Source organism: Vigna unguiculata, chromosome 3, assembly GCF_037176805.1.
Source record: "Vigna unguiculata cultivar grain cowpea cultivar isolate G323 ecotype 2 chromosome 3, ASM3717680v1, whole genome shotgun sequence".
Taxonomy (NCBI): Eukaryota; Viridiplantae; Streptophyta; class Magnoliopsida; order Fabales; family Fabaceae; genus Vigna; species Vigna unguiculata.
In genome coordinates this window covers 56,290,295-56,434,473 of record NC_140794.1, presented here as the reverse complement: position 1 = coordinate 56,434,473, position 144,179 = coordinate 56,290,295, and the positions used below count along the sequence as shown (strand labels likewise).

Sequence of the window (144,179 nt, the reverse complement as noted above, 5' to 3'; positions counted from 1 at the left end):
CGGAACATCAAATTTGAAAAGTGCTTAAGGATCCGGAATTGTCTTTCTGATAATCCAATATGGGAAGTATAAAAATTATGTTTAATTATATTTTAAAGTCGTGATAAATTTGAAAATTTTAATTAAGTTTCTAATAAATCGATAGATTATCGTAGTTTACTCAATCAATTCAATTTTTTTAATTAAGTCTGCTACTAAATTTTTTGTTGAGTTAACGGTTTGATGTGGTTATTGAGTGATTGAGATAATTATTATCTTGTCATCTCATTTTATTCAGTTTTCGTCAAGTATCATTTAATTAATTGATTATTTTAAAATGTTATTATTTATAATTTTATAATTTTATAGATTTATAATTTTTTAAATTTTTAAATTTTAATTCATAAATGTATAATTATAAAATTATAAATTTATAATTTTAATTCAAAATTTAAAATATATCATAATCTTATATTTCATCTTAAAAGACATAACATCATAACTCTAAACCATCTACAAAGTACTCAAATCCAATAATTATTATGATAATATTTTTGTAATTCCAAGTCCACGAGACTTGTTACAAAATTATAATATATTTTTATTTTTTAATTCAAATTATTACTTTATAATTATACAATTTTGAATTAAAATAATAAAATTTTAATAATATAAAAAATTATACAATTATGAATTTATAAAATTTATAAATTTTAAATTACAAAATCATAAATTATAAAATTTTAAAGTAATAAATTGCAATGTGGTAATAGCTTAACAAGTTAACATGACAAGATAACAAATAGGGATGACAATGGGGCGATGACAGGTATCGTCATTCCATACTCATTTTCATAGACAAAATTCATCCTCATGTTCATATCTAAACCAAACGAGTATTAAGTTTTTGTCTTATCCTCACCAGGTAACGGGTATACACTTGACTCGTACCCATACTCATTTTTGTACGCTTTTAATATCAATTAATTAATTTTTATAAAATAAAAAATCTTACGATAAAGGAAACATAATATTATTAAATATTTATTATTAAAAGAAATGATGTTTATTCAATATCAAATATTTAGAAATAAATTATATTATAATTATAAACATTTCAAATTAGAATACTAGATAAGATTTCATCAAAACCAAAACATTATTAAATTTGCAAAAATTCATGAAACATAATTGATAAAATTTAAAAATACTAAAAAATATATATAAAAGGAAAATAAATATTCAAATTAAAAAATTATTTTAAATATTTATTTACTTCAATTTTTTAAATTCTAACAAAATCTTTTTTTTATATGCTAATAAAAGAGATAGATCTTTTACCTTTTGAACTTCAATATGTTGGATGGTGATGAAAAATACTAATGACGATTATATTAAATTATTATATTATAGTAAATAAAATTTATTTATAAAGTTATAGTGATAAAATTACACATATGATAATGAACTATGAAGTAAAAATAATTATATGAAAAATATCAAAATAATATTCTATGTTATAAAAACAAACAAATATTAAAAAAATTATCAATGTGTCTTAGAAACAATTTAGAGAGACCATTGAATAAAATTACACAAAGGAAAATAAATGTACAATTAAGGGTATGATAAGATGAAAAATACCTTAGAGATCTAAGAAAAATTTTTAAATATCAACTTAGTCGATGATTGATATATAAAGAAAATAGTTTTAGCGACATAAAAATGTTCTTCAAATGAAACTAAAATTATTAATAATATAATAAAGAAGATAGATTTTTTTATATTACCTAATAAAAGAAAGTTTTATACTATGGAATACTTAAATTGATAGGATTAAACATTCTCGTGTGAAAATAAAACATACAATAAATAAAAATATTAAAAAAATGTAAAAATATTCATATATGAGACATAACAAATATTTAATTGAGATACATCATTTGAACATATATGCATAAAAGTTGAAATAAGACGAGAAATATATTGGAGATAAAAATGAATTTCATAACAAATCAAATTATAAGAAAAAGTAAAAAAAATGAGGGTGTGTGTGTGTGTGTATATATATAAATGGGCATAAGGTTACTCAATAAACGAGGGATATTTTAATAATTTGACAATGATATGGCGGGATGGGTATTATGCCAGGTATGGAGACAAGGACAGAATAGATATGTACGTTCTCATCTCCATTATGGTGGATATAGAAACAAGGATGAGACAAATATGAACATCCTCGTACCAAGTTGAAAAATTTTCAAATATTAACTTAGTCGATAATTGATATATAAAGAAAATAGTTTTAGCGACGTAAAAACGTTTTTCAAATGAAACAAAAATTATTAATAATATAATAAAGAAGATAATTTTTTTTATATTACCTATAAAAGAAAGTTTTATACTATGGAACACTTAAATTGATAGGATTAAACATTCTCATGTGAAAATAAAATATTCAATAAATAAAAATATTTAAAAAGTGTAAAAATATTGAGACGTGAGACATAAAAAATATTTAATTGACATACATCATTTGAATATATATGCATAAAAGTTGAAATAAGACGAAAAATATATCGGAGATAAAAATAAATTTTATGACAAATCAAATTATAAAAAAAAGTAAAAAAAACAAAGTATATATATATATATCCTCGTACTAAGTTGAAAAAGTCGGATATTTCCATACTCATTAAACATTATTAAAATAGGATAAGTTCGAACAATATCCAAAAAAGTAAGTTCATTTATCATCTCTGATAATAAATAAACATTTGTCTACTAGTGTATATTTTAGTTGAAAAATGAAATTAAAGATGATCCAGTAGTTAAAAATATATTGATTAATTTAACATTTTTATTGTCAGGTGATTTTTATTAAAATATTCAAACTAATGTTTTGTCTTACAAAAGAAAAAAAAAAACTTTAAATTAAAGGGTGAATTTAAATCTCCCTCAATCACATGCATTAAATACGTCCATGAAAAGAAGTTCCACTGAAGAGGTAACTCCATCTCCATGTGCATCTCTATCTTTTTCTTCCACGCCTATCTTCAGTCCACAATAGCTGCTTCACCTTACATACCTTCGCTATTTCCCCCAAACTCATGGAACACTATTGTAACTCCCGAGGATTCTGTCCGACCCTTTTCTTCATAAAAAAAAAATATTAATTATCAAGCTTCACCCACTTCTTCGTTCAGACACACATTTATCTTAGTCAATAAATTACTAAAACTATTTTATATGTTTTCAACTACCTTTTGGGTTCAGAAATGGCCGTTGAAGCATTCACATTTGTGTTACGTGTTTTTTAACATTTGAATTCTTTCTCCACACTAAAAAAAACAAAAAAGAACTGTAGGAAGTGATGGTAAGAAAAAGAAAGCTATTTGCTTATTCCGGAGAAACGATACTGAAATGAAAAAAAAAAAAAAAAACGTTTTTTAAATGACTTCAAAAGGATATATAAACAACACATTTTTTTTATTTTCAAGCTAGAATAGATATTTAATTCCACGTCTATACCCAGAACGTGCCTAAGAAGGCCACAAGCAAAACATATAAACTTCTGGATGGAAAGTGTTACCAATACACGCATTATATTTTTAATAGAAATTTATTAAAATGAACAAAATGGGGAAAATAGTGGCATCAGTAGTTTAAAAGTGTGTTGTTGTTGATTTTCATTTCTAAATAAATGGCTATAATGATGCGAATTGGAAGTGAATTAAGAAAATTCAAAGACGTGATTTTGCCATATTTTATTTTAGAATCTTTCCATTTCCTAATAACTCCCAGTTATTGAAAATTGTATTCACAATCTGTCATTTTTTTTATAAATCAAGACTCCCGCTAACCAGTTTTTTAGAATGTTCATTAGAAAATTAAAATTAAAAAGTATATAAAAACACGTTAAAAAAAGTTCCCTTTAAAATATTTGAAAAAGAAAAATCCTTGACCGAGTTAACATTTGTCATAAAATTATCATTGTCTTCAAAATGAGTAGGTCTGAAATAGAAGCTTACAATTATTAAGGTATGCTTGTAATTAAGATTAAATTGGAGCTCGAATTTTAATTTAATTGATTTACATCTATAATACGTTAATTTGTTTTAATTATAAATTGAACTGAAGTTAATAATTCAAAAGGCTATTAAATATGATTATTGAAGCTAACCAATAGCTACACAGTTTGTAGTTGCACCTTCTTTTTTGGTGGATTAGTTAACAGTTATTTGGGTCGTTGAACTTGTTGGATTGCTCTGCTCTGCTTTGCGCTCTGTGCTCTGATACACCAACCATTTTACCTTGATTGGTGGGATTAGAATATTTTATCTTAAATGCACTTTCTTTTTCCGTGGTCTTAGTCAACACTGTGCACTTGTGTGTCTGCGCGTGTGTCGGTTATTATACAGAGAGAGAAGAGGGAATTAAAACTTCAACATAATCACATTATATATATTTTATAACAATATCAACTCTTCTGCACTTGCTTTCTCACATACCAGATTCAGCAATTTGGTTCTGTGAAGTTTACAGGCGGAGGTTGTAATGATAGGAGAGTAGAGCATATCAGAAACCCCAAAAGACAAATGGTGAAAAACAATGTAAGAAAAACTAAAGAAGGAAACGAAAGAATAGAATGGAAGAAGCAAAGCATAGGAAAATATACAACCTAGCTAAAGAAATGACCGTAGGTAATTAATAGGGTCATTCTCTTCATTTTTTTAATAACTTTTGTCTGCTCATAATAATCAGCAGCGGGAACCCTTCCTGCAGTTGAGTGCACCCGCAGTGGTCGTAATGGACCCCACCAGTGAAGATGGCCTCGCGCTCAGGCTAGAGGCTCTTGCATAGCTAGACGACGCTCCTGCTCCCGATGCTGTGAAAAACGCACCGTTTACTAATAGGTCTCCTTCAGACCTCCAATTCCACCCTTTCCATTCGCTCTCTGGTGCATCCTCGTGCTTTGTCACCTACACAATTTCACCACATCATATCAATATTTACTCTTTAAAAACACTTTCCTATTATATCAGGGATAATATAATACAATACCTCTTTGCTGAATCTGTCATCGGGTGCAACAAACCTATTGCCTTGACTATTGATGGTTGGGTTTGCACTTCCTCCAATGGCGTACATTTCCCAGTGGGTGTAGTCATTGTTCACCACATGAAAATATCCATGCCTACACCTGCAACAAATCACCAACATTTTTTTTTCTCTTTCAAATTTCGCCACCAGGACCCACATAATTGCAAAAGTAATTACTTTCACTCTTTTCCCTCCCACTTTTCTCAAATTTCACCGGCAAAGCAATTTTGGAAAATGGAAACAACATTTTACTTTACTTTACTACTTTACCACTTTACCTTGGCATCCTCTGAACCAGACCTTCCCCAAAGTGGTTGAAAGCAATTGTGACCTGCATGTTCTTGTCCTGAGTGTAGGCGTCGCTGTGGCCCAAAAGCATCACTTTATCGTGGTGAGTCATGTAATTGTTGGAGATGGTAATGGCGGTAGACCCGTGAATGGCGTCGATCAACCCATCATTGCAGTTAGACAAGGAGCAGTGGTCAACCCATACGTGGCTTCCGCCGAAGATGGAGACGCCATCACCGTCGGATACGGTCCTCCACCCGTAGTGGCGTGGGGAGTCCCGCACCATAGCATTCCCCCCCTGCTTACAGTCATGGATATTTATCCCGTGGATTATAACATTGGTCACATACTGTATCGTAATGCATGGCCCACCCGCAATGTGCACGCTAGCGCCTCTTCCGTCGATGGTCTTGAAGGAGTTCATGATAAGCTCCTCCTTCAGCTTAATCACCATGTCCCTGGCGAATATGATCCAGAGAGGCTCCTCCTGAATCACCGCGTAACGGAGCGTCCCCGGCTTAGGCGTCACCGCGTCATCGTCGCTGGAATCCGTCACCACGTAGATTTTCCCGTTCTTTCCTCCAATCGCGTTTTTCCCAAACCCAATTGCACAATCCGCCAGCCTCTGCCTGTTCTTCTCCCAGTTGGGGTCACACCTCCAACAGTCGTCTATTGGGTTACCTGTCCCACATGACAGGTAACCCAAATTCCTCCTGGCTACAGAGGCATTGATTTTCCTGCATCAAACAAACAAAGAAATAAAATATATATAAAATTGACGACCACACTAGTGTTACGTTGTCTAACAAATTTATGTGACATTTAATAACAAGTGTGTGTTTGTGTGAATGTGGGTTTACCTGTTAACTTCTTGGGCGACCAATTCAGGGTTCTGAACGGGGGAAGAAGAAATGAGAGAGGGGGTGAGGAGAGAGAAGAGGAGGAAGAGGAGAGAGGTGGAGGTGGTGGTGGCCATGTGTTGATTTGGTGAAGTGTGAGGAGAAAGTACGTAGTTGGAGGGTGTATATAAAGGAATGGAAGACGGGCTGAATGGCGTGATTAAACTGAACATGTAGGACCCAGGTGCTTCGTGATTTCTGGTTTTACAGGATACCAGTTGGGCAGTTTTGTCCGTTAAGCAAGCCCCAAATGATGGGGGAACCTCCCAAGTAACATTACCTATTACCCCCATCCTACGAGTAAAACAAAAAATATGAGGAATGTGCCATCAAATGATGTTTTCTTTTACCACTTTCTCCTCTATTTATTAAATACTGTAACTCTCGCATCCCCTGTTCTTGCTTTTTTACACTCGTAATAATTAATATTACTGCATTACAATTTACCATTATGGTCCCAAATAGATGTTTTTTTGAAAAAGTTCCCGGCTCCATGTTCACACATTAACTTGCATAAGCTCTGAGGATAATCAAATTAATTAGGCATGGGTACTTCGATTAAATTGAGTTATTCAAGGCGTGGTGAAAGTAAAAGCCTCCTCAAAAGGAGGGATCATGTGATGCAATGAGGTGTTGGCAACTTTGAGTTAACTGTGTTCATATTGGGTGTGAAAATAAACTCTTCACCCCGTTTTTGGCACCAAATTCTCTATATTTTGACTTTGTTTCGCATAAGCGAGTGAGATAGTGAAAAATTGAAACGTTACTGGGTGGAAGAGATTGACTTAGTTGCTCCTATGGGTCCATCTGTTACTTTAGCTACAGAGGCATCTTGGAAAATCTTGAGCATATGCATTCTTAATTGTTTTAATCTGAAATTAATATGATTAGCTGTCTATTTTTATTCTAAAAAGATTGTTGTGATTTATTTTTCTCTGCTTTGTTTTTTTGTACGGTAATACTAATGCATAACATAAGTGGTTGGTTATGAAAGAATACCGTATGCAAGAAATTATTGAATTAATACACAGTTGAAGAGGAAATGTAAGCAGAATGATGAAAACATACACCGACAGTGAGAGAGGTTTGATGAAGGCGTGGATAAGAACCACAGGTTTTTTGTTTGGTATTCAACTTTTGGTCTAATCATATTGCCCATAGATGCTTGGTGTTAAGCATATAGGTATATAGATTAGTTAGCATAGAAAGAAAAAGAATACCATTTAAGGTGGTTTGAGTTGTGAAATTGTAAGAACCCATATTCATAATAAGACAGAGACTCCTGAAACGACATCAATTTTTTTATTTATTTATTTTTTACTCGAGCTACCATATAATTGCTTTCTCAATCATATCCTTGGATTATATGGGGTCCCCAACTCTCTCTTTGCTTGCGTGACAAGGGAAAACATTTGCGTTTAATTGTGTTAGTAAAATCCAAAAGTAAAACTTAAACTAACTTTTATTTCGATATTATATATTTTTCTTTGTTCATTACATATACACAATTGTCTGTGATGAGAAATAAGTTTAACATGTTTGAATATGTGAAAAGTGATTTTAATATAAATGTTGAATATGTGTCTTACCAATGAATAAGATGAGATCGTAAAGTACTCAAAAATAAGAGAATTTGAGATTACTTGTAAGCATTTCTTTGTTTGAAAATGGATTAAAATTAATCTAAAAATATATTCCAATCCAAACACAGTATTTGGTTTGTTTGAACGAAAATAAATATTATTAATTAATAGAACCTTTCTATTTGAAAAAAGAAAAATGAATGTATACACATTGGGTTAATTTATCTTCTTAGCTAAACTACAAGTTTGTATTTTTATCATCATTGCAACAAGATATGATAAGTGTTACCTTTTTAATAAGTTAAGATTACATACGTTTGTTATTAATGATTTCATAAAGCGTGCTAGAAAAAAAAAATGATATTAAAGCTTAAATTTGTTAGGTTTATCGTTAGAAATAACTTGGTTAACTATCTTCTTACATTATTGTTTTTGTAAAAATGTTCATTAAAATAACTGATAAATATAAATGAACTAAAATAAACATATTTATCGACAACTTTATAGTAGCTTTTCCTCAACTTTAATTTGATAATAATACTTTCATATAATCACGATTTTTAATTTTTAAAATATTGTATGTATCTATACTTATATAAGAGAAATTTTCATTTTTGTGTCCACATCTTTATTTTCAATTTTATCTCGTAATAAATAATCGTTTTTTTTTAATTAAAATGATTATCTTGCTATTTTTACCTTTTAAATAATAATTTTATTAAATTTAATTGATTTATTCATTTAATTTTTATTTTAAATTAATTATTTTTGAAATAAAATAAGTACTTTCAATAAAAAATTGTCTACAAAATAAATAAATAAATCATGTGACCACTTTTGATGTTTTAAATTCCACATATAGACCATGTGAAAGTTAGATCAGTGATAATTTAGCTTATTTATGAAAGAGATTGATGAATTTCTTCAAAAGCTACATGTTTAAGCTCAAATTATAGTTTTTTTTTTTGTGTGTGTGAAATTGTTTGATAGACTACATTTTGATTTCATGACTTAACGTTATTTTTAATTTCAATTGTAGATTCAAATGAGGTTATGAAACATATTAGGACCTACGGGTAAAATTAATTTATTGAATGAATAATTAAATGTCTTAGATTCTACAAAGCGTAGGATTTTTTCTGAATAATTTGTCCCGCCACAATTAACAAATCTCATTTGAAAAGCAAATTCACAGTTTAGATATTTAAATTCGCCCATCATGCTTAAAAATCATTCAGAAAATTTATCATGATCCAATTATAAGATAAACGATACGAAACATAATTTCTTTACAAATTTTTTCATGTCTTTCTCAACGGTTTTTCTTGAATATTAGTAAATTAAGAATTCATAGTATATTATTATGTATCGAAATACCTAGTATGGTATTGCGTAATAATAATAAAATAAAATACTCATTAAGGAGAAGAAATATCCTAATTTTACTAGTGATTTATTACATAGAGTAAGACAATAAGTAGTGAAAAACTGAAGAGGTTATTATATCGAGACTTTTAATAGCAAATACAAAGTATTATTTTGATACAAGAAATTGAGGTAGTTTTTTAATTAATGATGTCAAAACAGTATTTTTTTAATGTCAATATTGGTGCAACAATCTGTTAGTGCAACCATAAAACTTTTGTAAAAAGATCCAAAGAAAATGTTTTAAAGTAACAAAATTCTTTTACGAATTAAAACATACACATAATTAGTGGTACTACAAATTTCATGAAGCAATTCTCTCGTTTAATTTTGGAATGAATTTTGATGACGATTATGCATATTATTGTTGTCAATGATAAACTTTATGTTTTATATATATATATATATATATATATATATATATATATATATATATATATATATATATATATATATATATATATATATATTATCATATTTGTTTGAATTTTACTATAATATATAATTCTTTTAAATAGAGTAAATTATGAAAATAAATAATTTTTTTAATTAAAAAAATTATAAATAAAAAATATAATTTGTCTCCTAATTTTTTTTTCAAATTATATGCATCATGCTAGTTTACTTTTAAAAGAAAACTTCTGTTGGTATATCTAATAATCACCTAACAAGATTCTATATTGGGCTACATTTTTCGAGTTTGTTTGCATTATTTAATGAATTGTGTGTAATTGCATTTCAGATAAGCATGATAAATAAATTTATAATTAATTAATTATTGAAAGTTGAAAGTTAATTTTTATTCCAAAAGTTCTCACTAATTAACTTCAAACTACTTTATTGTTTTGATTATCCGCAAACACAGAACAGGTTTGTGGTAAAGAGGTGAAGTGCCTCTATAATAACATTTTAGCATCGATAAATATTTTTAAAATATTGACAAAAATGGCAATGATGCATGTAGGTGCTCTAGATGTGGTTTGATTTGATTTTTAATTTAAAATTTATGTAGTTGGGTTTGATAGGGATACCAATGCGGGTCGGCCCGACCCATTTAAGTCCACATAAGGTCCACATATCGCAGGTTGGTCCGTCTCGTCCTGCACAATTTATGCGGACTGCAATCACTAACCCGTCCCGCATATTACTTGGCCCGTGAGCTGGCCTGTTTTTTTTTTTTTTAATTTTTATGTTAAAACTTTTAATGTTGAAAGGAAAACTTTAAGAAGTTCACAAAATTAAGTAAAGACTTTGGGGAGTTGAATGATAAATTGATAATTCAACATTTTCATCATATTCATACTATGACATATACAATATATTCTTTAAATTTTAGCACATTAAAAAATACATAATACTGTCTTCTCCAGTTATACAAGAATTTGTAATATTAATGCAAGATTCTATAAAAAAGTAATTAATATACACAAGTACAAATTTTTATTTTATGCGGACAATGGGCCAGTCCGCACGGACCGGGCTATGACGGGCTTGTGGGTTCAACTTCTAGACCTGCCCGTATATTTTGTGGGGGCCTGCAAACCGGCTCGCCGGGTCAAGCCTAATTGCCACCCCTAGATTTGAATATAATATTTATACTATATTACATTATATTATAATTATTATTTTATTATATATAATGGGAATTGTTTGTAGTGTTCACATCTACTTTTCAATTTTCCTTTTAAATAAAAGTTTTTATGTAAAGGGAGTATTTTTTGTTCACATTAATTTTTTTAATTTTACTTTTGAATAATTTTTTTAAATTACAATAATTATTTTATCAATTTTATTTTTAAGTATCTTTTTCTTTTTCTTTTTTATTTTTAATTTTACCATTATTTTATGAATTTTTATTATTTTAAGAAAAATTAACACAAATTTGCCATCTGTTTAAATTTAAAATAAATCTTGTTTTATTTACTTTGAGTGATTTGTTTTTTTTATTATCGAAACGTCCTTGTCATTATTTATTTTTGAAATTTCAAAAGGAAATATTATAATTTCTTTTCTTCTTTTTGATCATATCATATTGACATATCAATATATGATAAACTGGTTAAGGAACATTTTATAACTTCCTGTCATTTACGGAACCCTATTATTTAGTTATAATCTGTTACCTTTCAACTTCAAATGCAAATTTCATCGCCAAAAGTGTAAAGATCTTAAAACCTTAGAAACATTAAAGGAAAAAAAATTATTAGCTAATAAATCATAAAAGTACATGTTTTAAACCATAAAAAAAAAGAGTCATATGCCACATAACGTGTTGCGTCCACTTTGCAAATGGGTCACCGGAGAACCTCCCCCAATTGCTCACTAGCTCATGTGTATTCTGAATGAGTTCCTCATAATTTAGATCAACATTCGTTCAACTTAAAACACATGCTATTAATTCAAGTAATTATTTCTTACTAAACCTCCGCAAACTATTATTACTATATTAAAAAAAAATTTACATGTATTGCCTATTTAATTACCTTAATTTATATAATTAAATTTCATAATTATATCAAGTTTTTTTACGATAAAGTACTCAATTTGTTAATTTAAGCTAGATATATCCACAACACCTTGCGTTTTATTTATTTTATTGTAAAATTTATATCAATTTATATCGAGCTATTTCAGCAACTATCAAACGTTGTCATCATCTACAAATATTACATTTGATTGAATACAACATTCTTCGAATTGCGGGAAGAAAAAGCCGCATATATGTCCCTAATATGTGGTTACTTTGGAAACGAGTATTAAGTGTTTATATTTTTAATATATTAAGTAGTAAGTCTTTTATCTGTCATTATTTTATATTTTTTAGTTCCTTGTCATCTCAAAGTGTTATACAGTGCAATAATTACTACTTTCTCAATTATAAAAATTGTGCTATATATTATAAAACGTAAAATAGATAAATGATACATTAGAAAATTAAAAAAAGATTTAATATAAAGAAAACTATTTAATTTCTTAATATTCTATATATAATATTAAATGAAATGTAGGAAGTATTGAAATTGTGTTATTTTAAGATTGTTTCTAAGAATCGATAAAATTTTACAGAGAAAGACAGCACGGAATACATGTTAAACATTTTTCTATAATTTTTTTTTAATCACTGCTTAAGCTCATTCGTTACTAAATGTATCATAAACCGTGTGAGGAATTTATTTTAAAATAAGAAATGGCCATTTAAGAACAAGAATGTGGGGTGGTTGCTTGTGAAACAAATAGTTAGGTATTATAAATACTTGTATATTAACATAATTGGCTGGATTACGACTACAAAAGAGAAATGTAGCTGCAAAAAAGGTTTGTTATTGCGTCTATTCAACATTGAATTGTTTATAAATTTTGCATTAAAAAAGAATCTGCAACATTATCTATATAATGATAAAAATAATGATAGTGATAAAAGAATGTTTGCAGACGTGTTTTTTTTAAAACATCGTCCGCAGAGATTTAATTTCTTTTCATCTGTAACGGTAAATATAAATATATTAAAGGAATCATGTTGAATCATACGTGATTCGTTAATGATAATCTTTTTTATTATAACTGTTCATTAAAGTTGCAAACAGAGGGGGAATATATGGTAATCTGGTAAACCTTGTTGTTTGTTGCGTATGAGGGTTGGAATAAAAAAGTTGTAATAATTGAAAGTGTGGAGGTTGAAATGAAAATGGGAGAAGTGAAGACAAAAAAGAAGGGTACGTGTCTACCCACTAAAAAAAGGAAAAGATTGCATGTAAATTATGGAGGATTTTTTACTTCTATACCACAAGTCATGCCAGCACATGATTGATGAAGCAGAAACACCTTCGTAACGGGATATAATTAATTAGGGTTATATTTATTTAAATAAGCCCAATGGAATTAAACGTGTTTCATGTAATTAATAACCGTAGCACATGATTTGGAATGATTGTGTAAGAATGTGATCTCTTTGTCAATAATCTCTTGAAGATGTATACATTTTTGTTAAGAAGGAATTAAGACCTTAATTTTCATTTGTTGAGATGAAGGAACAGTGAGCCATATCCGCACACGGCTAACCAATAATGACACAGAACATGTACCGAAAATAACAAGGTCTAAGAATGGTGAAACATGACACGAGAGATTGAGTGGGATTGATGATACGATTACAAGTTGCATTGTGTGACAAACTTAGATGTTTCACTGCGCTTGTTTAATAACCTTAGTGTAATGCATCGGAAACACACACAAACGGCCTTATCTTTGACTTATCTGGAAATAAATAATTGTGATAATACTGAGCAGATAACCGCAACATTTCAACAGAAAAATAATTGAAAGTTGCTCTGATGGGGATGGATTTGAATAAGGAAGACAAGAAACATGAAATGAAAGGAAAGGAAAGGTATCTGAACATAAAGATGAACAGGGAACTCAATCAATATGGGAAAAGAATTTAGTCTTATCTTTAATTTCATTCACATCAGTGATAAAGCAATAGTGTTTTGGCGTTGTAGAAAAGAGTTTGTGAAGCAAATTCTGTTGAAGTTACCTTGAAAACGATTTATGCAGCTGGAACCGTGTAGTAGCAGTGGTGGATTGAAGGACCATTACATTACATGACGTAGTATCTTATATTATATTATATTATATATGAACATGGTTGATGCGAGGGAGTTGTGTTGTGTTGTGATGTGAGTCACTAAATACTAATACTATGCATGCATGTGATGATACTAGGTAGAAAGTACAGTGTGGAATAATAAAGGTGTGAAAATTGGAAGGTACGAGTGATGAGTGTTTTGACAAGTTTGGTTGGTGTATATCTCCCTTATCCAATTTGGTGCAGGACAGAATGGTGCCCATACGATGCACAATAAGGTTATTTGGAAGCTAATTGATAATTGTCACCGAAGCAGTTAACACGAGGGACTCATTTGGTCCCTCACCTTGCACAGATATGGCTGAGAATCGTCGTTCGTGCCACTTTTTGTTCACCATTACCTCACTCAAATAAAACACCTTTCCATTCTAATTATATATTCACACAATAAATGCTGTTTGTTAAACCTAATCCCAGTTGCTATATATGTTCCACCTTTAATCCTTATCCTAACCCGGTGAAGTACGTAATTCCTGTGAAATAAAATCGTCGGTAGATGATGTATTTATACGCAATATTTGACCAAATTTATGGGGCGTCGAAATAAATTATTGAGTACTGTAGAAGTGGTGAGTGAGTCGTAGTCCATTAATCAAGGAATAATTTGATGAAATTGCGACTGAAAAAATTGGAAAGGGAAAAAAGGAAGGGGTGTGATGTGAAAGTGCATGTGGCGTTGCATGTGCAGAGGGGAGAAATAATTGTTGTTGTGAGAGAGACTGCCACATGGCATGGAGAAATAAACAGAGGTTGGTGTGTAATTGTCAGAAGTAGCCTCTTGGAACCACCACTTCTTCGTTCTTGAACTTTGACTCTTCACCCCAACTAACATGGGTGTGCTTTTAATCAAAAACCCTACCTTAACTGCTTTACAAAGACCCCCTCCCATTCAATAAACTTTGATTGGAATGAACCATTTACCCTTTTTCTACAAATCCAATCTACACTCAAAACGACAACCGTATCACCCGTGAAGAACAAAATCCACAAACGTCACTTTTCATCTTTCAAAACGACAACCAAATGTCCCGTGTGTCGTCGTAGGAGCTTCCCCTCGCGCCATGTCAGCATCGCATACAACGTCAAATTTCGGCGAAGTTTGCGGTCGGGAAAATTTAATATAATATAACGGCAAGAGAATCAAAGCAAGAAGAAAAGAGGGAAATGGGATACCTCTGGACCTACAAACACTTTGATTTTTTAGTGCAAACCATGTGCTTCTGTCATTTTAATCCTCTTTATTTAATGCATTTTTTTTTCTCATTTTTTAAGTATTGTCTTCTCTGTTACGGAAAAGTAAAGGGTTAGAGTAATTAGTACGCCATAATTTACGATTAAGAAACTTTCGCAGATTTTCCGTTCCATTCCTCTTAAAATAAATACGCGCGCGCATTCGTTTTCGCTTCGCGGTTTTCTCAAGGAATCGATCTTCGTGTGTTGATCTGCTGAGAAGGACGTGTTGTACTTTGTTGGATAAATTTCACATAAAAAAATATTGAATCACACTGATGCAACTCTTTGTAAATTATTATATTCTTCATCATTTTAAATGATTTAAGGTTAATACAATTAGTTTTATATTATAAATAGTTTATAAAAAAACTATTAATTTAGAGGTGGAATTAGATTACCTGTAGAAGCAGATATTTATAATTATATTTTTTCAATTCCAATTTTAATGTGTGAATGGTTTATTTTTTTATCGTGGAATGATACAAAAATTAAATATGGAAATAAACTCATTTGAGATTCACTATATCTAGATGGTGAGATGAGTTTATTCTATTTGACTTATTTAATTGTTAAATGGGATGGGTTGAACATTTTAAACTCGTTTCAAATCGGATTCAAAAACTTGAATGAAATAAATAAATAATATTAATATTCCGATATTTATTATTATTATATGAATGTTTTGATGGGCCTTTTAATTGATTAGTGACATTCAAATATTCTTTTATTTGTTTATTTATTCTATAGGTTAATTAGTGGGGTCGATCAAAATTTTTAGTCAATTTTAAAGAGTTTCAGTCTAATTTGTTATGTTTTCTCTCATTTATTTCACATGGAATTTTATAGTGTACCATGAACGAAGGAATTTACTTGCAAAACGTAATTCATTTATGGCAAACGAGTTAATACCTACAATGGCGATATTACATATTTCTTCACTAATTAATTTCGACTGTTTGTTGATAACAATCCTCACATATAATAATAATAGTATAATAATTAAAAATATGAGTGAAACACAGTAAATGATGACTTAACTGAAAAATTCCTCAGCAACAAATTCCAATAATATATAAATTGAAATAATATTTTTTTAATCATTATTCTTTTGACAAAAAGTGTTTTTAAGAATATTTCATTTTTATTTAATAATCTCTTATCTGTTTAAATATACCCATTGCATTTTGTTCCTAAATTAAATTTCAATTTTAAAAATAAATTATCAATAGTTAAAGTTGATTTATAATAAAACTTATCATTAATCTAAAATGCCAAGCAGAAAAGACTTTTCCAATGGAAGACCTCGCCATCATCTTGATTAGCACGTGGGAGAGAACCGGGACTTTCTTTGTAGATAATACACTTAGCCAGCATGAACCCAATCACCGCATTTTTTTTTCTTTCTGCACCCCCTAAACTTTAGAATTCTCCCCTTATTCCTAAAGTCAAAATAAAAACCCTAACTTAGTTTTCCATTCCCATTCTCCCCCTTCCCCTTCTCAGCATTGTTCCATTCGAAAAACACGAAATAAAATAATAATAATTAAAAATAAGTGTTTCGAAAAATATTTTTGGATCTATAAAATTCTTTGTGGAACACCCCTCCATATATATATATATATATATATATATATATATATATATATATATATATATATATATATATATATATATATATATATATATATATATATATATATATATATATATATATATATATATATATATATATATATATATATATATATATATATATATATATATATATATATATATATATTATATTTTAGAATTGTTGATCCAAAAGGCATATTTGCATTTGGATGCACTTCCCAAAACAGCCATTTCAGAATATTAAAAAAATATCGGAAGGAGTGCTCCAAAAGGTATTTTCCGTATTTTAAAATATCTTCCGGAACAATCATTTCTAATATAAAAGAAAATTTATAACCGATATTTCGAAAGTATACTCATATCCATAAATACTTTTCAAAATACTTACTTTATATCTTCCAAATTGAGTGTTTTAGAACGTATTTTTCAGTCCATAATTTTTTTCCGGAATACTCAATCCAGAGAATATTAAAAAAGATGAGGGGTAGGGATTTTTACTATATTTTGAACGAGGAGTAATTTGAGAATTCCATATTGTTTGGGGTGCAGGAAGAAACACCCTGAACCCACAAACTAACTCCTTTATTGGGTCCAAAACCAATCGGGCCATTAAAAGTTCATATTGTAACATTTTTTTTCTTGGGTCTGCTGCGGGTTGTCCTTTGGGTTTTTCTGTCCTTGAAAATTTCATCCGTTTAAAGAAAAATAATTTACTGGCAAAATGTTCAACATAAATGGACAAACTGGGGTGTTCTCTCACCAAATCAGAATAGTTTGTAAGAATGAAAATTTATTTAGATGTTCCAAAATGAGTCCACCGTCTTCTTATTTTTTTAAGATTCTGTTTCAAGTGAACTTTTTTTGTTACCAAAATATAAATAAAATTCCACTAATGATTATTTTTATAAAAATATGAGTAAAATTTAATTAGTTATTTTCATCAAATATCGAATTAAGATAGTGTCCAGATAAGAATGTTATCTTATTTGTTCCACCTTTGCCGAGGTACTTCAAAACGTGCGTGTGGAAAAGAGTTGTCCAGATAAATTTTTTTTTTTTTAACTGAAATGATAATAAAAGTGTTCGAGTATTTATCAATTATTGGCTCCATAAAAAAGTATTAATGTACAGATTTTTTTTTTTGATATTTCAATAATAAGAAAAATGTAGCCTGACATTCATCTTCTCTACTTTGATGAAGAGATAGAAAGTAAGAGAGAGAGAGGAAACAAATGAAGATAAATGTAAGGAAAATAGAAAGTTGTTTTAATATGAAAAAGAAGTAAAAATGAAAGAGAAAGAAGTGAAAATTTTGTAAGTATATATAATTAATTTAGAAAAGTAAAAATGTAACTTTCTTTTACAATAACGTCTCTGTATTATGTGTTCCTATGCAAATTTATAAATACCCATGTTTCTCCTATATTTTTGATGCATAATTGATCTTACCCAACATGTAACGATTATGTTGCATCGTATAAGATTAGAATACCATGAAAACTATCCATGTAATTGATTATGGGAGCGGCAATGTTGGTTTGGCCTGATGGGTCGGTCTGTAGACTCGATGGACCGGTTTGTAGATCCATCAAAATAATATAGGGCGAATCGAAATACTGAGTCCGTTGGTCTTTAAAAGTTCAGTCTACATAACACGCAGTCTATGCAGGCTAGTCCACGATTAGCATAAAAAAAAATCTTGAATTTGTATATATTGATTATTTTCTTTCTGGATTTTTGTATGAACATTCCAAATTTTTGTATGAATGAAAAAAACAAGTATTATGTATTTTTGAATGTGCTAAAATTTAAAATTTGAAAAATACCGTGTGTATCAAAGTACGCATATTTTCTAGTCCACATTTTTAACACGAAATGATTGAAGTGCAGAGTAGGTATAAATGGACTAGGGTGGCCCGCATTGTCACTCATAGGAAATATAATTAATTATGTGAAGAAAGTTTATGTAAATATATGTGTTATGTGTTTATTTATGGGAAAGAGAAAATAAAGAAACAAAAAATACTTTTCGTTGTCTTTGTTTATGGGAGTGGATCCACGATAACATTTACACACTTCTCTTGAATTGAATGTATCAAATGAGAAAATCGTCATACAACATGTCCGTTCTCCTTCTTCCTCATCAATAGTGCAACACTGTGAACGGATGAAATTGAGATCCTAGTCTAAATTTTTTGCTTTCTATTATGTTTTCTCCTTCATAAGAGTGATATATTGTAGAATTTTTTTTAGAAGCCTTATATTGATTAAAAATATTATTAAAATGTAGTATATAAGCGTAGGTGATCTTTCTTTTATAAATTAGTTTTGTAATAACAAAATATACCTAAATAACTTGAGAAAAAACTCACCATTTTAAATGACTATAAAGATTATCCATTGTACAAGATTGAATTTAGACAAATAACCTCGTGAGAATATGTTTAGACCAAAATATATAATATTATTATATTATTTTCATTTATTTTTTAGTTTAGCTAGATCTTAACTCAAATTCCAACATATGGAGAAAAATAAATAAAACACCTGTATTATGACATTTTAATCAAATTTATTTAAACCATTGTTGTTTCATATATGAACTACTAACAATGTAGAGGTCAAAATAATTATATATTCAAAATTTATAAACTTAATCATGGTCACTAATACAACATAAGTGCGTAATTTAGTATTAAAATTTTCATTGAAATTATATTTGATATGGACTTCATTTTAAATAAGATATTATAATTTTTTTGACTTACTGAATATTCTCATATTTGATCATGTTTTAATATATTATGGTTCAAAAAATAAATATGAAACTCCTCCTAAGTTATTTTTTTGAATCATATTTATTTTTTTAATCATAAAAAGAGTTCTTCACTAATTAAAGAATTAAATTATGAGTATCATATTTCAAAATAGATGAAAAAGTTGAATTTTGTGTTGTTTTTATCTTTACATGTAACTTCCATTTAATGACTCTAAAAAAATATTCTTCATTTATATATCTATTTAAAATCAAGCTCAAGATTTAAAAAACAAACTATTAGAATTAAAAAAAAATATTAAAAAACACATAATAGTTAACTTTTTTTTTCTTATGTTTATAAGAAAATTATTACACAAAAGTTTCATAGATAACAAAAATACAATATTATGAAAATAAAATTTCCTTGGATCGAATCGGACTAAATCGGGTTGATTGTCAAGACAGACCGATCTAGCGAAGGTCAAGACAGTCGAGCCGAGCCAAAAGTTGAGACCGATGCGAGCTAAGTCAAAAGTCGGGACTGGTCGATCCGACTCATATCGAAAGCCAACTTGGGTCGAACCAAGCTATAGGTCAACCCTAGCTGATTTGGTTAGAGGTTTAAATATGCGCACAAAAACCGAAGGTTTTGTTAGAATATGTCAATCAACTCCTAATACTACATGTTACTTAAAAACTAATTATTAATGATTACTCTGTTTAAATCTTGAAGACTCTTCATATGGCCTATTTACTAGTTAAGTTTTGAAGACTTTTCGTATGGACTATTTACGAATTCAGTTTTTGAAGACTTTCATATGGCCTATTTACTGATTCAGTTTTGAAGCCTTAAATAACACCTCCATGACTTCAAAAAGAACATAAAAAAATAGAAAAACATTCAGAGAGACACACTTTGTAATATACACTTGAATGCATTTTGGTGAGGATTCTTGTTCCCATTCAAGAGCTTTGTACTCTTCCTTTTATAGTGGAACTTTGTTCATTATCATCCCGTTATTTTTTCTCTTATATTCAAAAGAGGTTTTTCAGGTAAATCCTTATGTGCTCTTTTACTTACTACTCTTTAATTGCAATTGTCACGATCCTCTTGTGCTTCTGCATTGTTCAATACCATAAAAGTTTTATACTAATTTAATTACATAAAAATAAAGTTATTAAAATTCTTATGCAAATCGTGAGTCAAACGTTATGTGGGATAGACCAAAGAAATTAGCCTCCATTTCTTATGTGGGACAATCCGACTCACTTTTTGTGGACCAAATGTAAGATGAGTCGGTCCGCATTATCATTCTATTTCTTTATATATGATTTCAATAATATAAAATTTAATTTCAGATTTATTTAATAATTTGATTAATAGTTTTATATATTATTAATATTATATCATGATAATTTTTAATAAAATAAAATTAAAAATATACATATTTATTTATTTAAATAAATAAATTTTAATAACAAACTTATCTAAAAATTTCAAAATGAAAATTATTTTCGTAAAAGAAATTAGAAACATTATTTTTCGTTTATTAATGAAATTATTAACAAATATCTCAAAATAAAGAATATATAAATAATATATGATTGTGTTAAAATTTAAGAAAAGATTAAAAATTTCAAAAACCATTAGCTATATTATTATGAAACAGTTTAAAATTAAAAAAAAAATATGTTTATATAATAATTGAAAAAATTATCAAAACTATAAACTTTAAAACATATAATTATAAAACATAAAATAAATAAACCGTTTAACACTTTTTAAGAGCAATTTCAAGGGTGTCCATATCAAAAAATGGCCCCCAATTTTTTGATTTATTTTGAGATTGAAGACTTTTCATACAGCTTATCTACTCATTCAATTTTAAAATCTAGGTTAAAATTTTCTTTTGGTCCCTTTATTTTTCATAAAATTTCAGTTTGATCCTCAAATTTTTCGTTGTCTTAATTTGGTCCTCATTTTTTTGAAAATGACTCAATTTGGTCCTTACCGTTAACTTTGACTATGGTGTTAAAGTCAATGTCACGTGTCAATTTCTGATTTTTTTGAAAGTTTTTTAATTTTTTAATTTTCTTTTTATTTTTGACACGTATCACTTCACTGTTGTGTCACGTGTCAAAGTGACTCAAATTGGTCCCTATATTTATTTTTAGTTTTAATTTAGTCCCAATTTTTGTAAAAAAAATGAAGCAATATTGTCCCTCATTAGATTCAGACTTAATTTAATCTTTGTATACAACTTATGATGATATTCTTAATAAAATTGACATTTTTATTAAATATTTGTAGAAATATTTTTAAATAACTTTTTTTTTGTAGTTTTATTATTAAACAAAGTTAAACCCCAAACTTAATTTCAAAAATTAACAATTTTGTCATCATATCTAAAGTCATTAAGTGTATCATATTATACAAACTTAATAAAAAATTAAAAATCAAATAACTTGTCGCACATAAGTTTAGGAACTAAATTTTAAGTTCAAAACAAAATCAAAGTCTAATGTTTTGTGTAGAATTTAAAGTTAATTTAAAATATTTATAGAAATATTTAATAAAAACGTTAATTTTAGTAAAAATATCACCATAAAATTTATAAAAAAGTAAATTTAGTGTCAATTTGAAGAAGGACAATATTGCTTCATTTTTACAAAAATTGGGACTAAATTGAAACTAAAAACAAATATAGGGACCAAATTGAGTCACTTTGACACGTGGCACAATTGTGAAGTGACACGTGCCAAAAAGAAAAAAAAAACTGAAAATTAAAAAAAAATTAAAAAAAAATTAAAAATTAAAAATAAAAAAATAGAAATTGACACGTGGCGTTGACTTTAATATCATCTGGTCAAAGTTAACGACAAGGACCAAATTGAGTCATTTTTGAGAAAATGAGGACCAAATTGAGACAACGAACAAACTTGAAGACCAAAAATTGACAAATAGAGCGACCAAAAATGTAATTTAACCTAAAATAAATAACATCTTTATAACTTAAAAAAATAGACAGAAAAATATTTAGAAAGACACATTTTGTAATATACATCTGAGTGTATTTTGGTGAGGATTCTTATTGAAGAGTTTTATACTCTTCTTTTCATAATAGAACTTTGTTAATTATCGTCCCGTGATTTTTTCTCTTATATTCAAATAAGGTTTTTTACGTAAATTTTTGTGTGTTATTTTTCTTGCTCTTTTACTTCTCTTTAATTTTAATTATCACGATTATGTGCCTCCACATTATTTGATACATAGCAGGTTTAATAATAAAAAAAAATGTTTAAAAAGACGGTCTATGGTCTCATACTCATCCACAAAATTTTTGTAGACTTTTTAATTTTATGAACTTCTTATAAACTTTTATGACTCCAATCCACGTAAATCAAAGTATTATCTGTTAGGCCACATTAACAATTCTAATTCTGCAATCATGCTCTTAATGGAAGTATCATGCATATAAAATTTCTCTGTTATAGCAAACATGATTTTCCAAATAGTTAAAAAAAAAAACAAAAAATCACAAATAAAAACAATGTAAAGATTTGCTGTAAATAATGATTTAGCATAACTAATTTTTACAAATAAGATATCATGATGCAAAATTTATAACAAGAACAGTTTTGTCAATAATCTTATCAAGAAGGTAAATGAGAATCTTCGTAGTTATGAAGATAAAAACTTCTGCAACAACAATACCAATAATTAATGACTTTTCAAAAAGAGTTTTTCCTTTCTTGCCTTATGCTTCTGCTGTTCACATATTTTCTCTTCTACACATTTTCACAAGTTGTCTCAATTATTAAGTGAATCACTGACAAATATTGTTCATAAGGAATTGCAAATACAGTAGCAGATACAAATATTGTTCATAAGGAATTGCAAATACAATAGCAAATTTCTCAACAGTATGTTTTCACTATTAAATTAAAGTTACACTCATAACCTTCAAAATTGTATATAAAAACGTGTAAAATATCACATTTTACTTTCAAAAGTACCGTAAACATACTATAAGTTTTGTCTATAAATATATGTTTTCAATTTAATTATTTATTTTCAATTTAATGTATAAGTTTCTTTAAAGAATTATACTTATGCTGAAATGGAACAAAACCCAGTGACATCTACACAAAGAAAATTGTTGACTACAATAATTGATGAAGGATTTTAAATTAAAAAAAATGAACATAAAATGAAAGAATGTGGAAGTTAATTGATGTATCCGTTATTCCATAAAATAGTAAACTAAAGACTAACAATTATTTTTATATAATGATTTATGTTTTTTTTTCCCCAAGGAGATCAAAGAGAATGACTAAAGTTAATATACATAAAAGTCTTTTTAAATACACTAGCAGTACCAACTGTGTATATGTATTGATAATGCTTCAGAAAGTTTTTTTTTTTTTTTTTTTTTTTCTATAATGGTTCTGATTGATGTTTTTAGATGCTTTGCATTATGTAAAGAATTATTATGTACTTTTTAGAACACCCTATAAATATTGTAGTATAATTATTTATTAATTAGTTGCAAATGAAAAAAAATAATAAGAATAAAGTCTTTTATTTATTTTAATGATATAATTGTTTTATTATAATTAATTATTAATTCGCTGCGTATAAAAAATTAACAAGAATAAACTTTTTTATTTATTTTAATGAGTTTTCATCATATATTTAAGAATATAATTAATACTGTCTATACATCGAATCTTATTATATTATCTATAATGAAGATTTTTTTTTCATATATTATTTTTTGATTTTATCTTTTAAATAATGTTTTTAATTAAAATAATTACTTTATTAATTTTAATTTTAGAGTAATTTTTTAATTTAATTATATTTTTCATTTTAATTTTTTAAATTCAAATATTTTCTTAATTATAAAATTGCATTTATATTACTAACTATTTTATAATAAAAAATGGGAAATGACAGTTATATATGTTGATTAGAGTTTATGGTGACAAATAATAAAAACAAAAAAACAAAAAACTGTTAAATGTAACAACATTTCCTAATTTAGTTGTTTTCAACAAAACAACTAAATTAATCTAAATTTTGAAAAACAATCAAAATCTTAACATATAAGTAAGGTACTTTTGGGTAACATCTCCAAAATACAAATTAATTCTGTAAATATTTAATAAATAAATAATAGTAAACACAAAAAATGAAACAATAATAATATATTGAGTAATTAAATCTTTTTTAAATGTCATAAAAACTTAACAATTAAAATTTATCAGAAAATAAAGATGAAAATTGGATTGAAATCGTTTCAATTTTAAAAATTTCAATCATAATTTTAATTGTGAAGTATAAATTTATAATAGTTCTAAAATTTACTAATAAAATAAAATTATTTATTTAAATCACACTTTTCCTTTTTAAGAAAATATATTTAATTTATGATATTGTCATTATTTTTTGTAATTTTCAATTTTACATTTATCTTTTCATTTTAATATTATAATAAATATCATACGAGTCTATTGTCTATTTCTTTATAAGGGGAAACATAATAAAAATGAAAGAGATGCATCTGACCTCTGGAAAAAATTAATATATTTGATTAAGAAAAAAATGAAAGATTAGAGAAGTTAATGTTATGGGATTTACTAGTTATTTATTGTCTAATTTAATTCTATTCATCATAAACTTTTTTTTCTCTATTTCTTGAAATTTAAACATATTTTTATCTTATTTATTTATTTTTTATTCAAAATAAAAATTATTTTATCATATTAATTGAAATATCAATATTTTAATCTTAAATTTATGTATTCTTAAAATCAATCAACGTTTTAAAGCATAGTTTAAAAATAATTGAAGGTTAATTTTTGAAAAATGTTTCAAAAAAATTAAAAAGAAAAAATATATTTAAATCTCCATTCATTCATCATAGAATTGGTTTCATGGATATGGCTCATGGCATTCTATTCCTCTCTTGGTCGTGTGTCCGAATATTTTTGTCGTTAACCTAAGAGCTCCATTGTTTTCGGTGAATTCTTTTGTATGGCAACCTTTTTTGTACAAACAATAATAAGATTCCTCTTCAAAGTAAAATGGAAAAAAACACACATGCTTTTTCCCTCCAACTAAATTAACCGAACTCTCTCCTCTGTTCCAACTCAAATTACAATTCACCCCATAACTATGCAATGCCATCCCCACTTCCTGTGAACACTGATTCATCATCACATTGCTCTGTCACACCACCTGCTTCTGCCATAAAGGGAACAAAACAACCTTCCCAAACCCAAAAGTTCTCTCTTTGATCCCCTTCTCTCTCTTCTGTTCTTTTCTGTTCACTCGTCAGAGCAAACACTTGACACTTGTTCACCCTGCACCATGTCCTGTCTAACACACCCTCTCATTTACTGCTTTTTACTACTTTGCCATTTTCCTCTCTTTTTCTTCTTCTGTTGTACTCGTCTCCCCCCATCAGCACCATTATTACTTTTATTATTGTTTCAACAACCCCTTTTCTGCGCTACATTCAAGGGATTTTTCTTTGTCACTTTCCAAGATTTTTCTTGTTTTTCATTTGCTCAGGTTCTTTTCCTTTTCTCTTTTCTTGTACCCGCATTGTCGTTTCGCACGCATTGTTCGTGTCCATTGCCAATATTTATCTTTACATGTGTTGGAATACTGTAATCTGAACTGGAGATTCCCTTCTTCTTTCCCTGTCCTATTTTCTTTCTAATGCTGACTGAATGGAAACAGTACATTTTTGCTGTTGAAATAAGAACTAACCATAATGCCGTAATGAGATTGCTTTAGGTTATAGTCTGATGAAAGGTACTTCCTTTTTTTCTCTGTTTAATTTATGATGATGTTCATTTCCCGCTGTTAATGAGGAACGAGTTAGCTTTTGTCGACATTTAAATCACTATTGAAGTTATTTATTTCATTGAACTTTGCTTGTAGTTTTTACCCTATGATTTTTGTGCTTATTTAGTTCATTTCATCATTGTTTCTTCTTTTTCTGTGCCAACTGCGTTCTTAGATGGCTATTCTTAGTTTTTTTTTTTTTTCTCTAGGTTGGTTAGCACTGTTTCATGCGGGTTCTGCTTATGCAAGAGTTAGACAGTGATGGATGGTAGGAGACATTCTGTTGATATTCCTATTTCCAAAACTCTTGTGGCACTGAGGAGAGTAAGGTCATTGAGGGATCCATCAACTAATGGTGTCAGCAAACTCTCTCCTTTGATTCATGATGGAGATTGGGACAATGGTTATAGTGATGGGGTTTCTCTGAGTTGGAGATTTCTGAATGGTTCTCATCCCTGTGATTGCGAGGGTGATGGTTTTTCAAGATCAAACAGTTTAGACTTCAAGGATCAGAGAGAGCAGGAAACTGCTGAGTTAGAATTGAAAATGTTGAACTATAAGATGAACTATTGTGGGATCTCTCGTCACGAAGGGCAACGAGATGATGAACTTGTGCACTCTAATCCTAAAGAGCAAGGTATTTCTGGAGATGAATCGCCAAATGAAAGCAGTTGTAGTAACCATGAAGGTGGAGGATTGGATTTGGTTGCCATCACGCCTCCATGTAATCATTTGAAGGACGGGGAGTTATGCTATTTATCTACTGCATTGAGAGTAGATCACTCAAAGTCAGCTAGAAAATCACTGCGCAAGAATCAAATGAAACCATCTGGAGTGGTGGGTGATGTAGCAAGCCATGTAGGAAGTCAACAGTGTCTTTCTGTTTATGATTCTATCTCAGCTCGTTGTGCCTTGGAACATGTCACTCAAGATGTTGACGCTTTAGATAATCGCCACGGATGTGGATTAAGGAGTTGTTGGTCAAAGTCACCAAGGTTTAGAGAATCAAATCATTATTCTGAAATACAAGGCCTTCCCTTGATATTGCAGCACGCTAATGAAACGGATCTCAGTGGACGTAGAAACATTAGACACACTGGTGGTGAAATTAGTCCAAATATGGAAACTCCTAGAAGTTTATCTGTGAAATTCAGGCCAAAATCTTTTGAAGATTTGGTTGGACAAAATGTGATAGGTAAGTCTCTTTTGGGTGCTATCTGTAGAGGAAGGATAGCATCATTTTATCTCTTCCATGGTCCACGAGGCACGGGCAAGACCTCAGCCTCTAGGATATTTGCTGCTGCGTTGAATTGCCTATCCTCTGTGGAGCAAAAGCCTTGTGGTCTGTGTAGAGAATGCGTTTTGTTCTTCTCTGGAAGAAATAAAAATGTTAACGAAGTGGATTCTTTGAGAATCAATCGTGCAGAGAGAGTTAAATCCCTTGTTAAGCATGCATGCATTCCTCCAGTTTCCTCAAGCTTTAAAGTGTTCATTGTTGATGAGTGCCAGTTATTGCATGGGGAAACATGGGCGTGCCTTTTGAATAGTCTAGAGAATGTTTCTCCTCATGTGGTTTTTGTGATGATCACTCCTGATTTGGATAACCTTCCTCGGAGTGCAGTATCGCGGGCTCAGAGGTATCACTTTGCAAAGATTAAAGATGTTGACATTGTAAGAAGATTAGAAACAATATGTGTCGAAGAAGGTCTTGAATCTGAACAAGTTGCTTTGGACTTCATTGCTGCTAGATCCTGTGGTTCTCTTAGGGATGCAGAAACCATGCTTGATCAACTGAGTTTGCTTGGTAAAAGAATCACAGTATCCTTAGTCCACGAGCTTGTAAGTGTTATAAAACTATGTCTTTGCAATTGTCTTCGTTTTTTCTTTCTGAGCATTATGTCTTACCCGTCTTGTTCTGCAGACTGGGGTCATTTCTGATGATGAATTGCTTGATTTGTTGGACCTAGCTTTATCCTCTGACACTTCAAATACAGTTATAAGAGCCCGGGAACTTGTCAGAACAAGGATAGATCCTTTACAACTTATATCACAGTTGGCAAATCTTATTATGGACATTCTGTCAGGGAAATGTGAACTTCGTGGCTCTGAAACAAAAACAGGTTTTTATAACAGATATACCTGTAAGTGTTTTAAAATACATTATATCTTTTTTGCTTTGAGCATATATGCTGCTTTTATCTTATTTCTGTTTCTCTATCACAGCGGAAGCAGACCTGCAGAAACTAAGTCATGCATTAAGAATACTGTCTGAATCAGAGAAGCAATTGAGAATTTCTAAGAATCAAACAACATGGTTCACTGCAGCTCTTCTACAGTTGAGTTCCGTTGAATATTCATCTGCGGATGCAAATACTACCAAGTTGTGTACACGAGCTGCATCCATTAGAGGTAGGCTTGACTTTTTTTTCTCGAATTGTTATGTTTATTTTTATTCCCATTTTCCTTAGCGAGTCTCTGGGATGGAACAGGCAGAGTTGGAGTGGTTTTTGATCTGGTTGAACCATTCTAAACTTGTCCATAATGGATGCAGATGGTGATATCTGCAGTACATCTCCTAAAGGAGACAGCTTGGAGCATCTTGCTACAACAGATCAATGTGATGATAAGTCATATAGGTTAGGAGTACATGAGGAACATAAAGGAACATTGGATTCTATATGGCATAAAGCTACTGAGATGTGTCAATCTAGCAGACTCAGAACTTTTCTCAGGAAACAGGGGAAGTTGTCTTCAGTTTGTATTAGTCAAGGTACATATTGTGTTTCATTTAGTTTTTTTTTTTTTTTTTTTATCAGAGACTAAACTTGTTTTCATCTAACTTACTGACATATTATGTACTGTAATACTTTTCCACAGATATTGTTAGTTTTTCTTGTGCTTGTTTTTGTCAAGAGAACTGGTTGCAATTTGCAACATATTATTTGAAACTTTACCGTATATAAATGGGTGCAAATCTCACCATACGAGTGGTTTTTTAATGGTTGAATTAGGTTTAAAGTACTTTTCTTAATGTCTCATTCTACAGAATTGAACTACCTTTTAACTATCAATAGCAGTATGGAATGGTTTTACATATTCTTTGACATAGCTTTTTGTGATCATTAATTGTGTCCTTTTGGTTTTAGGGAAGAAAAGTTATACTTTTATACTTATGATGTTTCTTCTCAAAGTGCATACTATGTACGAGGTAATTGAATGAACTCCAATTTTCAGGTCGTGCAGTTGCCGAGTTGGAGTTCCAGCATCGCGACCATGTAAGTAGGGCTGAGAGGTCATGGAAGTTGATTGCAAGTTCTCTGCAGTTCATATTGGGCTGTAACCTTGAGCTCAGAATCAATTATGTTCCTTCATGTGCCTCAGATTCTATTTATGCTAAATTGAAGAGGTCATCCTTCAATTTCTTCGGTTGTTCCCGCAGAATTCGTTGGAAATCTTTATCATCTAATGAACAAGGAAGTGAATCAGACTATGCTGAATACACCTCTCAAAAGCCCATGATGAATGTTCAAACGCTAACTTGTTCCTCTGATTATGATCCCCGGGTGCCACGAGCTGAGTCCGGCCATGGAATTGGAATGCGGGTTATAACAACTTTGAGAAATAGCGAAGGAAATTTGCTAAGCTCAGGGAAAATGTTTATGAATAGGCCAGATCAAGAGACTCCAAGAATTTCTTGTTCGAGAGTTGATTCTTGCACGGAAGAGGGGTGCAATTATGAACACTTAGCTTCATCAACACTTGATTTAGATAATGAGTCAGAGTGTTTTCCTGGAACCCGCTGGCTTCATAAAAAGTTTGGTTCTTCTTACGCACCACAACAGAAGGATTTTGTTTTATCCATGCCCAAGTTCAATTGTTCTGAGATTTGTAGATATGATCTGGAACCCAGTGTCTTTTCTCACAGTTCTAACAAGTAGGTGGTTTTACATACAAATTTTTATCATTGTTTATTGTGACTTTGTTTCGTATTAACATGGCTTTCTATGCAGGTGCTAGCTCAAACAGAAGCATGTAAGTATGATCGTTTCCTTTTGAAGCTTGTGATTGATTTGTCTGTTTTAACAATCAAAGTGGAATAGTTTGTTTCCGGTGATCTGTTGTTTAGTTTCATGTGATGTTTCATAATTTGAAAGAGACTGCAATTTCGTGGAGGATTGCCAATCTCTAGCTTCAAAATGCAAATCTAGATTCTTTGAAACTTGTTGTGATGTCCAAGAAAATGAATTTTGTATGCACTCGTGTTTTTAACGCAAGAACATTGTTGAAGGCAAATTAAAACATAATTTCCCTCATGGTCGTGCTTTTAATCCTTACAGCACTTGCATAAATAACATTTTAACTAAGGTCCAATATGATGTTACAACGATTCATACGTACTCATTACAACAAATGTCGAAAATAGAAGGAACCATTTTAAATTATTACTTCTTTTCTCCGTATTTAAGTGACTGGTTTGCCTTTACAAAAAAATTTTAAACTATAACTAAAATCTTATTTGTGTAAAATTTGGCCTCTTCTATGTGGATTATTAAGATGATATAGTGAAAACTGGTTAAGAGTACGAATAAGGTGGTTTCTTGAGGCATGGATAAACACTCTTTTTAAGCACTTATCTGAAACTTGTGTGGTGATACACCGAGAATCATCCAAATTAACAAGCACAAAAGTGTATAACGTATGATAGGAAAAGAGAACAGAGTGAGTAAAGAATTATATATAAATGGTAAGAATAACTTGAACTTCTTCCTCAAATAAATGGAGACTTGGTGAATCGATAGCAGATTAAATTGAATGTGCAAAAAGTACAAATGGAGTCCAAGAAATTCAGAATTCTTGCTACCGACTTTGAAATTTAGTTTATAAACTTTTTCTAATGTGAGAAAACCAAGTAATATACAAAAACTCTTGATACTTTTTACAATATTCAAGATATGAAATATAGATATTCCAGATAATTTAGATTACACGGTATGCAATCTATTGACATTTTAGTGGTACTAGAGCTATTAGGACTTAAATATAGTTGTAGGCCTTTTAAAATAGCAAAAATCAAATTAATTTTTTTTTAATTGCCCTCATTTGAATTATTTTAGGATAAAAAGACACATTTCCTTCTATAATCTTTGTCCTATGTGTTAGGTCTATCGAGGTCACGAGGTTTATTAGGAGATACACAACTGATAAAATTTGAGCTTAATTATATAAGACATTGACATTATTTTCAATCCAAATTTTTAAAATAATAGATTTATAAATTTTGATTTTTATAACGTTCTCATTTTTACTTAACGTAAAATCTATATTTATACTTGATTTTCAACACTATGTTCTAAAATGCTGAGTATAGTACTAGAGATTTATTTAAGAGGAGGACTTAAAAGAAAAAAGTTACTTGAGATCATTTATATGCACTGATACTTTCTTTTGTTCTAGGCTATGTAGGTGCAGTAAAGGACCAACAAAACTATTCATTCCAACCTCTTCACAAATTTATTAGGTTTGGGCTATCTGAACCAAGGTTATCACGCTGGTCCTCACACAACAAACAAACAACAACCTATGATTGAGGTGGTACAATGTTTGATGATAAGGTTTCTTCCTCTTTTTTAAATCTCTTACAAAAGGCTTTTAAAGCAGCACCTACGAGGCCAATCACAAAAAATCTCTATACATTACTCCATCACAACAGAGTCACAAATATTAGTACCATATTATCATATTCCATTTTCAAAATGACAACTCTTTTTTTTTTTCTTTCTATATTTATTATTTGATAAAGTGGGTATTTGCTAATGTCACCGCAATGCCCGTGTTTTATTTTAGCATCTAAAAAATCTCACCTTTAATTACAATCTTAAATTTTAAGAAAAAATCATTTATAACAAAATTTAATTAAAATAAAATAAGGATCTCGCTAACCAGTGTCTGGTTAAGGTAATTAATATGCATTGAATTCTAAAATACATACTTAAGTGTAATATTAAATTAAATATGACCTAATCACCATTAATGTAATTTTATTTTATTTAAAAGACAGAGATGTTTTCATATTTTATTTAACTTTCATCAATAAAAGTTAAAAAATAATTAAATAATAAAATAACTATGTTTTAATATCGTTAAATGTGAGACCCTTTCTATTTTAAACTCTGTTCTAAAGAGGGATTGGGCCTAGCCTCTTAAGGGCCCAAGTTCAGCCCACTTTGGACCCCCAAGACCCCCTCATAGTCACTTATCCTTCATTTTGTCACTTTTACAAAAAACAATCCTCTTTATGTCTCTTGTACTGAAGTAGAAAGCTCTGCTAGGGCTTGAACAAGTTCCTTGATTTCCATAGCTGAAACCTCTTTCTACCACGTAAGTTGTTTCCTCCCCTTGATTCCTTTCGTTTTCAGCTCTTAAGCTCTGGTCCTACCTTAATCTCTATCAAATCTGAGTTCTTTTTCGTGTGCTCGTGTGTTTGTTTTCAACTCATTAAGATGTTCTTGATCCTGTTTCTCTTCCACAAAGAGTCCTTTAAGAAAGTTTAGCTCTATTCGAGATAAGGGAAGCTAGAGTTTATGTTTTTAAAGTTATTATGCTTTCTATATAGGCATCATATTTATGTAACAGAAAGTATCTTGTAATTTAATGTTGGACAAGGTTCATCATTTCTGTACTTTTATTTGTATAGTATCTAACTGTATTTAATTTTTATCCTTTTAAGGGTATGTCGTTTTCTGTACATAGTTTCTTTGCTTGAAATTTTAGATGTAGATTGTTGCCCACATTAGATCATTGCCATTAGATACTTTTATTTATTTGTTGAGATCTTATTTGTGAAAATAGTTTGCCTTTAGTCTCAATCTTTGGAGACTTGGGTTTATGTTGAAGTATGAACTAAGTAGAATTGTTTTTTTTTTTTTAATATTTGTGGGTTGATATCTTATTTAAATTATTCTTTTATTGGAAATTTCTCCTATGCAGGAATTGTAGAAAATAATTTAAGGTGTTGATGCTTACATTAAAAAAATGGCATGCCCCTTGACGATTTTCATATTGCATCAACTACATTTTATGTTTTGTTAAAATTAAAAATCTATATAAATGTATAAATGTGAGGAGTATTCCCTTCTGGGTAAATTACATTTTAGTTAAAAAAAAATTAAATTATTATAAATGTAACTATTTTCACCAGAGTAAACTAGTTTAATGAGAACATAATACACTGTTATCAAAGACATTATTTTGTTACAAGTGTTATCATGAATCCATACATGTATTAATTTTCAGACCTATTACTTTTTCCTTCATCTTATAATCCAGTAATGTCTTTCCTCTCCTAGTTAAGGTAAAAAAAAATATTCTTTTAGTTTTCTGATGCAATTTTAATCATTTTGTTACATTTTAGAATACCAATATCTTTAATCCTTGTATAAGAATAAATGACAGTAATTTTTATTCTCATTATTATAAAAGAAAAATGTTTATTTTCAAATGTATTAATTACCAATTACCAATTTAACATAATTTGTTCATCAACGTCTTTCACATGAGAGTTTAACAATGGGTTTTAATTTTATATGCTACTGTCAAATATTGTTAAAACTATTTATATATTTGTAAGTTCAAAACAAATGCCAGATTATCGATTATAATACATGATTTTTTTTAGTCACTCCTGTGAAACTCGGGCATGAGACGTTGTGTTGGATGCTGTTTGTTTCATGATGGTTTTCCCTTGCTCAATATAGGTGATCATGCCTGTTTGTATGCTTTAATGAGATTGATAATGAAAATGTTGGTATGGAAAGCATGACTTGTTTTGTGGTTGGTGGTGGAATGGCATGAAAATTGAATTCTTGAGATGGCATGTGGAAATTTGTTGGTAAAAAAGTTTCAAGGGAAACTCTTGGTAATGGTAGTTAGTGTATACCTTGATACAGGAGATGTCTAGATAAAGGAAGATATCCTGAACTCTAATAATCGTTCATGCTCACATAGAGCAAAATGGTTTATGTGGTGAGAGTGACAGGAGGTCCTAGTCTTGGGACGTATTGGGCCTAAGACATTAGAGGATTAATCCTATGTGTGGTTGGGTGATAACCCCTTGCGTCTAAACTCTGCAGAGTTTAGAAACCAACACAGGTGCATACTTCCTTTAAAATTCTATATCAAGAGTATGATCCCGATATTGAGTCATAGAGTCTTGCAATTGTATGCTTTCACATGATTGGGGTGCCTACTGCTTTGTTTGATCATAACCTGTTTTATCATTTGCTTGCTTGATAACATGTTAAAATATTTTACTCTAACTTACCCTTTCATTTCTGTTTGTTCCTTGCTTTGTTTTCTCTTTTGCAATGATCATCAATTTATTGGTGTGAGCAGATGTGAAAACCCTTGGTAGAACTCAGGATGGTGAAGATGCTGTTGAGTATAGTGGTCCCAATGGTTTGGGTGTTAGCTCACCGTTGAGGCCCTTTTTGAAGAACTCTTGTTTATTTAGATTCCTTACTCTATGAGCAATCTTTTGTAAAATAATAGTACCATTGTGTCCTTTTTATGGCAATTGTGGTGTGCCTAAGCTTTCATCCCAAGTATAGTATGAATAATTGTAATAGTCAGTACATGTATGCTTCATGATATGTGTTCTTTTACATTATAATTATGTGATGCTTAATTTTAGTAGATTAGTCTATTTAAAATAGGATGTCACATTAAAAATTAAATATAATTAAATATAAAAAATTTAAATTAACAGTACAACCATAAAAAAATAGTATTAAATATCTACAAAATTTATAAAAAATAAACAAGAATAAAAAAATTTTAGTAAAGACCTTAAAAATTCCAAAGTCATTCTTTTGTATCAATATGTTATTGTCTAAAATTTTAAATGGGTATTTTTGTCTTTATAAAATTTGTTATATGCATTTATACTAACTTAATTAATGTATTTAATTGTTTCATCTTTCAATGTATTTAATTACTTTTTGCACATAAGCAAGGACAAGCATGAGAGTAGTTAGAGACACTTATTATACTCATAACACTCTCTCACTGGGAAGTTTGAAATGCAGATAAGTGGTCATCATTATTTAGTCTTCACACCAACAACCAACACTAGAAGCATACTACAATGGATTCAATACATTTTTTAGGATTTGCTTTTTTCTGTTCCCACTCCCTACACTGTCTTTTGTGATAACAATCCCGCTATTCACATTGCAAAGAATCCCACTTTTCATGAGAGAACAAAGCATATAGAACTTGATTGTCACATTATTCGACAAAAACTTGTTGATGGCCTTATCCACATTCTCCATGTTCCTTCTACAAATCAACTTGCTGATATGTTTACATCCTTCTACTTTCTAGGTTGCTACTTCCAAGTTGGTCCTTTACAATCTTCATGCCCACCTTGAGAGGGGGAGATAAAGATATTATATATCTTTTGCTTTTATTTATATTGATAAAGATATCATATATTTGATTTTCTTTTATTATTATCAAATATTATGTTTTATTAGATTTTACTGTTCTATCTTTATGATGAGACATTGTACTCTATATATTGATCAATGTTATAATAAATTAGTAAGCAAGCAAGCTCTCTTTGAGTTGTTTTCACCAAACACCTCTTGTGCATTTTTTTCCTTCCCATGATTTATATATATCTAACAATATTTATTTTTTGTTACACACCGGTCTTATTTATTTATATTTATTTGTATTTATGCACTAATTCCATTTATTTATTTTAATTTTGCACTAGTTCCATTTATTTATTTTAATTTTGCACTAATTCAATTTCTTTATATTTTATTTATAGTTATGCATGGTCTATTTAATTATTTATATATTCAGTTACACAATGATCATATTTATTTATTCATTTATATTAACATCATCTACTTATATAGGAATCAATTCATTAGGAACATGTCTAACATTTTTCAAATGTAGCTAACAACCAATATTACTCTTTAGTCAGGTTTCTCTCATGCCAACAACCTTTCTTTGCATCTTCACATGTCCAAAATTTCCAGCAATATAGGATGTGAAATAATAATGGGCGGTGTAACATGAAATGCAACCGAGTCAATAGCTTATTCACACTCTTGGTTAGTGAGCTTTACAAAGTCATCTTCAAAAAGAAATAACAACTTCACCATTAAATATAATTGCAATAATGATTTTATCTTTTATATTATATCTTTTATTGTTATTATCTCCTTAATCATCTATCTCGGTTTATTACAATGAAAATATGTGATGTCTTTGGCCTTGACTTCCCCTTTGATTTGCTACAATCGTTACACCTATAGGAATTTCTAAATATATTTATTTCTCTTTTCTTCCTCTTTTCTTCATTCAAGATGTCATCATTGACCATGTCAAAAGTCAATTGTCCATTAGGAGTAAAGTTACTAAAAAAATACTACTAATATCTTCTAACTCCAATTGTTTAGTAATGAGCTAAGCAACAACGATACTAGTAGTTCATCGTCTAACACAATCTCCATAGTGGTAAACCAATTTACCATATTATGAAAACTACTCAAGCGTTCAACCATTAAGGAACCATCGTTGTATTTCAAGTTTACTATCTTCCTAATAAATTTGTTTAAGGAATTTTTAGACCGAAAGTACTCACTTAATCTATTCCTCTTAAGCTAGAGTCTCACTTAATACACGATGACAAACATAATTATATATTCATTGTTAGATCATGTCAATAGTCTTTCTATTTATCTTATTTCAAATCTCTCTTATATTTATCTACTGATTTAATACTTCCTTAATAGAATTATACATGTATATGTAAAATAAGAAATCTTTGTGAGATTTTTATGTTGAATAATTGGTAGAGTCTAATTTAATCATGATTTCAACACCACCACTATCTCCTATCTTCAGAGCACAATCAAAACTCTAATACTATTTGTTGAGAAGATGACACAAATAACAAGCAAAAGTAAAACCTAGATCCATTATTCATTACTAGCGAAAAACAGACGCTATGACACCACTATGTTCACATTTTTTAGTTTTTGTATAAAGTTAAGTTAAGATTAATAAGAAATATATAATTAAATTTTAAAATATTTGTTAAATATAAAATTAGGAAAATAAAATATGTACACAAAAGAAGTTTTTAAAATGATTGTTAAAGACAAAAGATGTTTTTAGAATAATGGTTAAAGATAAACTTATGTGTAAAATAATTAATTTTTAAAATAATAATTAACGATAAAACTGAAATAACAAAATTTGAACACAAAATTGGTATCTCTTTATATATTGTTACATATTTAAATAATATACAACAACAATGAGATGCACCAAACATAAAAAGAGAAAAGTCAATAGACGCCAAAATTTTTTAACATGAAAAAACCTCAATAGAAAGGAAAAACCTATGAAACATAGTCCAATAAAACTTACAGTAACAATAACTAATGGATACCCAAGTTTTCTTATAATTTCCAAGAATCAATAAAAAATATTCTTTTTACCATGGATAACAATACAAAAATTTGACTAAACATCAAAAGAATCAAATATACATGGTAAAAAGAGGAGAGGAGAGACAAGAAAAAAGAATTGACTATTACATTATAATAATACATTCGCAATTTCATACTACAGTTGAAGAATCGAGTGTATTTGACATTATAATAATACCCAAGTTCATGTTCACACTCTTCCAACCCTCCAGCACAAGTTAAAATGTCCTCAAGGTTAGACAACACAGGCTACGTGACAGTTTTAACATTCCAAAACCGAGATTTGAACATAAGAAAATAGGTTGAATTTACTGTTCCAACTGCATTATTAAAACCAGAGTAAGATTATGAAAGCGTTTAGCTTAGCGTAGCTAGTTGTAATGTATCTTAATAGAAATAAAGTAGGATATGTTTAAAAGATGGATAAGCCACTTATTCTCCAAGTCTTCCTCAATTTACTACACAAAAAATGTATCATAGAACATCATATCCACATTTTGATGTTAGCTAAGGATGGAAAACATTTATGTTTATACCCTTCTTCTGATGGTGATAGTTCTCTAACTAAGGAGTATTGTCCAATCAAATCTAAAATGTAACGTACTTACTTGTAAAAATAATAATAATAATATAATTTATTAGCATTTTATAAATATTATTTGGGATATGTGTAAATACTTGACAAGTTAAGCATGTGAGAAGAAGATTCGTTACAGAAACGGCATGAATAGATTTACGCGTATGCAAGTAGAACACGACTCTGTGAAAACAAAATGCATAAAATGGATGTGGTCGGAAGAGAGTAGGTTAGGGTTAATAATAAGAGTAGCAGAGTGGGGAAAGAAGGGAGTGAGGGCACATAATTAAGATTGGTATTAGCCTGTAGAGAAAGCGCCACGTGTAAATAGAATGGAAAAACAATAGTTGAATAGAATAGGCCCAAACCCAAAAACCTCGCCCACTGGTGACGTGTACAGGTAATCGTAGCCTCCCTATATAACCCTTCTCTTTTCCGACCCATTCTTTTTCGTTCTCATCCATTTCTCTCCTCTTCTCGCGTCTCACTTTCCACCGATTCACTTATACACACACTCACTCACTCTCTCCGATTACAGCACCGCGCCGCGTCGCCGTTTAGGGTTTCTTCTCCCAACCTCGCTCCTCTCTGGATCTTACTCACTTCGCCTCCTTCGCTTCGATTCGCAAAATCCGCTTGCTTCTCCTGTCTTGGCTCGAGATCCGGGCCAAGAACAGAAGAATCCGATTCCTGTTTGCACTTTCTACTCACTGGTTCGTCTTCTTTACTTTGTTTATCTTTCTGTTTTTTGCGTTTCTTATTTCCGTTTTTTTATCTGATTTGCTATCGTTTTGGTGATGTGATTCATTGGCATGCTGTTATGTTTGGTATATTTGGTATTGAAAGTAAAACGAGACGTTATGTTTGTTTGGCGTTGATATTGTTAAGTGGCGCTTGGCGAAGGCGGAAATGCTTTATGCTTACGGATGTTTTTATTTTTTATTTTTTTTTCTATCCGTCATGATTTCTTGCAGTATGTAATAAATTACTTGGAGTTAATCGAGAATATTCGATTTTTAGTATTTGGTTATGTGCATTGTTTCGTTGTTTAGTTGAGAGTGGTTTTCAATTCGTTGCGAAATTGCCGTAGTTTTGAACTGAAGCGCGCTTAGTGTATCGTTGTGAAGTGACGGATTAACTGGTGAAATAGCATGTCTATAGGTTTGGCTTGTTTTTGGATCTTTGTTTAAATGGCTTCGAACGAGGGGTTTCTGACAGACGGGCAGAGGGAACTGCTAAAAATTGCGACCCAAAATGCGGAGAATCTGACTTCGTCTCCAAAATCCCCGTCGTCCTTGCTTTCCGACCATCATGTGAAAGCCCCAGCTGGTGGTAAGGCACAAACCTCTGGGATAGCTGTGAGGCATGTGCGTCGGTCACACTCAGGGAAGTATGGGCGGGTGAAGAAAGGTGAGTTAATGTCCTTTACATGTTTTACTTTGAGTGGATTGGCTATGCTATGTGTATTACGGATACGCTTGCTCTGTTGAGTTAATTACATCATTTACAGGCTTAGACTTTTGAATATTTACTCAGAAATAAAGGTCAACAGGTCTGGGTTTTTGAATTATTTGTGGGATTTAGCTTGCTTGAGAGATGATTAATTTTTTATTTTTGGCATGCTGCGCAGGGTTTATTTTTTCTTGGCTAATATTTCATAATTGTTTGCTAGTCATTGTTGAAAATTTTGTAATTATGGATGTAGGTTGGTAAGGTATTAATTTTATAAGTATTAGGATCTAGCTGCTGTGGTTTAGCCTTCCCTACGGGGGCCGATTGACAGAAGAAAGTTTTTTTGAACTTTATGCACTAATTTTAAAAGTGAAGTGCTTAGTTAGCTTTTATGTTACTTGCTTCCAGGATGCCAGTCTTATATATTGTGAGGAGACATGAATGCAAATCAACAATAAAATATCATTAGGTTTTAACATTGAATAAATATATTGCACTTACATTCAAATGTTACTAAATTCCTCCTACATTTATCTATTTCATCTTATTTTGATAAACTTTTGTATACCTTGTGTTTTTTATTCATATCTTAAGCTTTTTACATACTCTCTAATACAAACTACAAAATCATGAGCTGGAGCTTCTGAAATAAAGAATGAGACTTACACAGTTTCGTAATTTTAGAATAAATTACAGCCAATGATACTTGTGTTTAAAAAGGGGTTTTGCTGGTATCTTCTTCTTGATCTAATATTTATATCCTTTCCCTTCCGCAGAATTTGGGACTAATCTCATTTTACTTCTGTTAATTAATTAAAATTTCCAACAGCACTGGCCTCAGTTATCTAATCAGCTTATAGTTTTGCTTGTTTGGATTGTGCTTACATCCACGGATTTCTTGGGAAGTTTTTGGGGGAGAAAAGTATTACTATCGTAGAAATAAGTTTTCCCTGACGTTCAGTAATATCTTTGGTATGAATATCATTACAAAATTTACCTATATTGACTTTCATTAACAAAAAAAAGAAAACTGGACTGCATGAAATGACCGAGTGAACTCTTTTAGTGGTTCTGACTGATGGTTTTAATTTTTTCTTTTAATTTTGTGTTGAATATCATGATATCAGTTGGTGATTTGAGCCTTTCCTTGCTTGCAGCTTTCTTTTGCAGTATCAATATCTGATGATAGAATCTGCTTTTGGGTTTATTATGGTCTTCATTTGGTAATTTAATGCTCTTTATTATGGGGATGCAGATGGTGCTGGTGGTAAGGGCACTTGGGGGAAATTGATTGATACTGATGTTGTTTCTCACATAGATCGAAATGATCCAAATTATGACAGCGGCGAGGTAAACTTCTTTCTATGTTTTGTTGGTTGTTTGTGACAACATTTATTTATGATGCAAGACTAGATGCTTGGAAATTTGATAAATGCTTGTAGTAGTAGAACATTAGTTCTCTCATTCCTTTTTCATTAATTTCTTTTAAACTGTATTTGCTTCCTGCTTTTTTTTTTCCATTTTTTGTGTGGATATTACCAATAGATTGCATAAATAGACTCACAACACAGATTTGTTCGCATACTGTTGCTATTTGCAGGAACCCTATCAACTGGTTGGATCTACTGTTACTGACCCTTTGGATGAATTCAAGAAAGCAGTAGTATCCATCATAGATGAATATTTTAGTAATGGGGATGTGGAATTGGCAGCATCCGACCTCAGAGAACTTGGCTCAAGTGAATATTATCCATACTTTATTAAACGCCTTGTGTCCATGGCAATGGACAGGCACGATAAGGAGAAAGAAATGGCTTCTGTTCTGCTTTCTGCATTGTATGCTGATGTCATCAGCCCTGCACAGATCAGGGATGGGTTTTTTATTCTTCTCGAATCTGCTGATGATCTTGCTGTGGATATACTGGATGCAGTTGATATCCTTGCATTATTCTTGGCACGGGCTGTTGTTGATGACATTCTTCCTCCAGCCTTTCTTGCCAGGGCAATGAAGGCTCTTCCAGAGTCTTCCAAGGGAGTTCAGGTAATCCAGACAGCTGAAAAGAGTTATCTCTCAGCTCCACACCATGCAGAGCTTGTGGAAAGGCGATGGGGTGGTAGCACTCATATAACTGTTGAAGAAGTGAAGAAGAAGATAGCTGATTTACTTAGAGAATATGTGGATAGTGGTGACACATTGGAAGCCTGTAGGTGTATACGGGAGTTGGGGGTTTCATTCTTCCATCACGAGGTTGTTAAGAGGGCTTTGATACTTGCCATGGAGATTCGTTCAGCAGAACCTCTAATGTTGAAATTATTAAAAGAAGCAGCAGAAGAAGGACTTGTTAGTTCCAGCCAAATGGTGAAGGGGTTTTCTCGTTTAGCAGAATCCCTAGATGATCTTGCTCTTGATATTCCATCAGCTAAGGCACTGTTTCAGTCATTTGTCCCCAAGGCAATATCTGAAGGATGGCTTGATGCCTCACTTACCAAACCTGCAATGGAAGATGGGGAAATACAAGTTGAAGACGAGGAGGTGAGGAAGTACAAAAAGGAATGTGTAACTATGATTCATGAGTATTTTCTTTCTGATGACATCCCTGAACTGATTCGAAGTCTTGAAGATCTTGGAGCTCCCGAATATAACCCAATATTTTTGAAGAAGTTAATTACTTTGGCTATGGATCGAAAGAACAGAGAAAAGGAAATGGCATCTGTGCTGCTATCTGCACTTCACATAGAGATATTCTCAACTGAGGATATAGTTAATGGGTTTGTCATGCTTCTGGAAACTGCGGAAGATACAGCACTGGATATACTGGACGCTTCAAATGAGCTTGCTCTGTTTTTAGCTCGGGCTGTTATTGACGATGTATTGGCCCCGCTGAATTTGGAAGAAATTGGCAGCAGGTTGCCACCAAAATGCAGCGGTAGTGAAACTGTGCGTATGGCACGGTCACTCATAGCTGCTCGTCATGCTGGGGAGAGGCTATTGAGATGCTGGGGTGGAGGCACGGGATGGGCTGTGGAGGATGCGAAGGACAAGATCATGAAGCTCTTGGAAGAGTACGAAAGTGGAGGGGTTGTGAGTGAAGCTTGCCAATGTATCCGTGACCTGGGAATGCCTTTCTTTAATCACGAGGTAGTGAAGAAAGCATTGATTATGGCCATGGAGAAAAAAAATGATCGAATGCTAGATCTGCTGCAGGAGTGCTACAGTGAGGGCCTGATCACCATTAATCAGATGACTAAGGGTTTCACCCGAATAAAGGATGGTCTTGATGATCTGGCTTTGGACATTCCAAACGCAAAGGAGAAATTTGGCTTCTACGTGGAGCATGCTCAGTCTAAGGGCTGGCTTCTACCATCATTTGACTCGCCTACCACAGATGCCTAATTAATCATCCCGGGCACCAGCTTTTGAGGACGTTTGTGTCTTGTTGTTTCTCTCATGTATGTTGTCCTTTAGCTCCCCTCCCCACTGAGTAGTGAGTATTTGGGACACTTGGACTTCTTCTGGTAATCCTTTTTTAATGTTCTTTTTACTTACTCTTTTTACCCCCGAATCATCTCACCGACACAGTTACTTGTTATCTCAGCCATTGTATAAAGTTGCTCTTATTCCATTAACAGTTCTTTAGGATGATTATGATGCATCAAGAGGTATTTTAGAAGGGCATCTATTGTATTTTTCAGTACCGATTCTCGTTTTTTCATCGTGGCGGTAGAAAATGTGTTTAAATTGATTTTTGACCAAAATGATTGTAGAGCTGCATCAGTAAATAAGTTATTAAAGTATATGATTTTTCTTTAGACCTAATATAGAAGAGTGACTTTCGCATAACAATCAAAATTAATTTTATTACGTAATTATTAGAATCGATTTTGTTCTGTATCTATACAATAATCCATTTAATGTTCTAGTAAGCAGCTACCAATGTACTTATGCGGCTATTAAGTCACTATCATCTATCAGAAGATAATTTCTTTGGCAAAGACATCTTGAGACATTCCTAGTCTTTGACCTTGAACATGGAGGAAAAGCTAAACCATTAAATTCTTAATTAGCACTATGAAAGACCACTTAACACATTCATTCCAGACTTATTATAAAATTATGATTCGAATATTATAAATTAGCAACGCCAAATGATTAAGCCTAATTTCATTAATTGTACCTTAGAGTTATAATTTCTTTTTTAAAAGAACTTTTAAATTCCAAAATTAAAATTCTAATATCCAGTTTCTTTCTTTTGTGCTTAAGGTGTACTTAGGTTCCAAATTAAAATGACTACATCCGCAAAACAGAGAACCTAAGAAGAAGAGAAGAGAGTCGTTTTTATAATCAATTTGTAATTGGCCCTTATTTGAAATCGTAACTGTTTCTTACGGCATATAAATAGGAATTTTAATAAGTTGTCCTATCAGGCGGTTACATCAAATAATAATATTTAATTTGATTGAACGGATAAACAGAAGCAGTTGGAAAAAGAGAGACTATGACTGTCGTAGAGGTGTCATCGTCAGTTGTAATCAGGAAAGCTTCTAGTGTGGTTAATTGTTGTGTTTGTGCGCCTATCATTACGTAGCGGTTCAAGACAGTCTTTGTCCTGAAATATGGCTTTAGGTGTACCGATGGGATTTGTTTGGTGGTGTGGCATAGTGTTGTGGGATAAGAGACTCATTTAACACTCACTTCCTCATCATTGTGTGCAGTGAACCAACTTACCTTCACTATTATTTGTTATTATATTTAATACAGTTCTTAGCAAGATTTTTCATTTAGGATAAACGTTGTGTATGAAAGCATAATCATGGTTTGACACAAGAAAAATAGGGTAGAAACACAAGTTCTAAAGGAAAATAAATTGAGACCGGAATAACACCACTTTTGAAATGGAATCTGAATTGGGTTCCTTACTTAGAAGAAGTTATCCACATATAAATTAAGAGTAAAACACTCTCAAAATACTCAAACTTAAATCATAAATTCCATTTGCATTCAATCAAACAAGTGTAAAATTATGAAAGAGTTCGGTCAATATAATTTAAGTCTTAAAACCAAAGAAGTAACACATCTAACTAAGTTAATGATCATAGTTTTATCTCACTAATCCTATGATTAATAGAGTCAATATCTTAGTCATGATTACTCAAAAATGGATAAATATAAACAATTTCTTAATTAAAAAAAATATTAAAGTAATATCAATCTTTACATGTATTTAAAGGTGACATGTTAAATCAATTACATAAAATATGTGTATTTGACAGTGGTATTTTAAATTCATGTATTATTTTTTCTCATCATGGCATGTTCCCAAGTTCGGATTTGTGCAAATAGATAGATTTGCTCTATGGATTTGCATGATTGACTGTATTTGTTTTCAAATATTTACAAGAAGATGAGAATGTGAATTTGGAGATGATCATCTTGCAAAAGAAAAAAAGAGATTTAAGCATAAGTTGGTGGTTTACCATAAATGTGAAGGTGTGTGAAAGTAAGATTTTGTGTGAGTGATGTAATAAGTTATGAAATAAGTGTGTGTTTATTCGCCTAATAACCAAAACCAATTATATATATATATATATATATATATATATATATATATATATATATATATATATATATATATATATATATATATATGTTATGAAATAAAGTGAATAACAAAGATAATAATAGATAATAGAGAAGAAACAATAGAAAATAGAGAATGAGAGAATAGGGAGCAACTCATCTGTGTATTATTATTGATAGGAAGAGTCCTATTTATAGATACAATATGTAATCCATAAAGGAAACAAATCAACTTAGTTAATACAAATATTTACCATAAAGAGTAATGAATCATATCAGTAATTGTATCAAATCAATGGACAATCATTAATTCATAACACTCCCCCTTGAGTGTCCATTGATAAAGAATGTGCCTCGTTAAAACCTTACTAGAAAAAACCCATTGGGATAAAAAACCTAGTGAAGGAAAAAGAGTACAACATTCTGTATTCTTTAATACAATATTGTTCATTACATATTCTATTTCTCCCCCTCATGTAAACTTACATCATTAAGGTGAGTCCGAATTTGTGAGTCATTTACTCAAAAGTTTTTCTTGGCAAAAACTTTACAAATAGACTTGTCATATTTTCAGATGAACGAATTTTTGGATATCTATATCATCCTTTCAATTGAACAATACACTATTGTCTTCATATATGGTTGTTGATTCCATCTTTCTCGGGGATAATCACAAGTTTCTTGCACATGTTGAATTATAAACCTTAACCAAACATATTCACAACTTTCCTCGTAATTTGTATGATTAGACGATGTTGCTATTATGGTTTGTTTCATATACCTTCATGAAACCATTGTGCTACCACATGTGAACAAACATTTTGTTTGTGATCAACCATTGTGACATTGTAAGAATATGTAAAATAACATGCATATCCATAACCCATTGGTCTGAATCTGAATCATTTGGATGGAATAAGCTCATATTCGTAGTACCCTTAAAGTAACGAAGTATATGTTTTACTCCAAACCATTTTCTTCTTGTAGTTGAAGAACTATATCTTGCTTAATAAATTTACAGCAAATGCAATATTAGATCGAGTATAATTAGCAAGATACATTAGTGTTTCTATGACACTAAGATATGGTGCTTCTAGACCAAGAAGATCTTCATCATTTTCTTGAGGTCTAAGAAGAGTCTTTATCAACATCTAACGACCTCACAACTATTGGAGTGCATAATGGACATGACTTGTCCATTTAAAACACTTTAAGCACCTTAATTATATAAGTTTCTTGACGTATAAAAACACCTTTATTTAAATACTTAATTTCTAATTTCAAATAAGACTTTGCCCTTCAAAGATCATTCATCTCAAATGATTTCTTTGAGTAATCAATTGCCTTTGTGAGCTCATTAGGAATTCCAACGATGTTCATCTGCATAAACAATAATTATGACAAATTCATTATTTGAATCTTTTCATATAAATACAAGAACAAATAGGATCATTTTTATATCCTTCTTTTAATAAGTATACAAAAAGACGGTTATGCCACACACGTCTTGATCTCTTTAATCAATAAAAGAGCATGTTCAATATTTTATTGAATAACCCTCTTTAGAATTTGTCTGGTTGGGCAAATAAAATCCTTCAGGGATTTTCATAATATGATTCTCAAAAGAACCGTACAAATAGGTTGTAACATCATTCATTAGATGTAAATGCAAATATTGTTGTGCAACTAGGATAATCGAATATTGCAATGTTGTTGCATCCAATACTAGTGAACATGTTTTTTCACTAATCAATACAAGGTTTTGTGAATAACCTTGAGCAACCAATTATGCTTTGTATCTAACAATTTCATCATTTTTAATTTGATTTTTGCGCAAAAATCCATATGTACCCAACAAGTTTCACAACTTCAGGTGTGTGAACTATACGTCCAAAAACCTTTCGTTCAATAAGCAAATACAATTATGCTTCTTTGCATATTTTCATTTTGGCCAATCTTTTCTTTGCCGACAATCTTCAATAATCATTGCTTATTGATCCTCATTGTCATTCATAACATTCTTTGCTATGTTATAAGTAAAAGTTTTGTGAATGTTAACTTCATTTTGGTTCCATATTATATTATTCATGACATAATTTATTGAGATCTCATCATTTTCAACCATTTCAGGTACCTGAGGTTCTTCTGAAACCGAACCATTAATTATGTCAAATGAATCTTTTTGGGATTTCAACCTTTTCGATTAGGTCATTTTGCATATTAGCTCCCTTTCTCATTCAAGAGTTTTTATCTTTAGAACCAATAGGTCTACCACGCTTCAAACGTGTCCACATGAGTTTTTCAACCTTGTTTTTTTTTTTCACATTATAATAACTGATCATGTCAAACAAGGCATCATTTTGATTTGTAAATTTCTGGTTTACCATGACATGCATTTCAATTGTACTAATAAACTTATAGTACAAACTATAAGAGAATGTTGATAATTTCTCCAATACACTTTCTTTTTCAACTCAATCATAGAGATATAAAGATATTTCATATCTTTTTCATTGTTTGTCTCAATATAATATCCATTTAGACAAATATCATTGAAACTTAATAAGTTTCTATTCAACTTCTTAGTAGAAGTATAATAGCTCTTCTAGAGTCTTCAAATATATTTGTAGTACTATAAATAATACTAACATCGATATCTCACATTATCAAACAAAAGAAAAATTTAACACTCTCATAATCAATGAGGTGATCAATGCTTCCATTTGCTTTAGCAAAGAAAATAACAATATCAAAATGAGTAGCATCCATATGGCCATAATCAGAATCACCATCTTCATAAGCAAAGTGTGTTTCTATGTTCTTCTCATTATTTGTAGGATGCTTTGGTGTACAATAAGTACAACTCAAATGGCCTTTAACACCGTAATGATAATATATACTTTCATCTTTTTGTCAATATTTTCACATTTTTCTTTTCCTTTTTTTTTCACATTATTATGCCACTTCTGGTGACAAAATGTGTCTTTGAAATTTTCTTTATAACCATGTCCATAATCAAGATCACGATCACGATCACGATCATGAAAATATAAATAAAATGTTGCTGCATTCACTTCTGGGAATAGAGCAGAACCAATTTGGACAGGTTTCATGATTTTCTATCAAAAGCTCATTGCTTTTTTTCAGCCATACAACGGCATGAAATAAATTCATAATATTGATTGCTGCATTCACTTCTGGGAATGGAGCAGATTAGGCGGATCTCATGATTTTTCATCAAAAGCTTTATTGCTTTGTCCAGCCAGCCATACATAGACATGAAATAAATTCATAATATTTGTGAATCCTTTTTCACAATATTTTTGTCGCACGAGCAAATTAGTTGCTTAGATGCTTTATTTCTTTATTTTATGGTATCCCAATATCCATTGCATCTAAATGTATTTCAACATTTAAAATCCAATATAAGGAATTCTTCCTTGCAATATCAAGGGTTACAAATCCAAATTTTGCAACGTTTCGAGTGTTTAGAACTAACACATAAAATAATATCATTAATAATAATAATCATCAAAATAATAATATTAATAATAATTACCATCATAATAAAAATAAATAATAAGACGAAGATGAAGATTGATAAAGTCAAACAATTCTTATCACAAGAGAAAGAATATAAAGTAAAATTATGAATTGTGAAAGGATTAGGAAGAGCCTGAATTGAGACACGGCAGAGCACTGTCATTGGAGAGAAACAACTTCCACTACTCCTCAATTGGTTGGAACATCGTGCTGATAACGTGTTATGAAATAAAGTGAATAACAAAGATAATAATAGATAATAGAGAAGAAACAATAGAAAATAGAGAATGAGAGAATAGGGAGCAACTCATCTGTGTATTATTATTGATAGGAAGAGTCCTATTTATAGATACAATATGTAATCCATAAAGGAAACAAATCAACTTAGTTAATACAAATATTTACCATAAAGAGTAATGAATCATATCAGTAATTGTATCAAATCAATGGACAATCATTAATTCATAACAATATATATATATTAATTTTAACTACAAAGTAACATAATAATTTTATATTTTAATGTGTTAAATTTTCTTTTTATTTATCATATCAATCAATTTATTTACAAATTTTATTTATAAATTCACATACTTTACATTTAAATTCTTTAAAAGAAACAATTAAAATTTATTCATTTAAATTCATCCAAATGTACCTGTTCTCTTTTTCTCAAATTCATTATCTTAAAAGAATACATTCTTAATTTCATTAAACCTCAAATTCATTATTTTAAAGGAACATATCCTTAATTTCATCAAAAAGACACTTATAAGATCATATGATGAAGTTATAATTATCACATGTATTTGAAAGTAATAATTATAAGTATAACATCTATCTAAATGTAGCATAATTATAAAAAGTTATTCTTTCATGTATGTTTCTTTATGTTTCTCATCTTCCTTTCTTGTAATTTTAGAATGTTTATAAAATATTTTTGTACTCATGTAATATCTGAAATTTATGTTTTATATTTTCTTTAAATATGTTGTAAGTGTATTTTCAATTTTTTTCTGTCATGCTTTTTTATTTATTCTTGTTTTTCTTTGGAGTTTTTTTTTTCTTCTTTATTTTCAATAAATTTATCTCAAATCCTATTTACATCATACTTAATATTTTTTCTTAAATATGTCTCAGATGGTAATTACAATTTCGCACAAAAATTACTGAAAGTTATTTTTTAAAAATTATTTATTATTATATTAACTTTTTAACTTATTTAATAACTAGAGTTTTTATCTATATAATAAAATGTAAGAATTACTGATTATCGTTCGGAAATTATTTAAATACTTAAAGTTTTCAGTTAAGCAAATTATAATAATTTTGTAAATTCATTATGATTATATTCGATCGCATACTCATTTGTAAGAAAATGTTTATTAAAATAATTTTACTTTTAAATATAAAAAAGGTGGTGTGGTATTCAATAATTTTATTCTTTTAAATAATTAAAAATGTCAACTAACAAAAAGAATCTTTACAAAATAAGTAATTTCCTTTTTTGGTATGATAAATGGATAAAAATTAAATTAATATCTATAATAATATACAAGAAAATTCTCTCTTTTGAGTCCACACTTCAAAATTCTAATTTTATCCTTTAAAATATAATTATTTATTAAATATTTGAAAATTGACTTTTATTTTTTACAATTTTTTTTTCTAAAATCGTTTATTTCTACTCTTCTCTTTTTCTCTATTTATCAACAGTTATTTTTTCAATTTTTTTATATATTTCATTTTATTTTTTATAAATATAATTTTATTTTATATATTAACTTAATAAAATTACATTATCATCATTTATTAATATAATATCACGTATATTTAAAAAATGCGTACATATAGGTGCGACAGCGCTGTGTACGCTAGTTTTATTGGAAAAAAAAACTTCATAAATATTATTTTCTTAAAAATAAATAACTAATACATAATTTCATATTTATTTAATTTAAAAAGTGAACTAAATATTGTTTACATTAAATTTAAATATTTAATTATAAGTAAATAGTGAAGGTTAATAGAGTAATTTTTGTATATATAATCCGCTCTTAAAATAACATAAATTCGCTCTCAAAAGTAATTGTTTTCTGAATTTTCCTTTTTATTTTGTTTAATTCTTTAATGATCGACTGTTACATTTACCCTATGGTCTGATTTGTTTGGTAGAGAAAATAAAATAAAATAAACAAATAGATACAATGAAACAATGAATAGAAACAAATTAAAAGTTAAATGTTTGAAAAAGGTAAAAAGTAAGAATTAATTAAGAATAGATAATAAAAATTGCGGTGAGATTTGTCCGATATCAATTAGCCTTTATACATGTCATCGGGACAAGTATGATACAGGTAGTAGTTCTCTGTTGAATGAATATCTATCTGTATCCGTAACAATATCCGTCGGATATTTGTTATGTGAATACCTACATAATTTTTTAATATTCATGGATATTCGTGAGTATTTACAAAAAAATAAAAAATAAATATTTAATAACATATTTTAATCATAAATTCAAATAAAATACAATACATAAGATTTATAAACTTTAAACAAAGTTTAAATATGTTGAATGACAGCTTACAAAAAAAATATTTTTTTTAAAACTAATTGATAAAAAAATAACTCATTTAAAATTAATATGTTAATATTTTAATCATGTATTTTTTTAATTTAAATTAAAATATAGTAATTACATATATCTACGGATATTGATACTATGATATCCATAACATTGTGAATATTAAAAATTTATACCCATTATCTATAAATATACATTTATAATATCTATCTCTTATAGTTGCGAATTTTATTACATATGTTTTTTTTTTAATATCTACTTATATATGTTCAGTATCTAAAAAATAATTCATAATGAGGACGCAAGGCAAGCGCCTGAAGAGAAGGGCACTGAAAACTAACACTCACCATTTCCCCAACATTTCATAAACAAATGTTTTTACCTTTTCCCATAAAAACTGCAGTGGCATTTCCGGTAAATAACACTTCAAACAAGGGTCAAATAATCTTCAAACCCACGCACTAACTTTCTCTCTGCCTCTCCCCTGTTCTCACCTTTTTATCTTTCCCCTTCACTCTCTTCCACTCTCCTTCACATCAAAAAACAGAGACAGCTAATATTAACAACAAATTAAAAACTTCAAAAACCCCACTCATACCAAAACCACCACACAAAAAGCCATTCTCCAAAAGGAAAAGAAAAAATGGAATCTGAACAAAGCAAGTTTTTGGGGAAAAGAACAGAGCAGTGAGTGAGCAAATGAGGTAGTGAGCTCAGCGAAATCCCGACAATGGCGGCTTCGGAGGAAGTACTTCCGTGGCTGAAGTCGCTGCCGGTGGCGCCGGAGTACCGTCCTACCGAGGCGGAGTTCCAAAACCCGATCGCCTATATCTTCAAAATCGAGAAAGAAGCCTCTCAGTACGGAATCTGCAAGATCATTCCCCCGCTTCCCCCCTCCCCCAAGAAAACAGCAACTGCCAACCTCACGCGCTCCCAGCCCACCTTTACCACGCGCCAACAGCAGATCGGCTTCTGCCCCCGCCGCGCGCAGCCGGTGCGCCGCCGCGTCTGGTTCAGCGGCCACCACTACTCGCTTCGGGAATTCGAAGCCAAGGCTAAGGCCTTCCACAAAACCTACCTCAAGAAAAGCAAACCTAAACCCTCCCCTCTCGAACTCGAAACGCTCTACTGGAAAGCCACTTTAGACAAACCCTTCTCTGTCGAATACGCGAACGACATGCCTGGCTCCGCGTTTAGCCCCCTCCGTGCTTCGCGCGATGCCGATTACGTTGGCGACACCGCGTGGAACATGAGGGCGATTTCAAGGGGAAGCGACTCGCTTCTTAGGTTCATGAAAGAGGAAATTCCCGGCGTGACGTCACCCATGGTCTACGTGGCCATGTTGTTCAGCTGGTTCGCGTGGCATGTGGAGGATCACGACTTGCATAGCTTGAACTACCTCCATTTCGGCGCTCCCAAGACTTGGTACGGCGTGCCTAAGGACGCTGCCGTCGCGTTCGAGGAGGTTGTCAGAGTTCATGGCTACGGCGGCGAGATCAATCCTCTCGGTTCGTATCGTTCTCAATTCTTTCGTACCTATGCATTATTGTTTTAACTTACCTGTATTGTGCCTTCAACAGTTACTTTTGCTATTCTTGGGGAGAAAACCACGGTGATGTCGCCGGAGGTTTTTGTTGGCGCCGGTGTTCCCTGCTGCAGGTATTTTGTGTGAGTGTAGGGGTAGACTATATATAATGAGGACTTCGTGGTTGCGTATGTAACTTAACTTTAATTTTCGACTGAATTGAGTCAGGCTAGTTCAAAATGCTGGGGAATTTGTAGTGACATTTCCAAGAGCGTATCACACAGGATTTAGTCATGGTAAGATACTTCATACTTCACAATCTACGAATGGAACCACAGCCTTAAATATTCTCTTTCTCTCTGTTTCTTGGGTAACGATGATTGTGTTTTCTGTTTCAACAGTTGCATGTTCTAAAATAATTTGGATGTGTTTTGTAGGGTTTAACTGTGGAGAGGCGGCTAACATTGCGACGCCTGAATGGTTAAGGTTTGCTAAGGATGCTGCTATTCGAAGGGCTTCCATTAATTATCCTCCCATGGTGTCACATTTCCAGTTGCTTTATGACCTTGGCCTTGCTTTGTGTTCTAGGTTTGTCTTTCCCTATTACCTATTGGAGCTAATACTAAATACCTTAGCAGAATTGTTTATTTCTTTTTTATGGGCTGGACTTCATGTGGTAGATTGATGCTATCATTAATAGTGTTCTTAACTTTATGAAGATGTATCTGTGTGTACCGCTAGCTGCAAATCTGCATCATATATGTATAATATCTCATTAGGTTATTGGTAGTGAGTAATAGTGACCATTAGATATGATTTCCTCAGTGATCTTGGTGGCATGAGTTTTTATTGGTGTTTTGAAAATCATTCAGTTAGACCAGAAAACAGTGATTTGGTCGGGTAAAAGGTTCAAATAAACCATGAAACGAATATGAGAAAAATCAGTTTATAGTGGGTCGAATGACAATGCTTAATATAATACCATGTTATGTTAGCATTTTTGCTTAAAAGGTAAAATATGAAGAAAAATGCTTAATATAATACCATATTGGTATTTTTCTAAAAAGAATAAAGATAGACGTAAAATGTTTCCTATTTTCTTTTTCATTCTGAATATAAAGGTATTATTATTATTATTAAATAATGATGTATATTGTTGAAATTCAACCTAAGTATTACTCCTTCTTACCTATTTATAACACTATTTCGACTAATTTGTACTTTTTAAAAAAGTTAGCTAATTTAGTTGAAAACAATAAATCGGTGAATAATTTGGATTGTTGTTCTGAAGTTATATATCTAAAGCTAGAGTGGTTGAATGAGACTTGATTTCCGTGACTACTTTCTCAATTCATATAAGGACAGTAAAATTTTATGCTACTTTATTAATTTTTTTATTGAAAAACAGGTCAATTAATTAATGGTATTTTAGGAAATAAATAATTAATTCATCATTCTAACAAATTTTCTGAAAATGGTCTTATAAATAGGACTGGAGGGAGTATATCATAACTTTATAACTTTTTCTATTATAAAGTTATGATATTATGTTTCATCAATATTATTTTATGTATTATTACCATTATTTTATTAATGTTGGCTTGATCTGGATTCAACCACAATGGAATCATTTAACCTTGACTAGTTCAAATATCAGTCCGATTTTAGAAGCATTAGCTTTTATTGCTGTAATATATGCACCCTGTAAATTCTTGTGAAATCTTCATGCAGAATCCCTGGAGGCATTAGAGCTGAGCCACGGAGTTCTCGGCTTAAATATAAGAGAAATGGTGAAGGAGAAACTGTAATTAAAGAACTATTTGTACAGGACGTGGTAGAGAACAATGATCTGCTTCACACACTCAGCAAAGGATCTGCTGTAGTACTTCTTCCTCGTAGCTCTTCTGACTTTTCTGTTTGCTCAAAATTACGCGTTGGATCACAACAACTAAAAGTGAACCCTGACTTTTCTCTCAATGAATACAATTATGAGGGAATGGATTCCTCAGATTTTATTTCTAATGACCTTATGTTCAACAGGAATCATGGAATCAAACAAGTAAAGAGTTTTTATTCTGTAAAAGAGAAGTTTGTTACGTTGTGTGAAAGGAACAGGGTTTTGCCATTAAGTTCAAATGGGAACATATACACTTCAAGTTCAAAAACACTGCAAGGAGACAGTGAAAAGGAAACAGATAAAGGAGATGGATTGTCAGATCAGAGACTATTTTCATGTGTCACATGTGGAATATTAAGCTTTTCCTGTGTTGCCATTGTACAGCCCAGAGAACCAGCAGCTACGTACCTTATGTCGGCTGATTGTAGTTTCTTTAATGATTGGATTGTTGGTTCTGGAGTAACTAGCAATAAATTTTCAACTGCCCATGAAGATGCAAGTATTCCCAAGTCAAGAACATATACAGGCAGGTTATATTTATAAATGAATACACATCCTTAGGTATTTTTCACTCCTGTGTGTCATATGCCCATTAGGAAATGTATGTGAGAGCTGAGCTTCATGTACTGCTTGTACTGATAACTTTCTGCTGTAGAAGTGTAACCCAAATCATAACTTTTGCATTAGCATGAGCTAGAGCCATCCAGCTTTGTTATGTGCAGTTTTGGGGTTCAGTGATTGTTTTTTCCTCACCGTCTTTTACCTGAGTTGAAGAGTTTACGAGTGAAGAGAGAACGTAAAGTGGGAGATGTTTTCCATTGGTATCAATAAATAGGGGAGTTATCAATTCTTTTAAGTTTTGTTATGCCACTATAAGTTCTTGTTCTTTTCTTTTTTGTTTCCCTTCTTCTGGTTGTGGTGTGACCAGATTTTTCTTGCAACTATTTCTTAAAACATTATCTTCATATTTCTTTTTTCTTTAGAACAAATATTTCCTTTTCTGAATAAGTTTGATAGTAACATATTAGCTGAAGGAATAGTCGTTTGGCTTTAGTCCTGTCTGGTATGGGTCTTGCAGTGTTCTTGTAGACAAGGGAGATCGTTGAGTTGATTAGTTATACATTTGTCTCTTGAATGCTGAATCGCAGACTGGTCCTGCCATGTGCTTGTCATTCTTTACATAATGAGAGAGAAGAAATGTGCATGAGTATGCAAATCTTTATGATGTGCATATGAAAAGTAGCAAGTTACCTTTTTAAGCAGCCAGATGCCTTTTGTTTTGTATCTCTTTTACTTTTTCTATAAAATGTTTTTTCTGTATATAAATTCCTAGTTTCAATCTTCCTTGACTTAAGAAAAACCAGTGACACGTGTTGTTCCACAATGCAGGATGGACTAAACAAAATGCCCAACATGATTCAAATGGTGTTCCCATTCAATCTGTTGAACACCATGCACAGATTGCTGATGAAAATTATGAGGAGGCTTTAAATTCTGGAAGAGAAAAAGGCAATACAGCTCTTGCATTATTGGCATCAGCGTATGGAAACTCTTCTGACTCTGAGGAAGATCAGGGGGGATTAGATATTGCACTTGATGGTGATGAATTGAATACAGTAAACCATTCAGCCACTGATGGATCTCGGGAGATGTCTAGTATGCCTTCTCATTTTCAAGATCCACATGCTAGTCCCTTGGTTAGAGTCATTAGACTTAATAAAGGAGATGATATTCATTCAAGAAGAATAGACAATTATGAGTATTATATGCATAAGAGAGTAGAACAAATTATGACTCCTTTTGACTACTCTGTTAAGTCAGAAGATCATGACAACACTTCAGGGGTGGCATTTAGAAATACCAGGGCTGTAACCCATTCCACATTGAGTTGTTCCCAAGATACTCACACAGATGAAGACTCGTCTAGAATGCATATCTTCTGTTTAGAGCATGCTGTAGAAGCAGAGCAGCAACTTCGCCCAATAGGAGGAGCACACATATTGCTCCTATGTCATCCAGGTAAGATATTTCAATAATTTAGTACTCCCCCCTTTTTTTTTATTAAAAATGGAACACATTTTGTACTGATATTTTATCTCAAGCCCAAGTTCTTTGGAAAAACACACTGCCTTTTTTATTTGAAGTCCACCTTGGTCATCAAGCATGGGAGTCTTTGTTGGAATTTTTGTTCAATTTAGGTTGCATTGTATAAATGTGTGAATTTTTCCCCCTGTTGATAAGTCTATTCAAGTATACTAATATGAAAACTTCAAGTGGTCTGATTGATCCATTATCCTTGAAGATGTAAACACGTATGAAGTTTGATGTTTATGGTTCTACATGGACAAACTATACTTTTTTTCCTATTTCATGGTTTGAGTGAACATTTGCTATAATTAGTATATAGTGTTTGAACTCTTTGCTACTGATTGATGTTTGGTCATTATTAGCATATTTTTCATATTTGTGAGCTTGCCTTTACAGTGTTTAAAGCACACTGTAACTCGTTTCCCCTCCTTGCCAATCTTTCATGATTTGTTTTGCTTATTTCTACAGATTATCCAAAGATAGAGGCTGAAGCAAAGTTTGTGGCAGAAGAACTGGGGATTGGTTATACGTGGAAGAATACTGTATACAGGCAAGCCAACAGGGAAGATGAGGGGAGGATCCAATCAGCTCTGGATAGTGAGGAAGCTATTCCTGGAAATGGGGACTGGGCTGTAAAGCTGGGAATCAATTTCTTTTATAGTGCCAATCTTAGCCGTTCAGCACTTTACAGTAAGCAGATTCCTTACAATTCTGTTATATATAAAGCATTTGGTCAAAACCCTCCTGCAAGCTCGCCTACAGAGCCCAAGGTCTATCAGAGAAGGACCAACAAGCAGAAAAAGGTAGTTGCTGGGAAATGGTGTGGCAAAGTTTGGATGTCCAATCAAGTCCATCCCCTTTTAGCAAAAAGAGATTCTGAAGATGTTGAGGATGAAACAAGCTTACATGGGTGGCCATTGCCTGATGAGAAAATTGAGAGATCAGAAAGTAACCATAAAAGCTATACCTCAACTCGAAAATCTGGTAAGAAATGGAAAAAATCTGTTCAGAAAGGAGGAATCTGGGAAGAAAGCTTTGTCGAGAGAGATTGGCTTTCAGATAATTCCATTGAAGATAAATCCAATAAATATCAAAGGAGGATTATTGGGAGTAAGCGCTCCAGGCATATTGGGAGAGATGATACTGCTTCAGAAGGGGATTATTCTCCTCTGCCACTTCATAGAAAGCCTATAACGAAGCATTCAGAATCTAGTGAAAATGATGCAATGTCTAATGATTTGCTGGATGATGATTCTTGTTTACAGCATCGGAGGAGGGCTAACACCAATGAAGCTAAATTTATTGACAGTGATGTGTTTTCAGATGATACAATGGGCTATGGTTCTGATTGGTTGCGGAGAGGGGAGCTTAGCAATGAGCAAGATGCTATTTCAGACGATTCATTGGGTGCTGGTTCTCTTCAGCTGCGTGGAAAGACTCCCAAGGGCAAGTATTGCAAATACATTACTGAAGAAGACGTGATTTCTGATGACCAAAGGGAGGTTTATTTTTGGAAGCAGAGAGGGAAGATATGTAAAGGCAGACAAAGATCACTTTCTGCTAAAAATGAAGATGGTCTGAAGCACCATAGGCAAAAGCAGCAACAAAGGAATCTGAGAAGCAGGCAAGACAAGCCCCTTGGAGTAGAGAATATTACATCTGATGACCAAATGGAGGGTCGTTTGTTCAAGTGTCAAAGAAGGATTCCTAAAACCAGGCAAGCGAAGTTCATCGAGGAGGAAGATGTAATGTCTGATGACCAGTTGAAGGATCACTTTCAGAAGCCCCAAAGAAGTACTCGAAGGAGCAGACAAAATAAATACAGTGATAAAGATGTCATGAATGACTTGGCAGAAAATAATTTTCATATACTGTATAGAACTCGTAAAAGTAAGCAAGTTAAAGTTATGGACAAGGACAATATAGATTCAGATGATCAAATGGATGATATTTTGCATCAGCAGCACAAACGAACTCTTCAAAGTAAGCAATCTAAAGCACAGATTCTTCAACAAACAAAAACTAATCCGCTCCATGCGAGAAACAAGACATCCCGTCCTGTGAAGCAGAAACAAGGTGCTCACACGCTAATGAAATCAAAGGCTGCTCGGCAGGCAAAGAATCAGTCTGGTAACTCCAAAGACTTAACATTACATGTGGAAGAGGACGAAGATGGTGGACCTCGCACACGACTTAGGAAGAGAGTCCTAGAAAAAGAGTCTGAAGGAAAAGTAAAAGAAAAGAGAACCAAAAGGGAAAAGGAGAGGAATAAAACAGCTGCAAAGGTTTTAGTTTGCCATACCAAAACAAAGGATGAGGAATCAGAATATCAATGTGACATGGAGGGTTGTACCATGAGTTTTGGGTCTAAACAGGAGCTGTTGCAACATAAGAGAAACATTTGTCCTGTGAAAGGATGCGGAAAGAAGTTTTTTTCACACAAATATCTAGTGCAGCATCGTCGAGTTCATGAGGATGACCGCCCATTGAAGTGCCCTTGGAAAGGGTGCAAGATGAGTTTCAAGTGGGCATGGGCACGCACTGAGCACATTCGGGTCCACACTGGTGCTCGTCCTTACGTGTGCGCTGAGCCAGGGTGTGGGCAGACATTTAGATTTGTTTCTGATTTCAGTCGTCATAAGCGGAAGACTGGTCATGCAACCAAGAAGAATTGTTGATAGCATGTGTGCTAGTGATATATGTTAGCATTGTTGATAAATTTATTAATATATTGCTCAATGTCGTCTAGGACTAGGTGTTAATTAACTGTTTAGGATAAATTCCCTGAATCTGTCATTGGGAATGACTATTAATTCTGCTTGGTTAGGTGTTTTTGTACCCATTTATTTTAGTAGCAAGCAAAGCATTTTCTTAGATATAGAAACATGATTCTCATCCATCGCATATCTCCTGCTTGGTGCGGAATTCATATTCCAAGCTAGAAGGTCCTACTTATGAGATACCAAAGTCATGCTCTTTTGATGCCAACTGTTCACAAAATTTTATGGGTCTGATCTTCGGAATTGTAGCAGGCACATTTTTGTGCAGCATGGTCATGACTTCTATTTACCCTACACCAACTAATGGAATGGCCGAATTTCCAATCACCAATAGATTGACGTGCATTTGGCATATGGGGAATCTTCTTAAGATCAACATGTGGTCATTTTTAGTAATTTGTTCTCTTCCATACTCTTTGCTTACAGTTCCTTTTTCTTTACCATGTTTCCCGTTTTCATACTACTTTTAGTACTTTATTTTTAACCCCTACTCTATTTGAATTATAGAAACAGAAAAAGAGCTGTGATGGCGATTTAGATGAGGAAAGAAGAGGATGGTAAAGATACATGAAAATGGTTCTATATTAATAATGTCATTTGAGTGTTTTTAAGTTTACTTGGCCAACAATCTTTGTCTTTCAGACAACCAGGCTAGTGTCTATACCTTTGTTTCTCTCAATTTCACTGATTCTCTCTTTTCTTAATTAAAATTGTGTTGAATCTGTCGTAAAATTAAGGATGATAAATTGATCAATTAAGAGTTGGTTTCCTCTGTAGATTCTTTCTGATTACTTTTTTCTGCTTGATCACGTGTGACCGTGCGATACTTTTTCCTGGAACTTTCTTATCAGAACCCTGTTGGTAGGGAATTGTAGATTCCTGCATGAGTCATGAGCAATGGGAGAGAGAGCTTCAACAGAACAAGTATCTGCACTTCTACTATTATTTTGTGTTGGATTCAGTGCTGCTGATGGTGTGCTTGATTGATGCTCATTCTTTGTGTTGATTGCTGCTGTTCTTCATATTCATTATCAGTAACACTTCAAATCACACGATCAGTTAAAGGTGAGGATACTACTAGCTTCAGAATTCCTTTTTCTATACCTATTTGAAATTATGCCTTTCAATTATCAAGTGTAAGTATTGTTTAGTTAAGAGCTGTCTTGTAGCAGCGGCAATGTGGATTTAGTTGTTTCATGGAGCGCTGTTAAATGAAACGTGATTTAATTGAATTGTTTTGATTACACGTTTCACGCCCGTCAGACATTTTGACGGGATAAATTATATTCAGATTTTAAGATTTCTGATGCAGATTTTGAAAGACTAGCTCCTACATTAGTTGCCACTTTCTCCTTGCCGGCCATATCCTCTCTTTTCTTCTTTTGCAAATCTAGGCTTTAATGATTCGATTATGCTTTCACATGTGAATACATATTTTCTATTATTATTATGATGATGATTATTATTATTATTATTATTATTATTATTATTATTATTATTTGTAAATTAAGTCTTCTTTTCTTTTCTAACATAATGTTAAATAAGCTATATGTAAGTTGTACATAATCTAGTTGTTGATAGTGTATATTCTTGGCAAAAATGTAATAGTCAACTGATAATTTCCACTTTTTAATCTCTAATTCATTCTTAAATCCTTTTCTGGTCAAGTAACTCTTTTTTTTTAGAAAGGCCCACTTATATTTTTAAATAAATAATTTTTTTAAAACCAGTGTTAAAACTACCAACCTTCTTTAATTTTTAAAATCTACCAATTTGCTACTTATTGCCCAAAGCTTCTTAATTGCTTTTTTTTATGCTTTCCTAACACAAACTAAGGAAACATTTGTTTTATATTTCATAACTATTTAAACTTTGGTTCAAACCACTTTTGCATATTTTTCCCGTCTTTAACTTCATATATATATATATATATATATATATATATATATATATATATATATATATATATATATATATATATATTAACTATATAGTTGTTTCAGCACCACCCTTAATTATAGATATTTATTATTATTTTGTTTGTGCATCTGCCGTTAAGTTTATTTTCTAACGTAATTACATGAACTGTTCAAGTTTATGATGATTGAGAAGTTTTTTTACTTCATTTTCTAACGTAGTGTAACATAAACTGTTTACGTTTTTTATTTTCTAACGTAATGTTACATGAACAGTTCAAGTTTAGCATAATTGAGCAGTTTATAGTCTTGGTAAAACTGCATTAACTAACTCATAATTTCTAATTCGTCTTAAATATTTCTCTGACTGTATATATAACCACTCTTAAGAAAAAACTTTCCAATTTTAAACGCTTCAAAATATTCAAAAAACTGTAAACTAATTTTTAAAATCATGGGTAAAAGAACTCTTTTAGTTCGATTTTTCCCCAGACTTCTATTTTTAGCTGTCGCAGTTCGTAACCCAAAATATAAGTAAATACAGTATTACAGTATTATATTTTAATAGTAATTGTTAAATCTGCCCACCATTCATAATGAAACTGTCCGACTTCTTTTACTATCCATCTCATTTTATATATTTTATTTTATTGATATGTTTTCTTACTATTATGTTCTTGAGAGTAAAAAGTGTCTTTTGTTAGTTTGAGGAAAAAGTGAAGTCAAATAAAGAAAAAACATTTATCATTTTTAAGAATTATAATAAATAAATATATTAAAAATAAGTACCTGTTACTTAGCAGGAATACGAAGAATAATTTTGAATTATTAATTGTTAAGAAAAGATGGAAACTTGATGAAAAATAATATTTTGTTTTATCATTCTGGTGTCAATTTGGCCCCAAGTCTATGGGCCGGTCCTGGCCCACTCTTCATAAAGCTTCCTTTTAGGGGTCTCTCAAATGAGGGGACCAAAAAAAAGTCCCAGCCCCCAAAGTTCCCTCTCTAGTGGGTTAGGGCTAGGGCTAAGATGGGTTAGTCCCCCAAATAATACTACATTAAGTCAGAGTCAAAGATTAAGTTGAGCGACCCAAATGGGCCCGATGACCCGGACGGGCTCGACAACCCGGACGAGCCCAATGACCAGGACAGACCCGATGACAAGGACAGACCCGACGACTAAGATGAGCCCGACGACCAGGACGGGCTTGACAACCCGGACATGCTAAACAACACGGACGTGCCCAAAAACCCAGACGGGCCAGACGACCAAGATGGGCCCGACGACCAGGACGGGCTTGACAACCCGGACATGCCAGACAACACGGACGGGCCCGACGACCCAAACGGGCCCGAAAACCAAGACAGGCCAGATGAGCCCTACGACCCAGATGAGCCCAACGATCTAAACGAGACGACGACTCGAACGGGCCCAACGATTCAAACAGGCCCAATGATCCAGACATGCGCAATGACCCGAACGGGCCGAAGACTCGTATGGACCCAACGATCAAAACAGGCCCGACGACCCGAACGGGCCCGACGACCCGAACGGGCCCAACGAGCTAAACGGGCCCGACAATCCGAACGGGCCCGATGACCCAGACATGCTAGACAACCCGAACTGGCCCGACGACCCCGACGGGCCTGACAACCCAGACGGGCCCGACGATCCGAACAGGCCCAACGAGCCAAATGGGCCCGACAATCCGAACGGGCCTGACGACCCGAATGGGCCCGACGACCCGAACGGGCCTGACGATCCCGACGAGCCCGACGAACCGAACAAGCCAAACGATCCAGATGGGCTCGACGACCCGAACGGGCCCGATGACCCAGACGGGCTCGACGACCCGAACGACCCGATGACATGAACGGGCCTGATGATCCGAACGGGCCCGATGACCCGAACGAGCCTGACGACCTGAACGGGCTCGACGACCCGAACGAGCTCGACAACTCGAATGGGCCTGACGACCCGTTTGGGTTGTCGGGCCCGTTCGAGTCGTTGGACATCTCTGGATCATCGGGCCTGTCTGGGTTGTTGGGCCCGTTTGGGTCGTCGGTCCCATCCGGGTCGTCGGGTCCATCCGGGTCGTCGGGCCCGTTCGGTTCATTGGGCTCGTCTGGGTGTCGGTCCCAGTCTGGGTGTCGGGCCCGTCCGGGTAGTCGGACTCGTCCGGGTCGTCGGGCTCATCTAGGTCGTCGGGCTCATTTAGGTCGTCGGGCCCGTTTGGGTCGTCGGCCCCGTACGTGTCTTCGGGCCCGTTCGGGTCGTAGGGCCTGTCTGGATCGTAGGGCCCGTCTGGGTCATAGGGCTCGTTTGGGTCGTCAGGTCCATACAGGTTGTCGGGCCCGTTGGGGTCTTTGGGCCTGTCTGGATCATTGGGCTCATTCGGATCGTCGGGCCCATCTGTGTCGTCGGGCCTGTTCATATCGTTTGTCCCGTTCGGGTTGTTGAGCCTGTCCGGGTTGTCGGGCTCGTCTAGGTCCTATGGCCCGTCTTAGTCGTTAGGCCTATCCGACTTGTTGGGCCCATCTGGCTCGTCGGGACCCGTCTGGGTTGTTGGGCATGTCAGTGTCGTCAGTCCCATCTGGGTCGTCAGGCCCGTCTGGGTTGTAAGAGCAGTCCGGGTCGTCGGGTCCATACGGGTCATCAGCCCGTTCGGGTCGTCAGGCTTGTTTGGGTCATAGGGCCTGTTAGGTTCGTCGGGCCTGTCTGGGTCATTGGGCCCGTCCAGGTCATCGAGCCCGTCCGATCGTCGGGCCCTTCCATGTCATTGGCCCATCCGTGTTGTCAAGTTTGTCCTGTATTCGGGCTCGTCTTGGTCGTCGGGCCCGTTCGAGTTGTTGGGCCCGTTTGGATCATCGGGCCCGTTCGAGTCGTCGTTCTTGTCGAGGTCGTCGGGCAGGTCCTAGTCTATTCGGGTTGTCGTGCTTGTCCGATTCGTTGGGCCTATCCCACAGATAGTAATATATTTTAAAAAATAATATATTTTTCATGTGGAAGATGAAAGCCCATGGGTTGGCCCTGACCCACAGGACTTTTGTAGGGTTTTTGGCCCTATAGACTTCTTTGTTGGCGGCTTTTTTTCAATGTGGGCTTTTTTGGCCATGGCCCACATGGGCCAGGGCCAAACCCTGTGGGCTTGGCCAAATTGACACCTCTAATTCTCATAGTTAAACATAACAAAATAGAAAAGTATTTTTTTTTTTGTAAGTATTTAATTTTCAGTCACTTTTACATGAGGTCAACCTAATTCATGTTAGCTAAAATTGAATTTGATACTTCTTACTCTTAAACTAGAGCTGAAAATTGACATCAAGAATTTACTATGGTAATAAAATAATGATAATTGTTGTATATAAATTGGAGATGGCTGATACAATATTTTCTTTAACTTTCTTTGCACTTATATAACAATTTTCTTATGTATTACATAACAATCGCAGCTCTTTTATTTACTAAAATTGAATATAATTAAAAATAATAAAAAGTTTTGGGTTACTTGAAATAGTCTGTTAGATATGTAAGTAGTTATTCTTATGGACACCATTTACTAATATTTAACACATTACATGTCATATTCAATACCAAAAAGTAAGATAACTTAATTGATAAGAACAATTCACATCAATTTATTTAGTATTAAGGGTATTGCATAAATTGATTTTCAACATGTGTCAAACTTAGAGGTTAGAATGGAAGACTAGTCAAGGTTCTATTAAGATTATTGGTAGACCAAAGAGCTTCTTTAATGCAAAGAAGCATATGTTGGTGGTTTACTAACCATAATGTATATATATTTTGTCAATTCAATTCATACAAATAAATAAAAAAATGTGACCTTAACATAATTGTTAACATGGGAATAATATGAATTAACCAAAATATTTCATGCAATACAATACAACTTTGATTAAATTTTTAAAATATTTTTTTAATTATTTTTTCTATATTTTATTTAATTTTGATAGATTAAACTCTGAAGAGCGGATTCATGTTTTCTGACCCTTTAAGATTTGGTTTGAGCTATATATATTCTTTTGAAATCTATCGGTTTATATTTTCCTAAAATTTATTTTTAATTAATTATATATTAATAATAAAATTTATTTGCAATAGCTTAATACGATATGATACTATGTTGTTAATATTATTTATTTTTAAATAAGTATACGTTATAAAAAATATTTTAATTTTATATCTTAATTAAAGATGATGTGTAAATTAAATTAAGTTATGCATTATCGAATCTAAACAAATTACCGTTTTTAAGGGTGGAAGCACCCCAATCAATTCAAACACTCTCAAATCATTATTTTTCTTCTTCAGACGTCATTGAAATCACACAAATGCAGTTTTAAATGGACATGAATTTACTATGAACTGTTCTTCAAACTGAAAATCATAGGTATTTTATTTTAAAAAAATATGATTGACATGCCCAAATAACCACTCAACCACTGAGATGCTCTCACCTACAACCAAAATAATAATGATTAATATTATTGTATTGAAAAAAATCGTATAATTTAATAATGACATGCTTGACTTTATAATACAAAGAAGTGAAGTATGAAAAAAAAAAACTGAGTTGGATGTTACTTCTGTTGAAGCCACTATGAATTTAGACCAAAAATCCACCCATGGATTTTCTTTTATTTACAATTGGCAAATACTTCCAGAAAAAAAAAAAAAAAAAAAGAGGCCAAATTGAAAGATTCTTCCATTGTTTTGGACGTTAAACTGACACCTTTTATTTTAACTTCGACCCAAAAGAAAATATTGATGTAGTAATCATACATCATACATTCTCACATTTTCCACATGTAAAGACCCATTATTTATAAACAAAATAAACATTATAATTTCTTTAATTTTTTTTCTTCCATTTTTATCATTTTTCTTCCTTATCCTGACTCGCAGACATATTTTTACAATCGTTAAACATTATCGATGTTTGAATCTTGTAGAAGGAAAAAGAAAACATGGTAAAAGAATTCTACTAGAAAGAAAATCAACCAAATTCTCAAATCATATATTAATCAAAAACAAAAAAACATGTAAAAACTTCATAATTATAACGTGATGAGAATCTAAATAAAGTTGTCTTTTATTAACAAGAAAGTAAAATAAAATAGAGGGCAGTGTGGTTTCCAAAACAGTACACAGCACATCAACATTACAAAGTAGGACACTTTTTTTTCTCTCTTTTTATGTTCACACTCACTCCTTCACTCACACACTGCTTCTGGTTTTTGATTCCCCTCATATAAAAACGCAACCTTTTTCCTCCTCCTTTCTCTTCTGCTCTCTCTCTCTGCGACTTATTCCCTTTCTTTTCTTCTTTTGAACAAAAACCACCTTCTGTTATTAGGGTTTGAAATGTGGAGGGAGAATGGAAGGCTCTGAATCCGATTCTGCGCCACTTTCCATTTCCAATGGCGAAGATCCCCAATTGGGGGCTTCTTCTCCCCCTCCCTCTCCTCCTCCTCAACCGTCAGATCTCAATCACGCGGCGGAGCATGAGATACTGTCTGGGGAGCTTCACAGCAAGTTGGATTTGAAGGGTGAGGATGAAACTGAGGACAAAGTTTCCGACTTGAACGACCGTGGAGGAGTTTGCGACGAAGAAACCGCTAAGGGTGATGCAGATAGTAGGGGTTCGGAGACAAATAGTTGGGATGAGGAACTGGGTGTTGATGCTGATGAAGATGGTGTTGGTATTGGTGATGTTCATGGTGATGATGGAGAGGAGCACAGGGAAGAGAGAAACAGTGATGTAACTCACCACTACCCTTTGAGGCCCGAAGCTGAGGATTGTGCATTTTATATGAAAACTGGGAATTGCAAGTTTGGGTTTAACTGCAAGTTTAATCACCCTATTAGGAGGAAAACCCAGGTACTTCTTGTGCCTTTCTTCTTCTATGTATGCCTCATTTAGATGTTATGTTTGTTAGCGATGCTTTTGTTTTTGTATGATTGGTTTGTTTGCATTGATATCTGGTAGTGATCAATATTGCATTGTTGGAGGTTAAGCTTTAGAACAGTTCACTTGTGTAAAGGTTATCTTTTCTCCAAGGATTCCTTTACGGTGACATTGTATTATCTGTGGTGCTGGATTGAGAACAAGATAGTTTGCCTTTGGTGAAGGTATACTTTTGATTGAAGTGACTGGTAAATGGTCAGAACTGTTACATCGTGGCTGGTAGATACTTGATATTGAACTGTAATTTTTGGGGGCAGTGCTATTTTTGGTAATTTGCTTTTATGATTTTTTAATGTGTCTGTTTTGGTCGGTCTTTTTACTCTATAGCTTTGCTAAAATGACTTATTAAGGCTTCAAAATTTGCCTATTTTTGTGAGGTCACCTTTATTACTTCTTCAGACTTAATAAGGTGTTGGTGATTGAGTATGTCAATATATCAATGAGGTTCTCTTCACCATTTTCTGCCTGGAAATTTATTGTACAATGTTCACTTCTTAAAATACTGTTCTTTGTGTGGATGTTTTAACGATCAACAAAGGCTGTTAGAGAGAAGGCGGGTGAAAGAGAAGAATCTACAGACAGATCAAGCACAACAGAATGCAAGGTTATTTTCACAATTATGCTTCTAAGCAAATTTTAATTCTCACGTCTGTCATTTCTGCATTATTTTGACTTTTAATGTTCATATTGTAATTATTTAAATACAAGTTCCTCCAGCTATTTGAATTGCCATGGAAGATTGTGTGTAAGTCACTGTAAGGTCAAATCAAGGTGATTCAACCTAATTTATAATTTATATTTTTCATTTCCTTCCGCAACATTGAGATCATTGATCATTTATATGCTATATGTTCAATTTTGGGTGATGTCATATTCTGTAATTTCTGGACTTGTGGGATGTCAGTTCGGTAATGTATATAGATTGTATTCTATATCAGAATTCTTTTTTCAATATATATTTTCTGTGGCTGAGATTTAATATATGTCTGTTTTGATTACTTGTTTTTGGATTGTGATGATGTATGCTATCTTCATAGTTTACATTAGACAAGGACAGGGAAAACAGTGAAATGTCTGTCAAGATGGATGGTTTGGTTTATTTTTGTGGCATTTTTGTTGATTTAGCTCTTTCTCTTTTGCATTATTTTACCCTAGCAAAATGATGACAATGATATTAATTTTATTTAAATGAATGGATAAAAAAGTTATAAGCAAATGATATCAACTGTTCGGTTGAAAAAATTATTGGAACTTCAAAAGCAGCTTATGGAGAAAAGCAAGTTTGTGTATGATTTTTCTCTTGCTCAAACCATGTAAAATCAGAAAATTTCACCATTCATGACATGTTCATAACAATTTTTGTCCTGATCTTATGGCAGTATTATCAAAGATCTGGGGGTTGTAAGTTTGGCAAATCTTGTAAATATAACCACACAAGAGGAAAAATTTCAACAACACCAGCACCAGTACCAGTTTTTGAACTTAACTTTCTTGGCCTGCCTATTCGTCAGGTACAATTTTAGTTACTTTCCTATAACAAAAGATATATATGTGTGTGATGTCTGTCTCTTTCTGCAGTCTTCTGAAATAGTTGTTTCTTAGATATTAATAAGGTCATGTTTCATGATAGGGGGAGAGGGAGTGCCCCTATTACATGCGCACTGGCTCTTGTAAATTTGGAGCAAACTGCAAGTTCAACCATCCTGACCCTACAGTTGGAGGATGTGATCCTCCTTCAGGGTTTGGTAATGGAGGGCCTATGTCATTACAAGGTGTATCACGACCATCTGTACCCTCCTGGTCTTCTCCAAGATCATTAAACGAAGCATCTCCTTTTGTGCCAATGATGCTTTCACCTACTCAAGGAGTTTCTACCCAAAGTTCTGACTGGAATGGATACCAGGTAAATAGATAGATTCAATACCAATAAGCATCTGGCAAGGTTAATTCTCTGTTGCTGCAGATACTCTGGCATTGTTGCGTTCACTTTTACTTTTCCTTTTTGCAAATTTATATTGTCCTGTCATTGGTTTCCTTATGTTTTTTAAATAACTTTGTAAATTGTGAGATTATGTCATTGTCACTTGTTGACTATTGCAGACTTATCATTAATTTACATGTTTTGTTATAAGTACACTGAATACTGGAATAAAATAAATATTAAGCCATTTGAGGTTTGAGTGATATATACCCAAATCAATTAGTACAAAAATAGTTCTTATGATTTAGAATGTGCAGTTTTGTTGATCTGGTGTGACCTATTTTTTCACGTGCAAACATATTGAAGAATCATGCATATTAAGCAATGTATGTTTGGCTTTATGGCTAGAAGTGAATTTGAAGTTGCACCTATTACCGATCCTTAAGAGTCAAAATATGATTATGGCATGTAATCTTTAGATTTCTTGTGATCATTCTACAGCCCCATTTCCCTTCCTTCCTAGTGTCTGTTATTATTTTTTCGTTGGTATGCAATGCAAGACCTGAGTGGTCTTTGTTCCTTTACCTTAGTTAACGAACTATTCTGTCAGATGAACTCATGCAAATGGTTGTTTTCCCATTAAATTCACCCATTTGTTGTTTGTAAAGGCATCTGTCTACCTACCTGAGAGAAACATGCATCCACCTTCTACATTTGTCTTGAACAACCCAACAGTCGATACAAATGTTTACTTGCACCATCAAAAGCAGATATCCGTTGAAGAGTTTCCAGAAAGGCCCGGTGAACCTGAATGTAGCTACTTCTTAAAAACTGGGGATTGCAAGTTCAAATCTAATTGTAAATTTCACCATCCAAAGAACCGGATTGCAAGATTACCTCCATGCAACCTCAGTGACAAGGGTCTTCCTTTGAGACCGGTAAGGTTTTATATCTGAAAAGCTGGAAGATTTATTTTCTTTTGTTTAGCCTGTGGTTGTGTTAAATCTAAAATATATGGAATAAGCATGGCATTGTTACCTAGAGATGATTGTGTTTCTGATTCTGAAAAGATATATCCTTTAATTTGTTTAGTCAAATGGGACTACAAGCTTGATTGGGTAGTTTCTGTTATTTAATGTGAATTTTATTTGTGATGAAATGCAGGACCAAAGTGTCTGCTCCCATTACAGTCGCTATGGAATTTGCAAATTTGGACCAGCTTGTAAGTTTGACCACCCAATAAACTTGCAGCCCTTAATGATGTCTGGACTTGGTGACCAGCCATACTCAAATTCAGCTAGTGTTGAGGTGGTGGCTGGGATAGGTGAAAGTACAAGTGAAACTGATGTAACAATTCAGCAATCTGTGTAAACATGTCTTTGAGGATCTTCTCTAGCTATCACCAAATCTGTAGTTTTCTTCTTAAACATGATAAATTTATTTAACTTTTTTTCTAGCACTGTCCAAGTCCAATGCAGCACAAGCATTGCAAAGAATACCAACATATATATGTCAAACAGTTTATATGTATTTATCACAAGTAACATTTGCATGTGTAGATTATCTTATATTTTTGGTTTGTTTCTCTCTTTTGGATAAGTGTTGGATTATAATTAGTGTGGTTTGAAATGGTTGTTGTTGTGGGCTTTCTTATTTTACGTTTGTCTATTTCGTTTTGAAGTTTCTATTTTAACATGATAGTTTATTAGTTTTAGCTAGATTTATGGTTTGGATCTTTAATAAAAATGAAATAGAAAAATGATTAAAAAGTAAGTTGTATTCCTACTAGAATTCTTTAAACTTTATATCTTACATTTTTTACTTATTTTTTATTTCTCTCCATCTCGTTTTTTTTTTAACTAAACATTTTATTCTTCTCACTTTTTTTAAAGAAATTATACACCATGTTTTTTTTTTCTCTCAATCAATCACAACCTTAATTCCTAATACTGTGTACGTCTAGACCCAGTTTAATTTAACATGGCTCTAAAATATTTGTATGCTTAATTCTAACCATTTTTTAGGTTTTCACTTGTTTTCTTTTATCTAAATTTATGTTAAATTAGTAAGTAACTTGTGGATTTGAAAGAGACGTATTGGGTAGATTCACTATTGTTTTAGGAAAAAAAAAAATCAAAAGTACAATTGCAAAGCTTAATTGTAAAGTGAAAAACGATAACTTTAGCTCAGATCATATTACGTAAGAATTAGATAATAAGAGTTAGTTAACATTTTAGTACAAATAGAAATAAAATACCAATATTGAAGTTTAAAATACATAATTAGATAACATAATTTTTAGTAAATAAGTTAAATGTTATCATAGATGTTATTAGACCCTGAAAATAACATTTTTTTTAATGTTGTCGCAAATAATTAAAAATTTTAATGGAATAAATATGTAGTTCTCTATGTTTCTCTTCTTTAATTGCTAAGCAAGAGTCTGACTTACCTCTAAGTCCATTTAGATTTTATATTCCAGTAAACTAGAATATAAATAAAAATGACAAAAACATATTATATTACATTTTCTTTCTTTTTATTCGAAATAAGTTATATATGATTTCATTAAAAGAATATACCTATTTTTTAATAATTTAAATATATATATATATATATATATATATTTTTTTTTTTCTTGTGCTATTTCTGTAATAGATTTGGCTTTAAGGTAGATAAAAGTTAAAAAAAAGTTACATCAGTGACAATTCAATTTTGCTGACAAAGCCACAGTTTTTGACGATTGATATGACTACAAGTCTTCAAACAGTACCTACAAATAATCTCAACAAATGTAATCTGTTTTAATTTTAAATTAGCTTTTATGTGTTGTGGAACAAATTTGTACTTTTTACAATAATTATTACACATTTCTCTTTTCATTTTACTCAACGGTAAAATATTTTCTTGCCATAATAAAATGATGAAATAAGTATTATCTAAATATATTATTCGTTAACAAACGATAAAATTCATTAATGCATCAGTAAACGAAGGGATTTTAGCTTTTCACTTGTTTTCTTTTATCTAAATTTATATTTAAAAAATGTTTGAACTCATACATTTTTCAACATTTGTAAGTTTTTGATTGGTTTACTATTCCATGGTTTATTACAAGATTTGTTTTTTAAATTATTATTCTTGACAATTTAATAAAATCAGACTTAACCTACTTGACAATTTTAAATATTTTAAGCACCGCAAGAAAAATCAATTTAATTTCTAAATATTAGCATCGTTATTGATATTAATATCGGCTTAACCTACTTTAATACGATGTAAATAATTAATTGTTTGAAACAAATCGAAAAAAAATGTTTTTAATTTTTGTTATTAAATAAATATTTGTATCAGAATCAATTTAGAAAATACTAAATAAAATACATATTAAAAATAAATATGTATTTTTTCTTCAAATTTAAAGATGACAAATATTATCATTCATAATTTTTTTTTCTTATTTTTCTTATAAATATAATTACACTTATCTTTTTCATACACTCATATCTTTTATCAGCACTCATCTCTTTCACCAACGCTCATCTTTTTATTCATGTTTATCTCATTTGTTATCATCTTTTTTTTTCACACATATCTCATTCATCTACACATTTTTTTTCTTATCTTATTTATCAACATTTTTCTTCTCACCTCTCTCGTTTATATTCATTTTCTTCATTTAATTTTTTTTTTCATTTACACTCATATCCTTAATTCATATAGTTTTTTTTTTATGTTATTTGAATCCAGAGATGTTGTACAAATTTTTTAAAAGTTATTATCATTAGCGTTGGCCAAGCACAACGCAAATTAAACTAATACTAAATATAATAAAAATGTTTTAAAGTTGGTCAATTGAACTTTTTAATTAAAAAATAAATTTAAAAATTAGTGACAAATCAGTGAATGTTAGTTAGAATCGATCTTAAAGTCACAGATATGTTATTATAAGAACTATTCAACAATAACTCTTTCTTGTTAGCATTGACTTTTGACACGCTAAATCCTAGTTTTTTTTTTGAAAATTTATAAAATTTATTATTCAAAGATAATAAGTGATAACACAAGCACGACTATAATTATTGTTTTAGGTATATCTTTTAGAACTCTCATTAAGTTTAAGTTAAAACTAACAAAGAAATAAGTTTTTACTTAAAAATATTACCGATTCTCTGGGTGAAACCTTACATAAACCAACATTGAATTAAACATATAGTATTTCATATGCATAAGATTGTACACTCTTACTATATATAATATATATGTTCCGAGAATATAAACTTAAAGCATATATATGAGCTCCATGAAAAGTCAGTGAAATATGCACTTACTAAAACCAAAGTCGCACAAAGTACAAGAAAGTACGTTTCTAGACTGAAAATAGAGATAGCTCTCTATTGCATGGATGTAATACGAGAAAAAGTAAAGTTAGGCTTTTTGGTTTATCTTATTACAGTGAAGGTTGCTCAAAAACATTTGCTACTCAAATAATTGTTACAATGTCCATATTTTCTCTCATCTGGATAACATGTCTTAACAACATGCCTAAAAATGGATAGAGATAAAGACAGAAATATTGATGGAATTGCTACCGAAAAATCGTGAGAAGCCATAGAAAACTGTGATAGTGATTCGATTACTTAGACTAGAAAATAAAGGTTTAGTTCATCATGGCACTAAAAAATACAAAAGTGAAAATAAAACTAGAAGAGAAGAAATAACTATGACCAAGCCATTAACACTACATTAAATGGAAAAGATTGTTGTTAAAGGCTAAATATCAAATAAAAAATTCTTAATTTTGTTTTTTATTGTCGAAAAAAATCTCCGAGAATCATTCTATTATTAGAGAAATAAAATAAAATAAAATCATGAAAGTACACACACTCTCCATAGCAATAATTTAACTACATCTTACAACACTCTACTACAAGAGAGATAAAGAAAATCAAACACTAACTAAATGTATCTTAGACTAAGGAACAGACTTAGAATTCATTATATAGTTACTAATACCCACCCCTTGATTATCCTAGACAAATTGGAACTTTTCAAGACATGTTATTTTCATCCACCCAACACTTATATTTTTTAAAATTCTATAATTTTTTCCCTATATTTTTCCAAACACTTAGATCTTTCATTTTTAATTCCCCATAACTTTAACCAACTTTTTGTTGCTTGAGAAAAATCCATGATACTCATGACTTGTTTTACGTTATTGAAAAGGATAGCAGTTGTACATTGCACAAAATAAGTGATAAAATTTGTAAAAATTAAACAAAAGTGATGTGTAATTAAAAGTCGTTGAGATCCAAGTAAGCTTAAGTCTTACATTAAGTAAAGATGTGAAAGTTGAGCACCATAAAGATGAAAATTCATAAATTTATTATTATAAGATTTTGGGTTAGAAATATTGTCAATTTCTTATATGTGAGTTAAACTCATATCTCATTGGTGTTGTATATCTTCTCAGTATATTAATAATTATTAATTTTTAGAAAAAAAATAGACAAAAATAATATTTTTCATTTATTATTATTAGTTAGGTTTTCACTCTAACCGTCACTATATTTTTCTTTGGCTATAACAATAAAGTGTTTTGGGGCAGTAGGGACTGCGCCATTGCTACAAGTGTATATTTAGGTTGAAGAACACAGAGCCATAAAACATAAGCCAACCTAACTTAACCACGAAGCTTTGAAAGCTCAAACCACCTAACTGTTTATGACAACAATTTTCATCACAATATTTAAGGTTTGTGGTTGCCATTACTCCCCCCACGTGGACATCATACATTCTCACAACTTCATACATATCAATTTGGAATCAAATTCCAATCCCTTATTTCCTCATTCATTCTCTTTCCCTTTTTTTATTTTTTTCAGTTTCTGTATAAACTATTTACACATCTTTAAACTATGTTTCACTGGTTTCCTCTTCTACAAGAAAAAGAACTATATTCCAATTGATCAAAAAAGACAAAGAGATGAACTCTTTATTTTGTTTGTGTAACTTTTCTATATAATTATTGATTCAAAACCATTGCTTATATAACTTTTAAAGTGTTTGGTGTAAAAATAATAAATTTATTATAAGTAATTTTCTTAAAAAAATATCATGTATCGTAAATTTAATTTAACTAACAAAATAAACTTATAAAATAAGATCTATATCTATTTATATATACTATAAATTTATCTTGTGTTTTGTAGATGTGAGATATCTAATACACATGGACATATAATTTTAAACGTTAGATTATTTATGAATGATAGTTTGATGAAAAGTAATACGATAAGTTCAATAAATAATAAATATCGTTAAAATAGATTTTAGATGATTTTGATGTTAAATTAAAATATGAATTTTAAATTTAATTCAATTCATAAAATAGATTTATAAGGTAAGATTTGCATTCACTTATATATTATAAATTTATTTTCTCTATAATCAATTTATAGTTAATGTGAAACTTCTAATCGATTTTAATAATAGTATAAAATGTCTTAATTACATTATATATTTTATTTTAAAAAATAAGGTGTAATAAAATAAAACAATAATTTACAATTAACTGTCTTCAAAAGACACGAGACAAAATTTGGGACGATGTTCTTTAGGTATTCACTGCAAAATTATATATATATATATATATATATATATATATATATATATATATATATATATATATATATATATATATATATATATATATATATATATTTATAAGACTATCTCTGGCATTTGTTTACATTTTATTCAATCTCGTTTCACATTTCGTAGAAAATAATAATACTTTTCCAGAATTGAGACAGATATAAAGAAACAACGGAACTAATTAACATATATGTAGTTGGATTAACACATCAGGCTTTTACTACGAGAGAATTAGTGCAAACAATAAAAGAGATATCGCATCTATTTTATAATTAACATATTTTTGTTAATAATTATAATTATGTACTTTATAACTTTATAAAAATATAAACATTTTATTATTTATATATATCTCAAATGCAGGAATCGATTTTTTACCTATTTAAAATTTATATTTATATAAGTTAATATGGTTATAATTTGATTTATAAATTAAAATATTATTTATTCACTATTTTTCTCAATAATGGATTAGTCATAAATTATTAAAAATATTTTTTCTTAAAAACAATTATTTCACATGAAATCTACGCTTAGGAAACTTTTGACATTAGCTAGAAAAAATGGCCAGAAAAAGTTTTTATAACAATTAATGTTTCACTAGCCAATGTATATATGATTAAAATGTTAGGAGTATCTCATTAGAAGTTAGTGACTGACTATAGTATTAATTAGGAGTATATTAGGTTTTAATAATTTAGTCATATGTATTTAATAATTAGTTAGATTGAATCTCTCTTTTCACAAATGATATACGTTTAATAATGTCGATTTTCATTTTTTTATTAAAAACTAGCTATATATATATATATATATATATATATATATATATATATATATATATATATATATATATATATATATATATATATATATATATATATTGGTTAGCTATCTTGATCATTTCCAGAATTAGTATATTTAATACCGCTTATGAAACATGTACTTTTAATATACTTTTTTTTATCAATATCTTCCACAAACAAATAAATAATTTTGTAAAGAGATATTTAAAAACAACCTTTGTCTAGCTAAATGTGACACAACATATATAATAAATCAAACGGTCCAAGTATTTTAAGAAAAAAATGTCTCTAAACCTCTCATCATATATTTTATAAGTTTTATTCTTCACTCTCTTCTCTTCTCTCTTCTCTCTTTCATCCCAACTTAATACAAAATAAAATATCAGCATTCATTAAAAACTAAATAAATATTTTGACAAAATATTTAACATTTTATTATTGACTTTAGAACTATGCTGATAGTTAGACACAAATTCATTCTTTTTGTTCTCATTTCTAACTAGTTCTCTTCTTTTAAGATAATAAAGATAACTTTTTCTTGTCTTTTGATAATAAATATTAGTTTAATATTTGATATTTAATATCTTTTTTCATCTCATGAGTTTTTTTTTGTATATTTATTTTTTGGATTAAATATACTTTTGCCCGTCATAACTTTTAGTGAAAATTGGAATTAGTTTTTCATCGAAACTTTGGTGCAATTTAGTTTCTAAACTTTCAAAATGTGTAGATTTTGTCCTTTTAACCAAATTTTGTTAAATTTTTTTTACGTTTTAAACGTGTTTCATATTAGCATTTGTTGATTACACTGGTTTAACATATTTCCGCTTCAATGTTAACTGAGAAACGTGTTTGAAATGTTAAATAAACTTAACAAAATTTAGTTAAATTGATTAAATTCACACATTTCTAAAATTGAATGACTAGATTGGACAAAATTTTTGAAACGGGACTAATTTTAATTTTAACTTAAAGTTAAGGGTACCAAAAACATATTTAACGGTTATTTTCTTATGAATATAAAAGGAAATGTTATGTATCATATGTTTTTTCATAATCTTTTTTTATTTGTAACTTAATTATCATATATTTTTCTTTTATTAATTAGGTCTCTCAATTTTCGATTAGATTTTGATAAATTATTTTTCAGTCTTAAATTTAAAAGAATGATATTGATGAAGAATAAAATATAAATTCATTTTTTTAAGTGGCAAAGGAAAGATAATCGTAAAAATGAAAACAATACATATTTACCTCTTCACATATTTTCAAGATATTAAAAATTTAATTATTGAATTAGAGGAACAATTTTTTACTAAAGATCTAATTATTGAATTAGAGAAACATTTCTTTAAGATTCAAAGAAGTATTGGTGGAAGTTTTATATTAATTATTTGAAACCTATTATAGGAAAATGTTCTTAAATATAGAAATATTTAAAACTATAATTTTTTTAAACAGAAACATATAAGGAGATGTGAATACTAAATCATATATAATTTTTTTTATTAGTGACAATATTAAATATATAAATTTTAAATATAGTATTTTAACCGTTTTAAAAATTTTGGTCAAGATACATCACTCTAATTAAACCTCTTTGAAAGAAAGAAAAATATTAACACTCATGAGATCCATAAATAAACTCCCTTGTTAAAAATATATGTTAAAAAAACTTAATAACCTTCTAGGGTTGAGTTTGTATATAAGACTTCTTTTATAATAAGAATAAAAATCTTAAATTTCAGTCATTATGAACTCGTTAACTCTGTAATTAATCTGTTTGAAATCATTCACCAAGATTTTATCAGAACTTTAATTCTAGTAGCTGTACTTTAGAACACTCTTATGTGTTATTTGGTAGAGTCTCACGAAAAAAAAAAAAAAATTGTCTTAAGAAAGAATGAGTGGAGCAAGAAGACAATGGTGGTTGGTGGCTATTAATGAAAGACACAACAAAGTAACAAAAGATAATAGCTCACGTATTTACTTATACTATACCTTCTATAGCCTTTTTAATTTCATAAACTCACCGTCAAAGGGGTTGGTTATGTGGGGACAACTCATTCAATTGTGTCTCAGTAATTACAATTTCAATCATTTAAAAAAAATGTTTTTTTCATCTCCTCCCCCAATATATTTATGGAAAGTATTATTGAAATTTTAGAATAGACGGCTATTTAATGCTAATAATGCACTTTTACTTGTATTAATTTTTAACCTATATTTTTCAAAAGTAGTACTTGTCAGTAAACTTTTATTCATGTTATTATATAAAGTTATAATTTGAACTTAATTTTATGTGTGAAAATTTTGTTTAATAAAATAGAAGAAAATTATGTGTGGTGAAGAAGTGTAGGTTCCCAGCTACCTCTAAGCAGAAGTATTAATGTAAGAGCGGTATTAGATCTACACGTCAGGACGGTGCATGAGAATCATAAGAGTATGGGCCAAAGTCAATTCAGGAACAAATTTAGTCTTCAAAATACGACTATGGATTTTTCATTTTCTACATTTTACTTTTCAAAAATAATTATCCTTATTTTTTAAATTTTAATTTTTTAACCAAATTTTTATCTTTATTTTCAGGACCTTTTTATTTAATCGGAGCTATCTTTGATTTTTCTTCTTTTTAGAAAAAAAAAGGTTATGTCAAGTAGAATTCTAAGAAAATAAATATCAAAATCAATTATTTAATGAAAAACTTTCATAAGAGAACGTTTAGAAATGATTTTATTTATTTTCATTTTTTATTTTAAACAATAAATGATTTAATCTAAATCATTAATGTATCGATAGATTAATATAAAGTTGTTTGACACTTAATTAGTAGTTTTGAGTTTGAGGTTTAAGTATTTTCGTTAACAAAACATCAAATCTAAAATCTTAGTTTTTAAGATGTTTTACTCAGAATAATAAAGTGATTGAATAATCTTAACTTTATAAGCTTGAATTTTTACTTTTAGCTTCAATTGTAAGCAATTTATGAAATTACAAGTCAAATACTATTCAAAAACAGTGTTTGTCTTGCATTAAATATATCATCTTATTTATTTACTGTAAACATATTTAAATTGAATTTTGAATCTTAACGCACTACACTAAATTAATTAAAAAGAACAACAAATTAATATGAGAACGTGTTAATGTAAAATACGATTTGAATCGTGCCTATATTTTATCTTTCATTAAAATTAAGTCATCAAGCGAAAGTATTTTTATAAAAACAATGGTGTGACATAAACTTAATAGGTTCTTATAAAAAATAATTTTAATTTTTATAAAAAAAAAATAGTTCTTTTTTCTGCTTTCACATAAAATAGAGTCAAATTATATATATATATATATATATATATATATATATATATATATATATATATATATATATATATTTGAGAAAATGGTTGAATCTTAAACCTTTTAAGGTAATGAACTGTTATATATATATAAGATGAAACTCTAGCAGAGTGGGATCTATACTCTTGTGTGATAATTAAGGTACCCTTCTGAAATGGGTTCTTCTGTGACATCCATGTCTTCTTCTACCATCCTCCTCATTACCATCTGCACACTGTCCTCAATTCTGTCAGCTTCTTCTGCAACAGCAGCAGCAGCATCTGAGGAAGGAAGGACAAGACCCTTTAAGAGGGTTTATGCCTTTGGGGATTCTTTTACTGACACAGGCAACACCAAGAACGCAGAAGGTCCAAGTGGCTTTGGCCATGTCTCAAACTCTCCCTACGGCACCACTTTCTTCAACCACTCCACCAACAGGTACTCCGATGGAAGGCTTGTCATTGACTTCGTCGCCGAAGATCTTTCGCTGCCTTACTTGCCCCCTTATCGCCACCGCAAACCCAACGACACTTTCGGTGTTAACTTTGCCGTCGCCGGTTCCACCGCCATAAACCACTTGTTCTTTGTCAGGAACAACCTCTCCCTTGACATCACTCCCCAGTCCATCCAAACTCAGATGATATGGTTCAACAGGTATTTGGAAAGCCGCGAATGTGAAGAATTAAATTGCAAAGACTTTGACGATACTCTATTTTGGTTTGGGGAGATTGGTGTCAACGACTACGCCTACACTCTCGGATCTACCGTCTCAGATGATACCATAAGAAAGCTTGCAATCAGTAGTGTCTCAGGAGCATTACAGGTAATAAATAATTACACTGCTTTTGCTTTTGTTTTCTGATTTTTCGTCTTCATGATCTATGATGTTGTAAACCTTTAAAGTTGTGATTTTGCAGGCATTGCTAGAGAAGGGTGCGAAATACCTAGTTGTGCAGGGTTTACCTCTTACTGGGTGTTTGACATTGACCATGTATCTGGCTCCTCCTGATGACAGGGATGAGCTTGGGTGTGTGAAAAGTGTGAACAACCAAAGCAATTACCACAACCTTGTACTGCAAAACAAACTAGAGGAATTTAGGAAACAGTACCCAGAAGCTGTCATACTTTATGCTGATTACTTCAACGCATACCGCACTGTGATGAAGAATCCGACCAAGTATGGATTCAAAGAAGTGTTCAATGTTTGTTGTGGATCAGGAGAACCACCTTACAGCTTCAGTGTGTTCGGCACGTGTGGCACACCTAACGCCACTGCCTGCACAAACCCTTCTGAGTTCATAAATTGGGATGGTGTTCACCTCACTGAGGCCATGTATAAAGTTATTTCTAGCATGTTTCTGCAAGGAAACTTCACCCAACCTCCCTTTAATTTTATGTTGGCAAAGAAAGAGAGGGCGGGGTGAATGCTTCAGCCATGAATAATGTTTGGGATTTGCTTGCCCTAAATGCTTTGATGCATCTGATTATTATGTATCTATGAGTGAGGGAATTAGGTTTTATTTGTTTTGACAGAACTTTGTGTCCACTGCATCATATATGAGAAGTTCAAAGGAGTATATGTTATGTTTTATTTGTATTATTATATTCTTCATCTGGGATTCAAATTGTGCTGGTTAGATTTCTTTGTATATATGTATAATAGATGGTGTGAATTGAGCAGCAATAAGTGGTGTTGGTCTAAGAAAAATGAATCGACTTATGATCTTGGAAATGAATGAGGGTAGGTCCCTTGGGAGTGGTTAAAGGAATTAAAGATGAAGAATCTAGAATAGTATTAATGGACCACATACGCGTAGCAGTAAATTCATGCAATATTAAGCTGGATTCCTTCCAAGTCTATTTGAAGTGTGGAGAGCATGATTAATATATAGTAATTAGCACATGCTGGTGGTTGTGGACAGTTATCGCTTCCTTTCCTTGGAAAAGAAATATAATTGAAAATTGAGCATATGAAACCAAACCAAATACTCTTAACAAATTTTCACACATTTAATACTAACCTAAGTATACGGTCATAATAATAATAATATATAGTCTTGTTATAATAATAATAAAGGATATGTGTTTGTAAATGAATAATGCAATATTCTTTATATTTGATAATTTTTTTTTTCGGTTAGTGTTTTCAATGAAGTGATTAGAATTTGAAATCAGATTAAAAATTTATAAAATAAGAAGGTGATGAGATGATTATGATTTCGTCTACATATTGTGCTGCACACTCTATGAAATTATTAATTTTCGATGAGAAAATTAATAGGTAATAACAAAAATTTGTCAGTAATTTCGGTGTATTGATAGATCATGGATGATAAAAAAATTGATGATAAAATATTTATTGATAAAGTTTATTGTCGAATTAAAACTTCGTCAATAATCGTTGATAATCTAAATCTATTTATTAATATTTGTTGACAATTACTGAAAAATTTTAGTCGTTGATAAAATTCATCAATAAATATTACATTTAGGTCCTTCTCTTATTTATTTTTTCTTTCTTTGTTTCTTATTTTTTCTTCACCTTTTTTTTTCTTCTTCGTCTTCTCTTTTTTCTCTTCCTCCTCCTCTATTGTATTGTCGCTAGATTATCATCGTGTCACCCCTATTACTTTCAAGTTCTTCTCTTCCTCCTCCTCCCTTTCTTTTTATATTCATATATAATTATCGACGAATCTTACGTTAATTGGTTAAAATCCAAAGCAAGGGATATGACATTATTTTATCGACTGTACAAATCCATCAATAATAAAAATCATAAATTAAAGATGAAGTTTTCTTGTAAAATTTACTAACAGATAAATTACCAGAGAAAATGTTCATTGATAATACAAATTTTAATTAATTGACAAATGTTAGCGTCTTATTTATCTTTAGCGAATATTTTTATCAATAATTGAAATTCTAAAATTCGTCAATGAATTTTATTTTACCAATAAATTTATTTTTTTCGTTAAAATTTTATTGATAATTGCAAAATTTTTATGGTTAATTGGAAAAAGAAGCTTATATAAAGTAATAAGTGTAATGTTATTTTCACATGGTAAAATATAATGTATTAGTAAAATATAAATTATCAAAATAAAACTTTTAATTTAATTAGAAAATAGCACCAATTTGTTCTTGCTCAAATGAGAAAATTTACATGTAATATATTTCCCCTCCTTACTATAAGATACCTTCTAAAAGTTTTATATAATCGCTTTTATTAGAAAATTATACTTTCAATGATGTTTTCCTTTACTCTTTTTTTTTTTTTTATTTGAGGTGTTTGGTCCTGTTTTGGGATTTGTCTTCAATGAGGAGAGATATAAATTGAACCTCTAATTTATTTAAAGTTTTATATCATTTTTAACTTCTAAAGATTTTGTTTTCTTTTTCATTAAACTTACATTGATTTATAGGTTATATAATTTCTCTTTATCTAACTTTGGATAAGTTATTTTCTAATTAAATATTCTTATTCACTTATTATTCCACTAATCCTTTGAATAATTACGATTTGGTTGATACACTATGGGTTTCACTATTACTTAATTATACAGATATATAATTTGTCATTTATACTTACATGATGTTTTTAAAAAAACACCAAAACGACAATGTTTCCTTTAAAATTTCAATATAGTGAAAAACGAAAATCTAATAGCAAAATTAGATATTTCGATTCGTGGACAAAATTATATATGAAAAAAATACTTATCAATTCTTGATTCACTATAATGCCTCATGAGATGATTTTGCTTATATAAAGAAATTCAATGTCTCAATTCATTGGTAAAAAATTCACAATAAAGGTATTGATTTGTAAACTTCCCAGGCATGATTCTCTTCTACAATTCCACTTCTCTTTTGTCCCATATTTATAGGAAAACTCTTAAATATCACAAAATATTTTGAATTCACACAAAAATTAAATGAATGATCATTATTAAAGCTAAGATTAAAGAAATGTCAATATCATTTAAAAAAATTATAAAAATTAGCTAACTTACTTTTTTTATTACTTTTTTTAAACCACATAGTTAATTATTATTATTACTATTATATTGTAACAATACGAATAATATGAAGAAAATAATAATAACGATAATTAATAAAATTACTATAAGTAATAATTTTTTCAAAATATTTAACACAACTTCATACTGAGACTCGATTTAATGATGTTTGATAATATTAAGCACATATTCACGAATTAGAAGACTTAACAGTTGTTTAAAACATTAATTATTACTCTAATAATAAGACATTTCATTTTTTTATTTCCATCTTTATTTATTAATGTGGTTTAATATGAATCATTCATCGATTCTTTAAAAAATCAAAACAACATAAAAAACAAATAAAGAAATAAGAGTCCAAATATAATTTTTTAATAATAAAATACGGACATTCCAATACCCGGTCCCAAAATGGAAATGACTTGTCATCATCAAATAAATTAGCAACAAATTATAGACATCTCACTTTATTATTTATTATTTAGTAGTTACAGAGATTTTTCTTACCTCTCCACTTCACAATCATACCAGAAAAGTATTGATTTATAAGAAATTGAATTTTTATTGGAAACAAGGGTAGCTTTTCTTGTAATATGTATAATTTATATAATATTTTTTTTTTCTGCATAAATGATATTTCTATTTTATTTAGTAAAGTGGGAATGCAATTATAATGGATGGGATTTATTATCAAGTTAGTATTTGTTCGGGGCAGACAATTTTAATTCTAAAAAAGTGTTAGAAGAAAATAGGTATGGAGAATAAATCACTACTTGATAATATTTATATTGACATGAGCTACATGTTTTGTTATTATTTTAATATATTTTTTCATTTTAAATTACCCAAAAAAAATACTAATAGATTTTATTATTTGCTTTTTCTAATGTTTTTATTTTATTTTTGCTATGTAAGAATATCTTATTCTTAATTTGGGGTTTTTAATTGAATAACTAAGTAATCTAATATTTTTTCTTTAATTTTTAATTTCATTTATTTTAAATTTTTCCTTTAATATTTGTAAAAATGATAGATATAATTCTCATAAAATTTAAATTATTTATACTTGTTTATTTGTTTCTATAATCAATTGATATTTATGAAACTATCATTTAATAATTTATATAATTATAATTTTATTTTTCATTTTGTTATTACAAAAATTATGTTTTTTGTATTGATTTTTTTAATATCATATTTTTTATGTATTTTTATAAAAAAAAATATTTAATTAATATTTAAGACACTACGGAAATAGATATAAATATACCATCTCTTTTTATCGAGATGAGATACAAATTTTACACAAAAATATATTAAGTTTTTTTTTAAGAAGAGAATTGTCCCTTTTTGATAAAAAATAAAATAAAAAATTGGCAAGTATTTTTTTTGTCCCACTAAGATTTATAATAAATAAATTCAGAAACACTTCTATGGATAGTAATATCTTTGATCCATTTGTATGATTGTGGCTTGGCTTTCCCACTACCAATCATGTGATCTTTTGAATCTCAACTTCTAAAATACAATTTATTTTATTTAAAAAATATACAAAATTAAAATCTCGGTCTGTTACTCGTAAGATAGATAAACACAATAATATCATTCATGCAACAATAGTGCAATAATAAGTGAGTGAACGACAACATAATGAAATTTTGTACAAACAGATGTTTAACATTTTTGTGTTGAACTAAATTAAGTACTCATAGTACATAAGGAAAAGAGCATCAGGAGTACAATGGGGAAGATTATTCACAAAGAGATAAAGACGCAACACATCTTCTCTGTTTATAGTTTGCATATCAATCACATCTCTACGACATGTTAGAACCCACAAATCCCCAGAATTCACTCTCTTTAAGCTTCTCCGGCAAAATGGACACGATTCTGACCTTGTGTTCCTGCACCATAAAGCCATAAAACATATATAGTAACTGTCAAGAATAGGTTAACATTCAAGGGGAAATGGGTTTGTGATTACCAGTCATTGTAACAATTTATACACATTGCATGGCAGCAATTAGGCAAAACCATTTTCGTGGTACATTCTAAGCAAATGCCACACTCATGCTCTCTCTCCAACTCCAAATCTGAGTTCTGATCATTTTCCGTGTAGTTGTGATCATTTTCTTCAGCAATCTTAGCTTCTACCAAATCACCATGAAGTCGTTGGAGTGAAGGTAATATAACACCTGCATGTATTTGTAGATTAATGAATGAAACTTAAGCACAAAAATGGAGATCAAATTTTTATTACATAAAGTATTTCAGGACAAATATGCAGTAAGTCATGAACACAATGAATACAAGTGAAGAAAGGGTTAGTACTTACTGTAGAACTCCCTTATGGTTGCTTTCCTTCCACTTGAATACATATCTGACTTTCCATTAGTGTGCACCTAAAACAGAAAAACATAAAAAATGAGGAAATCGAAGAAAGAAGAACAATTCAGCATAGAAAAAAAGAAAGGGAGAGACACTATTACACTAACCTTATACACAACTACACGGAAAAGATTATAATGAGTAGAAGGTAGACAGGAGCATGGATAATCCATCCATTGAAACAAAAACAGAAAAATCTGTACCAGTTCACTGTATACTAACTTCATTTGCAGGTAATCCCCGCCATTACTAACCCTTGGAATGGAAGCTGCCCTGCAATTAGTAACTATTTAAGTTTCACTTAACTTTTCAAGACAAATTAGTAACTATTTTGGTTGTATCCTAATGAGAAATTCACACAGATTGAGTTTGAGAATCCAAATTGTGAATATACTACTTAAGAGGCATGTTGAAGGTGCACATATCTGACAGAATATCAGTTGCACTAGTTCACACAAATGAACCCTTGCTCAACCAAATCAACAGAATAAGAAATAAAGAAAGAGTAGAACTTACAGCACATTGGCATGTTGAATATCAGTCTCAAGTTCCTTGAGAAAATCCATGAAAGAGGGTGCTGAATGAAGTATTTGGTAATACTGCATTGGTGAAAGTAGGAACTATGATCTTCAGGGTGAATAGAGAGAAAGGAAAGTGGAGAATAAATGGAGTCATAGAACAAAGAAAAATGGGATGGAAAATTGTTGGGAGTTGGAACTAGTTGACCAATAAACAGACAGAGAGAAAAGGCCTTTGAAGACGTCAGTGGCGCTTTGTTGACCAACACTACACAACAGTACAATCATTCATTAATTAGATTCTACGTTCACATTTCCTTTCAAAATTCAACTTTTTAATTAATGAAAATATTTTAAAGTAATCAACAATACAACAAACAATTGCAAAATATGATGTTTTCTAAAATCTTGTATACAATGTTTGGCTTTTTAGGGCTGTATAATGTCCTAGCCAGCCTTCACCTGTAAACAAGGAATCTCTCTTTTCAGCAGAAGAATAAATGCAGCAGTTGAACTACCACCATCATTTTTGTCCCTATATCATAGGTTTTTTGGAACTTTCTCTTTGGATTAAAACAAGTTTCTGAAATCGCTTTTAATGTTTTCCTTTAACACATCAATCTCTACAGAGAATAAATTTAGATCTTAAGTATATTGTATTAAGTTCACACAAAGACTCCTTAATTTTCGATTTCTGCAAGAATTTTTTTTGTATGTTTCGACAAATACCTGTAGCCATCACAAGCTTTTCATGAAAAAGCCCAACACTGGAAGGCCGGGGACACATGTGGGACCCAAAACCCGAGCCCACTGCACATACAAACACTTGGCACGCTCAACCCAGACCTCAATTCTGCAATGGCTGTCTCTACAATGTTCCACACTTTTGCACTACCCTTTCACCTTCCCAAAACCTTCTCATGCGCTTCGCCAATGGCTACAACAGCATCACCATCTCCGCGTGCAATTGGGTGCGATTGCGGCGTTTCAATCAAGGGCATATTATACCCTGCACTCTCTCATTCCAACACGCTTTACTTCAAATCAGCGTACAACGTGCAGATCGTAGTGGGCGATGACGAGCCCGAAGATAGAATCGTTTATCGCTTCAAGAAGGAGGTTCTCAAGGCTGGGGTGCTTCAGGAGTGTAGACGTAGAAGGTTCTTCGAGAACAAACACGACAAGATCAAAAGGAAAGCTCGCCAAGCTTCTAGAAGGAACCGAAAGAGGTTCACCTTTTTACCTCTAACCCCTCGCTTTTCTTTTCCTAAGAAATCAAATTATTTACGTTTTTTATGCTCGGATGGATGTCATGCTGTATCAGGAAGCCACTGTCGAGAGCTTTGGCACAAAATAAACACGATTCTGAAAAGAAAAAGAATGCTGATCACGATGATGATACTGGTATTGATAATTGGGAACTACCTGAGGTAGATATTCCATACACTTGACTTGATGTTCATGTGCAGGAACAAACAGAGAATAGAAAATATGACACTCTCTATTAACTTCGATGTCAGTCCCTCAATCTTAGGTAATTGATTCCTTGTGTTCTACAGGTCTTGTACAGATAAGGTGACTTTAAATGATAAGACTTGTATGAAAAATGATTGCATCTGTTCTTAGTTGGTATGTACCATTGTTTCAAACTTTTCTAGTACATAAATATAAATTTTTAACTTTGGTGTTTAAAAGGTAAAACTGAAGAAAACATCTTCTTTGATTTTCAGTTGAGATTGATTTGAACTGAATATTGTAATAACATGACCTTGAAACGTAGTTTGAAGTTGAAGTAAAGGTGGAGTGCATGCTTGGATTGAAGTTTGTAAACTTAAGTTTGAGTCAAAATTAAGTTTGTAATTGAGTTGGCAAAAACAATCCAATTCCTACTTTTACAAAACTGAGTTTTAAGATAAAATTTTAATGTGCAAACATATTTTTCAAAGAAATCAAAACAAGATATGAAACTGGGTTTCTTTTCTCTAAACTAGGTTTTGGAATGCTTACAACTGAACACCAAATACAGCCACTGTTAGTTTTACAAACTCGTTTTGTAAAATGAGTTTCATCTTAAGTTTGCAAACTTTAATCTAAACACAGGCTTAATCTTTGAAAAAGGACCTATAGTGGAGGCACATATGGTTTTAGTGATTATGATAGAGGTTTTTGCATCTTTTTTATGAATATTGTAGCTTTTACTGAATTTCTTAGAAACGAATTTGAAGTTGTAGGAATCAAAATTTCTGGTTGGGGAGGAAGAAGGGAGGGAAAGAAGATGGAAAGACCAAAAGAGGGCAAAGAGCCAATATGCAAAGAATGCAATTTCATATTATTTGATGATGAGTGAGGTCAATTTATACTTGATAGAGAAGGGGGATTTAACTGCGCATTTAGGCTAACAGAGTGAGCTAACTCACTGACATGGTGATAATGTAGTCACCAGAACTCACAAATATTTGAATAGCCACTTCACTGTTGGGAGCGTTTGAAGCCTGTAAATGTGTGATATAGCTTGTATTTGTTTGCACATTAGCGACAGGGGAAAATGCAGAAGCAAGAGATAATTGCTTCTGTCTACAAAACAGAAGCAACAAATACTTGCTTCTGTCTATAAAACATGCACGTTGATGTCCCCATCATTAGTTCTCCAAAAATTGTGACCCGGTTTCTGTATTTATAGTTAAATTTGCAAGCATAAGTTTTTTTTTTTTTTTTTTTTACATTTGTGCAGTCAGGGCTGACCCATGCTATTAGCTGGGGATATGCCTCTCTTACCAGAAAGTGTTACAGTATTATATGAACATATGTAATTCTTTAATAACCCTTATAAAGTTTAATTGAATCTCTTGTTCATAAATTACAAAAGTGAAAGCTGATGTCATATCTACGCCTTGACTTAAAATTGTAAAACAGTGGGTTTATTTCACATCTTTCTTATTTAGCACAGTTCCCTGAGGTCCGGGAAAATCTGTGGACTAGACAAGTGTTTGATCAGATAAACTGTAGAATCGATTAGCAGAAAATCGATCCAATGACAGGAAAAATGATAAAATTAAAGTCAGTAAAAGCCAGCAAATAGCTAATTCGCAGAAAGTCAATAAAAATGTATACACACTGATATTTTTTTTCTTAGTAAATATCTGTTACACTATATTTGGATCTGGATAACTTCTGTTTGTACGGACAGAAGTGGGGAAGAGTGATCTCTTTGCCTCGGTCTATTTGTGAGGAAGTAAAGGAGCGGATATGTACAAAATGAATTATGGGATATCTCATGTTTGTGAGAAGCCATATAAAGTTAATATTTATTGAAGATAGGTTTAATTAATAATTTAGTTTCTATGTTTAAGTATATGATTTATTTTTGTCTTTATATTTCTTTTATTTAATTGAGTTTTAATATTTTTTATTTAATTGGATTTCGATATTTATTAAATAGAGATGATTACTTATGTTCAATTGATCTTGATCTTGTTTGAAAAATATCATGTGTCAAAAGGTACTAGATGTCAAAATTGTATGAGTTTTAAGGTAGAAGATCACTTTATACTTTGACACATAGTAGATCTAGATTTAGATATGTGGAATTATCTAAAATAATGTTAACACCAATTTAACATGATCACATTAATTTTTTTTTTCTAAAAAATAAAAAATATATCAATTGAATTTTTTGAAATATAAAAAATTATCAGAGTACAAAACAAATATAAAGATCAACTTAATAAAAAGTCAAAATATAAAAATTAAATTACTAATTTAACTTAATATGATTGAGATCATTATCATGCATGCAGAACCTCTTGAGACTCCTGCTTATATGCAGTTAAAGAATGATTATATGTGGAATTGAATCATATAACTATATGAAATCCAAATAATACATGAAAAAATAAATTTAATGTGCTAACCTCGCAATCACTCTCTACACACAGGCTCCTTGGCTTCATGTATTCATGTATCCCATATTATCACAACCTTCTCTTGTTTCAGCGTATTGCCACGGTCTTGTTGTTGAAACAACTTTTGGATTTATGGAATCGATCGGAATAAAATCAAACACAACCATCTCGGATTGAATGTCAACTAGAATTGTTTCGTCTAAATAATAAGTCTATGCACTAACTATTATTATAAATTTTTTAACTATATTGACATTACATCTTAAAATTCATTTGTTAAGAATATTTTATTTGATCATCACAAATATGTTACAATAATGAAAAACCTTCTCATTAAGTTCTGATATTATTTTGAAGAAGTTTGATTTTGTATTGCATGAAATATACTGAGGACATCCATATATCAAAGCAAACCAAGAGTGCTTAACAACATTAATGAAGTATGCATGAGAAGTGCGAGCTTCAAACTAGGTACCCAAATAAATATATAAATATATAAAAATATAAAATATAATTTAAATTAAATTTAACTTGATAAATATAAATTAAATTTTAATTTTAATTTTTTGCGATTAATATGATACACGCAATCACTGACCTGTTTATAAACAAATATTAAAGTACTCTCTACCTACATATAATAAATTCTCGTAGGTACTAATTATCTCCCGTGTAAATTTTATTTACAAATTTTCGCGAACACAAACATTTTTGTCATCTCTATTCATATTTCATCTTCGTCACTTTTCTCCTTTTAAACCTCTCTTTAAACCAAAGTCAATCACAAAATCAGAGTCTTCCATAATTTACATTTTATTAATAAATACATTAAAATTAGATAGAGAAAGAAGTAACTTGAGTTGAATGACTTGGTTTTCTCTCTACTTCTCCTCACTCCAGCTAGTGTTATTAGATTAGGGTTATCCGCAAATCCTCATTTACAAATCATTACAAATTCCTTGAACCAAATATAATTGATACTTGCTTTTTCGTCCGCATAAATAGTTTTTCTCCAAATCCAAACAGAGAGTAAAAGTTCATATTTTTCATCAAAACAAAATAATTACTTCCAAATTTATTTAATCAAAACTTGTTTTTAATTATAATTAATTATACATTTAATTAACTATTGAAATAATTTAATCAAAACATAATTTATACTCGCTTTTTTGTCTACATAAACAGTTCTTCTCCAAATCCAAAGAGAGAGCAAAAATTCATATTTTTCATCAAAACCTAATAATTACTTCTAAAATTATTTAAACAAAAACTTTATTTTAATTATAATTAATTATACATTTAATTAACTATTGAAATAATTTAATTCTCGCAATTGTTTCGAATATAAAACTGAAAATTTATTGTTGAATTTGTTTAGCTTGGACTAAAATGTTCTCCTAGAAAGATTTAAGCACACTATTATCGTTAAAAAAACTACAATTAATTTTGAAAAACTATATAATTAAGAATACTCCAATAAACAAAGAAGAGTGTAATTTATTGAACTCTAATATTTCAAATAACACAAGTATTTGCTACTGAATAACAAATCAAAGTAAAAAACTAGCATAGTTAGTTTATTAATGCCTTCATTCTAAACATAATATTTTTATATTTTATTTTTGTTTCAAAATAATAATAATAATAATAATAATAATGTTGACAATTAGAGATATTTCATATCGAAAGAAGACGTAAATGTATTGAGAATATATTTGTATAAAATTGTGTTCCTTGATTTTAATAGTTACTGTTTTACTATTTTGAAAAGGAGGGAATGAAATCCCGTAGTTTATAATTACTGATTAATATTTTTTTTTTTGAATTTAAGAATTAGGTGAATTTAGGAAAGAGGTCCGTGGTGGTAACTTGTAACTTGGGCTACGCATCGTTTTGTTGTGAGTTATATATCACACAGAAATAAAGGGAAAACAAGAAGACTGCATTTAGAAAAGTGAGGTGAAGGAAGCAAAACGCAAACGCAAACGCAAACGCAAAAGCGATAGCGGCAGTGATGGAAGGCGAAGAGGGTTCTCAGCAGCCACAGTTGATACTCGCCGACAAGCTCTTCCTTCTCCGGCAACCCGATGTGCAGGACATTGACAAGGTTCGCTACAAAGAGGATGTTTTCACTCACGTCAAGGAAAACGGTAACTCTCTCTTTCTCTAATCCCCTTTTCTATCTTCTTCATCTCACACATGTTATCACTCTTTTTTTTTTTTCTGTTCAGATATGGTCCCTTTGTACGAAACCCTAGTCGCCGATTCCGTGTTGGACATGGATCGTGCCCTTTTGGATTCCATGCGAGCTAAAACTGAGGACGAGCTTAACAAGATCGACGAAAAGTGAGTTCCTCTCTCTTCATCCTTCGCTTTACCTACGATGCTTGCACCGACCCCGGATTTGGAATTTGGGATTTGAAATTTACTAGGTTAAATTGGGAATGTTCGTGAATCTGAAGGGGGAGTATGACCCTAATATGTTAATTTTATTTTCCAATTACCCTACCGTCTTATATGTATTTTGGTTTCTGTTATTTCTTGTGCATATTGCTAGTTGCTGGTCTTTCGTATTTTATGCTGATTGGTGCTTGCTGTCACCATCGTTGTTATCGTCACTTAGGTTGTGGTCTGCACCTTGGTAATGGAATTGAAAGAAGTGAGGTGAGGGATGCCTGACACTGAAGTATGTTTGAAACTGTGAATCCGTGTTTCTCTTAAGATTCTCACGACTTAAAAGTTTTTTCCTCTAGCGAAGTTTGTGGAGTTACTAAGAATAATGTTTTATGTGGAAACAATTTTTTGTTGAATTCAATATGATAAGCTAGGTTACATGATGCATTTTTGTGATTTGAGACTTGTGTGGAGAGAATATTTTATCATAATTTTGGTTTGAGTTAGGACAAGAAATTAATTGCAAGATAGAGATTGGTGACGACAAACCTTGGAAACACATGGCTTTTACCGAAGTGGTAATAAATAAAGCATGTGAAATGCAAGTTTAGCAAGATTAAGCTGTATCTTATAGGTAATTATTTCATAACATACAATACCACAAACTACTTATTTTAAGTATCTTGGGTACATCATACCAAATTATGAGGAGATAGAGGGTGATGTTGATCACCAGATCTAGCAGGGTGGGTGAAATGGAGGGATGCTTGGATGTGACTTATGATAGAAAAAATAGGATTAGGAATACAACCATTGGATACAATTCCCATTGTATAAAAAAAATGTTAAAGCCTCAGCTTTGTATGGTTTGGGCCTGTTTGGAGAAAATCTGCAGGAACAACATCAAGGGGAGCTGACTGGATGGAAGATAGTCCAACTGTAGGTGGTAGAGATATGCTAAAGAAAACTGTAGGTCAAACCATTAAGAGGTAGCTGGTCCGGCTTTGCCCATAGTGTAGGAGAAAAATCTATGGCATCATATGACTCATGTAGTTGACCGTTTCTAATGAAAATAATTGGTTGTATTGTTGTTGTATGCATGAAAATAATGGCTTTTCTTATGTATTTAAAAGTTTGTCATAGACCAAGTGACCGAAGGCTTGTATGGCTATAGATGGCAGCCGAGTCCAAAATATAAATGCTGCATGGTGGATGGAATAGTAGTGAGTGTAATTTAAGCTAGGGAAATAGATGAAAAATCACTACACAGAGATAAAGGTGGGCAAATAATGTATTATGTAAGTTTGAAATTTGATTCTGCAGTGTTTTTTCTGTGTTATTTTCACTAAGAAAAAGCTGAATGACCATTGTACCCCGTAAAACATAAATTTGAAGGCTGACTGAATTGAAGCTGTCACATAATGTTCCTCGCCACTTGGCTATAAAAGGCCACATCTACAACATTGATTCTCTTAGAGTTGTCTCAATGCATAAAATTTGGCCTACCTCTGCAGCAGTAATGAATGGTCCACATTCCACATGCTTTCTGGGATAGATTGCTCTTGCTTTTCTAGGTTGAAAGTGAAAAGAAGGAAATTACGTTGTATCCCCAAATATGATACCAGAAGAATACAAAATGAATAGACTGGGACAGATGTATTCACTCATGCATTTGCCATTTATGTGTGATTCCTTGGAATGCAAACTATGATTTCTGGGGTCTGCTCTATAATTCTTGCAGTCATGATAATACATTTGATGCCTCTTTTTAGGATTGCCGATGCCGAGGAAAACTTAGGTGAGAGTGAAGTTCGGGAGGCTCACTTGGCAAAATCCCTGTTTTTCATCCGAATTGGGGATAAGGTATATAATTATTATCACCTGCTTATTTCACATATGCTGCTTGAATTGAATTTTGGTAACACTTTTTTTATGTACCAGGAGAAAGCCTTGGAGCATCTCAAGATAACAGAAACCAAGACAGTCGCAGTTGGCCAGAAGATGGACCTGGTGTTTTATACTTTGCAGCTTGGTTTCTTTGACATGGATTTTGATCTCATTTCCAAAAGCATTGACAAAGCCAAAAAGTAATGTTTTGAAAATCAAACTTCTGCAGTTACGCTCTCTGCTATATTTTTCAGTCAAGAGTTGTTTTTCTAACTCTTTACAGCATATGGTGGCAGTTTGTTTGAAGAAGGTGGTGATTGGGAAAGGAAGAATAGGCTGAAAGTGTATGAAGGTCTGTACTGCATGTCCACTCGAAATTTCAAGAAGGCTGCCAAGTTGTTTTTGGATTCTATTTCAACCTTTACAACCTATGAACTCTTTCCTTATGACACCTTCATATTTTATACGGTTTTGACCAGCATTATATCGTTGGATAGAGTTTCCTTAAAGCAAAAGGTATGTTGATTCTTTATTGTTTACACTAATTGTCCTTTTCTTTTTAATGTTGTTTTATGTCTCGTCGTAAGTATTCTGTGTATTGTAAATTATTAACAAGTTCATTTGCATCAGGTGGTAGATGCTCCAGAGATCTTGACGGTGATCGGCAAAATCCCATATCTTTCAGAGTTTTTGAACTCCTTGTATGATTGTCAATACAAGTCTTTCTTCTCAGCATTTGGTGAGCAGACATCTGTCAAATCTCAGTAATTTTGTAGTGAATTTTGAAAGTTTTGATGCCTTACTTGAGACATTTTAACTATGCATGAATTTTTTTTTGTGGTGGAATTTGAAAATATTGAAAAACATCCACAATTTACAATAGGAACTTCAAAGTGCGGATGATTCCTATCTGTTTGGACCCATTCTTAATAGTATTTTTTCATTTTGAAATTTATTTCAGCTGGTCTGACGGAGCAGATTAAGTTGGACCGCTATCTGCATCCCCATTTCCGATATTACATGAGGGAGGTCAGAACTGTTGTGTACTCCCAATTTTTGGAATCTTACAAAAGTGTGACAATTGAAGCCATGGCCAAAGCTTTTGGAGTGACAGTGGATTTCATTGATCTGTAAGTAAATGCATTTTACAAACCCAATTTTGGTTCAGTACTTGTTTAGTTTTTAGATGGCGGAAAGTTACTAATTACAGTATCTGCTTCCAGGGAGCTATCCCGTTTTATTGCAGCAGGGAAACTTCATTGTAAGATTGATAAGGTTGCTGGTGTTCTTGAAACTAATCGCCCTGATGCCAAGAATGCCCTTTACCAAGCAACCATTAAGCAAGGGGACTTCCTATTGAACCGGATTCAGAAGTTGTCACGTGTTATAGATCTTTAGGCTATCTCGCATATTAGATCCAAAGTTTATTGGAAAGGCAGAGATAATGACATTTTTAAATCTGAAGGACTTCCTGTTGAATTCATTTTACTATGATGAGGGTGTGAGGCATGATATTTCTGTAGTTCTCATTTGATTTTTGTTTTAGTAATGAACAGTCGAATTTACCAAATCTAAAATTGTCAAATCAGTTTTCAATTATTTTGGTGATGAATATATTCAATTGTATGACTGGCCGTTTCGGCATGCACCGCAAACGCTTGATCATTTTGCTTGCTTGTAAAGCACACGACCCTTTCATTCCGTTACCCCATAATCCCCTACTTCCGCTAGGTTGAAACAGGACATGGTACTTATATTACCAACTCAGTGTGCCACGCTTAGATAGAGTTACATTCTAAACAGCACTTGGTAAGGTGCTCTTATTATCATCGAGTGTGCCATATTTAGATAGAGTTGCCTTCTGTTATTTTTCTCCTTCTTAATGTTTCCCTGCAGATAAAATCAGGTACCAATATGATGCGACATTGTTAGTGATAATTTATCATTTTAAGTATCTGATTGAAAACACAGCATTAGGTTATTTTTTTATGGAAATGTAATATTAAGTTTGCACGTGTTTAAAACTCAAAGCGGCAGATACATTAAATAATGTGAATATTCTGTTTGTTATATAGCGCTTTCGTATCAGTTCATGAAAGAAAACAATTTAAAATTATCTAAGAATCAACCCTCTATGCATAATCAAATGAAAAATGATTGATTACTCGTCAAAAGGTGCGTCATGAAGTTATAAATGAAATATATACTCTTATCTAATACAAAAACATTATGTTCTAAAACAAGTAGTTAAGTATGAAAAATAAAAGATAATTTAAGAGTTTTATCTAATTATACATTTGGTGACACTATAATTGCATTCAATACGTTTTATGAATATTCTACTCAAATACGAAGAAAGCATAAAAAGACAAAGCCAAATTGGAAAAGCCATTGCAAGAGAAACTTGTAAGATTGCAACGAATAGTTTTTTAGTAAGTCTATAGACACGTAAGACCTCCTTGAGAAGGTTACGAGTGTTGTGTTTTCCAAAAGCGAAAATTCTTGTAAATTATTCTATAAACAAAGTGTGCTCTAAGCTTACACTATAAAACTCTATCTTCCAAATATAGTTGAATGAAGATGAAAATTAATTCTAAAATGTTTGTATTTTTGTTGAAGATATTGAAAGCTAATTAACGAAATCTTATCCAAAATCTATAATTGTGTGTTTTAAGTTAATTTTTGCTAAGAATTTATAAAAATGAAAAAGTTGAGCATATATAAGGATAAAGACCTGTAAACAAATTGTCTAAAAGTTTTAGATTAGAGATAATGTTAATCTTTTATGTGTGGGTTGAACTTATGTCTCATTAATATTAAATATTTTCAGTAATCTCTCTCAAAAACCCAAAATATTTCTACATTTATTAGAGGATGTTTACACACATAAAATAGAAAAATAAATAAAATTAACACATAAGAAATAACTCCAAAATATATATATATATATATATATATATATATATATTTATATCTAAAACGGTTTTCAAAAAGAAATTTTGAATTCTTTATGTTTGTTTCAGTTCATTGAATTTTCCACTAGGTGAGTGTGTAGAGTCTACATATTTACTACATCAATCCATTCGAAATATTGTAGTTAATTGATAGAAAAAACTTAAAAGTGTTACATATTTATTAAGCAAAATAGTGCAGAGGTGAGAAATAAAATGAGAAGGAGTAATTATCGAGAGGAGTTGTGTTTCCGACAGCTTTAGCCGTTGTTTTTGAGTGTTAGAAAAACCAGGCTTGAAAGCAAGGTATATAAAAAAAGTGAGTGTTGTTGTATCCATTCCCTGGTTTTATGGTTTATGAGCCACACACTCGACACTGAGTTCAGAAGGCAGCAATATATTTTAATTTATATGCGACACATCGTACTCGTGGACGCATACCATGTTACCTCCCGTTCCTGTTCCTATTGCTATTGATATCAACGCTATAAAAGATAAGCTCTCCTTTCAGTTGCGACCTTGGCAACGTTCTTTCCAATTCTGGGTTCGAGCCATTGACATTTACACCGGATACAAGGTCTCTCTCTCTCTTCTATTCATTAATATGCTTTGTGTTTTCTTCTGTTTTCCCACCAATTGCAATGTTCATTCCTTGTTTAGGTGTTTCAAGTGAGAGTCAATTTCGTCAAAGATGTGCAGAAGCAGGAAGCAATGTGGGAACGACAGCACGAGCTTGCTGCCGATAAGATTTTCGCCTTGTGCTCTGACCTCGGCGGTTTCTTCCTCAAGGTGTCCCACATTTTGAAATCTATTTATTTTATTTTTTTACTCATTCCTCTTTTTTCAGTTTTATGTATTCGGGTTATTTCACTCCTTAATCCTTTTTTAAATCGATTGGGTTTTAATTTTTTGAGGATTTTTATGACTTGGCATTTTTGTTTTTGCATGGCCTTATTATGATTGACCGACTGTGTTGATCATCCTATGGATTGATGTGATGTTGAGTATGATACAGATTGCCCAAATTATAGGGAAGCCTGATTTGGCTCCGGCTGCATGGGTGAAAAGACTTGTTACGCTGTGTGATAGGGCTCCTCCCACCCCTTTTGATGTGATGAAACTAGTTTTGGAGAACGAGCTGGGACAGGGTATTGACGATGTGTTCGAGAGGTTCGATGTTGAACCCCTAGGTTCTGCTTCAATTGCTCAGGTCCGTTTGAAACTTCTGGCCAGCTATCTTATTTTCGTTGCCCTTAATAATTTCCATCATTTTGAATTGTGATAATATTCTTTTACCTGCAAGATACAGTGTTTGTGCATCCTTCAACTGATCCATTAGAACAATAGTTATGGATAACAGTTTATTTTGCTATTGTTGGCTGTGGCGGCTTCAGCTGCTGCTACTCAGGTCACTGGAGGGGTCTGTGACCAGCCAGCTACCCATGGGGATTATAGTGATTTTTCATTTTCTGTTTTATAGAAAGAGTCTTTGAGGGAACAGTTAGTAAGAGTAGAAGGTCCATAATAACTTTTCTGAAAATCCCTGCACAATCCTTTATTTCTTACTACAAACAAGTTAATAATCAATAAATACGCTTATAGAAATAAATGTACTGAACTGCCCCATCCTATGAAATAACAGTCATGGAAAACTGTCCATAAGAAGTAGAAATAAGTTAATGTGTTTACAAAAATTACGAATTCTATAATGTTCCTCCTAAGAAATAGTCGTTATAAAACTATTAACGCTTATCTGCCACAGTAATAACAGGTGGCGGCGGTAACATCCCAACACGCTAGTATATGCTCCCTAAGCATAGTATTTATCCAGACATGCATAATAATTGATAACGGCACTTTATCCTTCATCCATCATTTTCCATTGCTGATAAACCTTATAAAATAGACACTACCACTACTCTAGCATTAAGTTTACCACAGCTAGTCACTCTCAAAGTTAGAGTTGGTTCAGTAGGCATCCACTATCCTTGCTTCGGTGTTTATTTACTTTAAGTGAATAATTGATGTTAATCAAGGGTTAACTAAGTGCAATGTCCAGGAAATTAAACAACTTTTTCCATGTTTTCTATTTCTTAAACTATCTTTATTCTTCTATTTACTGTTTAAATTTTTATTTCGCTTTGCCAATGCTTTCTGTCTGGTTGGTGGCAGAATAATTTTGAAGAGTAAAAACCTTTTTGGGTATGTAGCATTGTATTTTTTAAAGAATTGTAAAATCTAATAATATTTGCATTGCTTTGCTTCTTGAGGTTCATATTCATGTCCATATCTCAAATAAGCCCTCAGAAGGGTGATAGTAGGTAAAAAAAGTGTATTCGCAACAGTCTTGAATTATATATTAGGATTTAGTACCGTGTAACTGACAGATGTATTGTGGTGATACTAGGTTCATAGAGCAAGACTGAAAGGTGATACAAGTGATGTTGTTGTCAAGGTAAATGAATCAAATAAGCCCAATGGATTTGATTAACCAGTAAATCTCTGATTCTGATTTCTTTTTTATATAATAGGTTCAACATCCAGGAATTCAGGATCTGATGATGACAGATATCCATAACTTGCAAGCTTTTGCACTGTACATGCAAAAGACTGATATCAAATTTGATCTATATTCAGTGACTAAGGAAATGGAAAAACAGGTGGAATTAATTTTTTGTTAGATTGCTTCTTTAATCTATGTAGATTATTTGATTTCCACATGTTTTCCTGTCCTGTTTTATGGGTTTGTTTTTATATTACAAATTAACGTAGAAGTTCCTATTAAGAATAAAATGTACTGTCTAGCTTCTTTATGTGTGAAATGTATGACTGATAGGTTTAGGAATTTCGATGCAATTTATACTAGAAACATGCAATCAAGTGGTAAGGAAGTTCCCGACATATCTAACCTCTCTTACCCAATTGTTTTGTGTTTTCGAATGAATTACATTAAATATTTTTTGCCATAGGCAGGAAGTCATAATTCTTACAGAGGTATCTTGGAGTATGTTGTGATTAAATCTCATATTGAATCTTTAGGAATGTGGTGATTGTATTGCTGGAGTGAAAGTTCATTTAATTATTGATTCTTTCCTTTTTTTTTTTATTATTGATTCTTTCCTTTTTTTTTATTATTGATTCTTTTTTTAATTGTGTTACTAAGGTTTTGAGAGGAAAGTAGGTATTTATGCTTTATTTGGCTTTCCTTTGTTTTTTCTACTTATATTTGTTGAAAAACAACTTGTTATTTCTCTAAAGAAATCTGAACAAGCATATCTTTGATTAGAATGTAATTCATCTACAATACAGGACTAAAAGTGCTTTATCTATTAAGTATCAAGTTTTGATTGAGAAAAGCCTAGCCCCTTCTACTTGAGTTGATTGTCCTTGAATTCTGTACAAATTTAGTTTCTTTTCTATGCTTATCGCATCATAATCATGTTAATATTGTGGCTCTTCCTGCAATTAATCATGAAAATTTCTGAACATCTACCTGTTGATTTGTGACATTTTAGATTGGATATGAATTTGATTTCATGAGGGAGGCTGATGCAATGGCAAGGATAAGAAAGTTCTTGTATGAGAATAACAAAAAGACTCCTGTTTTGGTGCCACGAGTAATACGAGATATGGTTACCAGGTATATTATGCAGTCCAGCATCTTACGTAATCTTTATTATATAATTTAGTAATGGACAATAATGCTTAGCTCTCTATATGTTTCCAGGGAAAATTGCCAGCTATTTTTTCATTTGACTTAATTGTATGGCTGTTTTAGAACTGTTTGATAGTTTATTAGTTTCCGAAGTCCAAATTTGTATGTTAAATGTCAGTTGGTGCTAGCTTTACTAATTTCTTTATGTTGTCTCGTGAATTTTTTGGCGAAATGGTTTTTCCAATTGCTGTTTTTCTCGACTAAATATTAAAAATGAAAGAGTAGAAAAACTTGAATGGTGGTACACTGCAAGTTGTTCAGTATCGGGATCTATAATTACATACCATGCTTCAAGCATGCCATCAATTACTTTTTAGCTTTGTATACCAACCACGGTATGTTATGTAAAGACCGTTTATTGATAAAAGCAAGGTTGAACTGAAAACAATAAAGAAAAAATATCCACTATGTAAATTATTTTTCCTATATTACACATTCAATCTTCATCATATAGCCAGGAACAGTACGATACTATACACTCACACACACACACACACACACACATATATATATATATATATATATATATATATATATATATATATATGTATAACTATTTGCTTGGTTAAACTTTTTAAGACATATAGGTTCATATGCATATTGGTTGTGATGAGTTCTTTTTAAGTAACGAGGAGCTTTTTGGATAGTGCAGGAGGGTCCTTGTCATGGAATATATTGATGGGGTTCCAATAATGAACCTTGGTGATGAAATAGCAAAGAGAGGCATAAATCCTCGTGGTAAGGTTGCGGCAGCAGCAAAGCAGTAAGCTCCTGAGCTATATATCCCAAAGCTGGTCTTTCAAACCACACTTCTATGTTCATAGCTTATAATGACATGAATTCTGACTTATGGCATGTGCTTTTAGCTCTTGTCTATTTTCAGTCATCGAGATAAATTTATGCATTTGTTCGTTGGTGTCTTTGTTATTACGTTGAAAAAGAAATTTGACAAGGAAAGTAAAACATGGGGGAAGGACACAATGTTCTACTGAAGAAAAGGACAAGCATAAACAAAAATACAATTAAGATTGCGGCAATGTGGTAGTCACACTTAACATGAAAAATAGCCACTCCTCGACTAAATCATGAAAAGAATGTCATGTCATAAACCTAATCCTATCCCATAATGAGTTGAAGAGAGCAACATACCCTTAAAGATGTAAGCATTCAGCTCCAACTAAATGCACCAATGCTCAGTTTTCATGTTTTCTGCCAAAACCTCTACTACAAATAATCAAATCTTTGTCGTTTAGCAACATAGCTTAATAGAACAAATGAAAGTGCCTTCTTGCTCTTTTTTTGTTTTGTGTATAAACATTTCAATTTTATATGGATATCTTTAAATCTATTGAAAAAGGGAATACCAAAAAAAAGGTTTAGAACAACCTGACATTGATTTCCTACAATTATTTTTTGTTCCATGATCAAGTGTCGTATGTACTATGATGTTTAAATACATGTCATGGTAAAGAATCAATTAACAAATTGTAATACTAAGACAGCTTTGATAAATCTTGGCACTCATTCACTTTCCACATGTTTGGTTGTGGTCCTGCTTTTCTTAGGTGGGTGTAAACAAATGTCAGAACTAGATAACAAGGGGATAGTTAAGTTTAACGGCTCATCTTTTTCTGGGAGATTTATAATATAGATGATTTTTATTCATGTAATTTTCATAAGTGTATTATTACACTATTAACTTTCTTATAAAAGTGCAGGAGAATTCTTCAAAGCTTGACTCTAGCATATGGTCAAATGATTTTAAAAAGTGGATTCTTCCATGCAGATCCTCATCCAGGGAACATCCTGATTTGTAAAGGATCAGAGGCAAGTCATAAAATATATTTCTTTTCTAATATCTCTTTTTACTGTTATTTAATCTCTCTTCAGGTGAATCCGACTATTACTGTTATTTTAGAGATGTTTTAATCAAGATAAATTTGATGTGGAAATGACAGTAACAGTTGGTAGAATATTGAAAACTAGTTTTCAACATTGATGCATAAAATAACTTTTCATTCTTTTATTTATTTATTTTTAATTTTTAACCATCCTAACCTAATGTTAGTGACTCTAATAGAGATATTATATTTTTTATTCTCTTTTATTATTTTAAAAAATTCTGTTTTATGATGATACATATTAGGTTTTCCTTATTCCTTTATATCATGATATTTTGTACTCTATATATTGGACAAGTTTCTAATAAATAAGCAGATAAGCTCTCTTTCGGTTGTTTTTCATCAAACACCTCTTGTGCGTATTTGTACACATTTTTGTACGCATTATTTCTTCTAATTGCTTATATATATATATATATATGTATATATGTATATATGTATATATGTATATATATATATATATATGTATCTATATCTATATATATATATATATATATGTATCTATATGTATCTATATATATATACATGTATATATATATAGATACATATAGATATATATATATATATATATATATATATATATATAATAACATGGTTTCAGATTTAAATCGCCTTCCTCATTTTTTCCTTTCTTCTTGATTTCCTACTATGGTGAATCCTAATCCATGTTTTGATCATCTCACAAACCTTGCAAATCTCCTATTTCTTCACCTCGATGAGAATCCTGTTCTTGTCTTAGTGTCTCCTCTTCTGTCTAATAAGAACTATCCACAATGGCAACATGATATGCTTATTGCGTTGGAAACAAAAAACAAGGACTGTTTTGTTATCGGTACCCATCCATGTCCACCCTTTTGCATGAAACTTGGAAATGCTATAACAAGATGGTAATTCCGTGGCGGCTCACTTGCTCAATGATGCCCTCCATTAAACAATCTGTTATGTGGATGAAGTTTGGGTCCGATCTTATTCAACGGTTTTCTCATGGTGATAAGTTTCGCATTACCAATTTACAAGAGGAAATTCAGAGCTGTCGACATGGTGATTCCACCATTTTTCAGTTTTACACACGACTTCAAATCCTCTGGAAAGAACTCCTTTTGTATCGCACCATTCTTGGATGTACCTATGCTTCTCCTTGCACATGTGGCTTGATTTCCAAGATTCAGAAAGAGCGTGATGATGATTGTGTCATCAAATTTCCTTCGTGGACTGAATGATGAATTCTTTCAGGTTCGGTCCCAAATTATGCTTATGGAACCTATGCCTACTCTGGTGAAAACTTTCTCTTTGATTCTTCAACAAGAATGTAAATTTAATGCTACTTTCATTCTAATTCTCAAGACTCTATTGCCAATCTTGCCTTTAACAAGGGACATAGTAAAAATTTTCGCGGTGGTTTCTCAGGTAATCATGGATGGGGGCGCTTTCCTCACTCTGGTGACTGCAATCCCAAATATTATGACCATTGTCACCGAACCATTCACACCTCTGAACTATTGGATTAAGCATGGTCTGCCTCAAGGCTATCACCAAAACACTAAAGTCAAACCTCCTTCTTCAAAACCCTCTGCTAGTATGGTTGATACCGTCTTATCTATTGTCGATCTTCATGCCGGGAATGATGACAAAGCTGAAGCTCAATTTGAAGCTCTTCTCTCCTTGATCTAGCAATCTCAAAATGATTTTTCTCTCACAGTTGTTGTTCATTAATGTGCTACCAAACCCACAGGTTTTGTTTAACTCTTTTCTTCTTGGATTTTAGATAGTGGTGCATCTGACCATATTTGTCCTTTTAAATCTTTATCTCAAAATCTCAAACATATTTCTCCTATTTCTATACTATACAATTACCCAACCAAAACTCTGTCATCTCTTGGGTATCATTGTCTTAGGCAATCTTATCCTTTATAGCACCTTTCTTGTTCCTGAATTTTCTGTTCAACTCAATTCTATTCCTAGATTACTTAATTCTACTAATTGCTTTATGGTTTCTCCCAAAATATTTGTCTTCTCCTACAGACCGATACCTTTCAGACAATTGGAGCAACTAAGAAACATTAAGGCCTGTTTTATCTCTTAGATAGTTCTCAAGACAGACGTAACTTGAGTATATCTGACACAAATGTTTACTTACCACATTCTGCTCTCATTAATAATGTCAGTCCTTATAACTTGTGGCATATGAAACTTGGTCATCCATCTAATAAAATTTTAGAAGAACTTCTTTCTGATCATTCTGATATTTTTTCTCCTTCTATTATTGCTTGTGATGCTTGTGCTTTTGCCAAACAAAGATGTCTGAAATATTCTTCCAACACCAGTAAATCTCTTCAATTTTGTTAATTTATAGTTGATAATTTATCCAGCACCAGTAATTCTTCCATTGATGGATACAAGTATTTTTTAACTATAGTCGATGACTATAGCAGATTTACTTAATACTTTTTCTTAAAAATAAAACTGAAGATAGACATTTGCTTCAAGACTTTATTAATTTGATTGAACGTCAGTTTTCTTGCAAGCTTAAGAAAATACGTTCCGATAATGGCAAAAAATTTCTTCTTAATGATTCCTATAATAGTAAGGATAATTTTCATAAAAGTTGTTGGTTGTCTGGCTTATTCCAGTTCTGTCACTACTAGAAGAACTAAATTGGATTCCCGAAGCTTAAAATGTGTTTTTCTTGGTTATAAATCTAGAATAAAAGGATATGTTTTGTATGATCTTCCCTCCAAGTCTATTCTTGTGAATAGGAATGTTATCTTTCATGAAAATATTTTTCCTTTCTCACTCTCTTTGCCATCTTATAACTCTATTGCTTCAATTGATGATTCTCATTACTGTCATATTAGCATATATGATTTTCCAGCTTTACCTATTTCACATGCCACTGACCTTACTATAGATTTTGCTACTAGTCTTGTTTATGAAAATGCTGAAGTTACTGATTCTTATCTTAGAACTCCTCATAGAGTGAAAAACATGTCTCGATACTTAGATCAATATTATTGTGGTGCTGCTTCCACTTCATACTCTAATTTTTCCACATCTTATCCAATGCATTTATTTGTTTCTTATGATAATTGTTCTTCTGACCATATTGCCTTTTATCATAATATTTTTGCCCAAGCTGAACTTTTTTCCTTCAAAGAAGCTGTTCAAAATGACTGTTGAAAACAAACCATGGATGCTGAGTTACATGCTCTTGACAGAAACCAGACTTGGGCTTTAGTTCCTCTTCCTTTTGGCATAAAGCCAATTGGTTGCCACTGGGTTTACAAACTCAATCATAAACCAGATGGCACAATTGATAGGTTTAAAGCACAGTTAGTTGCTAAGGGTTTTACTCAAACTGAGGGGTTTGATTATTTTGAAACCTACTTCCCTATTGTCAAACTTACTATTGTACGCATCCTTTTAGCCTTGGCCACTACTAGTGATTGGTTTATTCATCAATTGGATGTTGACAATGCTGTCCTCCATGGACACTTACATGCAGAGATCTATATGAAGTCTCCACCTGGTTTTTCTCTTCCTTAGCCAAATCTTGTTTGTAAGCTTAATAAGTCTCTATATAGTTTAAAACAAGTCAATTGTAATTGGAATAAAAAATTAAGTTCAGAGCTACTTTATCTTGGTTACGCACAAAGTTCTGCTGACCACTCTCTCTTTGTGAAGAAATTTGTCTCTTTTGTTACTGTTTTATTGGTTTATGTCGATTATGTGGTTCTCACTGGTAATAGCATTGCTGAAATCAATGTTGTAAAAGTTCATCTTCATTTTAGATTTCATATTAAAATTCTTGATCTTCTCAAATATTTTTTTGGGCCTTGAAGTTACTTGTTCTCTTGATGGATTAGTTTTGAACCAAAGAAAATATTGTTTTAATCTCATTTCAGAGGCAGGGATGCTTGGATGTAAACTTGCACCAACGCCATCTAATTCTTCTACCAAACTCCATGCCAACGAGGGAGCTCTTCTACCATATCCTTCTTCCTTTTGGCATTTGATTAGATGATTACTTTACTTGACGAACACCAGGCCTGATATTAGTTTTGTTGTCCAACAACTCAGTCTGTTTGTTTCTTCTCCTCATGAACCACATATGCAGCAGGCTGTAAAACATGATCCTGGATATAACCTTTTGTATAAGTCTAACACCTCTTTTAAAATTCAAGCGTTTTTTGATTCTGATTGGACAACATGTGCCACTAATTATTTATATATATTATTAATAATAATTATTATATATATATATATATATATTATTAATAATAATTATTATATATATATTTATATATATTATTAATAAGAAACAAACCACTGTTTCACAGTCTTCTTCTAAGGCTGAGTATCGCGCCTTGGCATCCTTGGCTTGTGAACTTCAATAGATTCAATCCCTTCTTCAGGATTTGCATTTTTTCTCTTCTCACTCCATACATTACCTTTTGTGACAACAATTCTGCTATTCACATTGCCAAGAATCCCACTTTTCATGAGAGAACCAAACATATAGAACTTGATTGTCACATTATCCGACAAAAGCTTGTTGATGGCCTTATCCACCTTTTCCATGTTCCTTCTACAAGTCAACTTGCTGATATGTTTACTAAGTTACTAAGTCATTGCATCCTTATCTAATATTCTATTTTATGATGATACATATTTGGTTTTCCTTTTTCCCTTATATAATGAAATTTTGTACTTTATATATTGGACTAGTTTCTAATAAATCAGCAAGCAAGTTTTCTTAGAGTTGTTTTTCACCAAACACTTCTTGTGCGTATTTGTACGCATTTTTCCTTCTGAGACTTATACATATCTAACAGACTCCCTCAATTCAGGTTGCCTTGCTAGACTACGGACAGGTGAAGGATCTCCCAGAACAGTTGAGGCTTGGTTATGCTAATCTAGTTCTTGCTATTGCCAATCGTGACCCATTAAGAGCTGCAGAAAGCTATAGGTACTGGAACTTGTCTTATCCATATAATATAATGCTCTCTTTTTTGTTGAAAATCAGAACAGAAGTATATAATAATGCTGATTTACAAGCTGCACTACCAGTGCTGCTGGGAATAGATAACGAAATCAATGGATTAATTGGTGTAGAATATAAATATGTTTAAGAGATACGGGAGACTAGAGAGGAGAAAAAAAATTGAGGTAAATGTTGGAAAAACAATGAAATATCTATTTTACTTCTTCAATGGTAACAAAAAGATTTGATAGTTTTCTGTATTTCCTTCATTATACCTTGACAAAAGAAACTGGATTTGGTTCCTTTGAAGTGAGATGTAAGAATGCATTTACCCTTAATTTAAATTAAAATATCTCACAAACTTAACCCACTTTAAGTTAAGGGTGGATGCTTCCTTAATTAGTCACCGTAACGGAGCCAAATCAGAGAAACCGTGACTTGAGTCTCAATTTGTCTGCAATAATATTGAAGGTTCTAACCGTGAATGTATATGAAATCGAGACCGGGTCAATCTATACAGTAAACACTAATCACAATTTATGAAGTGTAGTGCCCAAAGTATATGTACCTTGGTATCTTTTCCTAAAGTTAAATTTTTTCCCCCTTACTTTATCTATCTCTATAGATACTAAAGTGTTTCACCAGAATAGTTTACTGTTAAAGATGGATTTTGTGAAATTTGAACTTCGCTGAAGGATGGCTGGCTTTTCACATCATATTTTGATTTGAAACCAGCTACTGCATGTGCAAATCAAATTATCTGACTGCTTGTTTTACTCTTTTTTTTATAGGGAACTTGGTATAGAAACCTTGAGCAGTTGTGAAAATGGGCTACAAGAATTGTTTAAACTAGCAGAGACAATGTTTGATACAAAATTGCCTCCTGGGGTTGTAATGCTGCAACCTTTCTCAGACGAATCTTCAATTAAAAAAGTTGCTGTTCAGGTGTGTTAAAGAATCCAATTTACCGTTTCCCATTTCCTGTTCAGTGTATAAAATTTATCATGTTATTCTGCTACACATGAGGTAATTTTGAATGTTACAATAACTACAATGTTAAAAGAAGTCTAGTTTCTTTACGTCCAACATTGCCTGTGGAAACCTTTTTTGACAACTCATTATTAGCATCTGAAAATATGTTGGCACTGAATCAAATTATTAAATAATGTAGTAACTATTGATGCATGCTAGTTAATTAATGATATCTATAGAGATGGAATAAGCATTATGCTTCTAACTTTTATTCACTGAATTTTCGTTTCTTTCTCTGCCTTTTTACGATAGTCCTTTCCAGAAGAACTTTTTTCTGTACTTCGGACAGTGCATCTACTGAGGGGACTTAGCGTTGGACTTGGAATCAATTATTCTTGTGCAGAACAGTGGAAGCCCTTTGCAGAAGAAGCTTTGTCCCAAGCTGGCAGATTAAAAGGTGGCACTACCACCCTTGCTTAAAACAAACTTTTGATTATAGATGGCAATAAACCGTTTACATTGATTTAAATTTTTATAATCTCTTGCATTTCAAAATCCCACACCTTACATGTTTTTGAGTTCTTTTATGTGTCTGTTTCATATTAAGATACCTCTCCATCCTACTAAACCAGCTGCATCTACTTCACTTGATGTTTTCACAGATAAGAATGTTAAGAGCAGAGGCAGGTAAAATAATTTTTTTGAAGGGATCAAATAGGAAGATCTATCAATCTAGTTTGTTGATTTTGATTCACTGGTCACTTCTGCGAAGTTGAAGAAAGGTAAATTTAAATTGTCCCTCAAGCATTGACATTGATGGCATTCACAGTAAGATTGTGGTGCCTCCTCAAGCAAGTATTCTTTTGGAATTTAATGTTTCGCGATTGTACAACGTTTCAGATACGAGTTGTTACATTGCTATTATTGAAATTTTGAGAAAAATGTTTAACATGGGTATGCGGTCTATCTCTTGATTAAGAAATCAAGGATACGTTGAGTTGTTCAAAGCGTTATTGGATATAACTCCAAAGTTGCTTGGCTAATGAGCAATGCAGAAAATTTACCAGCATGTCCACAAGGGAAACCAAGAACTATGAAGCAACAATGTTGTCGTTGCGAAGTCAAAGCGAATGTGTTGTAGATCCAACAACACGTTTTGGAATAAAACTGTTTACAAACTTATATTTTTTCTCATTAAGAAGTGTCATTAAAAAGGATGAGAAAAAAAGCATTAAACCATTATTAATGTAGAGAAGATTGAATTCATCTCATAGGAGAAAACCAAAAATTTATTAAAATTGTTGTAAAAAAAATACTACTAGTACCATATTAAGTGAGAAAGGGAAAATAATTGTTTATATGTATGTGTTTGCATATGTATATACATATATATAATAACAATGTTCTAACAATTTAAACAATGAAAAGAACAAAATAATTATTTATATAATATTTTTAATATATTATTGTATTTGATTCAAATAACTTGATGCATTTAAATATTATATTATATACACCTCTCTCTTCCCTTTCTATCTTTGTTTTGTTATTATAAAAAATTATACTAATTTGTTGCCTAAATCTATATTTCCTATATTACATGTAGTTTCAATCCTTGACCATCAATTCTTCATATTTTGTATCAAAAGCATTATCCAGGTGAAGTTTACTTGCATAACCTTTGATGCACGGACAAAAGTTATGTCTTAGAACTCAAACAGAACTGTCTACACTGAACAGCTTTAAGGCGTGATAGTTGAATTTAGATTTTATGCTCGGTTTTCCTGTATTATTCTTATATTATGTCTTTAAAATACATTTATGATTACTGATTTTAAAATTTTAAAATATATTAAAAAGATTTTTAAAATACTAAAAAAATATTTTTAATGTTTATTATAGAACAACACTAAAAAATCCAGTAAAGAATTTAGATCTGTGATAGTTGTTTGAACACATTAAATTCCAGTTTTGCTGAGTTTAAGTTATGAATAATGTTTTTCAAAATTCTCTCCTATTCCCTTCACAGTTTTCGGGTGACTTAATTTTCTTTTCAACCATTTTAAACCTTACTTGTATCGGTTGGTCTCGAACTTAAACATGAAATATGGAATATTAACTCTTGGAGGAGTTTCATACAAAAAAAATTCTTTCAAATTTTAGGAATGGACAAAATTATAAATTTTAGAAATGACTAAGATCGGTTTCGGTTGATAAAGATATTTCTTGAAATATTTATAAGTTTCCAACGAATACAATTGTAATGCATTATTTTACTAAAAAACTTATTTTTTTTATCACATTAATTGATTTAATAAAAGTAATAATATATTTGTTATGAAGTAAAACTTCTATTTTAATGTGAGAAAGATTTCCATCTCTACTAATGAAAAGTGGGCTAAGGCCCAGCCCAAAAGAGAGCCGCTACTTGGTTGAGTTATTTTTAAAGGAAAAATATTTCTAAAAACAAAAAGAAAGGGGGAAATAGTGGAGTCCCAGAAAAAGAAGTGTGCGGGGTACGATTCCCGCTCTAATTGCGTAATTGAATACAAAAAGGGCGGCAACAAAAAATCTGCTTCTATCTCTATTTATGCTTTTCTCTCATCTTCTCGTTGCGGATTACCCGACCCGCACAGAACCGAAGCGAAGAGAGCATCACAAATGTTCGGCAGAATCAGGGCATCGACTTCGTCACTGGAAACCTTAGAGGGTTCTCCTTCCAAGATTCTCAAAGATGATACCTTCTCCATCTACGGTACACTCTCTCTCTCTCAATTCGCTTAAACAAAATTTAGGTTATCTATTTTAATTTTCAATGGAAAACCAAGAAAGTAAAGAACCTCAAATAAAATCACGAAATGTAAAACTTAAGTTTAGATCCAGTATGAAAGAATGTTAACCTGATATTGTGCATACTCTGTACCACTCTTGGCATTAGTGCGTAATTAAAAACACTGTTTGCGTATGTGACTTGATAATTAAAAACATTGTCTTCCCTTCGATTCAGAGGCTACTCTTATGAAGCTAAAGAATGGTGCGCGAGTCGATACAAGTGAGGTTATAGACGATTCTTCGGTTAGTTCACCTTGTGCTAAAGAAGCAAGTCAGCCAGATTTGAATCCAGAGAGCACTTCATGTTCCGAGAAAACGATGATGGAGACAGAGTCTGATAATTCTTCTCCCAGGGTTTGTGATATTGTTTCTAGTGGGGACTCGGAACAACGAAGACATGTTAATCTTACCATTCTAGATTTTTATAGAGTTGTGGATACCGGACATGCATGTGTTTCATCTTGTGCAAAGACAACAACCTCAACGGAGAATGGAAGTTCTGAATCTATCTCGTCAACTTCTGCTGAATATAATTGGAAAAGTGAAGTGGTCGGTGTGCAAATTTTCCAAGATTGTGAAATGTCGGATTAGAGTTGTATTTATCATGACCTGGAAGCAATGAAATGAGCAATTGTGGCAAGGTTACACAGATATATGTATACCTTCCACTGTCCCATGCAAATTATTTTCTGCTGTGTTGTATTGTATGTAATTCTTCTGTTTATATTGAGGTGTGGACCAGTTTTGTTTCAAGTAGAAATGCTAGTTAAAATCTTTAAATAGATTAAAAGAAATGTACACTATAAATCTTTTGCCTGTTTCGGTCATTATTCTTGTATACTGGTTCGACTCATTTTCAGGAGCAAATTTCACTAGATGGTAGATTTTCTATTATTGTTCAATCACAACACTCTTTTGCAACTAGCAAGTGCCCGTTTCACTGACACTTTAGTATTCAGGGAACATCCGTTTAAATCTGACATGATAGATTGACTAGAAGAATCCGATTCCAGCAAAATTTAACAAAATTTGAGCAACTGTTTAAACACGAAAATTAATGCAGTTCTCCATTTGAGACCGAAAACAATTAATACATTATTGAAACTAGAAATGGCATGAACAATGGAACTGGACATCTGTGATTTATTATTCTCTCAGCCATGGTGCCTGAACGGGGATCCAATCGCATAATTCGCCTTCCTTGAACCATAGAGCTGCCATACATGGAAACCACAGTTAATCAGGAATCACAATATTATGTGTACTATCTACACAAGTTCCCCAAACTATTAAAATATTATTTCCAAATACGATGGTATCATGTTTACATCAGATATTAGTGCCTATAACTACACCAGAAATTAAACGAGGAAATGTCATACCAACCAATTGTTTAAAAGAATAATTTGGGAGAAGTCAACAAAAATTTACTCTCTTTGAAATAAACCAGATTATTTGGTTTGCAAGACATTTTCAAAAGATTAAGAATAAAATTTTATATATGATTACAACCTTAATAATATATATATGATAACCCTGGTCTAAGGCAGCATTTGATTTATTGGCGACTTGGTAGAAATTCAGAACAACGGGTTGAATTGTTGCATAGATCTTGATCTAATAATGTATTCAATATGCATTACAATTGTCTGTAGTTAGGCTAAGCTAACAATTAGAAATGTATCATGATTCTACAGTGAACTCTCAAACAGTTACAAGTTTACAAGCACAGGGCACAAATGAGTTAAATTGTGTGTACACTAATTGAAGTTACAAACTTGGATTAATCCATGGTTTCAACATCACTGCACAGTTTTGGACAATGATATTGCATACTCAGCCCGAATTACTATGCTCTGCAACATATATTGAGATTATAATGCTAATTTGAAGTTTTCATTGTTATTTCTTTTTCTTGTTTTGTCCACTACAAAACAATCAAGTGCTGGGCTAAGCACAATATAGTAGTTAGGTCAATAGAATTATGTTTCATATTTTAATAGCCTAAACTACTTTCTTATGAAGTTTAAATGTTGGATATCAGTTAGGGTGCTATTATTTTAAGTTTGGATCCTGTTATATATTTTCTAAATGATTATTTTATAAGTGTTTGCAAGTCAAGCTTCTGATTTGAGTTTACTATAGTTCCATTACTTTACCAATTTTCAAGTTAAACAATCTAGTTGGTGGATAATACCACAAAATCACTCCTACAATTACTACTCTTGAAAGATATGGCTTTCTGTCATAAACATTCTACTAGTCCTTTCACCATTTGGTGGTAAGCACTTCAATAACAAATCATAATATTTTTGCAAAGTTCAGGTTCAAAGGGCTATTCCCACAAAAATGTTCCTGAAAATCCAAACTTGTCTCCAAAGCAATTTAAAATTCAAACTTTATTGTATATCCATAACACTTCAGCCCCCTTCTAAAGTTCAAATCAATGGCTAACTTTTCTGTTTTCTTTCACAAGATAAGAGGCCTTACCTATTTCACGCTTGCCATTTTCGGGACTGTCACTGCCATGAACAACATTCCTGCCAAGTCCAACATAAAAATCTTGTCACTCCTAAATCTTGATAATCAAGTCAACAAGGAATACACATATTCTGCAGCCTATCTTGATTCTTGAAAGAGTGAGGAATCTCAAAACTGAAAGTTAGATGAAAAAGATTAAAGGCCTTACCTTCCTGTTTGAACAGCAAGGTCTCCTCTAATTGTGCCTGGTTCAGCTTGAAGAGGATCAGTAGCCCCTATAAGCTTACGTGCGGATGCCACTACTCCAACACCCTCCCAAGCCTTGCAAACATAGCAAAACGACAAAACAAATTCAGCAAGTGCATTACAAAAATGTAGGTGAAATTGGGGTTCTGCTGGATTGGGTTTATACCATACTAACAACAGGACCAGAAGTAATATAGTCAATGAGCTTAGGGAAGAATGACTTTTGCTTTAGGTCCTTGTAATGCTCCTGAAACCACAAAACAGTCACCATAAGCCTTATAAACACAATAAGCACATTAAAACAGACAAACACGATAGAATCAACATTACCGCATACACAAGATACACAAGATGTAAGTCCATCATATGGTCAAGTATTCAATCATTTAATATGGATGTATTGGGTTATCTAATTGAATGGATGGAACCAGTTATTCAAGCAATCCATATAGTTGTAGTTCAAGCAAATCAAATCAAATGGACTGCGTTAACAATTATTAGGAAAGTATTTTATTAATTTATTTTCTATTGGAATACGAAAAAATGATTGAGTCTAATATACCTTTAAAATGATATAACACTTTGAATATATTACGATATCTTTGGTGTATCTTGAAATGCCTCGGAAGATCTTTTTGATACATTTTATCTTCTTATTGTAGCAGTACTCTCATTTATTTTTCTTTGATTAATTAGGGAAAAACAATCATCTTTATTGCATCATTAGTATAAATAGGATCACTGAGTTAATATGTTGTACTGATATCAGTATATATTCTATTAATTAAATATATTATTATTAGGAGGCTTCTTTCTCTATTTTCCTCCTTCCCTACCTAATACCCCAAAATCAGACCATGAAACCCACCTTGAAGAGAGCTTCTTATCTCAAGTTTATGGATCTCATGAAATCTTTACTCACCACCAAACCCAGATGCTGTTTTTCTTCTAATCTATTTTACTCTCTTCCAGCTACATTTTGAACTGTAGAGTTCTGCTCCAGTCCCCCCTTACCACAGAGACTCTGTTTGAGCCTGTCCAAGAACATGTTGGGTCTGTTCCAACCTGTCCTTTTGCAGATTGGCTCTATAGCAAAATGTGGTTTGGCTCCTGTCCCATTGTGTTCCCCAATGAAGGTACTTCTTCTGGCATACACCTCTACAAGAGCGCATCTCCTATTGCATGCATTACTGAACATAGAGTTGTTTTTGTGTTAATTTATAACAACCTAGAGTTTATAGAAGCAGTGTTACTATTGTCTCTTATGTATATCTTTGAATATCGTAGAAGATATTCGGAATATTTTGTGGAATCATTTAGTTCTCTAACCCAAGAAAGGATTTCCTTATTTAATTACAGTTAATTGTATCATTAGTTTGAGTAGGACCATGATTCAATACTTTATACCATTTCACGGTCAAAATTATAGTCCATATCAATTTGATAGAATATCATTGAACCTTCTTTCTCTCTTTTCCTCCTTTCCTACCTGCACCTACAATCCCAACAATAAAAAAAAAGAATGCACTCAACATATGATATTTACACCAACAAGTACCAACCTCAGCTAATTCTTTAGAGCACTGGAAGAGCTTCAAGCCAATCAACTTAAACCCCTTCTTCTCAAACCTAGAAATAATTTCTCCCACCTATACCAGATCAACACAACAAGAACATCCAGCATTGTGAACAGGAAGCATAAACAACATTATTCCAAATCACCAATGACCTAAATAAAAGCAATATAAAAAACAGACAAACAATTACAAGTTTATTTTTCTCCTTTATTCCTGAAACCAGAAGAAATAAAATTGCAAACACGAATTCATAAGGCTTACGAGGCCACGTTGCACGCCGTCGGGCTTCACCATTATGTAAGTCTGGTCAACTTGTTGCTGCACAATGGAACAACTAACAATTACAGAGAGGTTCAGATAAATTAGAGTTAGAAAATTGAAAGAGTCGAGAGAGAGAGAGAGAAGTGGAAACCAGAGAAGCAACTAAGTGTGGAAGGAAAATAGCGGGTTTGGTGGTGGTTCTGGCGCGGAGGGTTTTAGCATAGGGCGGAGGGTGATAGGAGAATAGATGAGATTGTGAAGGAAATGGTGTTAGGTGTTGGTAACTGACTCGGGATTGAGGAACGGAGCTTTTGGTAAGCGTTGATGAGCGCGGAAGAGATGAGACGCAAACCCCCCTTCCACACACAACTTCCATCTTCGTCTTCCACACACAAAACTACGGCTCAGAACCACAGTTCTTCTCTCTTTCTTCTTTGGATATGTTCTAAATAAATTTTTATCTTCTTTATAGACACCGTGGTAATAAAATCCTAGCAGAAAATAAATTCCTCAGAAACATTTATTTTTAGGTTAAATTATACTTTTAGTCCCAATTTTTGTAGTAAAATTTGAATTTGGTTCCTCAATTATTTTTTATCTCAATCTGGTCCCTATTTTGGGAAATTTGACCCAATCAAGTCCTTTCCGTTAGTGGTGGAGTAACTGTGTTAAATGGGGTGCCACGTGTCAGCTTCTGGATTTTTTGAATTTTTTTTTTTTGAATTTTTTTTTGAATTTTTATTAATTTTTTAAAAAATTTTAAAAAAATTAAAATTTTGCCACGTGTCAAACTAACATCGTGCCATGTGGCAGTGACAGTGCCACGTGGCAGTGACAGTGCCACGTGGCAGTGACAGTGCCACGTGTCACTATTTGGAAGGTGTCATTTTCTCATTCTCAATTTGGTCCCTGTATTTTATCTTTTGTCTCAATTTAGTCCCAATTTTTGTAAAAATTATACAATTTCGTCCCCTCCAAATTGAAACAAAAATTATAAAATGTTATACAAATATTTTTATTAAATTTGATTTTTTTATTCAAATTGATATATTCAAATTGTTATTTTTATACTAACTAAAATATTTGTATAGAAATTATTGAATTTTACACATTTTAAAAATATGCAATTATTTAAAATATAAATTCAAATAAAAAACAATATTAAAGTATAATGTAATAAAATATCAATATAATTTATGAATTTTTTTATTAACATTATTTTCTATTAACAACTTTAAAACAATTTTAAATAAAGTTTAACGTAAAATATAAATTAAAATAAACTTAATCTTGTTAAAAATATTTACTTAAAATATCAATTTTGATAGAAATATTTGTGCATATTTATATAGAAATTAAATTTGGTTTCAATTTGGAGAGGGACAAAATTGTACAATTTTTACAAAAATTGGAACTAAATTGAGACAAAAAATAAAATACAGGGACCAAATTGAGGATGAGAAAATGACAACTCCCAAATAGTGACATGTGGCACTGTCAGTGCCACGTGGCACGATGTCCGCTTGACACATGGCAAAATTTTAATTTTTTTAAAAATTTTAAAAAAATTAATAAAAAAAAATAAAAATCAAAAATAAAATAAAAAAAAATAAAAAAAATTCAAAAAATCCAGAAGCTGACACGTGACACCCCATTTAACACCGTTACTCCACCACTAACGGAAAGGACTTGATTTGGTCAAATTTCCCAAAATAGGGACCAGATTGAGATAAAAATTAATTGAGGGACCAAATTCAAATTTTGCTACGAAAATGGGAACTAAAAGTATAATTTAATCTTATTTTTATTTATTGTTGTAAGTATAATAGTAAATGGAAGATGACGAGAATGTTAATCGGTCTCCTAGGTGTTCTAGGTACTCGTTAAAGAGTTAAACAATAATAAATGTGCGATATTAATATATTGGAAGTTCAAATAATTAAATACAGTACTTAATAAATTTTATAAAGATAAAAATATTTTTTTAAATTTTTAGATAATAACTTATTATTATTATTATAAAATAAGGACTTTAAAATTTTTAAGGTCTCTACTAAAAAAAATTCAATTAAGTCTCAAATAGACACTTTAATTATTCTTTTTTTTAACATTTTTAGATGTTTAACATTAATTTTTTTTGTTGGTTTTTCTGTTAATTTATATTTTCTTATGTTTTTTTTTTAATTTTTAGATGTTTAACACTATTTTTTATTAGTTTTCCTATTAATTCAAATTTTCTTATATTTAATTTTTAGCAACATTAAAATATAGTTATTTTATTATTTAATTAATTTTTAACTTTTATTTGTGAATATCAAATAAAATATTAAATACACATGTACAATATTTATGAACATGTTTATCCTTTAAAAAAAATAAAGTTGCATTAATGATTATTAGGTCAAATTTTATTTAATATCACACTTATCTATGTACTTTCGTAGGATCCAAATATTAATTATCCTTAATTAGTGCCCTTAGGACACTAGTTAGCAAGACCCTTAGGATAATGATATTTTGATTCACTCTTAATCTACTACTACTTTAATCACTCCTAGATTATCACATCACACCATTAAAATAAATAATTAAAAGATGATTGAAGTGACGAGTTTTATTATATTATTTTATCTTTAATCGATATGAATGTCATATTTTCAACATAATGAAATATCTAATTTATATATTAATAATATTTTTATAATGACAACAATTTATAGTTTTTATATTAACAAATTTATTACATAAAATTTTTTAATTTAATTCACACAATGACACTTAAATACTTATTATATTTTTAAAAGTTAGTGGGAGTGATTTAATTTTCAAAATAATCATAATGAAATACAACCCTCTAAATCAAATGATAGACTAATAGTCATTCATGCTCCTTTAGTTCAAGAGTGTATTAGATATTGGAGTTCCACAAATTGTTGGAGATACATCAAGTTGTTGAGGAACCACTTGAATAACAAGTTTCTCATCAAAGGTAGTAAAGCAAAGTTAAGAAGATCTACAAAGATCAAAGGATTAATCAACAATTTCTTATGATTATGAAGTGTATTTACAATAATTAGAATATAATTTTTGGAGTCGAAAATGATCTTGAACAGGAATAGATGAAGAATGTTTCATATGCTTCAACTGTTGGAAGTCTAATGTATGCTCAGGTTTACACCAAATTTGACATTTTATAGTTGGAGTTTTGGGAAGATATTAGAGCAATCTAGGTGTTGACCACTAGAAAGTAGGGGTGGCAAACGGGCCAGCCCGATCCGTTTTGGCTCGGCCCATATGTGGCCCATCAAAAAACGGGCTGGGCCAGGCTGGCCCGTCAAATAGAAACGGGTCAATAGTCACAACTTGTCCCGTATAGGACGGGCTAACGGGCCGGGCCGGGCTGGCCCATCTAGTTTTTATTTTTTTTATTTTTATTTTTTTTAATATTTTTTTATTCTTTTTATTTTTTTAATTAGTTTTCAAATTTTTTAATTTGTTTTATTTTTTACATTTGTTTATATATACATATAAATTATTATTAAAGTCATATTTAATCAAATAAAATATTATTTTAACTTTTAATTGATTAGTTAATGTTTTTAATTAGATAAGTTAAAATAATATTAAATTTACATATTAAATTATTCAATTATAATTAATAATTCAAACTTAATTTGTAGGTGTTAATGATTTAAATTACAATACTATTATATATTTATATTTAAAATATATAATCTAAAAAATTAATCTTTTTGATTATTTTTATTTTATTTTATTTTTTTTAAAACAGGCTAACGGGCCAGGACGGGCTGGACGGGACGGGTCAAAACGGGCTGGCGGGTTGAAATTTTCAACCCAGCCCGTTCCTTTTAGCACGGGCTGACGGGCTACAAAGATGGTAATCATATATCTTCAAGGATCAAAGAATTTCATGCTCATATATAGTCAAACTAATAGTTTGGAGGTAATAGGCTACTTCTATTTAGATCTTGTTAGTTGCATTAATACCAGAAAATCAACATCTAGTTATATTTTTATGCTAACTAGTGGAGCTATATTTTGAAGCAGCAAAAAGCAGACCTTGATTGCTATTTCCAGTATGGAGGATGAGTTTATTTCTTATTTTGAGGCTACCTCACATGGTGTATAGTTGAAGACTTTTATATTTGGGTTTAGAGTTGTGGATTCAATTATTAGGCCATTGAAGTTATATTGTGATAACTCTGTTGCGTTCTTTATAGCTAAGAATAATATAAATAGAAGTCAAATTAAGCACATTGACATTAAAAATCTAGCCATAAGCAAACATGTTAAGTGGTTATTGAGCACATTAACACTAAGTTGATGATTGTCAATCATTTGACTAAAGACATGCCATTAAAGAAGTTTAAGGATCATTTAGCGCAAATAGGACTTGGTTCCATGGTGTGACAATCACTTTTTTACTTTGATAAAAATCTTATTTAATTTTTTTCCTTTTTTGTTGTGCATATATTTGTTTATTTTGAAAAGAATTGTTTGACCTCGAATAAACATATGGTTTATTCATTATAGTTAAGAGTTGGTGAGAGACTTGATATATTGTGGTACATGGGAGATAATACTCACTTTTTGTTGGAAGTTCCACACCGACTAGAGATAAGGCAATTTCATAATATATAAGTGAGGTGGAAACTTGACCTTACAAGTTGATTTTGTGAGGTTGAGTTAGGCTTAAAACTCACTTCTAACATGGTATCAGAGTCATAATTTCATACCACCCGCTATTTCGGACCGTTATCGGACCACCCATTTCTAGTTCCACGCACGAGATGAATACACACATCGACTAGAGATATGACAATTTCATAATATATAAGTGGCATAGGTATATATATATATATATAATTTCTTTTATTTGTGGCTGAACTTGACCAAAAATTTTAGGGGGGTCGAATTATATTTTTTATATATAAATTATTTTTTTAATTAAAAAAATTAATTTCTTTTAATTAAAAAAATAATTTTTTTACATAATTTTTTTATTCAAAATAAGCACTCATGACAATAGAATCTAAACAATATAACAATAATATATATGAAAGAGTAACATAAAGTTTATATATATATATATATATATATATATATATATATATATGTATATATATATATATATATATATATATATATATATATATAATTTCTTTTATTTGTGGCTGAACTTGACCAAAAATTTTAGAGGGGCCGAATTATATTTGTTATATATAAATTATTTTTTTAATTAAAAAAATTAATTTCTTTTAATTAAAAAAATAATTTTTTTACATAATTTTTTTATTCAAAATAAGCACTCATGACAATAGAATCTAAACAATATAACAATAATATATATGAAAGAGTAACATAAAGTTTATCATCAACAATAATATATAAAAAACAAAAACAAAAGTTACCTTTAGTCAAAGTGCTCCTTTACGTTCTTTCAATGACTTAAAATCTTCAATAATTGAATCAGAGCGGAAGCTAGTTGCAATATCCCTTTCAATATAGATTATCATAGTGCTTGCTAAAAATTCAGCCTCCAATTATTAACTTTCCTCCAATTCTTAAAACCTATCAAATAACATTCAAAAAGTTAAAACATATTGATGACAATAAACTCATTGCCAATTAGAATTCAATGAAAATAAACTCAATTACCTGTAACAATGAAAACATCTAAGTCAGGTCGTCCGCTTGGTTTTTTACTAAAAAGATAGCACGGTAAGCGATATGCAGCATCTTTTAATGGCGAATACTCTAACCATGAAGGAAATAAGCTAAACCGTGTACTGAAATCTTCTTGGATAATCATCTTTACCAAACAATGGATAATTTTCTAGACGCATTTGATATGGACCCCATTTTAGATAAGCCATTCGTACCTCATCAATTTGATTTGGTGGGTATTGCCAAATTTGAAGATGCTTTCCCGGATCACGTTCTAAAATATTTTCAAATTCATTATATGTAACTTTAGGAACCTTAGAAAAAAAGAGTTGTTTTTCGTTTTCTTCAATATTTGGATTCTCATGAAGTTTCTCAATTTTAGATGACGTAGATGCATTTTTTTCATCTTTATCACAAGCTTTCCTCTTGAGAAAAGAATCAATTATTTTACTCTTTATCATAATTTTTCACCTCTCACCTATTTACAAAAAGATAAAATTATGAATATCCCAAATTAAATCTTAAAAGCAAGACTCAATATTTTAAGAAAACTAATTAATATAAATAAATTAATAATTTATAGATATTATTTTTTAAATATATAAAAAAAATTAAAAAAATGGTCGGGGGAGCCGTGGCTCCCCACGTCCCTTCATTCTTCCGCCACTAAAAGGTGAGATATCCCAGTATATTTAATTTGATAAAATTGATTTTAATCATCCAATATAATCGATATGTATATATAAATTAATGTGATCTACATAATTATATAAAAAGAATATAAAATAATAAATTAAAAAATTGCTTTTGAAAACGTGTAGAATAACAAATTTGCATGGTTATATTAGTTTTCCCAAGCCAAGAGATGAGAACAAAAGTATAGTAGGCAAAGAAGTTATGCACTTAGAAGTTGTGGATGAACCAAATATGCTAATGTAATGGATTTTTTTATTTATTAAGTGGAAGATAATATTTGATAATGAGTTTTTTACAATGATTTTTTAATAATTAAACTTTGATAAATTTTTTTACAACATGAAAATTACATTCAAATAACTTTTTCTTATAATTTTTACAACCTAAAATAACATCTCTTAAATGGGGCAAAATATCTTTTTTTAGCTGAAAATAACTGTAGCAACCGCACGTAAAAAAATTTATATACATTAAATTTAATTCACACTATAATAGATAAAATTGTAAAAATTTAGTAGTTAAAATATTATTATTTTATAATCATAAAAAAAATTATATATATTGTTGAAACTAAGTTACCCATATACATATGTCACATAGTGTTGAGCCTAAATGAGTAAACATAGAAAGCGACGAAATGGATAATGCAATTTGATGAGGGAATATAGAATGGTGTGGCGACCAATCAGTGCAAGAAGTTCACGAAATTCCAAAAGGCTGGGAGCAACGATGTTTCGGAGATATCTAATTGATGTATAGGCTTTTCTTTGTTGAATTTGAACAGGGGTGTATATATGTAGAATCTAATGAAGAACATCAAAGTTCACGTCTACTAGTCCACTAGGAAGTAACGCATAAGTGATGTCATGGCGTGGGTGTATATATAGCATTATTTGAAGGGGAGGTTTCATAAATGGCCCCTTCTCAGTTTAATGCCTTAAACGGAGAAATCGATGGTCAAAATCTATCGTACGTGTTTGATGTATGGGCAACCGATCTTCAACTTAGATTATAATCCTCGATAAGGTAAAGATTTCCACATTTTTAGAATTTAATGTAGATGCTACTCAAATAATATATTTATCCATACTTTTTGTTTTAATCTCTGTTACAGAGTTCAGCATTCATATATTAATAACATTGTTTTAAATGCACCATGAATACTTAGATTTCCTTCGTATATTAATAATTTATTACTTCTTTTTATGAAATTAAATCTATTAGTAGTAAATCATATTTTATTTTAAATTAATTATATCTATTGGAACGTTATTTTAATTTTATATTTTAGAAATTTTAGCAAAATACATATTATTTTCTAATATTTTAATTATAAAAATAAAAGTGTAATCTTACATTTTAATCTATAAAAATGTTTTTTTCATCTGTCATATCCTATCACATATTTTTATAAACTTTTCATTCAAATTCTTTCATCTAATCCCTTAAAGTAAACATCTAAGTGCCTTCCTAGTATATTTGATTTGATAGAATTGATTTTGATGAAATTGATTTTAATCATCAATATAGTGTGTATAGTGTGTGTTTGATTTTGCTTTTTTTTTTACGCAAAATTAATGTTTCACCATAGAATTATTGTATGTTTGGTGTCAAAATTAATTTGAATGTCAAAATTTCACGTCTAAATAAAAACATCTAATTGTTGCTTCTCCATCGATAAATCGATTCAGTTCAAAATCAATTCTCTGAAGTATAATCAAACACACTTATAATTGAGATATATATATATGTAAATTGATATGATCTAATAATTATATAAAAAAAATATAAATTAATAAATTAAAAAATTGCATTTGAAAACGTGTACAATATCAAATTTACATGGTTATATTAGTTTTCCCAAGCCAAGATGAGAACATAAGTATAGTAGTCAAAGAAGTTATGCACTTAGAAGTGGTGGATGAACTAAATATGCTAATGTAATAAGTATTTTTTATTTATTAAATGAAAGGTAAAAATTGATAATGAGTCTTTCTTCCTATAATATGTTTTCAGCAAGTAAAAACTTGAAACTTGCATTAAGAGTCTGTTTTCTTAAGGTAGAAAAGAAGCCATATCTTTGTATTTCAGAAGAAATTAGAAAGTGAATCCCCTACTTTAAGTAAAAGTGATATATTTAGAATAAACAAATGTTTTTAAAAATCCATAATTATTGAACTAGTTACTATAACAAAGAAAAATACTTTTAAAAAACGATTATATTTGTAGAGATGTAATTTAATTAAGCAATATATATTTACTTTGTAATATAGATAATATTATTATATGTATGATTTTTACTTTTTATTTAATAATTTACTTCTAATATTATATTTTATTAAAAATAACTATGATTTATTTATAACTTATACATTATTTTATATATACTAATTTTAGTAATATAACACTGAATTATCACAAAATATATTTTTCAATATAACAAAGATTTTATTCAAAAGATAAAAGTCATAAAATATGTTATATATTCTTATAACTAATACTTATAATATATTAAAATTAGATATAATATACGAAAACTAATAATTATTCATTCCCCACAAAATAGAACATAAATTATATCTGTCACAATTAGCAACGGTAAAACGGTAAACACATACAAGTATTAAAACTCTTTAACCCGTAAAAAGTGTAGATTGAGTGAGGAATGAGTAATTATTAATTTTCGTATATAAAAAGTGTAGATTAGAATGAGTTTATTTGATAATTAAATCAAACTTAACTTAACTCGAACCGTATCTTATGAACGTATTTGAATGAGTTTATCTTACATGTTAAATCAATTTTAACCTAACTCGAACTGATCAAATATCCTATGAATTGAGCGATGGATTACATAAACTGACATCTAATTTAATTAAACAAGACTTTGTTTTATTATTAAAAACGTTATTCTTTGACAATTTAATTATTTCTTAAATTTTATTTTAATTTAATATTTAATTTATAGCTGGAAATTTTTGTTTAGTTTTATTTACCATGATTACATACTCTATTTTTTTTTTATTTAAATATATATGTGACAACAAATGTTTGTTTGTTATTAATTTGGACAATTGTTTTTAGAATTGGTGACCAGAGTCGACCTAATTTGATTAAAAGCAGACTGAGTTAGATTAGATCTAAAAGTGTAGAAATTTAATTTAGGAAAATTATTTTTTGACAAACTTTTTTAATAAACTTTTGACAAAGTTTCTATAATTAGAATTAAATAGATTAATTTTTTTATTTTTTAATCAAAATAAAATAATAATAGTAATGTTTTTTTACTTAAAAAAAAATAATTTGTCAAAGTTTGTCAAATTTTTTTTTCAAACAAAAATCTTCCTTTAATTTAACCCAACCATTTCTTTACTACTGGATGATGAGTTTGTCAAATCTAACTCGAGTAGACCTGTATATATACGTACCCTTTGAGTATGTTACGTTTCTAACCCATAATCTGAGTAATGTTCATGAGAAATTTATTAAATTTTTATATTATTTAATATAAAAATTAGTTCATATGCATTAAATTCGTTGACTTCTATAAAAGTTAATTTAAAGGTTATATTTGTAATAAGTTTTATTGTTTAATTTTATATACTATTGCGAAAATATAACATGTCTATAAATGAGAATCGTTACTATGTAGATTATTTATTAATAAAATTAATAAATTGGTTTGACTTTCACAAATATGATTTATTAATCTCATTGAATACACTTTTAGAATATTTTTGTTAAAAATTCATGAGTTCATTATATAAAAAAAATTATTTTAGTAAATCACTTACTAACTTATTTCACTAATTTATAAATTTTTTTGGTCAATATAAAAAATATTTAATAAGTATTTCAAAATAATTTATTTTAAGATTTTTTTTATTTACAAGTTATGAGCTACATCTCGTAGTTTCTAATTGAGAATTTAACAACTTTCAATAAGCTTACAAGCTAGTTTGTTTTTTGGACAAAAGAGAATTTAACAACTTTCCCTGAACTGTTGTTTGAAGCCGTTTATTTGTGATAAAAGAGACATTGACCGCTCAATCGTGTAGATTTCGCTTAGCGTGTTTTTCATGTGTTTATTTCTAGTTTCATGTTTCTGTTTTTTCTGTTGGTTCCGCTTTTTATTAGCTCCTCTCTGCTCATCATTTCTGCTATCTGTTTGGTTATTTTTGTTTTCTTCTTCATGGATTTCAGTTGTGGTGCTAAAACGAAGACTTTTTAGATCTTTTCTATCTTTTTGTACTTTTCTTAATCTATAAATTCCACCAGATTTCCCTTTATCCCTTTTATTATTGTAAAATATGAAGCAATTGATTTTTGTTGTATAAATCGCAGGATGATTGATAGTAGAAAGAAAGAAAGAAAATACTGGAACAAGGTCACCAAACACGAAGTTGTTTATTTTTCATGTGTTCGATCCCCGGCAACAAGAACACATAATTACTGAAAAAAAAAAAACAATTATTCTGTGTCTAATTCACAAGGTGCATGTGAAATGACATTATTGAATGACACAAAAACAGCTCAGAAGAAACTGTTATTTATTGACATGGAACCAACTTCAAACTTCAGTGGAGATTCATCAGCATTTCCAGCAAGAAACCGCCACAATAGGCTTGGATTTCCATCCAAGAACCAGACACCCTTTCTCTTCCACCACCGTGTACCCCTCACACACCTTCCCATTCAGAAGCCACTGCTTCGCCTGAGCCACCATCTTGATCGGCGCAGCCTGAAACCCCGCCCTGCTCATCCTCCTCCGCCACTGATCCACTCTCTCGTGTCTCTCCATCCTCAACGGCCCCTCACGGCTCACTATGTTCTTTATCTCCTCAGCGAAGTAAAACTGCTCCATCTTCGCTCTCTTCGTGTCATACTTGGGCAGCATAACATCCAAGGAATCGAATATGGCAGAATAATAGTGCAATGATTCCATGAATCTCCCGAGGAAAAAGGGTCCGTTGTGACTCGAATCCTGCTCCACCATCACCAACACTTTCGGCCCAAGCCCGTGAACCATCTGCAGCACCGAATTCAAAGCCCCTCGGCTTTCCTTCACCACGCAGTGCAGCTGCAGAATGCTGTTCACCGCAAGAACCTCTTCCTCCCTCACTTCTATGTCCTCCGCTTTCAAACTTTCCAAATTCTTTTTCACCACTGAGAATTCAAAGTTGATACCCAAATTAGTCGCATAAACCGAGAGTTCGTCGCCGATGGATTGAAGTCTATCGCAGAGTCCCACCGCCGTGATTCGCAGACGACGAAGACGTTCGCTGCCGCCATTGGCGAGGCTCCGCATGAGTTCTCTCCATTGGTGTCCGTGCCGTAATCCGAGAGTCATCCCGAAATCCACGACATGGACAAAACTCTCACCCGAAAAGGCTTCCATCACTATAGAATTAGTGACAAAGTGTCCGAACTGGATTTGTGGACACAGCTCGTAAACCAATCTGAATGCTTCCTCCATTTCCTCGGAGGCTGTGTCCATAATGTTCATCATGGGTGGCATCGGGCTCACCGGCCCGGTGGGCTGAATCAGATTCAGCCTCTCCGTTAGGCCTTGAACAAAACAAGAGGCAACCCTTTGGAACGAAGATCCGAATACTAAAGCGTTGGCTTTCAGTTCTGATAGTAATATCGAAGCGTGCGATTTGTCTCGACAAGCCACCGCTTCTGCACATGCTATTAGAAGTTGAACCAGCCTCACACCGTCATGACAACCGTCTTCTTCAGCCCCACCACTTTCTGAACTATTTGTATCTTCTGGTGCCTCTTCTTCTGCTTCCGCTGCCAGATACCTTTGTTTGTAAGTCCGTATGTGATCTCTGAAGTGAAGCTTTGGTATGCTATCTCTACTCCTATTGCAATTGCTGGCGTTGGTGTTCAGGAAACAATGGGAATTGCTCATCAAATTTCCTAACCAATCAACGGGAATTCCCACCGTTCTCTTCACCCTTTTGTTATCCCTTATGCTTCCGTCACAATAGGGGAGAACTAAGCTGCAACTGTTACTCTCCGAGATTGGTTCAAGAGGAAAACAGCTATATTCATCGGTTGCCCATATATCAAACACGTACGATAGATTTTCACCATCGATTTCTCCGTTTAAGGCACTAAACTGAGGAGGGGCCATTTATGCAACCTTTTTCTTCTCTTTTCTTTCTAAAGATATTCAATAACGCTCTGAGAGAAACCTCCCCTTCAAATAATGCTATATATACACCCACACCATGACATCACTGATGCGTTACTTCCTAGTAGACGTGAACCTCGATGTTCTTCCTTAGATTCTACATATATACTTGCCTGTTCAAATTCAGCAAAGAAAAGCCTATAGATGAATTAGATATCTCCGAAACATCGTTGCTCCCAGCCTTTTGGAATTTCGTGAACGGTTTACACTGATTGGTCGCCACACCATTCTATATTCCCTGATGAAATTGCATTATCCATTTCGTCGCTTTCTATGTTGTCCCATTTAGGCACAACACTATGTGATATATGTACATGGGTAACATAGTTTCAACCATTTTTATTTTTTTTATGATTGTATTTACTGTAGCATGAATTGAACCAAATGCGTAGAAAATTTTCTGTGTGCGGCTGCCGCAGTTATTCTCAACCCAACCTCTAACTCTACCACTGGTTCAGAACTTCAGGGTTATCGTTTTTCTCTATCTGCATCATACAGAACACCATTCTTCATAGATGGGATGGCTCTGCTTACAGAAAGGTTTGATTTTCAAACTCGTTGAATCCTTTGAATGAATGCTGATTCGAACATGGCAAAAAAAAGTTGTCAGGAGTTTCCTCTAACAAAAGGGTGACTGACAAATAATATGAATTGTGTTGAAACATAAAGCAGAAGCATATTTCGCTCAAGTTGCTATGTAAAAGCATTGATGGAGTATTTCAAAGAACTTTAGCTTCTTACACTACACTCACATTTTAGTATAATTTTTCACTATATCACTGATGCTAACTACTAGTTTTACCGTTATTTTACAGACTAAATCTTTAAATTAGACTCTAATTATTTATCAAATTGATTCTTAAATTTAACAAAGTCATAAAATAGTTTCTCAAATTATTGATTAATTTAGTCTTTAAAAATAAATAAAACATTACAAATAAATTTTAATTTTTTAAAAGCATTAAAAGGATTTGGTGAGGAAACGACAGGGGTTCAAACCTTCATTAATAATTATTATTAACTTTTAATTATTTAATTTAATTAGTAATTGACCAAGTTTAACCGATTCTATTTTGAAAGAGTTGTTTGACAGAAGAAAGAAGATAAATGAAGGCACTTGCGAAGAGGCCTAGTGAAATGAATAAAGAAGGGAAGTGGCAATGAAGTTAAAGAGGAAGACAGAAAAAATGGTAAATCGTTGAATGCATGGAGTACATGATATGAATAACTATCTAACATAAAAGGAAAACAATCTATGCATATATTATATAAATGGATTAAATCACTCCAAGTGTTATCCTATAAATACACACATTCTTTGTTAAAAAAATGATAATAGGGTGTTAAGACTTTAATCCTCTCTCTCTTTTTTCAAAGAACATAAAAATGGTGCAGCTTTATATTTTCTTTAAACTGAAATGTATTTATAATTTTTAAAATTGAATTAATATTTATCTTTAGTCATTTAATCTTTTTAGCTAGGTAAACGAATTGTCTAGTTCATAAGTAAAATTCTATTTGAAACATAATTAAATAAATCTTAAGATTCCATTATGTTGGTTAAAAAATGTTTTAACTTTAATATGAACTGAAGTTTCTTTACTGGATTTTATTTTTGCTCAGCTGTATGTTATAACTGAAATGTTGCTAAAAAGTAAAATAATGTCGTCAACAACAAGTGTTGATTGAACGAAACTTTTCTATGTTTTTGTAACGACTCTAGTGAAAGGGAGATCCAACAAGAAATAAACACCCATAACTTGTCAAAATAGTAACTTTTCTAAGTAACAAGAGAGCTAACGAAAAAAAAAAAAGAGAATACTTTTAAAAAAAATTAGATCATCTAATTAAATTCATCTGACAAACTATTAAATTGGGTTTTTCAAATGTCATCTAATCTCATACTAAAATCCCATTAGGCAAGATTGAAAAACTAACAAATTACAAAATTTAAGAAAGATTAAAAAAAGTACTCCAAAGTTAAAGTAACTAAAATTATATTTCAATAATCTCTAACTTCTTATAGTATTTGAATATATGATGCACAAAAAGTACAAGATTAAAAGGCTGATTTATTTTGCTTGTCATATTTGAGAAGAAAAAGAAAATGTTACTCTTGATGTGCCTACTTGTATTCAGTGATGACAAAAATAGATGTGGCCACAATTATTTCTAGATATATTTGCATTATTTCTAGATATATTTGCATCCTATAGTTGGTATCTACATGTATCTATTATACGCGGGTAGCATGTAGCGGTATTTTAATACCTGCATTTATACATGAATCATGTGTAAGTATCATACTATTCGTATCTATAGGTATCAATTATTCGTAAAAGATTAAAATTAAAATTTAATTTATATTTTATTAAGATAAATTTAATTAAAATTAAAATTTAATCTATATTTTATTATGTTAAATTTAATTAAAATTTAATATATATATATATATATATATTATGTTAAATTTAATTAAAATTAAAAATTTATATTATATTTTATATTTTATGTAATTTTATTTAAAGTTTGTTATAAAAATTTATAATTTCTGTTTTAAATATCCGTAGGTACTCGCAAGTACTTTTTAGACGGATATCTAGATAATAGGACAGGTAACTAGTGAATTCTTTTGTTGGGGCCCTATAGCGGGTAGACATTATCTATGTCCAATCTGACCTGTTGTCATCTTTACTTGTGTTATTTGAATGATGAGTTACGAATTTGAATTTATTTGTTAAATTTTTTGTATTATGTATACGTTAAACCTTTAAAATATATAGTGAACTATCAAATTTTTTTTAATATACTTTAAAACACTAAAATCAGTATAATATTTTCAAGTTACAAAAAAATTAAAAAAAAAAATCTGAACTCGTGTGGGAGAACCAACAACATTTTCATAAATTTAATTTTTTTTTTTTGGATTTCTATGATATTTTTCTATTTTCAAAATATATTGATTGGCTACTTTTGATATTATAAAATATATTAAATAACATCATAATATATCATCATCGGTTTATTTTAAATATTTAGAAGAAAAAAAAATAATAGAGAATCTAGATTTCATTTTTTCAATATTTGTATGGATCATCATAAACTTAATTATTTGAAAAAAAAAAGTCTGACTCAACATCTTTATAGTTAAAAAGATCTTATTGAGACCTTTAGTTAAGAGCATAATGAAAAGATTAATAGATAATGAATACAAAGCAATTATATTATGCTATTTTTATTTAATAAGATACGACATACTACATTAAATTAGAAATTAAAATAACATTATATTGTATTAACTTCAGTTTGATTACTTTTAAATTACCATTCAATCACCGAATATTAATACCTATCAGTCTATATTGGATCACTCATCTAGTTTTAAAACTTTGAAAACATATTTAAATTCATATAACTTAGGAATGACATTAGTACAAATTTATTAAATAAGTCCATCATAATTGTAGCATAGTATTTTTAAAAAGAAACTGCTTAAAGACTAAATGGCCGGCTTTAACCCCAACTAACGACAGGGAGAAAGAACAAACAAATTAAGGAACAAAACATGGGTTAAAATGAGTCCCGTACGTTGCTTAATGTAACTTTATATTTTAGTTTGAACACTGCGTCTAATTATTTAAAAATGGATTATTAGTTTTTATTGTTCCTAAAACTCTAATACTTTTTCCACTCTTGTTTTTCTTAGACGAAGCGAAATTCTTGGTCCATGTCGCCACAATGAATATTCTATTCTGCCATCGAAATGCTTCAAACGATAATATTTATTAAAAAGGGTAGAAAAACAGCTATGTATTATAAACAAATTCTCACCACTAAAATTAAAGGTAATAATGCATCAGAAAAATTATATAATATTCTTAACGCTCATCGTTATACAATGGTAATGTGCACACCCAAGCACCATGGAATCATGAAACAGAATTTTCTGTGTGGAAATATTCGTCTTTCAGTGTCAAGGAATCTAGGATCCAAATCCAATGTTAGACCTGTCATCTCATTATATATATATATATATATATATATATATATATATATATATACAAAGTATTAATTAGTGTTGTGAATCTTGTATCGTAAGCTATGATGACAGCAACATCTTAATTTATATAAAAGTATACATATAAAATGGACAGAAAATATTTCTTGGACATCTATAAACAAAAGAGAAAAATTTATGTATGTAAAAGGTATATGATCTGATAAATAACGAGATAGACAAAGATTAAGATGTTTTGTGACAATTAAGTGTTTATTATATTTATGTGTCAAAAAAAGGAATTATAAAAATAGAAATCCTACTTGATCAACAAAATATGAGATTTTTCTTAAAAAAATATGAAAAGATTTGGTATCAATGAACTGCGAACAAACTTATATAAAAATTATCTTTTTTAATTCAAAATCTTAAAATAATTTATAAGCAATTTTATTTATATATTAGTCATTTTACTTATTTTTAAACTCGCGTTAAATTTTTAATACAAAATAAATATTCTTTTGCTAGTTGTGAATGAAAAAAAAATGTTATACGTACGAAAAAATATGACAAAAAAAAAAGCAATAGCGATCTTTGCCTTTTAGTTTTCAACCCCATGTACTTTTAACTCAATTAATTATAGGAAAAAATCAATTTTCTCTATAAACATCTGTTAAAACCGATATTAATAAAAACGTCAAAGTTAAATTTTTTATATTTTTAAAATAAAAGGAAAATATTGAAAACAATAATATATGGGTTAATTTGGCCGGCTATTTATGTTTGCAATCATATATACATAAACATGTTGATAAAGTACCTAAATTTAAGAAGACTAAATCAATCGATATACATGGAATTTAACATTGAAAATAAATGTTACTCTGCATAAATAGTATTGGATATGAAAGCTAAAAAACAATATATTTGACTACATCATAATGAGTGTTGTTTTCTTGTTTGAGTTGCATAGTATTTCTATGTTTTTGTTCGCAATCGCATGACACTTTCAACTCTCTCTTAGCATGCTAACTTAGCATATATCATAAAAAAAAAAATAGTAATTAAAGAAAATTTTCACAACGAAGTTTGAGGGTTGAAAATTAAAGAAACGTGGGAATGTGGGTACAACTTTATTTTATTGAGATTTTTTTGAACTTGATGAGATAACAAGGATTTTGGAAAATTTTCATGAAAATGGAAAATTCTTTTAAGCTATAAACTCTTTGTCCATTTCTTTGATTTCAAAGGTGCATGAGCCGAAAAAGTAAGAGGGTTGAATTGAAGCCTATTTTAGTGATGGTATATATGTTGTGTAAAATCTTAGCAGAGGATGAAGAAGATGTTGTCACAAGTCATTGGCCAAAAGTAGAGTGTGTCCTGAAGGAACTTACAAAAGAGTGGGTTGGTGATTAACGAAGTATCTGGGGAAAAGAAAGTGTAATCTATTATTATAAGATTTTTAAACAAATGTGATATCAAGATTTTTTATATAAATTTGTCTATAAATTAATGTTAAATATTATGATACTATGATTCATATTAGGAGAATGAATGTCTCAAGTTGTTGTTAGGAAGATGGATAGCATCTAAAGATGGTTATGAACTTTTTCCGGTTAAAAGCGAAAGAGTACAATTATTTTAGACACCTAATAAATTTTTACACACATTTTATGTCTATTATTTTACTTTTAATTTTTCTCTTTCTTTATAAATATAAAAGTTAACTATTTTAATAATTAAAAAATCTTTAAAAGTTAGTTGTCGACTTGTGTAGCATGTAGGGATGATAACGGGTAAGGTAGGACGAGTTTCGGTATTCCATATCCATCTCTGTAAAAAAATTTATCATCATTCCCATATTCAAATCCAACGGGTATTAAATTTTTGTCTCATTCTTATCTCTACTGGGTAATGAGTATATACTTGTACCCATACATGTATCCGTTTTCTTACTGTTTCAATATTAATTAATTTTTATAAAATAAAAAAAATTACGGCAAAAGAAACATAATATTATCAAAGATTCAATATTAAGAAGATGGTTATTTCTTCAATATCAAATATTTATAAAGAAATTATATTATAATTGTATACATTTCAAATTAGAATACTAGATAAAATTTTGATGCAAACCAAAACATCTATTAAATTTACAAACATTAATGAATTGTAGTTGATAAAATTTAATTTTAAAAAAAATATATATATAATGAAAACAAATATTCATATTAAAATATATGTTAAATGTATGTTTACTTCAATTTTTTAAGTTTAATGAATCTCTTTTTTATACACTAATAAAAATTATAATAAATCATTTGATCCAAATAACGCAAAGAACAAATATTAAACTAATAATAATAAAAGTTTAACATAGATATTATATCTTTTGAATTTTAATATATATTGGATGGAGATAAAAAGAAATTCATGGTAATTACATTAAAATTTTATATTATAGTAAATAAATTTTATTTATATAATTATAGTGACAAAATCACAGTATGATAATGAGTTAAAAAATAAAAGATAATTATATAAAATATATCTCAATAGTATTTTACATTATAAAAATAAAAAACAAATAAAAATATTAAAAAATTATTAAATATGTGTCTTAAAAAAATTTGAGAGATCATTGAATGAAATCACACAAAGAAAAACAAATATATAATTAAGAGTATGATAAAATGAAAAATACTTTAAAGATTTAAAAAAAAAATTCAAATATCAAGATAGTCAATGGTTGAGAAATAACGAAAATCAGTTTAGCAAAACGAAATAGTTTTTCAAATAAAAAAATAAATAATAAAGATAATTTTTTTATATTACATAGTAAATTAAATGTTCAAGCTAATGAACATTTAAATTAGTGTTAAACTTTCATATGTGAAAATAAAACAAACAATAAATACAAATATTAAAATAAATATAAATGTTCAAATGTGAAATATAAAAAATATTTAATTGACATACATCATTTAAATATAATTGCATAAAAGTTATGATAGGATAAAAAATATATTGGAGATACAAATAAATTTTATGACAAACCAAATAATTAAAAGAAATAAAATTAGAAAGTGTGTATTAATATATATATATATATATATATATATATATATATATATATATATAGTTGACTTGATTGACTATGAATATTTTAATAATTTAAACAGAAACAGGGATATAGCGGAGACGGGAACGAGACGAATATTTACATCTCCATATCCATCCTTATACCTACTTGAAAAAGTCAAAGATTTCTCATACTCATACCTACTTAATCAATGAAAAAATTTTCTGTCAAAATAAAAACAGATTCAGATAATATTCACAAGAGTATGTTTATTTGTTGTTCCTAATAGTATGTGTTTGAGAGAATTTACGATGATAAATTTGGAGAAATGAAAAAAAAAAAAAAATATTCTACTCTGGATGAGGCAAGAAGATTTGCGTAAGAAGTCAATTCACTCCCGACTAATCAACATTTTGTCCTTGTTTTTTTTACTCGACTTTTATTGTTAAAAATGTATGTTTTTTTAATTAATAAATATAATGATATTTTGTATACTAGGTTTAGGTTGATCGTATATCATATTTATAATTGATTTAAGATTAGGTTTGTGAATTAGGAAATTACAAATTTGTTTCTTATGGGTAAAATAATATTTAAAATTTTTTTACGCCATTATAGACATAAAATATTATATATTTTATAAAAATGTATGTTTAATTAGATTGTAATTTTAATTCTTTTACGCCATTAAAAAAATAATATTTATTATAAAAAGTTCTAGTTATTTAAATTGTAATTACTAATAACTTTACTTAATATTTAGATCAGTCGATTATTAATTAGCTTAAAAATACATTTATATGTAGGTTAAATTAGTTAATATCTAATTAAGTTAATTTTCTATTGCATACGAAAAAATTATATTAAATATTAATATATTTTTATCAAGTTTATTTAGTTAATGTAAATGCTTTTAACAAAATTAGATTTAATTTATATTAATTTTAAACAACTACATTTGAATTTAAAATAATTTAAAATAATTATTTAATTTTATTTAAAATAATCTCAAAATTTTATTTCATCTTAATTTTTAAAAATTATATTTTAATTTAATATACTTTTATGAATATTAATTTATTTCAGTTTAATAATCAATCGTATTTCATTATAATATAATTTATACTATTTATTTTTATATATAAGAATAAAATGATAATCTTATATTTTATTAATTAAATTATTATTTTTAATTTATTACATTCACCATATCATTCACAAATTTTCATAATTTTTTTTCATGTTCTTTAAATTTCTCTATTTTTCTCTTAATTCAACCGATCAAACTCTTATACTTTTTTTAATTAAAATTCAATCTCTCAAATATACTCCAGAAAAACAGACCTAAGTTTAAGTGATGTAAAAAATAAAATAAATTCCAAAATGAAAGGATATTGAGAGTGAGAGTGCAAAGGACAAACTAAGAGACACATTAAGTAGAGAGAGCGTTTGTGTTACTATACATAAAAATTGGTAGGTTAGCATTCACCATAAAAGGTTGAAGCTACTTCATTTTAGGTCCCTAGACAAGTGAAGATGACGAACCAACCAGACAAAAATCACAAGACAATAGTTTGGTGGAAATTATTTCAGAAAGGACTAGTCAAAACAAAAATTATTTCTTTTCTTATATTTATAACTTTTTTTAATTTTTAATTTATAAATTTTATAACTATTAACCTAAACCTATCAAATTACACCCCTGCATAAACCCTTTTTTTTTTGTTAGGAATTACATTAATAAATCTTGCAAACTTATTCAAAATGAGCGTCAAATTTTGAGGTGTAGGGATGTTTCCATTTAAATATACATTCCTTTTTAAAATATTGTTACCATACTAGATATATAATCAAAACAAAACCACTCAATGATTCGTTTTTATTTATTAAAAAAGTGTTGTCCCACACACTCATGATATATCCAATCCAATAAATGCTTCCATTCTTTTTTTTTTTTCTCCTTGTTTATCTGCAGTATAAGATGTACTATTGGGGAGCTACTGGCACAAGCTCCCACCATTTCTTTGCTATTTGAAATTGAAAATATTTAAAATAAATTTGGACATTCGTTTTAATCCAATAAACACGATAATATCTACTTTTAATCATTAAAGAATAAATCTTTCTTGTTCAGTCCTTTATGAAAAAGTACTATACATAATTCTTATTTTCATAAATTAAATAAAAACAGAAAGTATATAAAAGAGAGGTGATCTATTTTTGAGAGATAAAAACAAAAATTTTTCTCATTTACTCCTACATGAATTTGGATTCTTTATCTAATTTTTTTTTCTCTTTTGTATCTTTAAAGTATATTTATGGTTATTGATTTTAAAATTTTAAAATATATTTAAAAAAATTTCAGATATCATTTATAATACATTTTTAAAACTCAACAAAAGAACAACATCAAAAAAATTTAATAAAAAATCTGTACTCGACTAAAACATACATGTTTAGTTAAAATATCTGAAGATAGAAGGCAAACTTTTGAATTTGAATTTTCTGTTCAATATTTTGTGTTTCTTTTTTATTTCTTTGAAACATATATTTACAAGCACTGATTTTAATTTATTATTTTTTAAAAATATTAACGTAAAAATATAATGCTCATCAGAACAACACCCATTAATCCACTATCATCCGGAGAATTTGCAATCCAAAAATTCATACTTGTAACATCTAGAGAGCTACTTCAGAAAGTTACTAATATATTGACCCATGGTACAGTTATTGAAAAAGAATGAAGACACAAAAGTTATATAAATATATATTAATTGTTTAACAAATCTACTAATTAATTAACTGAAAAAACCCTTGCAGGTTATAAACAGGGATACAAAGAGATAGGAAGCTAGAGTGGGAAGAATAAGGAAGAAGAACTGAACATATATATATCTATATATATCTATCTGATAAGATAGAGAAGGAGAAAGAGAATAAGAAGGAATAAATTGAAAGTGTGGACTAGGCGAAAGAAGGAGCACAAGCTATGCAAGCAAGAAAGAGAATGGCAGAAGAAGCACCATCCTCTTCCAGATTGGAGCTGCTCCTCTTGAACTTCCCAGCTTTTCCTTTGTTGCACTGAATCTGTTTCTGCACCTGCTGTTGCTGGTTCTGCCCTTCTTGCTGCATTTGCTTCTTCCTCTTCATTGCTTCTTCCACTTTAGACACCATACTTTTTTTCTTCACTATAGAAAATTATTAGGAAGCAAGAGAGAGAGAGAGAATAGTGTGCATGGAGACAACCCTACATGCACCTCCCCCTTTTATAGACTTTTCTGGAACCAAAATGCCCCTTGCTGAGTTTTCACTTACCTCAACTGGTATAACATTGGGGGGGCCCTTTACCCTATAAAAATCAGACACCCCAACCAAGAAATGTGTTTTCAATTTCTAAACTTTTAACCAACTCTACCATTCATAAATCCCTAATTTTCACTGTTATGCCAATGTTTGATGGTAAATTTCCTAATCTACAACATTACGTCTTCCCTTCCATGTCTGCCTAATTCAGGGGGAAAAAAAGGACACCTAAGCCGAAACAAATTATTCACAAAACAAACATTATAGGTGTATAATCATTGCATAATTACAAATTACAATGAATGGGATTACGTGCAATTGCCAGACCACAAACTTAAACCAGCCTTGTCTTTATCATATTATTGAAACAGCATGTGCGTAATTCTTTTAATTTGGCCATAAAAGGGCATCATCATCCTCTTTGGGTGTCGGATTATTGATGATGTACAATTAAATTAACAATAAGAACGATGTTTTAGTTCATAATTGAAACCAATGATTACGCACCAAAGCTCGTTGTCATAAAAAAAAAAATTGCATACAATTGAAATCTGATGAACTAGCATTACACGGCAAAAATTCCATCACTTCGATGTTCCAATTATAAAGGATGGACATGAAAGAGGTCACCGTTTTCTTTCGTTCATGATTCGAGAGTATCTATAATTTCCATATAATATCTAAGTGGTTTGTGTCCTGATTTAAGGATAAAGTTAGGTCTGAGTTGGATTCTGGGAGAATATATTTTTTTATGGGAGTTTATTTATGTCTGATTCGAATTTCTTGAGCATATTAAAGTTGAGTTTTTGAAGTGTATGGTTGTTGCGAATTCATGTGCGAAAGCATGTGAGCATGTGGGGGAGTTCTTGTCCTGTTCTACTCTCATCCACTTCCTTTGGGCCCAATGGTTTTCTTTTGTAACTAATAATAACAACAACAATAACTAGCCGTGGTATGCGGATTTTGTTATGCCCCACTTCTATTTTAGTCACCTAATAACACAAAATAATCATTAATACTCATACACTAAACCTTGTCTGTCGTCACACAACATTTTACGTATCTCTAGCTTGGTTCATGAATTTACCACTATAACTCTACCCCTACTTCACGTGTTATCTTCTGAACTCCACGTGACCCTTTTCTTTTCCATCAACCATGAACCATTCTTAATGTGCTCATGTTGCCAGTAGCGACACGAGCTCTCTGCTTTTTTATTATGTATAATTTGGTCATCAATTATCATCCATTTATTATTTATTATAAGTTTGACTTGGTCTTCTTCAAAACAAATATAACTTATATAAAAGTTAATTTTTGGTATAAATTTATTCTTTAATAAGTTCGTGTTTGTGGTTTTTTTTTATATAAGTCAAGCACGAGAAAAAAAAATATGATTTTAGCATATGTATAAAATGAAAAAATTATTATTTATAATCATTTAAATACATAAAACTATTACACCTGAAAGTGTTTTTAATAGACTCAAAATAAGACTCTTTTTTTAACCAGAAAGTATATTGTAAACAGGTAAAATTAAAAGCACATGTGCTATTTAAATAAAAATCATATGTAAATCCTTATACGATAAGAAAATAAAATGGTAAAAGGATGTAAACTTCTCTCGCTAGCTAAAATAAATTAACGTGTTTTAACTTTTAAAAAGGTTAAAAGAGAGATTTCTTTATATACATTAAATGTATAAATTAATTTTAGTTTACGTAAAAGTTTCTTTAATATTAAATTTTAAATTTTTTTTATTAGTGCTCGTTCATAAATATTTCTTCAAAACGTCCTTTGCAAAAATACGATTGATACTTAAAAATAAATAAGTAATAGACATTATTACTTAAGAAAACGATGAAGAGTGAATAGTGCATGAATTCTTACTTTAAAAAAAAAATAGAACATTCGATATATCTTAAGTAAATTTATTAATTGTTATAATTACTGCTCTAAAAGGTGTACTAATGATTAATAACTTTTCATTTGTTAATAATATAACACAGTAATTTATGCTTTCATAAAATAATTTTTATGTTCTAATTATACTTTTATTGGAAAAATCGCATTACTTTCAATTTATTATTTTAAAAATTTTGTATTAAAAAAAGGAAAAAAATAAGTCGTCATTTTCACTTTTAGTATTTTATATACAGATTTTTAAAGAATAAGAAACAAAATAAAAAACAACTATTTCTTTCAAACCAACAAATCACTTAAATTTGCAAGTATATCCCAAATTCAGATGGTTTATTGGTTGAATGTGCTATTTGCTTTTGGAGTATTCTTGGTGTATTTATCAAAGTTAATGAGACCATTCTGAAGAGTTAGTTAATGATTAAGTAACTTAGTTATGATTCTTTGCACTTAGACAATCTAATGACATCATGCATGAATCATGATCTTAGGGATATATGCATACATTTCCTCTCTCATCACACCTTAGTTATAGGATTTGCAGTTAAGAATGAGCAACCACCATATATAAGAATCTAAGCACCAACCAAATCTTAACTCAGACAATAAAATTTCGGAATGCTTTTCCATCTACCTTTGGTAGAATCACCCCAACACATCACGTGATCAGACATAAAGGAATTTTGGCCACTGTCATTATTACATATTATTACATGTGTTTATGTTTTTTTTTTTTATTATTATTGCTGCATCTAATTTTTTAGAGTGTCGAGTTAATTTTGTTGGCCTATGCAGGAGAGATTTATGAAAATGACAACATTAATAAGATTTGTGTATAATTACATATAAAAAATTGATATTATTTTTAATTAAAAAATTTAAAGTAATAGGTTGTTAGGTTTTTCTTTTTATAATGTTCAATTTTTTATTTTTATTTATTGTACGACTTAGATTTTCAACAAAATTTTATTAGTTTTGATGAAAATTCAATATATTATTTTAAAAAATGTTATCTTTGAGAGTAGAGACTAAAGTGTTGTTAGTTACTAAAGAGTAATTGTTTTGTATTATTTATTTACGTACAAGAAGATGTGATGTAATAGGGTATGGGAAGTCTCTTGACGTCATTCTAGGACTAGGACTAGTAAAAAATGGATTTCTGCATTTTTCATTGAAATTAAAAATGTTAAAATGAGTTTTAATTCATGAACTAATTAGGTTCATTATAAGTTCGAGTTGAATTGGGTTGAAAAAATTTCACATTTTTTAAAAGTGGATTGAATTGAACCCGACTCACTTAACTCACGGGTTAAACAAGTTTAAGTCGGGTTGAAGGTAGATTGACCTACGGGTTAAATAAGTTTAAGTCGGGTTGAAGGTAGATTGACCTGCAACCCACCAACAACAACATTATTAAATTTTTTTAGAATTTTTTAATTTTTTTATTATAATTATATAGGTTCACAATTTGATATTTTTACATATTATAACGTTGTTCAATAATATTTGAATAGTTAGTTTGAATGTTTACTTTATTTGTTTCTCAATTTATATATGGTAATACTTTAATCTTTAACTACTATATTATGTGAACACTTTGATTTCACTATTATAAAAAATAAATCGAGTAAATTCAATTTCATTGTAATACAATAAATATACAAAAAAAATTGTAAAAAAAAAATCGTAAATGAGCCAACTC

General features: G+C 30.8%; 12 protein-coding genes, 1 long non-coding RNA gene and 1 pseudogene across 19 annotated transcripts; 10 read left to right on the top strand and 4 right to left on the bottom strand.

Annotated features, from left to right (window-relative positions):
* Positions 1-4,415: 4,415 nt before the first annotated feature.
* On the bottom strand, positions 4,416-6,388 carry LOC114179035 (putative pectate lyase 5). The gene is made up of 4 exons (XM_028065227.2): positions 6,231-6,388; positions 5,361-6,107; positions 5,044-5,182; positions 4,416-4,961 (listed from the first exon to the last, which is right to left on the bottom strand). The coding sequence occupies exons 1-4, from the start codon at positions 6,344-6,346 to the stop codon at positions 4,740-4,742; spliced, it is 1,224 nt and encodes a 407-aa protein (XP_027921028.2). The 5' UTR covers positions 6,347-6,388; the 3' UTR covers positions 4,416-4,739.
* Positions 6,389-26,632: 20,244 nt separating this feature from the next.
* LOC114177472 (protein STICHEL-like 2) lies at positions 26,633-30,269 on the top strand (annotated as a pseudogene). Its single transcript, XR_014993572.1, has 5 exons — positions 26,633-28,225; positions 28,308-28,527; positions 28,610-28,795; positions 28,938-29,156; positions 29,621-30,269. The product of XR_014993572.1 is annotated as a protein STICHEL-like 2 (transcript).
* A 2,390-nt stretch (positions 30,270-32,659) lies between these two features.
* Positions 32,660-35,077, top strand: LOC146887961 (uncharacterized). The gene is made up of 2 exons (XR_014993543.1): positions 32,660-32,764; positions 34,778-35,077. It is a non-coding gene; the product is annotated as an uncharacterized LOC146887961 (long non-coding RNA).
* A 3,722-nt stretch (positions 35,078-38,799) lies between these two features.
* Positions 38,800-43,599, top strand: LOC114179894 (MA3 DOMAIN-CONTAINING TRANSLATION REGULATORY FACTOR 1-like). 2 transcript variants are annotated; one of them, XM_028066382.2, is made up of 4 exons: positions 38,800-39,189; positions 39,627-39,886; positions 41,184-41,278; positions 41,529-43,599. In XM_028066382.2, the coding sequence occupies exons 2-4, from the start codon at positions 39,667-39,669 to the stop codon at positions 43,320-43,322; spliced, it is 2,109 nt and encodes a 702-aa protein (XP_027922183.1). In that variant the 5' UTR covers positions 38,800-39,189; positions 39,627-39,666; the 3' UTR covers positions 43,323-43,599. The 2 variants fall into 2 exon arrangements, with proteins under 2 accessions (XP_027922183.1, XP_027922182.1); XM_028066381.2 differs by having other exon boundaries at positions 38,805-39,189; positions 39,638-39,886.
* Positions 43,600-52,123: 8,524 nt separating this feature from the next.
* On the top strand, positions 52,124-60,537 carry LOC114179638 (lysine-specific demethylase REF6-like). The gene is made up of 7 exons (XM_028066051.2): positions 52,124-53,144; positions 53,217-53,295; positions 53,390-53,457; positions 53,599-53,749; positions 54,893-55,584; positions 56,448-57,077; positions 57,615-60,537. Exons 1-7 carry the CDS (start codon positions 52,367-52,369, stop codon positions 59,822-59,824), a joined length of 4,608 nt encoding a protein of 1,535 aa, XP_027921852.1. The 5' UTR covers positions 52,124-52,366; the 3' UTR covers positions 59,825-60,537.
* A 6,478-nt stretch (positions 60,538-67,015) lies between these two features.
* On the top strand, positions 67,016-71,314 carry LOC114178095 (Zinc finger C-x8-C-x5-C-x3-H type family protein). Its single transcript, XM_028063806.2, has 6 exons — positions 67,016-67,748; positions 68,374-68,439; positions 69,215-69,346; positions 69,466-69,738; positions 70,425-70,694; positions 70,921-71,314. The coding sequence occupies exons 1-6, from the start codon at positions 67,245-67,247 to the stop codon at positions 71,125-71,127; spliced, it is 1,452 nt and encodes a 483-aa protein (XP_027919607.1). The 5' UTR covers positions 67,016-67,244; the 3' UTR covers positions 71,128-71,314.
* Positions 71,315-80,645: 9,331 nt separating this feature from the next.
* Positions 80,646-82,158, top strand: LOC114176826 (GDSL-like Lipase/Acylhydrolase superfamily protein). The gene is made up of 2 exons (XM_028062006.2): positions 80,646-81,381; positions 81,476-82,158. Exons 1-2 carry the CDS (start codon positions 80,734-80,736, stop codon positions 81,980-81,982), a joined length of 1,155 nt encoding a protein of 384 aa, XP_027917807.1. The 5' UTR covers positions 80,646-80,733; the 3' UTR covers positions 81,983-82,158.
* Positions 82,159-86,164: 4,006 nt separating this feature from the next.
* Positions 86,165-87,796, bottom strand: LOC114179586 (E3 ubiquitin-protein ligase AIRP2-like). 2 transcript variants are annotated; one of them, XM_028065983.2, is made up of 5 exons: positions 87,485-87,796; positions 87,076-87,254; positions 86,916-86,982; positions 86,565-86,775; positions 86,165-86,484 (listed from the first exon to the last, which is right to left on the bottom strand). In XM_028065983.2, the coding sequence occupies exons 1-5, from the start codon at positions 87,495-87,497 to the stop codon at positions 86,274-86,276; spliced, it is 681 nt and encodes a 226-aa protein (XP_027921784.1). In that variant the 5' UTR covers positions 87,498-87,796; the 3' UTR covers positions 86,165-86,273. The 2 variants fall into 2 exon arrangements, with proteins under 2 accessions (XP_027921784.1, XP_027921783.1); XM_028065982.2 differs by having other exon boundaries at positions 87,076-87,241; positions 87,485-87,793.
* Positions 87,797-88,121: 325 nt separating this feature from the next.
* LOC114177026 (uncharacterized) lies at positions 88,122-90,903 on the top strand. 3 transcript variants are annotated; one of them, XR_014993518.1, is made up of 3 exons: positions 88,122-88,715; positions 88,811-89,020; positions 89,718-90,903. XR_014993518.1 is itself a non-coding variant. In XM_028062252.2 (2 exons), the coding sequence occupies exons 1-2, from the start codon at positions 88,345-88,347 to the stop codon at positions 88,935-88,937; spliced, it is 498 nt and encodes a 165-aa protein (XP_027918053.1). In that variant the 5' UTR covers positions 88,123-88,344; the 3' UTR covers positions 88,938-89,135. The 3 variants fall into 3 exon arrangements, 1 of the variants encoding a protein (XP_027918053.1); XR_003603094.2 differs by having other exon boundaries at positions 89,712-90,903; XM_028062252.2 differs by lacking the exon at positions 89,718-90,903 and having other exon boundaries at positions 88,123-88,715; positions 88,811-89,135.
* A 2,359-nt stretch (positions 90,904-93,262) lies between these two features.
* Positions 93,263-97,268, top strand: LOC114179445 (26S proteasome regulatory subunit Rpn7). The gene is made up of 8 exons (XM_028065788.2): positions 93,263-93,538; positions 93,620-93,734; positions 95,555-95,645; positions 95,724-95,869; positions 95,966-96,185; positions 96,300-96,408; positions 96,631-96,799; positions 96,893-97,268. Exons 1-8 carry the CDS (start codon positions 93,403-93,405, stop codon positions 97,065-97,067), a joined length of 1,161 nt encoding a protein of 386 aa, XP_027921589.1. The 5' UTR covers positions 93,263-93,402; the 3' UTR covers positions 97,068-97,268.
* A 1,656-nt stretch (positions 97,269-98,924) lies between these two features.
* Positions 98,925-111,140, top strand: LOC114176426 (uncharacterized). The gene is made up of 12 exons (XM_028061468.2): positions 98,925-99,197; positions 99,281-99,409; positions 99,636-99,830; positions 101,028-101,075; positions 101,152-101,280; positions 102,136-102,260; positions 102,988-103,098; positions 104,054-104,162; positions 109,084-109,202; positions 110,009-110,162; positions 110,502-110,646; positions 110,852-111,140. The coding sequence occupies exons 1-12, from the start codon at positions 99,063-99,065 to the stop codon at positions 110,878-110,880; spliced, it is 1,428 nt and encodes a 475-aa protein (XP_027917269.1). The 5' UTR covers positions 98,925-99,062; the 3' UTR covers positions 110,881-111,140.
* A 1,548-nt stretch (positions 111,141-112,688) lies between these two features.
* On the top strand, positions 112,689-113,837 carry LOC114174996 (uncharacterized). Its single transcript, XM_028059745.2, has 2 exons — positions 112,689-112,944; positions 113,197-113,837. Exons 1-2 carry the CDS (start codon positions 112,851-112,853, stop codon positions 113,610-113,612), a joined length of 510 nt encoding a protein of 169 aa, XP_027915546.1. The 5' UTR covers positions 112,689-112,850; the 3' UTR covers positions 113,613-113,837.
* A 149-nt stretch (positions 113,838-113,986) lies between these two features.
* Positions 113,987-118,042, bottom strand: NDPK2 (nucleoside diphosphate kinase 2). Of its 2 annotated transcripts, XM_028059743.2 has the most exons (7): positions 117,738-118,041; positions 117,587-117,643; positions 117,311-117,397; positions 115,915-115,995; positions 115,711-115,823; positions 115,512-115,561; positions 113,987-114,235 (listed from the first exon to the last, which is right to left on the bottom strand). In XM_028059743.2, the coding sequence occupies exons 1-7, from the start codon at positions 117,960-117,962 to the stop codon at positions 114,168-114,170; spliced, it is 681 nt and encodes a 226-aa protein (XP_027915544.1). In that variant the 5' UTR covers positions 117,963-118,041; the 3' UTR covers positions 113,987-114,167. The 2 variants fall into 2 exon arrangements, with proteins under 2 accessions (XP_027915544.1, XP_027915545.1); XM_028059744.2 differs by lacking the exon at positions 117,311-117,397 and having other exon boundaries at positions 117,738-118,042.
* A 10,313-nt stretch (positions 118,043-128,355) lies between these two features.
* On the bottom strand, positions 128,356-130,219 carry LOC114179625 (GRAS family protein RAD1-like). Its single transcript, XM_028066039.2, has one exon. It carries the CDS (start codon positions 130,110-130,112, stop codon positions 128,562-128,564), a length of 1,551 nt encoding a protein of 516 aa, XP_027921840.1. The 5' UTR covers positions 130,113-130,219; the 3' UTR covers positions 128,356-128,561.
* Positions 130,220-144,179: the final 13,960 nt, after the last annotated feature.

Excerpts from the sequence above, each read along its gene's own strand:
- LOC114179035 (XM_028065227.2), bottom strand. The coding sequence starts at position 6,346 with ATGGCCACCACCACCTCCACCTCTCTCCTCTTCCTCCTCTTCTCTCTC. Across the intron at positions 6,108-6,230 it reads GTCGCCCAAGAAGTTAACAG|GAAAATCAATGCCTCTGTAG; the intron begins GTAAACCCACAT and ends TGTTTGATGCAG. Across the intron at positions 5,183-5,360 it reads CTGGTTCAGAGGATGCCAAG|GTGTAGGCATGGATATTTTC; the intron begins GTAAAGTGGTAA and ends GATTTGTTGCAG.
- LOC114179894 (XM_028066382.2), top strand. The coding sequence starts at position 39,667 with ATGGCTTCGAACGAGGGGTTTCTGACAGACGGGCAGAGGGAACTGCTA. Across the intron at positions 39,887-41,183 it reads GTATGGGCGGGTGAAGAAAG|ATGGTGCTGGTGGTAAGGGC; the intron begins GTGAGTTAATGT and ends ATGGGGATGCAG. Across the intron at positions 41,279-41,528 it reads CAAATTATGACAGCGGCGAG|GAACCCTATCAACTGGTTGG; the intron begins GTAAACTTCTTT and ends TGCTATTTGCAG.
- LOC114179638 (XM_028066051.2), top strand. The coding sequence starts at position 52,367 with ATGGCGGCTTCGGAGGAAGTACTTCCGTGGCTGAAGTCGCTGCCGGTG. Across the intron at positions 53,145-53,216 it reads CGGCGAGATCAATCCTCTCG|TTACTTTTGCTATTCTTGGG; the intron begins GTTCGTATCGTT and ends TGCCTTCAACAG. Across the intron at positions 57,078-57,614 it reads ATTGCTCCTATGTCATCCAG|ATTATCCAAAGATAGAGGCT; the intron begins GTAAGATATTTC and ends TTATTTCTACAG.
- LOC114178095 (XM_028063806.2), top strand. The coding sequence starts at position 67,245 with ATGGAAGGCTCTGAATCCGATTCTGCGCCACTTTCCATTTCCAATGGC. Across the intron at positions 67,749-68,373 it reads CTATTAGGAGGAAAACCCAG|GCTGTTAGAGAGAAGGCGGG; the intron begins GTACTTCTTGTG and ends CGATCAACAAAG. Across the intron at positions 70,695-70,920 it reads AGGGTCTTCCTTTGAGACCG|GACCAAAGTGTCTGCTCCCA; the intron begins GTAAGGTTTTAT and ends GATGAAATGCAG.
- LOC114176826 (XM_028062006.2), top strand. The coding sequence starts at position 80,734 with ATGGGTTCTTCTGTGACATCCATGTCTTCTTCTACCATCCTCCTCATT. Across the intron at positions 81,382-81,475 it reads GTGTCTCAGGAGCATTACAG|GCATTGCTAGAGAAGGGTGC; the intron begins GTAATAAATAAT and ends GTGATTTTGCAG.
- LOC114179586 (XM_028065982.2), bottom strand. The coding sequence starts at position 87,573 with ATGCAGTATTACCAAATACTTCATTCAGCACCCTCTTTCATGGATTTT. Across the intron at positions 87,242-87,484 it reads ATTCAACATGCCAATGTGCT|GGCAGCTTCCATTCCAAGGG; the intron begins GTAAGTTCTACT and ends TACTAATTGCAG. Across the intron at positions 86,776-86,915 it reads AACCATAAGGGAGTTCTACA|GTGTTATATTACCTTCACTC; the intron begins GTAAGTACTAAC and ends AAATACATGCAG.
- LOC114177026 (XM_028062252.2), top strand. The coding sequence starts at position 88,345 with ATGGCTGTCTCTACAATGTTCCACACTTTTGCACTACCCTTTCACCTT. Across the intron at positions 88,716-88,810 it reads TCTAGAAGGAACCGAAAGAG|GAAGCCACTGTCGAGAGCTT; the intron begins GTTCACCTTTTT and ends ATGCTGTATCAG.
- LOC114179445 (XM_028065788.2), top strand. The coding sequence starts at position 93,403 with ATGGAAGGCGAAGAGGGTTCTCAGCAGCCACAGTTGATACTCGCCGAC. Across the intron at positions 93,539-93,619 it reads CACTCACGTCAAGGAAAACG|ATATGGTCCCTTTGTACGAA; the intron begins GTAACTCTCTCT and ends TTTTCTGTTCAG. Across the intron at positions 95,870-95,965 it reads AGCATTGACAAAGCCAAAAA|TTTGTTTGAAGAAGGTGGTG; the intron begins GTAATGTTTTGA and ends ATATGGTGGCAG.
- LOC114176426 (XM_028061468.2), top strand. The coding sequence starts at position 99,063 with ATGTTACCTCCCGTTCCTGTTCCTATTGCTATTGATATCAACGCTATA. Across the intron at positions 102,261-102,987 it reads ATACGAGATATGGTTACCAG|GAGGGTCCTTGTCATGGAAT; the intron begins GTATATTATGCA and ends TGGATAGTGCAG. Across the intron at positions 103,099-104,053 it reads GTTGCGGCAGCAGCAAAGCA|GAGAATTCTTCAAAGCTTGA; the intron begins GTAAGCTCCTGA and ends ATAAAAGTGCAG.
- LOC114174996 (XM_028059745.2), top strand. The coding sequence starts at position 112,851 with ATGTTCGGCAGAATCAGGGCATCGACTTCGTCACTGGAAACCTTAGAG. Across the intron at positions 112,945-113,196 it reads TGATACCTTCTCCATCTACG|AGGCTACTCTTATGAAGCTA; the intron begins GTACACTCTCTC and ends CCTTCGATTCAG.
- NDPK2 (XM_028059743.2), bottom strand. The coding sequence starts at position 117,962 with ATGGAAGTTGTGTGTGGAAGGGGGGTTTGCGTCTCATCTCTTCCGCGC. Across the intron at positions 117,398-117,586 it reads ACGGCGTGCAACGTGGCCTC|GTGGGAGAAATTATTTCTAG; the intron begins GTAAGCCTTATG and ends GATCTGGTATAG. Across the intron at positions 115,996-117,310 it reads GCTCTAAAGAATTAGCTGAG|GAGCATTACAAGGACCTAAA; the intron begins GTTGGTACTTGT and ends TTGTGGTTTCAG.
- LOC114179625 (XM_028066039.2), bottom strand. The coding sequence starts at position 130,112 with ATGGCCCCTCCTCAGTTTAGTGCCTTAAACGGAGAAATCGATGGTGAA.